Here is a 106348-nt window from a genome sequence, read left to right as displayed (position 1 = left end):
ACGGACTTTACAGACATTTCATCCACAAAGAAAAATTCTCAAGTACAAATGAACGATTTTCAACAACTGATCATATATTAAGACAGAAAACAAAACCTAGCAAATTTAAGAAGACCCAAACCCTATCAAGCTTCTTTCCCGCATGTAACTTGAAATCAATTACCAGTACAAAAACTAGAAATTCAGATATGTGGAGACTACACGACACTCTCCTGAACAACCAATGACTCAATAGAGAAACCAAGGGATATCTTGAGGCAAATGAAAATGGAAATACAATATATCAAAACTTACAGGATACAGCAAAGGCAGTTCTCAGGTAGAAATTCATAGTGATAAATACTTACAGTAAGAATACAGAAAATTCTCAAAAAAAAACAAAAAAAAACAAAAAAACAAAACAAAACCCTAACCTTACATCTCAAGGAACGAGAAAAAGATGAGGTAATGAAACCCAAGTTAGCAGAAGGAAGGAAATAATCATGATCAGAGCAGAAATAAATGAAATATGATCTGAAAAGACAATAGAAAAGATCAATAAAATTAAGAGATGGTTCTTTGAAAAGATAAAATCATCTGAATTTTTACTAGACTCGCCAAAAAAAAGAGGACTCAAATCAGAAAAGAAAACGAAAACATTATAACTCGTACCACAGAAACACAAAGGATTTTAAGAGACTACTATGAACAATTATGTCATAACAAATTTGACACTCTAGATGAGATGCATGAATCTCTAGAAAAATGGTCTACCAAGAGTGAATCATGGTGAAATAAAACATCTGAACAGACCAATTAATACTAAGGAAACTGAATCAGGAAAAAAAGCCTCCCTAAAAATAAAGCCCCCTCCCCACACCCACCAAATAAAGCCCAGGACCAAACACCTTCACTGGTGAATTCCACAAATCACCTAAAATAGAATACGATTCTCAAACTCCACCAAAAAATAGAAGAAGAGGGAACATTTCCTAACTCATTTTACAAGGCCAGCATTACCGTCATACCAAAACCGGAAAATGATGCTACAAGAACAGAAAATTACAGGAAAATATCCCTGATGAACACAGATGCAAAAAACCTCAAGAAAATATTAGGAAACTGAATGCAACAATATAATAAGAGGATGTTATACGGTAACAAAGTGGGATTTATTACAGGGATTCAAGGATGGTCCATAATCCACAAATCCATTAGCATGACACACACATTAACAAAATAAAGAATAAAAACCATAAGGTTATCTTTCAACAAAGTGGGGCTAAAGGGAACATACCTCCACATAATAAAGGCCATATATTAAAAACCCACAGCTAACAGCATACTCAATGGTGAAAAACTAGAAGCTTTTTCTCACATCAAGAACAAGACAATAATGTCCATCCATTCTCATTACTTTCATTCAACACAGTAATGGAAGTTAAGTCCTAGCTGCAGCAATCACAGAACAAAAATAAATAACTAAAAGGCATCCAGATTGCTAAAGAAGTGAAACTATCACTATGTGAAGAAGTCATACTATATATAGAAAACCCTGAAGAGTCCACCAAAAAACTATTAGATCTGATGTATGAGTTAGGTAAAATTGCAGAATAAAAAAAAAATCAATATACAAGAATCTGCTGCATTTCTATACACTAACAAAAAAAACAACAGAGGTAAAATTAAGAAAACATTCTTAATAAAAATTAAGAATACATTTCCAATTGCACCAAAAGAATAAATAACTAGGAATAAACTTACCCAAGAATATAAAAGATCTGTATTCTAAAAACTATACAACTCCAATGAAAGAAATGGAAGACAACACAAACAACTGGAAAGATATACTATGCTCTTGGATTGGAAGATTAGCATTAAAATGTCCTTACAACCCAAAACAACCTACAGACTTAATACAATCCCTATGAAAAGGGCAAAAGCAATTGTCACACTAGAAGAAATAATACTAAAATTTGCGTGTAGAACCACAAGAGGTTCCCCCTGCCCCCAAAATGTTTATTTATTTTGAGAGAAAGAGGACACATGCATGTGAGCAGGGAAGGGGCAGATAGAGAATCCCAGGCAGGCTCCACACTGTCTGTGCAGAGACCTATGCAGGGCTCGATCTGACGGACCATGAGATCATGACCTGGGCGAAAATCAAAAGTCAGACACTTAATGGACCGAGCCACCCAGGCACCCCCACAAAAAAATCTTTTTTTTTTTTAATTTTTTTTATACGTTTATTTATTTTTGAGACAGAGACAGAGCATGAACGGGGGAGGGGCAGAGAGACAGAGGGAGACACAGAATCAGAGCAGGCTCCAGGCTCCGAGCCATCAGCCCAGAGCCCGACGTGGGGCTCAAACTCACGGACCGCGAGATCGTGACCTGAGCCGAAGTCAGACGCTCAACCGACTGAGCCACCCAGGCGCCCCCCCCCCCCACAAAAAAATCTTGAATAGCCAAAGCAACCTTGAGAAGGAACAACAAAGCAAAAGGTAGCATGCTCACTGATTTCAAACTATACTACAAAGCTATTGTAATCAAAACAATATAGTATTGGCATAAATCCAGACACACAGATCCATGCAACAGAATAGGGAGTTCACAATAAACCCACATCTAAGTCAACTAATCTATGACAAAGAAGCCAAAAATACACAATAGGGAAAGGACAGTCACCATTTCAATACACGGTGTTAGGAAACATGGACAGCCACATGCAAAAGAGTGAAATTAAACTGCTATCTTGCACTATACACAAACTCTAACTCAAAATGGACTGAACACTGGAACACAAAACCTGAAACTATGAAAGTCCTCGAAGAAAACAGGCAGTAGGTTACACATCAATCTTGGCAATAAGTTTTTGGATTTGACCCTAAATGCAAAGGCAACAAAAGGAAAAATGAACACACGGAACAGCATCAAACTAAAAAGCTTCTGTACCCCAAAAAAGACCATCAACACAGTCAAAAGACAATCCACTGAATGGGAGAAATTATTTGCAACCATTTATCTGATAAGGGGTTAATATCCAAAACAGAACTAATATTACTCAATAAGAAAAATCAAATTTGACTTAAAATGGGCAGAGGATATGAATAGACTTGTTTCCAAAGAAGACATACAGACGGCCAACAGGTACTTGAAAAAGGAACACTACATCATCAGGGAAGCGCAAACCAAAACCACAATGAGATATCACTTCATGCGATTAGAATGACTATGATCAAAAAGAAAAGACATAACCACTGTTTACAAGGATGTGAAGAAAAGGAAACCCTTGGGTACTGTTCGTGGGAAGGTAAATTGTGAAGCCACCATAGAACACAACATGGTAGTTTGTTCCTCAAAACATTAAGAATACAACTATCATATGATCCAGCAATTCCACTTCTGGGTATTTATCTGAAGAAAATGAAAACACTAACCTGAAAAGATATACACACGTTTGTTCACTGCAGCCTTATATAAATAAATGAAGAATAAACATGTAAATAGTTATATATTAAATTACATAAATTACATATACATTATACATATTTTACATACGTATATATGTGTATATTTACTATACATTTTACAAACATTATATACATGTAGAATATTATTCAACCATAAAAAATAATGAAATCTTGCCATGTGGGGACACCATGGACAGATCCTGAGGGCATTATGCAAAGTGAAACAAGTCAGAAAAAGGAAGACAAATACTGTATGATCTCACTTATATATGGAATTTGAAAAATGAAAACTGCAAACAGGGATCTTATAGATACAGGGAACATACTGCTGGTTCCAGAGGTGTGGGTTTGCGGGTAGGTGAAATGGGTACACACACGCGGACACACGGACACACACACACACCCACCCACAAATCCTTTTCAACTGATGCTGAACCAATTGGATATCTACACGTAAAAATATTAAACCCCTTTCTCACACCATACACAAAAATGGGTAACAGACCTAAATGTAACAACTATTAAGGAAAATATGAGTGAATGTTTTTGTCCTTGGGATAGACACAGCCCTTTTAGATACAATACCAAAACCAATAGTGACAAAAGATAGAACAGATAACCTGTACTTCATGAAACAAAAAACTCTTTTGCTGCAGAGCACACAGCCAAGATAGTAAAATGACAACGCCAAAACGGGAGAAAATATTTGTAAACAGTATACCTAATTAGGGACTGGTATACAGAATATGTAAACAATGCTTACAACTCACCAATACAAAGACAACTACAACTAAAATATTAAGGCAAATGCCTGTTGAATATTAAGCTTGTATCCGGCAACCTTCCTATAAATGACTTCTATGTTGTAGGAGTGTGCCACATTAGGATTCTTAGACAATTGAATGTCTGCAAAAAGAGGAGTTTTATTTCTTCCCTTGTCACGTTTCATACCCGTTTTGTTGCATTACCTAGGATTTCTACTAAGATGTCAAATAAGAGTGGTGAAACCGCATGGCCCTGACTTGCTCCTCATCTTAGAGAGAAAGCACCCAGTTTTTTATTATAAGTGATGTTAACAGATTTTTTGGTAGATGTTTTTCATCAACTTGAGGAAATTCTCTATTCCTAGTTTGCTGAATTTTAATCATACATGGATTCTATTAAATGCTGCTTCTGCATCAAAGGATCCTATCAAAGGATTATACAATTTTTCTTTCTGCAACTTACTGATGGGATGGATTATGTTCATTGATTTTTGAATGTTGAATGAGCTTGCAGGTTTGGAATAAATCCTAATTCGTCATGGCATATAATTCTCTTCCTACACTGTTGGGACTTTATTTGGAGTTCTGCATCTATATTCCTAAGAATTATTTGTAGTTTTTCTTCCAAGAGTGACCATCTGCTTTTGGGATTAAGGAAACAATTCTTTGGCCTTAAAGAAAGAGTGGAAAAGTTCCCTCTAACTACAAATCATCCCTAGGAATTTACAAAAAGGCCACTCGAGATAATAAATGAATTCAGAAAAGCCGTAAGCCACAATATAACCACCCCCAAATCAGGTGAGGCTTCTATGCAACTGCAATCAACAATCTGAAAGGAAATTAATAAAGCAATTTTATGTATAACAGCATCTTTGTCAGCCTACGGTAGATTACGTTGATTGGTTCTGGAATGTTGAACCACTTTTGCATACTCGGAATATATCCCACTCGGTCACGGTGTAGGATTCTTTTTGTACATGGCTAGTTTCTATTTGCTAATACTTTGTTAAGGAATTGTGCTAGTAAATTTATGGGACATATCGATCTATAGATTAATTTTGTTTCCTGGGCTATCGTTACATGGTTTTGGTATCGGGATAAGAAAAAACTCCATTAGAACTGTTGCCTTCTATTTTTCTAGAAGACATTGTGTAAAATCAGTGTTAATTCCTCCTTAAATGGTTACATGTTTGATAGACGGTAAAAACATCTGTAGTTTTTTAAATCTATTTTAAATTAAATTTCTTTAATTCAAATTATCTACGTCATCTTCTATGACAATGTATGGACCATTCAAATTGTCCATGTCATCTTGAGTTTGGTAGTTTAGGATTTCTAAAGAATTGATCCAGCTCTTCTCGACTGTCAAATTAAGAGCATAACATTTAAAGTATCATCCTGTTAATGAATGCAGAAGTGATAGCCCCGTTTCCTTCCTGATATTGGTGGTTTGGGGTGTGCGTGCATGTGTGTGTGTGAAGACTGCTAGGTTTAACAATTTTATTTTTTTTCTAAGCACTGGCTTTGTGTCATTAGGTTTCTCTACTGTTTTCCTATTATAAACTTCATTGATTTCTGCTTTTTTCATTTTCTTTCTCCTACTTGCTGTGGATTTACTTTGTTCTTTTCCACTTTCTTAAGGTAGAAAGTTCATTATGGATTCGAGACCTTTCATCTTATCCAATGTTAGCATTTATTACTATAAACTTCCATAACAGCACTTTAAGCTGCTTCACACAAATTGGTATACTTTTTCATTTAGTTCTTAGTATTTTTAAAATTTCCTTTGAGCCTTCTTTGATTCATGCTTTACTTACATGGGTCTTGTTTAATTCGTAAGGTCTGGTGACTTCCTGTTACTGATTCAGTTTGATTTCTTTTTGTTTTCTGAGGGTTTTTTTTTGGGGGGGTAATGTTTTTATTTATTTTTGAAAGAGAGACAAAACACAAGTCGGGGAGGGGCAGAGAGAGAGGGAAACACAGAATCTGAAGCAAGATCTAGGCTCTGAGCTGTAAGCACAGAGCCCAGCATGGGGCTTGAACTCACAATCCGAGAGATCATGACCTGAGCCGAAGTCAGACTCCCAACCAACTCAGCCACACAGGTGCCCCCACCGTTTGATTTCTTTTTTTTTTTTTTTTTTTTATAATTTTTTTTTTTCAACGTTTTTTATTTATTTTTGGGACAGAGAGAGACAGAGCATGAACAGGGGAGGGGCAGAGAGAGAGGGAGACACAGAATCGGAAACAGGCTCCAGGCTCCGAGCCATCAGCCCAGAGCCTGATGCGGGGCTCGAACTCACGGACCGCGAGATCGTGACCTGGCTGAAGTCGGACGCTTAACCGACTACGCCACCCAGGCGCCCCTGATTTCTTTATGTATGGACAACATAGCATGATTTCAGTTCTGCAAAATTTCCTAAGCTTTCTTCATGGCCCAGTATATGGTTTCCCTTACTGAATACTCCACAAGCACTGGAGGAGAACACATATCCTGCTCTTTTAGGTAGTATTCCTAACCAACTGAGCCACTCAGGTACCCCAATCTGTTAGGTAGTATTCTACCTTTTCGTTCAATCCTGTTCAGGGATGTGCTCTGCAGCTCTTCCACATCTGCTATTAATTCATATCTGTTGTCTACAAGTTCTACCAATTACTAAGAGTAAGGTGCTGAATTCCCCAAATATAATTGAAGGTTTGTTTATTTATCCGTTCAGTTCAGTCAGTTTTGATTTGTGTCCTAGGAGGTTCTGTTGTTTGGTGCGGTCACCTTTTGGATCACTGCCTTTTTCTCTAATAATTTTCTTTGCCGTCGAGACTACTTTATCTGATATTAATGGAGTCAATCTTGCTTTTGTTTTCATTAATATTTGCATAGTACATCTTTTTCATAAAATTTTATTGTTTATTTTTGAGAGAGAGAGAAACAGAGCATGAGCAGGGTAGGGGAAGAGAGAGAGGGAGACACAGTGTCTGAAGCAGGCTCCAGGCTCTCAACTGTCACCACAGAGCCTGACGTGGGGATCAAACTCAAGAACCGTGAGATCATGACCTGAGCCAACTCAGATGCTTAACCCAGCCACCCAGGCGCCCCCATCTTTTTCTATTCCCTATCAACCTCACTATGTTCTCTCTGAAATGAATTTTTTGTAGATAACATATTTCTGCATCATGTTTTCTGTTTCATACAGTCTACCAATTTATACGCCTATTGGTATATTTAGTTCATTTACATTGATGGTGAACACTGCTAACGTCAAGGTTTAAGGCTGCCATTTTATTTTTCGGTTGTTTTCTCAGTTTCTCATTCATCTCTTCCTAACTTATTTTCTTACTGGTTACCTGAACATTTTTTTAAACATTCCATCTTCATTAATTTAGACTATTTTGTTTTTTTCCGTTTACACTATTTCTGAGTGTACCACTTCATATAATCTTTTAGTGGTTGTTCTAGGTATTTGAGACCATTTCTAGGTAAAAGGCACATATATAATTTATCATAGTCTTCTCGGATCAAAACATCTTATCACTTCAAGAGAAATGTAACACTTTAATTCCATTTAAAGCCCTTTATTCTATCTTTTAAATGTAATTATATTAATTTCTCCACACATAGAGCATCAAATCATATTTCTAAATTTTGCCTGAATCAAATATGATGGTAGAAACTCATGCGAAGGAAACTCCATTATATTTACCCTTATTTTTGCCACTTCCATTTTCTTTCTTTTCTGAAGTTCCACCTTTCTAGTGTTATTTCCTTTCGATTCGGAGAACGTCCTCTAGCCATTTTTAAAAGTTTTGTTTGCTAACAACACTTTCTCTTAGTTTTCCTTTTTATGGTATCTTCAGCTCTCCTCTCATGAATATATGTTCACAAGATACCAGTTTTGTCTGAAAGTTCTTTTCCTTCAGTACTCAGAAAAAAAGGCATTATTTCCCTCTAGCTTCCATGCTTTTGGCTGAAACATCCACTATCATTTCCAAAGAAAAGGAGATGTTTCTCTCCGGCTACTTTGAAACATTCTCTTGTTTTTAGAAATGTAAACATGACATGCCATTGGCGTGGATCCCTTTGCGTTTATCTTACTTACAGTTCATGCAGATTCTTCAATGAGTACTTTTAGCTCTACTGCCCAACTTGGGAAGTTTTCAACCATTATTCTTTAAAATCCTTCAAGTCCCACCCTCTCTTCCCTTTCTGTTACTCTTCTTCCCGACACACAGAGAATCCACCCTCCTCTCGTTACCTCCATGCCTTCCAATCTGGACTGACCATAATCACCCTAAAGGAAAACGACAAGCGTCCTCTAGCGACATCTGTAGTGCTTATGCTCTTCCCAATATCTTCTCCAGGGGCGAGAAAGATCTTATAAACATAAACCACACATTGCTTGTTAACCAAAATATACTAAAAAGGATAACATTAAAAACTTTAATAAGATTTATGATATTTACCTTGTGGACCACAACGGCCTGACGTCATTTCCTGTCCCACACTCATCAATCACTCACTCCCCTCTGGCCATTGTACTTTTTTTTTTATTCGCTATTTCCCAAAAAACACCAAACACATTCCTGTTCATTGGCTTAGTGGGTGCTATTCCCCTTGCTGAGAAGAGGCAGAAACCGCCCGACTCACACAAACATTTCACTCAAATCCTGCTCTAATGGTGGCTGATCTCCTACTTCAGGTCTCCCCTGACTACTCTTCTTAAAGCAGCACAATTTAACTCTGCTCTAAGTTCCATGGTCATTTTTTACCACTACACAGCGTTAATACGCAGAAGTATCTCTTTCTAGTGCTACTTTTTAAATGCATGAGACATATAACTATATAAATTCAAGGTGCACATGTTAGTTTCAGACAATTATAAACTGTATTATGACTGCTACTGTACCAGTAATCAGCACCTTTATTATGTTACACAATTCCCAAGTCTTATTAGTGACTGGAACCATTCAGTTCTGGTGTCTTGGCAAGTGTGGTTATCACAATACGATACTGTCTGCATTCTTGATATGGTATCCGCCATCTCTACGGCTGACTTATCTCTTCCGATCTTGTGCCATCGCTCCTTTCCCACTGCCCATCCCCTGGGAACCACCACAGTACCCTCTGTTATCATGAGTTTGCCTTTTCCGGATTCCAGATATAAGTGACACCATAAGGTAACTGTCTTTATCCTAAAGTGGCAAGATGTCATTTCTCATGACCGAATACTACTACTCTCTTTTCTTTCTTTAGCCATTCATGAACTGACGAGCACGCAGATTGTGTCCAGATCTGGCTATTTTGAATAAGGTCGTGATAGACATGAATGTGTATATTCTCTTCGATATCCTCTTTTCATTTTCTTTGCGTATGTTCCCAAGTACAACTGCGGGATCCTAGGACAGTTCTATATTTAAATGTTTGAGGAATCTCCACACCCTTTTCCACAGTAGGTGAACCAATTTACATCACCACCACCGACAGTGCACAAGAGTTCCCTTTTCTCCTCATCCTCGCCAACACTTGTTCTCTCTTGTCTTCTTGGTGCTAGCCATTCTAAATGGTGTGATGTGGCTCGGGGGTGCATGTCCCTCACATTAGTGATGTTGACCATGTCTGCATGTATCTCTTGGCCACTATTGCTACTTGTATAAAGTCACTGGCACATTATTCTTTCACTGCTATGGCATTTATTAATTGTTTTTAATCAAAAAAATTGTTTTAACATTTATTAATTTTTGAGAGAGAGAGACAGAGCATGAGTGGTAGAGACCCAAGAGAGAGGGAGACACAGAATCTGAAGCAAGCTCCAGGCTCTGAGCTGTCAGCACAGAGCCGGATGCAGGCCTCGACTCATGGATAGCAAGATCATGACCTGAGCTGAAGTTAGACGCTCAACTGACTGAACCACCCAAGCGCCTCTCACTACTATGGAATTTAGACAACAGCAAGCACTCAAAAATTACTTGAGTCGGAAAAATCAGTGTATGAAACAATGCCTGGGAACAGCAGGAATGCAGTGCAACAACGCCGGTAAGGTCGGAGGCTGACACTGCTTTGAGAAACACACACTCATGCAGGAAAACGATGGCAAAGGGGAGGAGGCAAAGACTGGTCTGTTGACAAATGTAAGAATGGTGAATATTCAAAACGTGAATCAAACAGGAGAAGATTTTTCGTGAGAGCAGAATCTGGAGGTTTGGTCCAATAACCAGTATTCTCAGTCACTCACTGGATTATGACTTCTAAACAGGTACCTTAAAAACACATTCCAAAGTTGTCCAGCCCTGGGTTAATCATGGGAAGATAATAAATGTCCTGATGTTCATCGGTGCCGTATGTATCCACTCACCTGGGAGGCTCTGGCTTGGGAATTCTTCCTCCCATATCCATGGCTCCTCTCCTTGCTCCAGCCTGAAGATCACCTCTGGTTTGGTAGCACAGGACCCTGTCAACGTGAAATCATTCAGGATTCAGACCAGGTGGCCTAGACTTCAGGGCCTCTGGAAGAGGAGGAAGCCGCTGCAGCTGCTCGGTGAAGAAGCCACGGAACACTTCACTGGAGAGGTAAACACAACTACCTTCCTGGCGCCCAAAAGTGGTCAATCGGCAATGACTCCTGAATTCCAATCTTAAATATCATTCAACGCGGCACAGAGCCTATGTGCCTCATAATTAACACAACCAAAACATGCTACTTGGAATTATATAAAAACAGTCCTTACCCACTGAGACAAGGTGGCTGTAGTTCTCCAGCATCACGTCCCTGTACAGGGACCTCTGACTTGAGTCCAAGCACTGCCACTCCTCCTGGGTGAAGCCCACGGTCACATCCTTAAATGATACCGATCCCTGGAATCTCTGTTCAATCTGAAATGTTCAGAATTGGGTGACATGGAAAAAGCTGTATGGGAACCAATCCTTCTCATGATTACCAAAACAGTCTGCAGAAGGCGTGTTTGGCTTTAGGCTTTGAGGGAAGACGAGAAATCTAACAAACACTATGCCATTGCTTCAGGGTATTATTAATGTAAAAATCACCAAATCCCACAACGTATCCGGAACTGTTCCAATTCTTAGAAATGCTAAGATTAATAAAACTGTTCTTGTATTCAAGGAGCACATAATCTGATAAGAAAACATGCAGTAACAGGTTACAATCGCTAAGGTGAGGTATGCACAAGACAGACTAAAACAAACGAGCAGCAAAATTAGCTCTTTGTGGGGCCTCACTGAAGAACGGCTGGTGGAGAAGAGGAAACCCGTACTCTCATAAACACAGGGTCGTGGTCCTCGGTGCAAGCAAAGGCGGGGCTCCATTAACACGTTCGGGAAATGAGAAGAGGGCAAATGGTGGAGGAAAAGTTGAGAATCCAGCCTGGATCTGTGATGACAAGAAGTGCCAGAAAGGAATTCATGGAATGGATCACAGAGTAAATTAGACCGAGTCTTCAATGTGTGATCACGTTCCACCTTAAAGAATATTTTGGAGTACTGGGGCGCCCGGGTGGCTCAGTGGGTTGAGCGTCCGACTTCGACTCAGGTCATGATCTCGCAGTTCGTGAGTTCGAGCCCCGCGCTGGGCTCTGCTGACAGCTCGGAGCCTGGAGCCAGCTTCGGATTCTGTGTCTCCCTCTCTCCCTGCCCCTTCCCTGCTCATGATCTGTCTCTCTCTGTCTCTCAAAAATGAATAAACATTTAAAAACGTTAAAAAAAAAAAACCACTTTTGAGTACTATCAAACTTGATATTTATGAATTACATAAATATACTATCAATACATTTTGTTACAAATTTTTATTCTCCAGTTTAAAAGGTAAAAGCCGAGGGGTGCCTGGGTGGCTAACTTCGGCTCAGGTCATCATCTCCCTGGTCACGGGTTTGAACCCTGCATCGTGTTCTGTAAGGACAGCATGAAGCCTGCTTGGGATTCTGTATCTCCCTCTCTCCCTGCTCCTCCCCAACTCATGTTCTTTGTCTCTCTCTCTCTCAAAAATAAACATAAAAAAGTTAAAAAATATATATAAATAACATGTTTCTACCTGTTGATGCAGCTACATATCGTGAGTATAAAGGCTGAGGTTCCTTAAATATCTGAAGTGGGAGAACACACTGAGACATGACACGTCTATGAAGAAGTGAGGGGGAGCAAGATGATAAAATCAGCAGCACACAAAGATCTTCCTGAGTCATTTTCAAAACCAGGAGGCACCTCGGGAACCACTGAGAACACTTCCAGTATCATTTGTAATGTGAGTTCCGGTTCCCACGTTTCAAGCATCAAATTGCCAGAAGAGGCATCTTCCGGTCGACTAGGAGTCAGGACATCTCAAATTTGTCCACTTCTCAAACTGCATTTTCTGCAAATGAACTATTCTGTAGAGATCCCGAACGTAAATCCTTATACACTTCTGTAATTTCAGTACCTACAGCATAAAGGTGGTGTAGGATTGCACTAGCTAATCCAGAAAACTTACTTAACGTAGTATTATCCGGGCACATAATTAGAATTCACCAATCAAGAGATATATTCGATTCCAAATCATTCCTGACATACCAGCTCTGTCCTTTAATGAAACTGCTTCAAGAAATTTTTTTAGGTTTCTTTCTTTATTTTGAGAGAGAGAAAGAGCACGAGCAGGGAAGGGGCAGAGAGAAAGGGACAGAGAGGGTCCCACGCAGGCTCCATGCTGTGAGTGTGGAGCCCCAAGCACGGCTCCATCCCAGGAACCGTGAGATCATGACCTGGACTGAAAGCAAGAGAAGGATGCTAAAGCCACTGAGCCACCCAGGTGCCCCATGAAACTGTCTGAAAAACAGTATTACAGATATTCTTCATTAAGGGAAACAAAATACTTCAGAGGGCTTCCACAAAATACGGGATAGCAGAAGATGACTGAGGTAAATGTAAAGGTCGAATTGCAGTAATAATAAAGGTCCTTTTATATGTTGAGAGAAAATTACAAACTATAACCACAATTTAAACTTAAATGATAATTAATATTAGAATAAAACTTAAATACTGAACCACTCTAGTAGGAGTAAACTTTAAGTCCTGGCCCCCCAGCCTGCCCATAAGGGTACATTAGAAATCCTGCCCCTGACATGAACCTGGGCCACGTGACTTGCTTTGTCCAATGAAAAGTGGTACAAGGGAAATGTGTCACTTCAGGGAGAAGTTTCAGAGACATCATCCTTCATCCTTGACCCCACAATGCACAGCACAGGGAACAGAGCCACGCCTTAGCCCCTAAGATCACAGACACAAACAAAAAATAAATTTAGGAATCCTTTGTTATGACACAAGCTGACTGATGCAGTGTTGAAAAAACAAAACAAAATAATCCAATAAAATACAAACGAACAACCTCTAGAGACCACTTGTGTATACAACAGGCTTGAGCAGTCAAAGCTTGAGCAAGGCAAAAGGACCCACAGCAACCACGACCACGACCACCAAGCTGACGTGAACAGGCTCATTAAGCCACAGGCCCTCACTGACCAATGGGCTGCCCACGGCAGGCACAGTGCCTGAGATTACCAAAAAAGGGGGAAAAGTTACAGCTACTCTAGAACTACAGCCCCTCACCACCGCCTAGTAGCAGACCGTCTCCCCTTTGCCATCCCGCCCGCTGCTCCCTTGCAGGGTATCCGGTAAACTTCTATTTCCTCTGTTCTGTCTTGAGTGAATTCTTCACTGGCGCCTGCCGGCTCCCACTCAATCGGGGTGCCCCACACAACCAAGAAAAAGCATAGGGAATAAATACATTGTCAGATGGAGGGACTAAAGCCTCACAAGAACAAATACAAATGGGGTACGTCACCCAATACAAAAAACAATTATGTTATTTTAGCCTTGAAAATCTTGTCTTTTCATTTTTAACCAGAAATGAAAAATCATGAGGAAAACAAAACAGGATCCCCACCGTAGGACTTACAGTAGCGTCAAAATCACGTGAGTTTCTTTTAATGCCCTACACAGTTCTAAGAGTTTCTCCTTATAAAGAGCGATGTCTCATTCTTAGAATCCTCACCAGCTGGCACACATTAGGACACGTACTAACTATTCATAAATGGTTAATGAACGAAGCGAAGGAAGGCCTAATTAAGGTACGTTACAGGGAATACCAACTGCAGTGAAAGGGAGACTTATTTCAGTGATAAAAACAGTTGCAGTCAAATGGAACAGAAGAGAAACCCCCCAATAAACCCACGCATATATGGTTGACTCATTTTTCACAGGGCGCCAAAAACACACAATGGGGAAAGGATGGTCTCTTCGGTAAATGGTGGTGGGAAAACGGGATACCAACATGCAAAAGAATGAAACTATACTCCTATCTTACACCACTCATACAAATTAACTTGAAATGAATCAGACTTAAACATAAGAACTGATACCATACAATTCCTAGAAGAAAACATAGGGGAGAAGCTCCACATTGTTCTCTAGGATCATGTTTTTTTGGATAAGATGCCAAAAGGAACGCAACAAAAGCTCAAACAAGACTTCATCCAACTTAAGAGCCCTGCCCAGCAAACAGTCCATAAACTGAAAAGTAACCTACAGATTGGGAAAAGATATTCACAAATCATGTATCTGATAAGACGTTAATATCCAAAATGTACAAACAACTCATACAACTCAAAAAGCAAACCAGCAAATAATCCAATTAAAATGAGCAAAGGACCTGAACCGACATTTTTCCCAAGACCTACAAACGCCAATATGTATATGCAAAGGTGCTCAATATCATGAATCATCAAGGAAATGCAAACCAAAACCACAATGAAATATCACTTTCACACCTCTCAGCATGGCTACCATCAAAAAGACAAGAGATAATAAATGGCAAGAATGTGGCGTAAAAAGGGAACCCTTCACTGTCGGTGGGAATGTAAATTGGCGCAGCTACCTTGGAGAACACTATGGCGGTCCCTCAAAAAATTGAAAATGGAACTACCAGATGATCCAGAAATCCCACTTTTAGGCACAAATCCAAAAGAAATGGAATCAAAATTGCAAAACACACCTTAATCCCTTGTTCACTGCAGCATTGGTTACAATAGCTGAGGCATGACACAGTGTAAGTGTCCATCAACAGAGGAATGGATGGGATAAAGAAAATGTGGTGTGTAAACACACACAATGGAATACTATTCAACCATAAAAACAAAGGAAAAAGGAAATCCTACCATTTGTGACAATATGGACAGACCTTGAGGGCATTATGGTAAGTCAAGAGAGAAAACAAACACCATATGGTGTTACTTACATGTAGAATCTCCTGAAAGAAAAGGCCAACATCATACAAACAGAGTATAAAATGAGCCCCTGATTGGGTGTGGAAGAAAGGAAGGACGGAAGGAAGGAGAAACAAACTCCATGCACAGATGGTGCCACATATGGATGTATATCTAAGAAAGAAGTAGCAATAAAACAAAATATTGTAGAGAAACCAAGAGGAAACACTCAAGAATTCATGTTATGAATTCAACATACTTTGATGCTAAATACTAAAACCTACGAAGAACATATCTCTCCCTGGCCAAAAACTTAGTGGTCAATCTCTCTCATAGACATAGAAACAAAAACCCGAAACAAAATATTAGCATGACCCAGTTAGATTTATTTCAGAAATATCCAGGTAGTTTTACATTTAAAAATTAATGTAATTCACCAACTAAGAAAATGAAGGAGACAAATAATATGATTTCAATAGATGTCCAAAACCATTTAATAAAGTTTAAAAGGCACTCATGAAGAAAATAAAAACTTTAGGTAACTAGGAATAGAAGTGGACATCCTTGATGTGGTAAGAAATGCAAAAAAAAAAATGCAGCAAAAATCACATATTGAGAGGAAAACTTCCCCTTTGAGAACAGAATAAAGACAAGGAAACCTACTCATTGCATCTATTGAGTATCATATATTGGAGGACCTAAGAGGGCAATAAAGAAAAAAAGGTTTTATGAATTGGAAAAAGTAAACAGCAGTGTCACTAATACCAGATTACACATGTGTATATATAAAAAATGCAAATAAGGTTGAGATAAATTATTAGGTATAGTAAATTAGTGTAGAAAAATTGTTGATTTAAGGTCAATATATAAAAAATAACATGTCAGCAACAAGCAATTAAAAAGTACAATTGAAAATATATGTATAATACACACAAAAAAAAACTCAGAATGGATGAAAGACCTAAATGCAAGACAGGAAACCATCAAAATCCTAGAGAAGGAAGCAGGCAAAAACCTCTTTGACCTCAGCCGCAGCAACTTCTTACTCAACACGTCACTGGAGCCAAGGGAAACAAAAGCAAAACTGAACTATTGGGACCTCATCAAAATAAAAAGCTTCCACACAGCAAAGGAAACAATCAGCAAAACTAAAAGGCAACCAATGGAATGGGAGAAGATATTTGCAAATGACATATCAGATAAAGGGTTAGTATCCAACATCTATAAAGAACTTATCAAACTCAACACCCAACAAATAATCCAGTGAAGAAATGGGCAAAAGACATGAGTAGACACTTTTCCAAATAAGATATCCAGATGGCTAACAGACACATGAGAAAATGCTCAACATCACTCATCATCAAGGAAATACAAATCAAAACCACAATGAGATACCACCTCACACCTGTCAGAATGGCTAACATTAACAACTCAGGCAACAATAGATGTTGGCGAGGATGCGGAGAAAGAGGATCTCTTTTGCAATGCTGGTGGGAATGCAAACTGGTGCAGCCACTCTGGAAAACAGTATGGAGGTTCCTCAAAAAATTTAAAATAGAACCACCCTAAAACCCAGCAATTGCACTGCTTGGTATTTACCCAAGGGATACAGATATGCTGTTTCAAAGGGGCACATCCACCCCAATGTTTATAGCAGCACTACTGACAATAGCCAAAGTATGTAAAGGGTCCACATGTCCATGGATGAATGAATGGATAAAGAAGATGCAAAATGAATGTATGTGTATGTATGTGTGTGTGTGTGTGTGTGTGTGTATCTGTATATGTATGTGTATGTGTGTGTGTATACACACACACACACACACACACACTGGAGTATTACTCAGCAATCAAAAAGAATAAAATCCTGCCATTTGCAACTACATGGATGGAACTGGAGGTATCATGCTAAGCGAAATCTGTCAGTCAGAGAAAGACAAGTATCATATGACTTCACTCATATGAGGAATTTAAGATACTAAACAGATGAACACAAAGGAAGGGAAGCAAAAATAACATAAAAACAGGGAGGGGGACAAAAAAGAGACTCTTAAATATAGAGAACATACAGAGGGTTGCTGGAGGATTGTGGGAGGGGGGATGGGCTAAATGGGTAAGGGGCATTAAGCAATCTACTCCTGAAATCATTGTTGCACTATATGCTAACTAGGATGTAAATAAAACAATAAATTAATTAAAAAATAATTTAAAAAATAAAAATTAAAAAAATATATACAGGTATATTAGGGGATCCTGAATGGCTCACTTGGTTGAGCATCCAACTCTTGATTTAGGCTCAGGTCATGATCCCAGGGTCATGGAATCCAGGACTGTCAGGCTCTGCCCTGAGTGTGGACTCTGCTTAAAATTCCCTCTCTCCCTCTCCCTTTGCCCCTCTCCCCTCTCTTTCTCACCCTCTCTTTCTCTCTCTCTCAAAAATAAAAAAAAAAAAAAGCATATATATTAATAAAAATGCTAAACACATAGAAATAACTCTAACAATAGGTGTGCAAGAATTCCACACACAAAGAATCTTTTAAAATTACTAAAGACTTACATAAATGTAGAAAATACATCATGTTCACAGGCAGAATATTCAATATCAGAAAATAAGCAATTTTTCCCACATTGACTTATAGATTCAATTCAACTGCAAATAAAGTTCCAGCAGGTTATTTTGTGAATGCTAACAGTATTTGTACAGGAACACAAAGGGCCAACTGAAGCCAGGATCCTGCTGAAGACGAAAAAAGTGTGGAAGGATGTATGTACACCACTCACTTGAAATATTTTTTATCAAATGTGGTACTGGCCTAAGAAGGGCCAAACTAAGCAGTGGAAATGAATAGAGCGCGAAAGGACCCAGACATAGATGTATGCACTATGACATACATCACACTGCAAAACAGTGGGGAAACTCAAGTTTTCAAAAAGAGTTCTCAGACAAATCGTATGGGAAGAAAGTGACCTGATGTCTGTCTCCTACAGGACGCCAGGGTCATCATGCAGGCTGACAGCACCATGAAGATACGGACTTCAGAGCGCATTTCTAATCACCCATGGGAAACTGTTTCAACAGTCGCAGTGCAGAAATACCTGAACCCTATGACCTCAAGCTAGGTTGGAGTTGATGTACTGGACAGAACATACAGATCCCTTTGGAAAGTTTCACAGCCAAAGACTTCTCGGAACAGAGCGAGGACTGCCTTCCACTGTGATCTCTTATTGGTGCGGCAGAACTAAAACATATGTGCAAAAACATTCTGTAGTTGTTCCCATAGACAAAACAAGGAACTTAGGTCTGCTAGTATCTCATTTACAAATATGGTTTCAGTGGATGACAGACTTCTATACAAACCACATTCTCAGGACCCAGAAAAAACTCTTTTGACTCAAGAAGCCATAATCATTGTGAAAGGAGTCTGTCTCAGCAGTTACCTTGAAGGACTGACAGTAAGTACAACATCTGCAAATGCTAAGAGTGGCCGAGAAGCAATGGAATGGCTTACACATACATTAAATGTGGAGACGGAACAACTGGTAGCTTCAGGGAGAGGGACATCGGGGCACCGACAGTGATAGCAGCATTTGCAGAGAACTGAGGATGGAACCTGCTCCCCCAGGTCTCTGTAAGCTGGCAATCTACTTGTTATTTTAAAAATAAAACTTATTTTAAGTAGAATTTGTTTTATAAGCTGAAGAAAAGCTATGTAATTTCTGATCAAAAGAAAGAGGTGCAGGATTTCTAAATAAAAGAGATTTCCGAAAGTAGTATTGTTTGAAATTACCATCTAATTGTGAAGACTCTAGGATTTGGGGGAAATTTAACAATTTTTGACAAGTACCTGGAAAATCACACTGGCATGTTAAATCTCCACTGAGGTAGAATTTTAAGCTTTTAATGCATTAGAAATCTGCCTGGTGGGGCACCTGGGTGGCTCACTCACTTGAGTGTCCAACTTCAGCTAAGGTCGTATTTCACGGTTTGTGGGTTTGAGTCCTGAGTCGGGCTCTGTGCTGGTAACTCGGAGCCTGGAACCTGCTTCAGATTCTATGTCTCCCTCTCTGCCCCTCCCCGACTTACGCTGTTTATGTCTCTCTCAAAATAAATAAATAAATTTTTTATATATATTAAATATAATTTATTGTCAAATTGGTTTCCGTACAACACTCAGTGCTCATCCCAACACGTGCCCTCCTCAATGCCCTTTAAACTTTAAAAAATAAATAAATAAAATAAAATACACAGGAATTCTTACAAAACTGAGCAGAATAAGACAACCTAAAAAGCCATAAATTTATGAAAGTTGCACAAACTAAATAATCAGACCCGTGGAAATTAAACAATGAAGTTCTTCACCCTTTAATGTAAAAATAATTTTTACATCTGGAGAGAAAGGAGGAAAAGTAGTTTTCTAATAAATAACAATTTACCTAGAAAAATTAGAAATCTTCATATCCTATAACTCAAAAATATTAATCACTGGACATTGGAGCAATGATTCTTAAACTTAACACCATCACACGGGCATCCTGTTAAAAACACAGATTGCTGGGCCTGGCCTCCAAAAGTTCTCTTCCAGTAGGTTTGGGATGGTGGATCACAATCTGCATGTCAAACAAGTTTTGAGGGGACGCTGCCATTTCTGGCCAAAGATCCTCACTCTGAGAAGCAATGTTCATGAGTGGAGATACATTTGCATTTATCAGAGAATGTCAAGGATATTCACAGCAGCATTTATATCAATGAAAAATGGAATTACCTGAATGTCGACCAATGAAATCTAGTATTTAGGATACACTGTGTCCAGACAGCAGGAAAATCCAACATTAAAAGAAACAAACTACAGGGGTGCCTAGGTGGTGAAGCATCGGACTCTTGATTTCAGCTCAGGTCATGATCTTATGATTGTTGAGAGTCAGCTCTGGGTCAAGATCCACCCTAAGTGTGGAGCCTGATTAAGATATTCTCTCTCAAGATATTCTCATTCTCGGGGCGCCTGGGTGGCTCAGTTGGTTGAGCGTCCCACTTCGGCTCAGGTCATGATCTCACGGTTCGTGAGTTCCAGCCCCACACCGGGCTCTGCGCTGACAGCTCGGAGGCTGGAGCCTGCTTCGGATTCTGTGTCTCCCTCTCTCTCTGCCCCTTTCCTGCTCATGCTCTGTCTCTCTCTGTGTCTCAAAAATGAATAAGCGTTAAAAAAATTAAAAAAAAAAAGATATTCTCATTCTCTCTCTCTCTCTCCCTCTTTCTCTCTCTCCTTCTGCCCCTCTCCCCCACTCACAAACTCTAATAAAATTTTTAAAAAACTATTTATTTAAAAAAGTAAATAAATACACTTCCTATGGATAGATCTCAAATTACTAGTGTACTGAGGGGAGAAAATGCCTGTCATATAAACATTAAGATAATTTACATATTTTTAGAAGTGCTCAAAATAATAAGCAGTATTATTTTTCCAAGATACATGTAGAGATAAACGTTAAGACTGGTAGACAAATGATACAAACTTGGAACTCAACGATGGGGTACAATGAGGAAGGCTACACGAAAGAGCCATCAGAAGAGACAAAGAAGACTCCCCAGGAGAGACTGTCAGAAGAGTAATGGAGCAGTTCTTGAAGGAAGGCAATTACAATTAAATCATTGGCAATTTTACCTGGACAAACCCCAAAAAAGTGGAAGGGAAAAACCAAGACAGAAATCCATAGGATGAATTTGAGAAGCTCAGACACATTTACCAGAGAATTTAACTTTGAACCATCTGCTATAAAACTCGCAGACACAACCTGGCTAAAGTAGTTATGGAGAGTTTTTGTTAACAGGCATGTAGACCATTCATTCCTCTAAACATATCGGGTTTGATACCAGGATCGACCATGACCATCATTAAATTAACTACTTGAACTATCTCTCAGACCCTTTTACTCTCAGTGAGGAACAGTTTTAGGCACTCGTTTCGAGGCTGTCACAGGAAGGATATTCACTATGCGTCCCTATGTTAAAACCAAAAAAGATATCATCCAAGAAGTCTTTGTGTCTTGAAAAAATTCTGTCTGTAGGCAAAAGACTGTGTCTTCCTTTCTCCATGGTTATCAGAAACAACAGAGATGTTATATGTAGGTCAGTTTAGAAACTCTAAAATATAGAATGATCGGCATGCATCTATCTACAAACCACCTTAGTCTTGCTATTGATCTGTGACTCTGTATTTTCTGTAAAGGTAGATTTATATCTATTGCTAATTTCCCATTGCAATGGGATTCACCAAGTCCGTCGCAAAATAAAGTGGGGAATGAACAACTTACCTGGGATTTGTTCATTTTCTGCTGTCTTGGAAAAGTGTAGACAACTCTGGTGCTGTGCTGAGTTACAGGAGGAATGAGGTCCTAAAAGAGCTGGCCTGCCTGGTGGCTCCTGAACGCTCCTGCCCTATAAAACTATACAACCCAATAGATAGGAAGCGTGTCAGTACCCTTCACCTTCAGAAAGGACAGCAGATGCTCAAAGAACACCTAAATGTAAATATTTGCTTCCTGGGGATTTTTTCACAGTTTAAACCTCTCGTGATGCTCACAAAAAAAAAAAAAAAAAAAAAAAATTAACTAAAAAAGCTAGTTTAAATAAAACAATATACTCAGTGAAGCAACATTAACTCTTCACCAAACTACTGTAAAAAGAAAAAAAAACAAAAACAAAAGCAAAAACAAAAAACAAAAAACTTCCCGACCTGGGGCAGCTGGGGGGCTCAGTCAGTTCAGCCTCGATTCTTGGTTCAGGTCACGATCTCAGGGTTCGTGGGACCAAGGCCTGCACCAGGCTCTGTGCTGACAGTGTGGAACCTGCTTGGGATTCTCTCTCCCTCTCTGCCCTTTCCTGACTCGCTCTATTTCTCTCTCTGTCGTGATAATAAACTTACAAAAAAATACTCCTGACTAATCTGTTTATCAATTTTCCTACTGTTACTAAACCTTTGGTTAGCGATTCCACAGAAAATGGTAAAAAGCAGTGCTTTAAGGACAGGTCTATATTTTCTTCGTCCTGGTTGGGTTTTCTCAAAAGGATCTTTTTACAGGGGCACCTGCGTGGCTCAGTAGGTTAGGCGCCTGACTTCGCTCAGGTCATGACCTCACACTTCCTGAGTTCAAGCCTCCCATCGGGCTCTGTGCTGACAGCTCAGAACCTGGGTGAAGCCTGCTTCAGATTCTGTGTCTCCCTCTCTTTCTGCCCCTCCCCCACTCACAGTCATTCTCTCTCTCTCTCAAAAATAAAAATTTTAAAAACAAGGATCTTTTTATAAAGCAATTTGCCTTTCCTCGTGTGGAAAAGCAGGCAGTCTCTCTGGAGTCGGGAGACACAACTTCCAGGCTTCGCCACTAACAAACTGTGATTCTGAACAAGTCAGTAACCTTCGAGAAGAAAAACAAACGAACAAACAAACAAACAAACAATGTTTCTATTCAATGAGACAAAAAGTAAGGGATTCTCGGAGATCCTTCCCTAATGCCGGACTGAGTAACACCACACCTCAAGAAGCAGTCGCGCACCCGACTGGAGAGCCGCTCGGGGGACTCCAGGAAGGAGACAAGGAGAACCAAGAGGCGGGGCGGTAACCGACTCAGCCCAGGCAGGGGCGCCCGTCTTCCCGGACCACCCCGCCTCCGCCCGACGCGCTCGCGCCCCCCTCCCGGCCGCGGCGCCGTCCCTCTCCCACCGCCTCCGGGCACACGCCCTCCTCCCGCGGCCTCCAGAACCGGGCCCCGCGAACGGCCCCGGCCGCTCCGGCAGGGACTGAGCACCGGGGCGGCCCGACCTCTAGCGCTGATGGACACGTCCCCATCCCGCCGTCCCCGGTCCACGGACCTCCTCCACGCGATCGGGCACCGACCGCCTACAGCCGCCCGCGACTTCCCAGTCAGCGCAGCGCCCCCCTCGGCCCTCGTCCAACCGTCCCGCGCTCACCTATCGCTACCTCGTCATGAGGCACTGACCCCAGAAAAGCGCAGAGATTCGGCGGCCGGGGAACCGCCTCCCACGCGAGAAGTGAGGAGAACCGGAGGGGAGGAAAAGCCTGGCGGAAGTGCCCAGAGGCAGAAGGCTGTACTAAGCATGCGCAGAACTAGGCATGCGCAGAACCGGACAGTGTGAGCAGTCCGCGCCGAAAGGCAGAAAACTACCTTTCCCTGCAGATTCACCGACCAGTGGTTGGAGGGTGGCTGAGAGTGCAGTCTTTACCTAGCACGTGGGAAGTTTGGGGAGCTTGACCTAGTTACCCAAGCAGTCAGAGCCCGTCAGGGACTCCCCAAAAGTTGCGGATTGCAGCTGAATTCTATGTGACGCCAGTGTGCCATTTAGACTAGAGCTGTCAAGGAAAGGAACCTGCTTGTCGAGTTCACTTTTTGAAATACTATGAAATAGACTCCATCAACACAATAAAAGAATATATGAAAAAAATTAGGATCTGTCACCATCAGCAACTCTCTCAGGAAATAAAAAGCCAGGGGTCAAGGGCGGTATCAAGAAAGCTTGTTCATCAAAATCACAACAATGAATGATAACTGAGGATACATCAGAAAATCGACAGTCCAAAACAAAATTTCTTTATTCGTCTACATATTCTTTCTTCTGTGACGTTAAAATTACTTGAAGAAATGGGAGATTGACCGTTTTTTATTTATTTATTTTTTTTTTTTTTAACGTTTTATTGTTGAGAGAGAGCGCGTGCAGGAGCGAGGGAGGGGCAGAGAGCGAGCGGGACACAGAATCCGAAGCAGGCTCCAGGCTCTGAGGTGTCAGCACAGAGCCTGAAGCGGGGCTCGAACTCACAAGTGGTGAGATCATGACCTGAGCCGAAGTTGGTCGCCCAAACAACTGAGCCACCCAGGCACCCCAAGAGATCGACCCTTTCAATGATAGGCTCAATATTCTTTGACAACATTCCACTAAGAATCTGAACAAATTTTTGTACATACTTTTTTCTCTTTGATTTTTGTGTACTTTAATATGTACTTTACAAAAGCATATTCTCTCGGGGGCTTCTGGGTGGCTCAGTCGGTTGAGGGTCCAACTTTGGCTCAAGTCATGATCTCACGGTTTGTGGGTTCAAGCCCCATGTCAGGCTTTGGGCTCACAGCTCAGAGCCTGGAGCCTGCTTCGGATTCTGTCTCGCTCTCTCTGTCCCTACCCCACTCGTGTGCATGCGCTATCAAAATAAACATTAAATTTTTTTTAAAAAATGAAAACAGGACACTGAAGAGATACATGCACTCTCATGTTTACTGCATTGTTATTCACGATACCCGAGATATGGAAACAATGTAAGTGTCCATCAACAGATGCATGGATAAAGAAGGTGTGTGGTAAATACATAAAACACACTACTCCTCAGCCATGAGAAAGAAAATCTTGTCCACTTGCAACTCTATGAAGAGACCTTGAAGTCATTATGGGAGTGAAGTCAGAAAGGGAAAGACAAATACTGTAGGATAACAGTTATATGGAATCTAAAAAAGCTTATCTCACAAAAACAGATTGTGGAATGTTGGTTACTGAGGGCTGGGCATTCAGAGAACAGGAGAGATGTTGTTTAAGGGTACAAACTTAGCAGCTGGTAGATATATAAGTCCATATTAACCCAATGTTAATATGTCAATTATATATCTCAAGAAAAACGTACCCACTTATCCTAAAGAAAAACAAATTCATACTCCTCATAATTCAAAATTAACCGTTTAGAGGTGTTTTAATTTCCTGTTGCTGCTGTAACAAATTACTGCATAGTGGCTTAAATCTTTTTTTTTTTTTTAACGTTTATTTATTTTTGAGACAGAGAGAGACAGAGCATGAATGGGGGAGGGTCAGAGAGAGGGAGACACAGAATCTGAAACAGGCTCCGGGCTCTGAGCTGTCAGCACAGGGGCCCGACGCGGGGCTCGAACTCACGGACCGCGAGATCGTGACCTGAGCCGAAGTCGGCGCTCAACCGACTGAGCCACCCAGGCGCCCCATGCATAGTGGCTTAAAACAACACAAGTTGAGTATGCTCTTGGAATTCAGAAGGGCACAACAGGTATCACATGGCTAGAATCAAGGTGTCAGGGCTGCATTCCTTGTGGATGTTCTATGGGAGGGAGAATCCACTTCTTTGCCTTTACGAGTTTCTAAAGGCTGTCCTTGCCTTGTCATCCTGCATCACCGCCACCTCTGCCCATGTTGTCACATGTCTCTGACTTTGACTTTCCTGCCTCCCTCTTTGCTTGGAAGAATTCTTGTGATTATATTGGGCCCACTGGGATAACTCAAGATAGTCTCGCATCTCAAGATCCTTAACCTAAACACATTTGCTAAGTCTCCTTTGCCAGGTAAGGTAACATATTCTCAGATTCTAGGGATTAGGATGTGCACCTCTTTGGGGGCCACTATTCCGCCACAACAAGAATAAATGCAAAGAAGGATGGGTGCAGTTTTCAAAAACATTAATCTATGAGCATTATAAGGTACTTGTATTTTAATACTTTATTTTCTCAACATTTCATGTATATTATGCAAAGTATCTTCCTCTAAATTATTACTTGCAGAATGGTGGGGTATTCACATTCTATGCATCATGTTCGCATCAAAATTCTACTCCAGAGGTTTGTTTTTTTTTCAATCAGAATGGTATTAAAGGTTGAAACCACAATGATTCAATAGATCATCTGAAAAGATTCCGAGGCACAGAAAATAAGCTTGTACTTAATTTGTAAGTTTTTGATACCAGATGAAGTTACCTTCTTACAGGTAAAAGGGCACCATTACATAGCATTCATGAGAGCAGCTCAAGTTTGCAGGGCCGAGGTAAAGGACAGAGCAGCCCAGACAGGAAGCGGCTGAGACGATAAGCATGTGTGTGAGGGAACTGCCCAAGACCCAGGAAAGACCCAACCAAAAGTATTAAAGGCAACAGTGCCCCATGTTCAGAAACCAAGCTCTAAATATATATATATATATATATATATATATATATATATATATATACATATCTTTATGTGTATATATATATATATTTATATATATATAGCTTTATACATATAGCTTTATACGTATAGCTTTATATATATAGCTATATACATATAGCTTTATACGTATAGCTATATATATATATGTATATATATATATATACACACACACACGTATGTATGTATATATATATAATCCCTATGCGTTATAGAATACAGGTCCATTGTGCGAGCTCTCAGCTCACTTAGCATTTCCAAGCTCCCCAGGACGTGCTGGGATGGATATGGGACCAGGGATTACTAAATGGGCATTATCTTTCTGTGATCTCTGGCTGTCTCTTCAGAGTCCTTAGAACACAGCATAACTGAAGTCCCTAGGACATACCTGCACTGTCCCACCACGCTGTGTCCCCAGTGGCATTTGAGTTTATACAAAATACAGTCTGAGTTTCTAGGGAACTGAGCATCCTTAGAGAGTCAGACTTTGGCACCCTGGATGAAGTTTCTATGCAAGTGTATCATTCTCAAGGACCCAAGGCCCAGCACAATGAACAGGAATTCGACCTGGAAGATAACACTCTCTAGCCTGAGTTCCCTCTCCAGAGCTAAAGAGCAGTAAGAGAAGTCCAAAAATGAGCATATTTTATATTTCTGATCAGAATTTGTGATTCATCTCCCAAGAAGTGGGCAAAACCTGGAAGATGTTGCCATTCTCAGAAGCCATCGAGGACTATGACTGTGGAAGGTTTGGTCCTAGATTCAGAAGAGAGTATGAGCTGGAGTTCTAAGACGTGGTATCTGCAGTCTGTGCAGGAAATGTCACCTGATTGGAGGGACGCTCCTCAGTCTTTCCTGATCTTTCACAGCCTTGACACTTGGATGAATACTGGTCAGTTATTTTGTAGAATGTCCCTCAATGTGTTTGGCTGATGTTTTCTCATGATTGGGAGGATATTGTATGTTTTGGGCAAGAATACCACAGAAGAGACCTGTGCTTCTCAGAGCATCCGGTCACGGGGTTCATCATGTTGCTGTGTCTTATTACTGGAGACGTTAACCACTCTGGTAAAGTTCTGTCTGCCAGGGTCCTCTGCTGTAAAGTTACAATTTTTCACATTGTGAGTATCTTGGAGGAGATCATTTCAGGCCATGCAACTATGCCATTTCTCTTCAAATGTAAAGCCTTCTAATATTAGTATCTGTTAATGGATAGTGTCTACAGCAATCATTGATGTGTTGTTTGCCTAATGATGGTTTTTTATTTCCTTTATTTAGATGACTTTTGAAGTTTTTTGTTTTGGGGGCTTTTTTTGTTTGTTTGGTTTGCTTTGGGTTTTTTTTGGTTCTTTTTTAAAGTAGGCTTCACGTCCAGCATGGAGCCCAATGCGGGGCTTAAACTCACAACCCTGAGATCAAGACATGAGCTGAGGGGTACCTGGGTAGCTCAGTCAGTTAAACATCTGACTTTGGCTCAGGTCATGATCTCACGGTCTGTGGGTTTGAGCCCTACATCGGGCTCTGTGCTGACAGTTTGGAGCCTGGAGCCTGCTTTGGATTCTGTGTCTCCCTCTTTCTCTCTCTCTGCTCTTACCCTGCTCACACTCTCTCAAAAAGTAAACATTAAGGAAAAAAAAAAAAAAAAAAGACCTGAGCTGAGATCAAGAGTCGAATGCCAGGGGTGGGAGGGAGGGGAGGGTGGGTGATGGGTATTGAGAAGGGCACCTTTTGGGATGAGCACTGGATGTTGTATGGAAACCAATTTGACAATAAATTTCATATATTGGAAAAAAAAAAAAGAGTCGAACGCTTAACTAACTGAGCCAACCAGGCACCTGACTTTTAAAGATTTTAAGAAATATTTTCTGGGGCGCCTAGGTGGCTCAGTCGGTTAAGCAGCCGACTTCGGCTCAAGTCATGATCTCGCAGTCCGTGAGTTCGAGCCCCGCGTCGGGCTCTGTGCTGACCACTCAGAGCCTGGAGCCTGTTTCAGATTCTGTGTCCCCCTCTCGCTGACCCTCCCCTGTTCATGCTCTGCCTCTCCCTGTCTCAAAAATAAATAAAAATGTTAAAAAATAAATAAATAAAACGTTAAAAAAAAATTTAAAAAAAAAAGAAATATTTTCTTTCTTCCCTTTTTTAGAGATATTTTCAATTTCAATTTGTAATTTAAAAGAAGTCTAGGGCGCCTGGGTGGCTCAGCGTGTTAAGCGTCTGACTTTAGCTCAGATCATAATCTCATAGTTCATGGGTTCGAGCCCTGCGTCAGGTTCTGTGCTGTCAGCACAGAACCGCTTTGGACCCTCTGTCTCCCTCTCTCTCTGCCCCTCCCCCACTTGCACTCTGTCTCTCAAAAATAAACATTTAAAAGAAAATAAATTAAAAATAAATAAAAGAAGCCCAAATCATCAAATAGCACATAAAACTTCCTATGCACTTATGTAAGAGTGGGGTTCATTCACAAGATACAACCAATTACAGAATGCATTTCGGCTTACTAGCTAAAGTATCATTACCATATGGCAACGAGAGGGACAATCTGTACTTCGTTTGAGATGTCAGTTTTAACATTTTGTTATTCCAGACAACTAATAATAATTCAGAACTTGTATTCTTTCAACATTACGATAATAAATCAGACTTCATCAATGTTTACATGAGGTCATTTAAAATTTGCGTAACTAAAACAATCTTAACGTAAGACAGTACTCTTACTATACATTCTTTTTACATACATATATGTGGGTTTTAACTATACGGTAAAGGAAGATGTAAAAGGTTACACATTGAACTAATAGCAATGGTTAAAGCATGGCAGGCTACCAATGTAAAGGTGGTGGGTCCAAAGAAATTAATTCTTTAATGAATCATTTTGAAATAATTTCAAATTTCACAAAAGTTCCAAGAACAATGCAAAAATTCCGATATCCTCCTTACCTAGATTCCCCAACTGTTAACATTCCACTGCATTCTTTTTGCATGTATCTATTTAATCAACTATCCTCTTATGATCATTCTTTTCCTATTTGAGATCAAACAACAGACACCATACACCACAGTTCCTAAGTACTCCATTATGCATTTTCCTAAAATGAGGGCACTTTCCTACAGAACCACCATCCAAACAAGCAAGCCAGGAAATCAACCTTAACAGAACACTACTGTCAAATCCACAAACCCCCTTCAAATCTCAACAGCTGTCCCAACATCTTTCTCCTTCCTGGTCCTGGATGCCACCAGTCTGAGTCTATCCTATGTTTCATCACCAGACTTAGGTCATGCTTTCTTGGTAGTAACCACAGAGAAGATAGATCAATGCATCGCGTCATGGGACACGCAGTGTTGACAGTGGTGATATTAGCCTTGATTATCTTGTCATTTTGGTGTCTGGTAGGTTTCCCTGCCAAAAAAATCACCATTCTCCCCTTTGAAACTGGTATTTGTGGAGATATATTCTGAGATTATGCCAATAATCTGTCCCTCATCCACTCACCAATCTTAGTATCTGTTAATAATCTCACCTGAATCAGTCACTACCAAATACTGGTTTTTTATTTCCATTATTCCTCATACATATATTAGTAAGGAAAAGGTTCCCCTTCTCCCATTCATTTATTTCTGTATCAGTACGGATTCATGGTTTTCTGTTTTGTACCAAAGATTATATTCCATTCTTACTACTTGTTTTCATGCTCAAATTGTTTCAGATTTGGCCAACAGGAGCATCTTTGAGATGGCTTTTGTGTACTTTTGCTATGCCCCCATTATTCCTTGAGCAGCTCTTTGCCTTCTCCCTCGAGAAGATATTTTAGGTTCATCCGCTTTCCCTGGCCCAAGTTTGGAATCAGCCATTTACAAAGGAGTTCTGTTTCCTTTAAGTGGAAGGTAGTATCTAGGCACCAGACTCTGGAAGGTACTGCTCATTGCTGTGAGGATGTACTTGCTTCTAAGCAATCTCAGTATAAAGAGCTAGGAAATACATGTATGGAGGACACACACACACACACACACACACACACACACGTACATTTGCATATACACATGCATATGTCTACACACATATGTGGACATAGGCACCTATAAATATTTCTATGTCAGCACCTCAGGGTTCTGCTTAGTCTTCTGCCTTTCTATATTTGTAAATACTTTCAACAGGGAGAAATTTGGCTATCAGTTTCAATACATTTCATCTTGCCCTCAATGTAATCAATCTCCACCCATGCCAACCATTTCCTCTATCTATAATCTCCTTAACCCTCACCTCCCTAGTGTCCTGTGTTTCCGTAATGGGAACAGCCACACTATTCTGTTCCTCTTCACTTCCCCTCACTGGCCTGCATTGGGACTGCTGTCCCTGTACTGGGAAGGGGAGGAAGAAAAAGAGGAATAGTTGTAATTAAAAAATATATACATGTATTCCAATATTATTTGTAAAATAAAAAATAATAAAAATGAAATAATGCTATAGATTGTTTATGCCCCATGTCACCTTCCCTCCAAAAAAAAATCATTTTGTGGGTAACTAATCCCAATGTCGTAATATTTGGAAGTGGGGCCTTCGGGGGATGATTCGGTCATTGGAGCAGAGACCACATGAATGGGATTAGTGCCCTCAGAAAACATGCCCCAAAGGGATCCCTCACCACGTCTGCCATGTGAGGACACAGGGAGAAAACGGACCTCTATGAACCAGGAAGCAGGCCCTCACCAGACACAAAATCTGCCAGGGCGGTCATCGTAGACTTCCCAGGCTCCAGAAGCGTGAGAAATAAGTATCTGCTGTTTATAAACCACCCAGTCTATGGACTTTGTTATACCAGCCTGAATGAACTAAAATGTACAATTAGACAACACGGTCTACAGGGTCTAATTTCTAGTCACATTAAGGATGCCACAAGGTTCCTACCCATAGCTCCTACGTTCCACATGACGTTGATAGAGTGATGTCTCCTCCCTGATCCACATTCTCATCATCACTAATATAGCCATTCATTCACACTCCCCTGGCTTACTAAAAGTTAAATTTGATAACTTATAGCACAGGGCCTGATACTTAGTAAATGTTTGACAACATACGTTTAGTAATTATATAGAGGGCACAGAGGGGAAGTTTACTTAAGATAACCCAGTCACTCCTTTCTCCCCACAGGACATCCACAATGCCTCTTCCTCCCCATACGATGGCTAGTGTCAGCCCAAGAATAAAATGCCTGAGCCGAGAGACCATCAACTCGGGAGTAAACATGGTTACCAGTTATAGCTGCCAATGCCCTCCAATTTCCTTTATTGTTTCAAAGAATGTGACCCAAAGATCCACGTATGAGTTATAAGCACACAGTAATCAGCTCACAGTCCTGTCTCTTCTGCTCTGAATACACGGACTTCCTCTAGGGAAGATTCTTAGAATCAGTTCAATTTTTAACTAAGTCTGTGTTTTAACTTGTAGCTTAACATTATTAACTAAGTTAAAGAGTAGGTGATTTACTTATCAAGTACAAGCTACATTAGTCTTTGGAAATAATTTTAAACTCAGAACACATTTGCAAGAGTAGCGCAAATAACCTTTTATTCTCTGAATTATTGAGAGTAGGTTGTCAGCATATTCCAACACCTCATATACTTTATTAACAAGAATACATAATCACATTTCAATCCTCAAAATCAGGAAACTAACACTAATACCTACCACCTCATCCTCAGACCTCATTCAAGTTTCACCCATTTTCTAAATAATTCCCTTTACAGAAAAATGATTTAATCCAGGATCCTGCATTGTAATTTGCTATTTCTTCAGTCTCCTTCAACCTGGGACACTTTCTTAGTTTTCTTGACTTGCATGATCATGACATGTTTGAAGATCACAAGTCATTTATTAAAAAAAAAATTTTTTTTAACTGTTTGAGAAAGAGCATGAGCGGGTGAGGGGCAGAGAGAGGGAGACAGAACCTGAAGCAGGCTCCAGGCTGTCTGCACAGAGCCCAACATGGGGCTGAAACTCATGAATCACGAGCTCTTGACCTGAGTCGAAGTTGGACATTTAACCGACTGAGCAACCCAGTCATGCCACAAGTCATTTATTTTATTATTTTTTTAATTTTTTTTAACGTTTATTTATTATTGAGAGACAGAGACACAGAACATGAGCAGGGGAGGGGCCGAGAGATGGAGAGACACAGAATCCGAAGCAGGCTCCAGGCTCTGAGCTGTCAGCACAGAGCCCGAGGCAGGGCTCAAACTCACAAACCACGAGATTATGACCTGAGCCGAAGTCAGATGCTGAACCGACTGAGCCACCCAGGCGCCCCACAAGTCATTTATTTTAAAGAGTGTGCCTCAACATGGGTTTGATGTTCCTCTCTGCTTTGACTCAGGTTATGCATCTTTGGCTGTATTCTCACTGCATCCTATTAGATGGTACACAAATTAAATACTATCGAATGACACTAATTGTCGGTATTATTTATGTTAACTTTAATCGCTTGACTAGGCTGGCTGAGCCGACTTTTTCTACTGTAACCACACTTCTGTTTCGCCAGCTGTCATACTTTGCCAATAGTATATGCTGGCGGGTTGCAAGGGTGGAGGGAAGAGGGACATGCTTCCTCCTGTTTCCTGTGGGCTTCCCCTCTATGTCCTGTGCTGTCAGCACCTTACCAATGCTTCTTCACCCGGTCAGGTGTAATGTCCTCTGAGGACAAGGCACTGAATTCACTTTTACAGTGTTTCCCCATCAGAAGTACCAACGTCAGGCAGCCAATATGGGTCCCAGACCTGTGGGGCCATTCCTCTGGGCTCAGATACCCCCAGCAGTGGAACAGGTTCCTTTGGAGTTCTGCACTTCAGCTCTGAGGGACGCCTACCCTGTTCCCTTCATTTTACCAGCCTAGAGCTTGAAGCTGCTGCCTGCAGTTGCTATCCTAGGGATACACTTGACTCTTATTTTCCCCTTTCAGATTCTTCTTCATATCTCAGGGTTCCCTGTATACCCTTTCAGATCCCTAGACAACTGTACACCAAGCTAACAATTCCTTGTATCATGTTGTTTCTGTTCAAATCACTGCTGTGGTTTCTCTCTTCTGACAACGCTGATTATGTCTCACTGGAATTTAAACTTGGGAAGATTAGAACTTCTGTTGTATTCACTGTTGTACAACGCCTTCTACATAGTGACTAATATTTATTGAATCAACAAGTGCTCGGCTGTATTTACAGAAATGTGTTTCTTACTGTGGGTTGAGGATGCAGCTGTAGTCTGCATAAACACAAAGTGTCCAAAGTAGTATTGTTCAGAACAATGAAAAATTAGAAACAAGATGCCTTTCAACAGAATGAAGTTATTTTAATAGAACGGAGCAGAAGATGCTAAAAAGAACAAAAGCTACATATATAAACATGGTCATAACTCAAAACCATTTTGCTGGTTTTAATAAATGGTGTTCAAGGCACAGTGTGGAAGATGACAAAATGTTACCAGAACCACTGAAATTCACAATGAGTTTATACACAGTGGCAAAAAGCAGAGAGTGAACAGCAGTGAAATCTTCAGTGTAGGGTAGGAGGGTGGTGTCCTGTGGTTGGTCCATTTAGCTTATGGACCAGCAGTAGACACGACAAGAACGGGGACAAGAATGCAGGGCCTAGAAATGCAATAGCCACACCAAAGGGTGTCTATACAAAAAATGGGGTTTCAAATCAGTGAAGTAAGGGCAAATGAATGAACCGGTGAAAGATCCATTGGCTAGTCATTTGCAAAAAAAAAAAAAGTTGGATTTTTAGTTCACACCACATTTAATCAACAACACAAAGAGGTCAATAGATTATTCTGTTTATTCTAAACAGATTTGTTTCATATATTTTAAAGACAAACCAGACAAAATACAAAGTTCTAAAAAGAATCTTCTTGTATCAACTCAAGAAGCAGAAATACACTTCATACTATGGAATGACTATTTTATTTCTAATGTTCAAGTTCTAAACATAACTGCCTTTGGCTCTAATAACAGAAAACATCAACCCAAACTGTTCACTATCTGTGAGGTAGATAATGAAATTGAAGCAGAAAGATTAAATCACTATACAGGTCACTCAAATAGTAAGTGACAGGCATAAAACAGTTTGCAGAAACCATGCATAATTCTAGGGCGGAAACGTGGCAGCCTACCACAAAAAATACAAATGCAGAGAGTTGTGCTCACAATATCTGCACTTTGCACTTAAACTTACTAAACATACCCTTTAGAAAACACAAAAATGGGGGAAATGTCTTCAATGGGCCCTGCTTTCAATCCGTACAGTGTACTAAGTACTAATGTTCAAGGCCACCTTTGAAAATTAACTCATATGTGTATCATAAACAACTGTGTGCTGAATCGTTGCAGATTTCCAATAAATCTTGACTTTATTAAATGTTATGTGGGTGATTTACTAAAAGGACAGTTTCTTCACAATGTCTATATGGAGTTATATATGCCACCAAAAAGCAGAAAACACATATGACATTCACGCATTCAATGTTCCTTTTAAAATTCATATATGTTGTGGTGTAAATATGTGATGGGACAATAGTATTTAGTGTCAGAAATCCTAGTGTATGTTACAAAAGTTACTTAGGTAAGGGTGCAATGCCCCTACTGTAACTACTGTGAGTACAAAACAAAAATCAAGGATACAGAAAACAGCTGTTAAAGAGCACTGCTGTGTGGAAGCCTGACCTAGCACAGACGCTACTCATACACATTTAATGCCGCTGCTTTGACTCAACTCACTCATGCCTTTCTCAAACCGATGTGTTCCTTGATGAGCAAGACCGTTAAATAAGCATCCTGTGTCATATTATTTGTAAGTTATTTAATACTGCATCCGAAACATCGCTTCTAGAATAAGATCATTTCTAGGTAAGGATGTTTTCCTCGTTTCCTAAACTGACAATTTTCTTTTGTTACGTATTCTGATATATAAATCTTGAAATGTTTTTCAGGTTGTTAGCTTTATTCTACTCTCAATTATCTACTGGACAATCAGACTGTGAAAATTTTCCTACATTCATTTTTGGGGTTTTCCACTGTAAATTTCTGATTTATAAAATGTTTGGCTTGTTGATGAAGGTTTATTAAAATGCAGGATATTGAGAGCGGTTTCTCCCCTAATGAATTCTCTGACCTACAGTGTTTCTCATACCTTCATTAGATTCACAGGATAGATGGGATAAAGCATGGCTAGCATACACTATGACAACAGAAAGCTCTAAACATGTAATGGCTGAAAAAAAAAATTATTTCTCGTCTATGACAAGACTTACGAAGTGATGTTAGTGAAGGCAAAACTCTGCCCAGGACCCTGGTTTCTCCCAACTTAAGAATCTGTAATCTCTAATGACTAGCTTCCACGTTGTCCTGAGGATATCTCCATTACCCCCTGATAAGGAAAGAAAAACGAAAGTAGGAAAAATTCCAAATGAGGTCTTTTACAGGCTTGGAATTTGTGCCCATATTGTGAGTCACAGGTCATATGGCCTCATGTGTATGGAAGACAGGCTAGCAAATCTGGACTAGTTGTGTAACCATAAAGAAAGAGAAATGGGTATTGGGAAAAACATAGCACATTTCTGCTACAGGGTTCCTACCCTACATGAATTCCTTGATGATTTGTAAGGGCTGATTTCCGCCCAAAAGCTTTTCCACATTCACAACATTTATAAGGTTTCTCTCCTGAGTGAGTTCTCAGATGGGTAGTGAGGGTAGATTTATGACGGAAACTCTTCCCACATTCATTACATTCATAGGGCTTTTCCCCTGTGTGAGTCCTCTGATGATTAATAAGAGTCGACTTTGTAAGAAAAGATTTCTCACATTCAATACACTGAAAGGGTTTCTCTCCTGTGTGAGTTCTCCGATGTACATTAAAAGCTGAGAGATGACGGTAAGTTTTGCCACACACGTTACAATGAAAGGGTCTATCTCCTGTGTGAGTTCTCTGATGTTGAGTGAGGGCTGACCTCTGGCAGAAAGTTCTCCTACACTCCTTGCATTCATAGGGTTTTTCTCCCGTGTGAGTTCTCTCATGTCGAGTGAGGGATGACTTCTCGTAAAAAGATTTCCCACATTCGTTACATTTATAAGGTTTCTCTCCTGTGTGAATTCTCTGATGTGCATTGACATCGGACTGTCGATAGAAAGTTTTACCACATTCATTACACTGAAAGGGCTTCTCTCCCGTGTGAGTTCTCTGATGTACATTAACTTCTGACTGTCGATAGAAAGTTTTACCACATTCATTACATTGAAAGCGCTTCTCTCCCGTGTGAGTTCTCTGATGCACGTTAACGTCTGCCTGCCGATAGAAAGTTTTACCACACTGATTACATTGAAAGGGTTTCTCTCCTGTGTGAATTCTCTGATGTGCATTAACGTCCGACTGCCGGTAGAAAGTTTTTCCACATTCATTACATCGAAAGCGTTTCTCTCCTGTGTGAGTTCTCTGATGAACATTAACGTCTGCCTGCCTATGGAAAGATTTACCACATTTGTTACACTGAAAGGGTTTCTCTCCTGTGTGAGTTCTCTGATGTGCATGCACGTCTGATTGCCAATAGAAAGTTTTACCACACTGATTACACTGAAAGCGTTTCTCTCCTGTGTGAATTCGCTGATGTGCATTAACATCTGACTGCCGATAGAAAGTTTTACCACACTTGTTACAGAGAAAGGGTTTCTCTCCTGTGTGAGTTCTCTGATGTAGCTTAATGTCTGATTGCCAATGGAAAGTTTTACCACATTCATTACACTGAAAGCGTTTCTCCCCTGTGTGAATCCTCTGATGTATCTTTATGTCTGACTGCTGACAGAAAGTTTTCCTGTCTTCATTACACTGAAAGCGTTTCTCTGCTGTATGAGTTCTCTGATGTTGAGTGAAGGTGGATTTCTCACAGAAAGTTTTCCCACTTTCATTACATTCGTGGGGCTTCCCCCTTGTATATGTTCTCTCATGTCGAATGAGGGATGACTTCTTGTAAAAGGACTTCCCACATTCACTACATTTATAAAGTTTCTCCCCTGTATGTGTCCTCCCATGGTCTGTGAGAACTGATTTGTGACTGGTCTTCCTACGTAAATTAAGTTGATAGCGTTTCTCTCCTGTGTGTGTTCTCTGATGCACTGTGAGATTTGACTTGTAGTTGAATGTTTGCCCACATTCATTACATTTGAATAGACACTCACCTCTCTGGCTTTTCTGAACTTGAGTGAAGTGTGACATCTTACTGAAATTATTTTCCATTTGATTGCTTTTGGATTGTTTTATTTCTGTGTAGACCGCATGATATTTCAACAGAGATGATATCTCACAGGTTTCCCCATGTTCCTTATATTCACAGAGTTTCTCTCCTATGTCATTTTGCCTGTGTGGAATTATTATGGTCTCTTCTCCTAAGGGTTTTCCACCATCATTATATTTTAAAGTCTCCTCTGAAGTCTGAGTATTTAGGTGCTGAATAATACCATTCTTATGACCAAAGGTTTTCTCATCCTGATTATTTTCACAAGAAATCTCTTGAGCATGAGGTTTTTCCTGCTTAATATCAAGTAATTTCTCATACACATTTAAAATGCCATATTTTTTTCTTGAAGAATTTCTATTACTACCAATTGATATTAAAATATTTTTCAAACTCACTCCACGTAAGTCGTATTTACAGGACATTTTTCTCGAAGGAACAAAGTTTGCACTCGTATTAGATGGTTGTCTTAAAGCATGAACTTTTTCTGAGGCCAGTGTTTTGTTCTTAAATGCAACTTGTGGCAAATATTTGTCTTGGTTTTCCTGGATTCTCTCTGTTAGGTAATGAGCTTTGTTGTCTTCTAGAAATGAAAATATTGAACAGACCATAAGATTTCACAGTCTAATGGAACTGGACTAAGATACAAATGTCCTATTATATACTTGACTTTTGGTTTTGGTAGTCTCTTAGGATCAAAGTGCCTTTTTTCCCATCTAGTTCAAGAAAACGTAAGTGGAAAAAGGGAGAAAAGCTATTAACACAAGGACATGTAATTATTTAGCCCTTTATAAATAAAACATTTAAAACAGAAATGAAGATATAAATGCAATTAGCAGTGTACAGAGGATGGAAGATTCTATAGGAGTGACAGATTCAGTAGGAGAAAAGTCACAGAAAATAAGATGGGTCCAACCGAGCTAATAAAAAGTAATTGGAGCGACAAGAAAAACCAGTAGACAAAGGTGTTCAGAGGGAAAACATGAGACATTAAGGAGACTACAGAGTAGACCTCATACTCTCAAACCTATATTGTTCTAGTAACATCTAAACAAGTTTTCATTCTTCCAGCTGAAGTTTCCTCCTATGCATTAATAGCAAGGTAAATTGCTGAATGAGCCAACTGGCTGATGTTTAAGTAGAGTCACTGAATTGCATTATAACTCCCCTCCCAACTATGATTTACAGGAATACCAACAACCAACAGAAAGTATAAAACAATGACAACATTAAGTAATCTTGTGCCAATATAGATCGGATGTATCACCCTGTTTTGGCTCTGATACCTTCATATCGCTCTACTGGAGCTATTCAATAGGTGAACCTACCATGACACGTTTATGTTCACTTGCTTTTGCTTGAAACAACACTGCTTGTGCCAAAATACTAATACTTAATTTTGCTTTACAGTTCACAGCTCACATTTCCACATTTCTATTTATTATCAAAATTTAAGGATCATATTTTTTCAACCAAATCCCAGAAAATGAGTAATGTTTACGTTGATTTACCATTTTAAAAAGTATTGTCCACATTTTCTGCCCAGTGCAACAAAGTCTGCCCCGAGCTGAAAAAAGTGCCACTGGCCTGAAGCATGTACTACATGGAAAACTGTTACAAGTCACCATTCAGACAAACAAAATTTACACCAACTAAATGCGCATCAGATTTTTGTTGTTGTTGTTAATGTTTATTCCTTTTTGAGAGAGCCGGCGTGAGTGGGGGCGTGGCAGAGAGAGGGGGACAGAGGATCCGAAGCAGGCTCTGAGCTGACAGCAGCAGGCCCGATGCATGGCTCGAAGTCATGAACTGTGAGATCATGACCTGAGCCAAAGTTGGAAGCTTAACCAATTGAGCCACCAAGGTGCCCCCTGCATATCAGATTTTCAAGCTGCCATTCTACAACTCCCCAGTCAATATCCTTTGCTCCAGTTTAGTCAGTTATCTCATTAAAGTACTCATTCATGACTACAAGGTCAAAATGTGTTCCCTCATTCAGAGCCAAGGCTAGGATATAGTCAATTTAGTATCTAGAAAAAAAGACAAAATAGCACTATTTTTCCAAAATTTCAAGAATTCCTTTTCAAATCTTCTTCAAGACTTTCAAAATTTATCCTAAATCTAAAAGTAGTTCCTACGTAGATCAACTGTTTTAACACAACAATACCACTGCTTTGTAACATACTGTATCTCACCTAATACGATACACATATATTTAAGTTATAAACTCAGAATGCATGTTATAACTGATCACATATCTGTGATCAACAAGTCACAATATAGTATTTTACCTTAGTGATTCATCACATAATGGTCCAGTTACAAACTATGGCTTCTTAGATTTGAGGGAATACAACAAATTTTTCTTAAGTAAACACTGAATTTGAAATGTTTCACGTAATTTAATCCTCATTTTTCCATCCAGAGGATGGCAAACTTCCTTAGAAGGCAAAACAGTACACATTTTAGGCTTTGCAGGCCATAGCTGCCTTTCACAACATCGAGTTCTGCTATTAGTACATGAAATCCGCCAAAGATCATATGTAAACAAATGAGTATGGTTGTGTTGCAAAAAAAACACTTTTATTTACAATAACATGTGGTAGGTCTGCAGACCATAGTTTATAACCACTGCTCATAACAAGTGCTGTTAACTCTCTGATTTCCTTTGAACCTGAGTAATTTTAAATTAATAACTTCAACAAGCTGTGCGTATCAGTATTACCTGGATAATTTTTTCAAACACAAATGTTTCGACACTATGCCTTTTTATACCCGATGAATCAGAACTATAGGTTCATGCAAGTAATCAGAATGAGTTCCCTCACAATGTTTTCAGAATATGAAATTTTTCTTCTACTTGATTCCAATCAACACGTGCTTATCAAATGTCTATTTCAGGTTATATACCAAAGTAAGAAAGAGTACCATGATTGCCATTTTCTGTAATATCATTCATCAGGTGTGAAAAAAGATAGATACAATAAGGAAACATCATGATTTTGCTTTTGTTTCTTGTGAAAGACCCACTGCATGCTGGACACTCTGAGAAAGAAGACATTACATTGGCTCAAACATTCAAGGTCTGTTTCTTGGAAGCAGATACACTTAACCTATACTATTATAGGTTATTATACTGTTATAGGTTATTTTTATATTATAACCTACACGATAATATTATATTATTCAACATAATAACAATAAAAATGTTTTATTTATATACTAAACACTGTTCTGAGGACTTTTCATTCATTAGCTCATTTAGTATTCAGTCAGAGAAAGCACACAATGAAGAAAGGTGTGAATGATTAGAGTATGTTTAAGTGATATTTGATGAGGGGATCAAATGGTGTTTAGCATGAGTGTAAGCAAGATAAAAATAAGATTGCAGCAGCCAAATAAGGCCATAATGGAGTATGGCAAGTGTGGCCATAATGCATAATCCAAAAGGCAATTAATTTAAATTTCATTAAATAAATAATAGGGGTAACACAGATTTACTTTGTCTTTTTTACTACTGAAAGAAAAGACGTTCTAAGGCAAACAAAACCACCACCATCAACAACAAAAAAACCTCTCACCAACTACAATTAGGAACTAGAATAAAGCAAAGTATGAGGGAATGTAGTTCTACCTGATATTGATGTAAAGTAAGAACATGAGAAATATTAGAAGTTTACAAGGAAGAAATACAAATGCAAAAGAAAAAGAGTTAGTTTGTCTTCTGAGCTTCATAATTTTGTTACTGATTTCTGGTTTTATCAGACTACAACTAGGGAACGTCCTATTTCTACTTTGTAGGATTTACTGAGGGTTTCATTTTAGCAATGTTCTTCGGGCACATAATCGGTCTTTGTCCCATTGTTTTTAGGTACAAAGATATAATCTTGTAAAATAACAACGGCTGAGCTTTTGTTACAGTAGTTAATCTAATACAAGCTTGTAATCCCATTAATTTATTGCCTATTTATTTAAATAGTATCAAGTACTACAGGTAGCAGTGAAAATATTATTTCCTCCCTTCTCCTCAAGAACCAAATTTTAGATTTTATTACCTTTCTAAGTTTTAGCTTTGTGCTATTAAGCACACACAAAAAACCCTTTATCACTTGACTCGTCTGCATAAATGATACCCTTGGACCCCGAGCTTTGAATAATCAGAAAACCAGCATACAGTCATTCTCAGGCATTACCCTTTTCGCTTTCAATTTTATCATATACATATCCTTTCTCTACTTGAAAAGTAGGTGCCACTAAGAGATTCTTAGAAAACATTTGAAATGTCCAACTCCTAAACTGACCACTTAGATTGTAATCTCTCCTGGCTTCCTCACTAACCTTCCTGGTACTCACTAACTCACCTGGGTAGTTCTGGTACAGAAATTCTTCCTTTACTATCCATGGCTCTTCCCCTTCCTCCAATCTGAAGATCACCTCTGGCTTGTTAATGAGAAACCCTGTAAAAGGAAAAATGACACAGAATTTGGGCAAAGCTGCATGGGTACAGCAATTCTAAAGGAGGGAGGAGGTATACTTTCAGGAGGTGGACCATGATGAGGCTCATTTAAACCTTTCATGGGATGTGAAAATACAAATATTCTTCCTCGTGCTCAAAAGAGATTAACCACCTCAGACTCCTGAAGCAAAAGTCTCAACAATATTAACCACAAAAGACCAAACGTTTTGGTATCTAAGAAATAAAACGCATGCTACACAAAGTTCGACATGCAAATTGCTTACCCACTGAGACAAAGTTGTGGTAGTTCTCCAGCATCACGTCCCTGTACAGGGTCCTCTGAGCAGGGTTCAGGCACTGCCACTCCTCCCAGGAGAAGTCCACAGTCACATCCCCGAATGACAGTGACCCCTGAAACAGCACATTTTTGCTCAGTCTGAAGCGGTCAGAATTGGAGTGGCACAGGAAAGAAACATGGGAACTAATTCTTGTCAGGTTCATTGTTGAGTATCTGTTACAATATGCCTACTGTGTACATTACTTTGGGTTAGGTTTTGTACAAGAAAGAAAAATGAAACAACATCATGCTTGTTTTACTTTATTAATACCCTATGCCTTGAAATGTTCTGGGTGTCATAAATACTAAAAAAAATAAAACACTGTTCTTTTTCCCTAGAAAGTTAAATATTATACAAACATGACATACTCCAAAACTGAAAATAAGGTTATTACTAGAATGTATTAGAATATGTAAAAAGTATACTGGAGTCAAAAATTTAACTATTTTGTGTCACAGCTTATTCTTAAAGAGTTAGAGACGTAGGGCTTGAAACATGATGGATAAATGTTCTTTATGATTACGAAGCAACACAGTATACATAAAATACTGAAAGCATTAAAAACATGGGTTGACTTCAGCTTCTACCCCAGGATATATAAACCAAGTAAGAAAACCACTCATTCCTACGATGAAAATGAGCTAGACTAACTTCAAATTCACAACTTTTTTCCCCCCTAACTTACAGGAGAGCCAAGGTCACAAAGTACCCAAGTGTCCCAAATCTAGGAAGAGACAAAATGTATGTTTTTGCCTGAGGTGCACCACAGGTAAGAACTCAACCAGAATAGGGGTCACATTTATTAATGAAGACTGAGTGTGAACTGACACGACAGTGTGAAACCCCTTCAGACCACAGACGCTGAGACTTGCCCCTTCTTACCAGCTTTGTCTCTGCGAACCCCACTGGGCACTTACACTACTCCTAGGGGAAGGGCAGGATTATGCACTGAGTCTCCAAGTACAGCTGGGGGTGGGGTGGGGAAAGAGAACCAAGAAGGCCACGGCCACAAGGTCAGACCTAACACCGAGGCTGTATTGGAGGAGGACACATTCTGTCAACGACTTCTCATCACCAAGCTAACAAGCATGGCGTAACAAGTATCAATAGAATATTGCTGATAGATGGACAGGAGATAAATAAATACATGGAACGAGACTGTCTCTGAGACACAAAGCAAAGAGAACCCTTAAAACTCAGAAATGAACAGACATAACTGTAAAGAAACCCGTATCCTAAAACACAAGGTGTCTCTATAGAAACTTGAAGCCTGTGATGCATTGTGAGTAATAGCAGAAACAGTAACCCTCACATGCTGCCCAACTCCTAACAGTTAAACAAACCCCTGGGCTAAAGGCCTAGCAGGAAAGTCATGCCCAGATTCCAGGAATCTAGTTACCTCAGTTTAGAGACTGACCCAAGATATACGCATTTCAAAACATATTTACAAAGCATATGAAAAGAAACTACCAAGATACTACTAAGATACAAAGCAACCGTCAGAACCAGAGTCACATATACAGAGATGTTGAAACTACCTAACAAGATTTTACTTATAACTAATATGTTTCAGACTCTAATAGAAAAGATTATATGCAAAATCAAATGGATAATTTCAGCACAGAGAACTAAATGGAAATCTAGAAATAAAAATATAGTAACAGACGAAAAATAAACTTCAACAGGCTGAACAGCCGTTAACACCGGTAAGGAAAGAATAAACGAATTTGAAAATGGGTCAATAGAAATTATCCAACTAAAACTGAAAGAGAAGAAAAAAATTAAAAACAGAAAACAAAACATTAGATAGCTGTGAAATATAATAACATGTTCTGACATATGCATAATTGGGACCTGGGGGGTGGGGTCAAGAATGGAACAGAAAAACACTTTAAGAAATAGTGTCTTAAAGTTTTTTATTTTGAAAGAGACAGAAACAGCATGAGTGGGGGAAGAGCAGAGAGAAGTGGAGAGAGAATCCCAAGGAAGCCCTGCACCATCAGCATGGAGCCCAATGGGGCTCGAACTCACGGAACTGTGAGATCATGACCTGAGCAAAATCAAGAGCTGAACACTTAATCGACTGAGACACCCAGGCAACCCCAAGAAATAGTGTTTTAAAATTTCTCCCAATTAATGACAGAAAACAAACTTAAGATCCAAGGAGCTCAACAATACCAAGTAGCATAAATGCCTCCCAAAAGCATAACAATGCACAACATGTTAAAACTGCTAAAGAGAGAGAGAAGAATGAGAATCCTAAGTGCAGCCAGCGAACAAAGAAACATTACAGACAAAGAATAAAGACAATTTCACCAGGAGCCATAAAAACTAGAACACAACAAAGTGACATGCCTAATGTGTTAGAAGAAAACCACTGTTATTATAATCCCACCATAAAAGCAGTCATTTGAAAAGCACCTGGGGGTATACATGAAAATTTATTGACTAATTTTAGGATGTGTGCAGGAAGGATGGGGATCTGCAGAAGCTTTTTCCAAAAACGAGGAAGCTAGAAGGCACTATTTTTCTTTGCCCTCCCAGAGCCTGGCCAGACATTTATACAAGCCAGTACAAACACTCTGCATCTACGTTTCTACCACAATGTACCCCACCCAGTGCTCCTCTAAAGACCTACTCCATCAACCCACCCAGGAGGGTGCTTCTCCAAAACCGCTCCCAGCCCACCCACCACGCAGGCAGCCCCGGTGAGGAAAGTGCCTCAAGCCCTGGAGAGGTGGGGAGCTAACCGCACACACCAACGCACCTACAGCTCAAGCAGCCGAGACTCTCAGTTGGCCGTGCAGGGAGCTGTGATCACTGCACCCAAGCTGTCCCAGCAGCTAAATGCAGACAATCAGGCTGAGTACTGGCTCAACCTGTGAGCAAGCTGGCATGGTGCAGCTAAGCCTCTTGGCTAGACAGGGAGAAAGATTCCCACCCCAGTGTGCATGCAGCAGGCAAAGCGGGTCATTACAGGTAGCTGAACAGAGTGCAAGATACACCTATCAGCATGCTCACAGCAATCACAGCTCAGCAATAATAGGACACCCTTGAAGCATCTGGTTCTAGTGACCAGAGGGACTGCACAACAGGGAAAAGAACCCTATCTACACAAGGCCAGTACTTTCAAGACGAGGATGGGCATAGCTGACCCACCTATTACATAGAAACAGACAGGCAGACAAAATGAGGAGACAGAGGAATATGTTCCAAAGTAAAGAACAAGACAGGGGCACCTGGGTGGCTCAGTCAGTTAAGAATCTGACTTCAGCCCAGGTCATGATCTCGCGGTTTGTGAGTGCAGCCCCGTGTCAGGCTCTGTGCTAACAGCTCAGAGCCTGGAGCCTGCTTCAGGTTCTGTGTCTACCTCTCTCTCTGCCCCTCCCCTGCTTGTGCTTTGTGTCTCTCTGCCTCTCAAAAAATGAATAAACATTAAAAATAAAATTTGAGGGGCGCCTGGGTGGCTCAGTCGGTTGAGCGACCAACTTCAGCTCAGGTCATTATCTCGCAGTCTGTGAGTTCGAGCCCTGCGTCGGGCTCTGTGCTGACGGCTCAGAGCCTGGAGCCTGTTTCAGATTCTGTGTCTCCCTCTCTCTGACCCTCCCCTGTTCATGCTCTGTCTCTCCCTGTCTCAAAAATAAATGAAACGTTAAAAAAAAAATTTTTTTTTTAAATAAAATTTGAAAGAACAAGACAAAACAACAGAAAAAGAGCTAACTGAAACAAACATAAGCCAATGTGCCACATATGGGTCAAGGTAATGGTCATAAAGATACCAAACTTGAGAGAAGAGTGAATGAAGTAACCTAAACTTCAACAATGAAATATAAAATATGAAAAGGAACTACTCAGAGCTGAATAGAATAACTGAAATTTAAAATACATTAGAATACTTCTTCAACAATAGATTAGAGGACGTAGAAGAATGGATCAGCAATCCTGAAGACAGTAACAGAAGCAACCAAGCCAAACAGCAAAAATAAAAAAGTGTAAGAAAAAATTGAGGGTAAGTTGAAAGAGCTCTGTGACATCATCAAGCCAAGTAACATTTATACTATAGAAGTACCCAAAAAAAGAGAGAGACAAGGAAGCAGAAAAATTATTTGAAGAAATAATAGTTGAAAACCTCTGTAATCTGGAGAAGGAAAAAGACACCTAGGTCCAGGATGCAGAGAGCCCCAAACAAGATGAAGTCAAGGAGGCCCACACTGAGACACATAATTGACACAAATCAGATAAAAGATAGTCTTTTTTTAATTTTTTTTTACTGTTTATTTTTTATTTTTGAGACAGAGACAGAGCATGAACAGGGGAGGGGCAGAGAGAGAGAGGATACACAGATTCTGAAATGGGCTCCAGGCTCTGAGCTGTCAGAACACAGCCCGACATGGGGCTCGAACCCACGAACTGTGAGATCATGACCTGAGCCGAAGTCGGACGCTTAACCGACTGAGCCACCCGGGCGCCCCTAGATAGTCTTAAAAGCAGCAAGAGGAAAGCAGTTACACATAACAAAAACCCCATAAGGCTATCACTGATTTTTCAGCAGAAACTTTACAGGCCAGAAGAGACTGGTATGATGTAGTCAAAGTGCTGTAAAGAAAAAAACCTACAAAAAAGAATATTCTACCCAGAAACACTATCACTTAGAATTGAAGAGATAAAGAGTTTTCAAAAGAAAACAAAGTTAAGAGTTCATCACCACTAAACCAGCTTCAAAAGAAATTTTAAAGGAACTCTTTTAAGTGGAGACAAAAGGTCACAAGTAGAAGTAGGAAAATTAAGAAAGAAAAATATTTCACTAGTAAAAGCAAACATATAGTAAAGGTAGTAGATTAGTTACTTATAAAGTCACTATGGAAGTTAAAATGCAAAAATAGCAAAATCAATTATATCTACAAAAATTACTCAAGTGATACACAAAATAAAAAGGTATGTGACATCACATACGTAAAACACAGAAGAGGGAGTAAAAATTTAGTGCTTTTATAATATTTTCAAATTTAAGCGACCTTCAACATAATATAGAGTACCATACACATAGGATATTGTACCTGAACCCCATGGTAAACACAAACTGAAAACATTTAACAGATGCACAAAAAAACTTAGAGAAAGGAATCCACGCAAAACACTAAAGAAAACCATCAAACCACAAAGAAAGAGAGCAGGAGAAGAAAGGAACAGAAAACAACTACGAAACAACCAGAAAACAATTAACAAAACAGCAGTAAGTACATACCTATCAACAATTACTTTAAGTGTAAATGAACTAAATGTTCTAATAAAAAGACATAGGGTCACTTAATGGATAAAAAAAACGAGACCCAACTATATGCTCCCTACAAAAGACTCACTTCAGAACTAAAGAAACAAAGATACTGAAGGTGAAGGAATGGAAAAAATACTTTAAGCAAATGAAATAATAATTCTAAAAGCACCAGGGATTATCAAAATCAAACAAAATACACTTTAAAACAAGGACGGTAACAAAAAACAAAAACAGTCATTACACAATAACAAAGGGATGTGGATCAAACCCAACAAAAGGATATAACAATTGAAAAAATATATTCACCCAATGTAAAGAGGATCCAAACACATAAGGGAAATATTACCATATGAAAAGAGTAACTGACACTAATACTATGGTAGGAGACTACAACAACTCGGTTACATCAATGCATAGATCGCTAGAACATAAAATCAATATGGGAACAGTGGCTTTGAATGACACATTAGACCAGATGGACACAACAGCATCTACAGAACATTCTACCCACAAATTGCAGAATACACATTCTTTTCAAGTGCACATGGAACATTCTCCAGGACAGATCACATGCTGGACCACAAAGCCAAGTCTCAACAATTTAAAGATGAATGAAATCATATCAAGTATCTCTTCCAACCAAAAAAGGATAAAACTAGAGATCAGTTACAAGAAAAAAACTAGAAGAAACACAAATATGTAAAATCTAAATGTAAGTCTAAATAACATATTACCAAACAACCAATGGGTCAATGAAGAAATCAAAGACAAAATCAAGAAATATCTCGACAGAAATGAAAACACAACAGTCCTAAATTTTTGAGGCACAGCAAAAGCAATACTAAGAGCAATTTATAGTAATAAAGACCTATCTCAAAAATCAAGAAGTAACTCAAATAAATGATCCAACATCTAAAGGAACTAGAAAAAGAAAAACAAACAAACCCAAAAGTTAGCACAAAAGAAGGAAATAATAGAGATCAGAGCAGAAATAAATGAAATAAAGACTAAAAAGAAACAAAAAGAAAATATCAATGAGGCTAAGAGCTGGTCCTCTGAAAAAATAAGCAAAATCGATAAACCTTTAGCCAGACTAATCAAGAAAAAAACGTGAAAAGACTCCAACATATAAAATCAGAAATGAAGCTAAGTTAAAAATGACACATTAGTACAAAGGATTATATTACTATAAAAGTTACACTGGACAACCTAGAAAAAATGGACAATCTAGAAAAAAATGAATAAATTCCTAGAACATACAATCTTCCGAGACATAATCAGGAAGAAATAGAAAAACCTGGTAAAAAAATTACTAGAAATGAAACTGAACTGGAAGTCAAAAAACTCCCAACAGAGGCACCTGGGTGGCTCAGTCAGTTAAGCATCCGACTCTTGATTCTGGTCAGGTCATGATTTCATAGTTCATAGAATCAGGCCTCGCAATAGGGTCAGCACTGACACCATGGAATCTGCTTGGGATGCTCTCTCTTTCTGCCCCTCCCTGGCTCATGCAAGCTCTCTGTCAAAAATAAATTAAAAAAAAAAAACAAACTCCCAACAAACACAAGTCCAGGACCAGGACCAGATGGCTTCACAGATGAATTCTACCAAGCATTTAAAGACTTAATACTTACCCTTCTCAAACTATTCCAAAATACAGAAGAGGAAGGAATGCTTCCTAATTTACTCTCTGAAGCCAGCATTAGTCTGATAGAAAAACCAGACAAAGACACACACAAAAAGAAATCCTCAGCAAAATACTAGTAAACTTAATCCAACAATATATTCAAAAAATCATTCACCACAATCAAGTGGGATTTCTTCCAGGGATGGAAGGATGGTTCAATATACACAAATCAATCAATGTCATAGTCAGTGGTGAAAATCTGAAAGCTGTTGCCCTGAGATCAGGAACAAGACAAGAATGTCCACTCTCATCAATTTATTCAACATAGTACTGGCATTCTTAACCATAGCAATCAGACAAGTAAAAGAAATAAAAGGCATTTGAATTGGTAAGGTAGAAATAAAACTGTCAGTACTTGCAAATGATATAATACTACATATAGAAAAAGCTAAAAACCCCAGCAAAAAACTATTAGGTCTAATAAATGAATTCAGTAAAGTTGCAGGATACAAAATCAATCACATAAATCTGTTGCGTTAATAACAAAACAGAAAACGGGGCGCCTGGGTGGCTCAATCGGTTGATCATCCGACTTCGGCTCAGGTCATGATCTCACAGCTTGTAAGTTCGAGCCCCAAGTCGGGCTCTGTGCTGACAGCTCAGAGCCTGGAGCCTGCTTCAGATTCTGTGTCTCCCTTGCTCTCTCTCTTCCCCTCCCCCTCTCATGCTCTGTCTCTCTCTCAAAAATAAACATTAAAAAAAATTAAAATAAAATGTCCATACTATGCAATGCAATGTACAGATCTGCAATCCCTATCAAAATACCAATACTGTTTTTCACAAAACTAGAACAAAAAATCCTAAAATTTGTATGGAACCATGAAAGATATCAAATAGCCAAAGCAATGTCGTGAAAGAACAATGCTGGAGGTATCACAATCCTAAATTTCCAGAAATACTACAAAGACAGAGTAATCAAAACAGTATGATACTGTTGCAAAAATACATACGTAGGTCAATGGAACAGAACTGTGAGTCCAGAGATAAACCTATATGTGTATGTGCGTGTCTGTGTGTGTGTACGTGTACACACACACACACACACACACACACACTACCACTTCATCTATGACAATGGAGGCAAAAATATAAAATGGGGAAGACATCTGCTTCAATAAATGCTGCCGGGAAAACTGGACAGCTACACACAAAAGAAAGAAACTGGACCACTACAGACAAAAATAATCTCAAAATAGATTAAAGACCCAAATGTAAAACTTGAAACCATAAAACTCTGAAAAGAAAATACAGGCAGTAATATCTTGGATATCGACTTTAGCAATACTTTTCTGGATCAATCTCCTTATGCAAAGGAAATAAAAGCAAAAATAAACAGAAATACATCAAACTGAAAAGCGTTTGCACAGTGAAGGAAACCAACAACAAGATAAAAAGGCAGCCAAATAAAAGGGAGAAAATATTTGCAAATGACAAGTCTGATAAGGGGTTAATATCCAAAATATATAAAGCATTCTTAAAAACATTAAAAAACCCTAAATAATCCAAGCAAAAAGTGGGCAGAATGGTGGGAAAGTAAAGCGTTGCCGCCACTGTTTTTCATACTATGCACAGCAATCTACAAGTTCCTCAAATAATTAAACATAGAAAGACTATACAACCCAGTAATTCTACTACTGGGTATCCCCCCAAAGAAAACAAACATACTACTTCAAGAAGATATGTGCACTCCTGTATTTATTTACAATTGCCAGGATATGGAAGCAACAATAGTGTCCACTGATGAATGAATGGATAAAGATGTAGTATATATACACAATGGAATATTACTCAGCCACAAAAAAGAATCAGAGCTTGCATATTTGTGATAACATGGTTGAACCTAGAGAGTATTATACTAAGTGAAATCAGACAGGGAAAGACAAATACCATATAATTTCATTTATATTTCACTTACATGTAGAATCTAAAAAAACGAGCAAACAACAGGAAAAAAAAGACTCCTAACAACAACAAAAAAGAGAGAAACAGACCCATAAACATGGAAAACAAACTGGTGGTTGCACAGGGGCTGTAGGTTGCTAAACTGTCTAAAGGAAAAATAGAATTGTACTATGTGTACATAGCATAGGTTAAAGTAAAAAATAAAATATGTTAAAGTAAAGTAAAAAATAACACAAAGGGCAGGAAGGAAGAACTGGGAAATATACTGTTGTCTGGTCATTATACTATATCCATCATGTGGTTTAATATTTGGTTTAAATCAATAAATCTGATTAAAAATGTGTGTTATAAGTCCTTGGCTATTTAAAAAAAAAATTTTTTAATGTTTATTTTTTTTTTTCAACTTTTTTTTTTTTTTTTTTTTTTTGGGACAGAGAGAGACAGAGCATGAACGGGGGAGGGGCAGAGAGAGAGGGAGACACAGAATCGGAAACAGGCTCCGAGCCATCAGCCCAGAGCCCGACGCGGGGATCGAACTCACGGACCGCGAGATCGTGACCTGGCTGAAGTCGGACGCTTAACCGACTGTGCCACCCAGGCGCCCCTAATGTTTATTTATTTTTGAGAGAGAGAGTGAGGGGCGGAGAGGGGTAGAGAGAGAAGGAGACAGAATCTGAAGCAGACTCCAGGCTCTGAGCTGTCAGCACAGAGCCCGATGCGGGGCTCAAACTCAAGGTGAGATCATGACCTGAGCCAAAGTCAGACACTCAACCAAATGAGCCACCCAGGCACCCAAGTCCTTGGCTATTTTAAAACTTAAAAAAAGAGGTATAAATAATAAGTTAATAGCAAGGATAAAATGGAATAATAGAAAACACTCAACTAAAATCCAAGAAAAGAAAAAGACAAAGATAAAGAACAAATAGAAAAATAGCTAGCAAAATGGAAGATTTTAACCTACCATGTCAATAATCAATTTTTAAATGTGGATATTCTGATCATACCAGATAAAGAGATTGTCAGATTGGATTTTAAAAAAAGTAGGACAAATTACATACTGTCTAGAAGAAACTCAACTTTACCCATAAAAATACATACATTAAAGATAAATGGATGGGGCGCCTGGGTGGCTCAGTCGGTTGGGTGTCCGACTTCGGCTCAGGTCATGTTCTCACGGTTCGTGGTTTGAGCCCCACATTGGGCTCTGTGTTGACAGCTCAGAGCTGGGAGCCTCCTTCCAATTCTGTGTCTCCCTCTCTCTGGCCCTACCCCACTCACGCTCTGTCTTATTCTCTCTCTCAAAAATAAATAAACATTAAAAAAATTTAAAAAAAAAAAGATAAATGGAGAAATACAACACAAACAATAATCCAAAGAAAGCTGGAGTAGCTATGTTAACATCAGACAAAATAGACTATATGAGATATTATCAAAGATAGGTAGGCACATTACTTTAATGATAAAGGGTCAATTTTCCCAGACAAAATCAAATATATATCACCTATCAAAGGATCTTCAAAATATGAGGTAAACACTGATAAGACTGAAAGGAGAAACAGAGTAATATAGTCGGAGACTTCAATATTTCTCTCAGTAATTAACAGAAGTAAAGAGGTAATTGGAAAGACTACAGAAGACCTAAACAACACCATCACTTAACTAAACCTAAGTGACATTTACCAAACATGCCACCCCACAACTGTAGAATATACTTTATTTTTAAGTGCAAATGGGATAGTCATCAAAATAGACTGTATTCTGGGCCATAAAACAAATCTCGATGAAATTACAAGGAAGGAAATCATACATATTATGTTTGTTGGCCAAACTAGAAATCCGTAACAGAAAAATCTCTGGATATCTCCAATTACTTGGGAATTAAATAACACAATTCTACATAACCCCAGGGTTGAACAGAAGTTTCAAAGGAAATAGAAAATATTTTACGTGGAATCAAGGTGAAAACACAACTTACAAAAACTTGTGAGATGCAACTAAAGTAGTGCTTAGATGGAAATTTACAATATTAAATGCTTTATTGGAAAAGAAGAAATGTTGCCAAGCAATAAGATCACATTCACTGGTGAATTTTCACCAGAACAAATTCAGGCAGGTGGTGGGAAAGAACCAAAATTGCACGCAATGGGTTAAAATGGAAACATGAGGTGCAGAAATATTTTCCAGGGAATATAATTTGAACTTCCTGCTGAAAACTGGCACATGAAATTCTAAACAAAAACCAAAACCATTCTCATGAAGAGTTACAGTAAATTATTTCTATTGCCCTTCATCACTTCTCAAGATACTAGAAGGTTTTATCCCAGATTTGAGTGGACCATGAACAGCTCATTGTTTAGATCGGAGTAGTATGATCTCTTGATAATCTAAACCAGTTATGCTTTGGCAATATGTCCTCTCTTTCTACCATGTTCTCAGACTTCAGTTTCAGGACAGTCTTTATGACCCATTGAGAATCATTATGGTTTATTCTTATTTTCATTGCACTTCCTGTAAGAATGTTTGCTACTTCCTATAGTAATGGTTGCTACTGATATCCAAGACAAATGTAGAGCTCAGCATAGAAACTTCAAGCACTTGAAGGTTACTGCCACACAGTGCCCTTAGCTCTGCTACTAATCTGCTACTCCATATTTCCTCCTAAGTTGACATGTACCTATTTCTACATTTACATCTTAATGGTTATACCTTATTCAGAAGATCTAATGTAAACAAAGTAGGAAATAATAATAAAAAACAACTCACCCGGGATTTGTCCATTTTCTGCCGTTCTTACAAAAGCATAGAGTCCTGTGCAGATACAACTGAGAAGTAACAAAACAGAGATGAGTCATAAATGACTCCCCTACATCTTGCCTCCCCTACAGCTCCTGGATTTACCTGCCTACAAATACTCTGTACACCAGTGGGTAAAATGCCTTCCTATGGGACACTGTCCTATTGGCTCCTGAAAAGAGACGGCCACATAGAGGTAGTGCCAACAGAGGAAAATATCTAATAACAGGCTCTCAAAAAAATAAATAAAATTTTTTTTAAAAAAAGCTCTGATTTTTTTGCCAATTTTGGAGGCATAAATACTCCTGCCATGGCCAATTTCAAACTACCCACATGATGTCACTGCATAGAGTTGGGAAGAAATATAGTATTTTTACCATACTGATAGATAAATAGCCTAGAGAACTGAGATATGAGTAAAAGGAAGGAAATTAATTAGGAAGTGAGAGTTTTGAAACTGATCACAGCCATGAGGCTCTTAAGCAGATAAGACTACTAAATGTAGTACAGTATCCTAGAAAGGAACACAGAACAAAGAACATTACAGAAAAACTGAGAAAATATGAGAAAATACAGACTTCATTGGCTTATTAATTGGGACAAATGTACCACACTTACGTAAGATGTTAAAAATAGGGAAAATTAACATGGGATATATAGAAATTGCTGCTGGGTGAACTGGGGAGATCCTGGGCCATGGAACCTTGACCCCAGAGCCCTCCCAAAGATGTCGCCGAAGGTTCTTGGTGTCATCACAAGAAAGAACTCAAGGACAGACACAACACAGTGGGAAAGTTTATTAAAGTGAAAGTGCGTGCGAGAGAGAGAGAGTGAGTGAGAGAGAGAGAGAGAGAGAGAGAGAGAGTGTGTGAGTGTGTGTGTGTGTGTGTGTGTGTGTGTGTGTGTGAGCTGTGGCGGACGAGGCTTCCTTATCTAAATATTCATCCTATTCCTAAACAGAGGAACCCATTTACCCTTGCTTGGGGAATCAGGTTTTGGAAGTCACTCCCCATGGCCCTCTTTGTACAACAACTCCACCTGATGTAGTTTCTATCTGGGACACACCAAGGAGCAAACTCTTGTTACTTGGGTTACAAATCTGGCAATGCAGATGGGACTGTTGTCCTTCTGAGGTCCTGCCGTCTGCTTACCTGGTTCCCCACCGATGGAGCAGTTGGCAGCGGTTCATCCGGGCTCACGCATCCACCCTGGGGACTGGGAGAGGAATTCTTGGAGGGGACTCTCCCTTTGTGCGGTCTGTGCCTCTGGACTGATGCTGCTGACCCCTTGAAGAACTGTGGCTGCCCTGAGCCTCTTGCTCTGAAATCTCTAGACAGAGGTAAGTAGGTGGTATGGATCCTATGGTGTGACTAGAAGAGTATCTTCTTTGAGTTGTCTCACAAAGCCTGGCAGGCCGGCAGTCAGTTAAGAACAGGGCCTCTCCAGTAAACACTCTGGGGGACTGAACACTCAATTAGAGTCGGGTGCAGACATCCCTGAGTGGCACAGGACAAGACCTGGCCACTCAGCGGCTGAGTGCCTCAGCCTGGCAAACGAGAAAGTGGCCCATCTGAGACTAGTCTAGAATCAGTCATGGTAAAGGATATCTCCATCTTACCCGTTTGACCCGTTTGATCTGTCTGTTGGGGACACCTGTACTGCTCTGTTTTTCCTCTTAAAAAGGGAAGTGTGCCTTGAGTTATTGAATCTAAACCAGGTTCTCCCTGAGTCACTCTGCCAATAAATCCTTTGGGACCACCTGGACACTGAGGGGATGGAAGAGGCAGCCTGTGCCCCAGCCGCTACTCTGTAAGGCACAACTACCCACACGCACTCAGACGCCTTAGCATTAACTTTCTCTCCTTGTGAGCCTGGTTTTAAGTCAACCGAGTCTCATACATATTGTGGGTGAGGTTGCCTGGCATTTGTGTCACCACTAACCATTATAAATTACTTTGTGGAGGGTAAGAGGAAACCCTAAGAAAGAATCCCAGAATATGGGAGGGATGAATTCTATTCTGAAGGAGAGGCCGTTGGGCTATAACCTCCAGAAATGGAAAGCATTTATTCAAATACCCTCCCTTAACCTGAAAACATAGGACTTTCTTCTGAGCTTATTCTGTAAAAGAGAGAAAATGGGAAGAGATTTCATATGGTCAGTGTTTTATGGCATTGTATCAAAATGTGGGGTTGCAAAGGAATTCTAAGATTTGGAAAATGACGGTTGAACCTAAAACCCTAAAAATGCTTCCTATATTCTCTGATGGAGAAGACCTGCTCCAGAACACCTAAAGTCAGGGAATCTTTGCCCAGATTGCCATCTCCTCCAAGTCGTTAGATCATAATCAGCCTCTGCCTTATTCCTCTGGTACTCAGGCCTTGGCTCCCCCAGTTTTATAAGCACCAGCCCTTAAACCTTGACTAACCTCCTCAAACTTTCCCCTATGTCTCCTGTATCCCTTTATCCTCCTTTGCCAGATAGCACTACCAGATTAGGGATCAATTTTAAGCCAGGGATGGGATGTTCCCATTGAGACAGACAGAGACCGATGGAGTCTGAAAGAGACAGGAGTCTCTATAATGTTCACATCCCATTTTTTACCTCAAACCTGTATAACCGGAAGGCACACACTAAAGGGCTATGGGCTGACCTGATTAATTTACAAATTTAATGCAGGATGTCTTTTCTACCAACAATCCAATGTAGGCAGATATTCAAGCTTTGCTAACCACTGTCTTAACGAGAGAAATTTGCTTTGTTAGCATAAGCCAGACAAGAAGCTGATAATCAGCCAGGATCAAATCCTCGAAGACCGAACGAGGCAGCAGTGGTAAGAGCTGACCCTGAGTGGGATCCCCACTCCCATGATGGGAGACAAAGTTTAGGGCATATCAGGGCTTTTCTTAAAAGCTATGGAGGAGTGCTGGTGCATAGGGGCACAGGTACCCCAATGTTTATAGCAGCACTTTCAACAATAGCCAAATTATGGAAAGACCGTAAATGTCCATCAACTAATGAATGGTTAAAGAAGATGTGGTTTATATATACAATGGAATACTACTTGGCAATGAGGAAGAATAAAATCATGCCATTTGCAGCAACGTGGATGGAACTGGAGGATATTATGCTAAGTGAAATAAGTCAGTCAGAGAAAGACAGATATTCTATGTTTTCACTTATATGTGGATCTTGAGACACTTAACAGAAGACCATGGGAGAAGGGAAGGGACAAAAAAAAGAAAGAAAGAAAAAAAAAGTTACAAGCAGAGAGGGAGGGAGGCAGGCAAACCATAAGAGACTCTTAAATACTGAGAACAAACAGGGTTGATGGGGGCTGGGGGAGAAGGGAAAGTGGGTAACGGGCATTGAGGAAGGCACTTGTTGGGATGAGCACTGGGTGTTGTATGTAAGCCAATTTGACAATAAATTATATTTATAAAAAGCTATGAAGGAGATAAGCATATCTTGTATAAATTGGTCCCTTAAATTTAAGGGAGATTCAACACGGGACAGATGAGAATCCATTAGCCTTTACGGAAAGGCTGCAAAATTGCTCAAGATGAAATACAAACTGGGACCCCGAGACTCAGCATAGTTTATATGGTCCTTAATAACCTAGTTCATACCTCAACCTGTTCCAGACATTCAAAGGAAAGTCCAGAATTTGGCAGTGAGTCTCAAAACTAACCCCTCAGCTTCTAGAACTAGCTTTCAAGGTGTTCAATAGAAAGAATGTGATGGAAGACGTTAAGACCAGAAAATGAGAAAGCAAGGTCTCCTTTGATGGTAGCTCTCCAGCCTACAGAAGAGAAGGAAAGACACCCCGAGGGTGAGTGCTCCCAGCCCCCTCCGTGGACCAAGAGACCAGAAACAAAGTTGGGGTCCAATCAATGTGCACACTGTAAGCAGGAAGGGTACTGGAAACAGGATTGCTCAGACTGCTCTTGGAAAGAAAGGAAGAAGCACAAAGCTGAATCAGTTCACTTGTCCCTCACTGAAGGTATGAGAGGGCCATGGGGCTCCCCAGCTGGTCTTGGACCATTAGATCCTCATCTCCTACGAGGAGTCCCAGGTGACCTTACCAATAGGAGGAGAGCTAGTTGAATTTTTACCTGATTCCAGAGCTTTCTCTGTACTGAACACCCAGAAGGGTAGCCTTTCTAACAAAAACTGTAATATAAAAGGAGTCTCGGGAAAAGAAGATACCAAAGTTTTTAGAGGCTTTGACTTGTGAAATAAGATAAAACATGTTAAAACGCTGTTTTCTATCTGTGCCAGAATGTCCCATTCTTCTTTTAGGATGAGATATTTTAGCCAAAACAGGGGTCACTCTAAGTTCAGGACAGGGCAAATTACAAATTCAACTCCCTAGATAACAAGGAACCGAATTCATGGCATTATTACAACATATACCAGTATTTAAAAGAGAGGAAATCCCCACCACCCCCCCCCCCAAAAAAAACCTTAAGCCAAGTCAACTGGAAAAGTCTGGGTGTAAGGGCAGGTGGGGGCATGCCATTAATGCCCCATCTGTAAAAGTAAAATTGAGACAGCTAGATTGCTGGCCCCAGGTAAGGCAATACCCTTTAAAACCAGATGTTATACAAGGGATCTTCTTAACACAGGGGTTGATTAGGCCATGTAGATCCCTAGGTAACACCCCAATTTTACCTATTAAAAAGCCAGAAGTAGGGAATACAGATTTATTCAAGACCTCAGAGCCGTCAATGAAGCTGTTTGAGACATACATCCTATAGTACCCAATCCCTATACTCTACTGACCAACTTACTGAGTAACGGCAAATATTACACTGTGTCAGGTCTAAAGGGGGCCTTTTTCTGCATCCCACTAGATTCTAAATTCCAAGAACTATTTGCTTTTGAGTGGGAAGATCCTGGCTCCCATCAAACACAACAGTACTGCTGAACTGTTCCCCCACCATCTTTGGGAAAATTCTGGGACGAGATTTAAGAGAGTTAAATTTAGAAAAACAGCACTGTATTATAATATGTAGATGATATTTCAATAACTAGTCCCACCCAGAAAGTTTCTGACAAAAACAGTTGATCCATGTTAAATTTCCTGGCAGACATGGTATATGGTCTCAAAGGAAAAGGCCCAAAATTCTAAGGAACCTGTAAAGTACTTGGGGTTTATTTCAAGACGACAGCGAACCCTCCTCCAAGAGAGAAAAACGGTAGTATGTCAGCTAGCCCCACCAAAAACCCGCAAACAACTGCGTAAGTCTTTGGGAATGGCTGGCTTTTGCCGTGTTTGGAGTCCTGCTTTGGGGATGACTGCAAAACCTCTTAGTAATAAGCTTTGGGGATCTGAAACAGATTCATCTGCATGCGATAAGTCCTGGGGCCAAGACTTCAATAAACTTAAAGCCCTGCTTAGGAAGGCTCCAGCCTTCACACTGCCACATCTTAAGCCGTTTGATTTGCATGTTAATGAGAGGCAACCAATAACTGTAGGGATATTAAAACAAATGCTGGGCCTGTAAAAAGAGCAGTGGCATATTTTTCTAAGCAATTGGACATGATGGCCAAGGGTTGGCCCCCTTGCCTAAGAGCTGTAGCAGTGTATCTTGATAAAAAAAGAAAAACTACGTGCCAACCTATGGCTGTTTGGACCCCACACCAGGTTTCCACTTTACTGGAAAGCAAGGGATGTATCAGTGGCTGTCCCAAAACAGAATGCTATGGTATCAGGCCATGCTGAGAGATGCCCCCCAGACACAACTGAGGCCATGTCACACCTTAAATCCAGCCACCCTACTCCCTGATGATGATTATCCATGATTGTCCATAAGTGTTTGATCAAGTTTACTCTAGCCATAAAGATCTCAAGAGTGAACCTGTCTATCCAGTGCAGAAGAAATCAGTTTTACACAAAATGGACTAGGAAGGCAGGATATGCAGTAGTACCCTTAAACCCTCCTAGAGAAGCTAAAGGCCTGGGCCCAGGCACCTCAGCCCAAACGGCAGCAGCAGTAACCGCACTAACCAGAGCATTCCAGTTGGGTAAAGACAAGGTGTTAACCATTTACACTGATTCTAAATATGCCTTCTCTATAATGCATGTCCATGGAGCCACTTGCAGGGAAAGAGGACTACAGCAAACATAGAGAAATTCAATATGGCAAGGAAATGCACAGGCGGCTCGAAGCTGTACAGAAGCCTAAAGAAGCGGCAGTGGTTCATTGTAGAACCCATCCAAAGGGAAATTCAGAGATAACAAAGGGAAATAATTTGGCTGATGCAGCCGCAAAAAGGGTTGCCAAATAGGGAGATTTTGCAGCTAGCTCTAATTCTGTCTCTATCACTAAATAAGTTTTCTCCACCTACCCCCAGGAGATAGAGGAGGCTTAAAATTGGGCTACCAATGGTCTCTTAATCAGAGGGTGGATGATAAATAACAATGGAAGAATCTGGGTACCCAAGCTGACTGCCTGGGGCCTCCCTAAGAGTGCACACGACTCAACCCATTATGGTAAAGGAGCTTTATACCTGTGGTTAATAAAGATCATGAGCATCCTGAAGCTGAAAGAAATTATTGAGAAAATAACAAACCAATGTGCCTATTGCTGGACAAAATGTACAAACCAGACCTTAGGTACTCCCTCTGGTTAGAGCAACTCAAATCTGGGGGGACAATGCCAGGGGAGGCGTGGCAAGCAGACTTCACTGTAATGCCAATGGCCCCTGGAGGGATTAAATGCCTTCTGGAGTTTATAGATACATTTACTGGATGGACTGACGCCTTTTCCTGTAGGAAAGAAAAAGCTAATGAAATAAGAAAGACCGTAATAAGAGATAATTCCTCGATTTGGATTGCCACGGTCAATCCGAAGTAATAACGGGTCAACGTTTACATCAATAATTATTTCTGAGATAGCCAAGACCTTAAATATCAAGTGGAGGTGACAATCTGCTTGGAGACTTGAGTCTTCTAGGAAGACAGAATGTGCTGACAGAACCCCGAAAAACACCCTGGCAAAGTTATGCCAGGAAACACAGGAAAACTGGCTAAAGATACTACCAATAGCTCTCACCAGAATGAGAGCTGCCCCAAAGGGCAAACTAAAGCTCAGTCCATTTGAAATGACTTACAAGAGGCCCTTCCCAAAAGGTTCTGATTTTTTTTTTACCTCCAGACCCAGAGGTTTCTGTAGACACTAAGCATATACTTAATCCCCGACAGGTGATGGACATGCTCAACAAATACGGGAATTTCGGCCTCCCTCTAGCCGAGGAGATCAAGCTTTACCCTGGGGACTGGGTGTACCTCAAACTTGGAAAAGTGGGTCACCTCAGAATCACCTATACCCTATACGGACAGGGCCCCACCCAGTACTAGGAACCACACACCCCTCCTTAAAATTAGAGGGAGTCGTACCTTAGATCCACCATGGTAAAGAAGGCGTCTGCACCAGAGACCCAGAAGGAGATGCCACCAGTGCCAGATGACAACAGATACTCCAGTGAACCACTCACGGGCCTGAGACTTCTGTTCCAGAGACACAAGATAAGTGCAGCCTCAAAGAGTAAGAGTTCTCCAGGCATCTGGGTGGCTGAGTCGGTTAAGCGACCAACTTCAGCTCAGGTTGTGCTTTCATAGTTTGAGAGTTTTGAGCTCGGGTGAACTCCAGCCCACTTCAGGCTCCACGCTGACCGTGCAGAGCCAGCATGGGATTCTCTCTCCCTCCCTCTTTCCTTCTCTCTACCCCTCGCTCACTCGCTCTCTAAAAGAAATAAACTTAAAAAAGAAAAGAAAAAGGCTTCCCAACTCTAAATAATTTTTTTTTCCTTCAGCCTGTATTGTTTGCTGTCAGCTCCCATAATAGACCATCATTATCTCCGTGATTATTAATGATCTAGCCCAATCTACTTTGTTCTGATTTTTATAACGAATACCTTCTTAATATTAGTTCTTGTCACCAATATGCTAGAGATGTCAAAAGCCATAAACACAGAGAAGCATCCCTGGGAGCGAAATTCTCTAGTAAATATAAGAAGGATCATAGCAAACGGAAACAAACTAAAGAACCGTATGGCCTGTGTTCCACCCGATAAAAAATGACCATAACATTAACTTCATTATGAGCTCCCCTAAATCCTTTGAAAACCCCCCTTCCATAGCTATACAACTAAGCCATTCCCACAGGGCAATTCAAAGTGTCCACCTTACGCCAGTTATTAATGATGCAGAGAGGATAACATGATACTTAAATTCCACCTCAAAGCAAAGGCCATGCTACAAGTACACTCCTGAGATAGGGAATGATAGCCAAGAGCCAACAACTACAGTTCCTTTTACCTTTGACGTTAATGATGATTGCTCTCCAAACAAAACTCATTACTGTGCAGAAAAGAAATATCACAGTACTGCTGGGACATGGAAAAATCAAATGGAGAGCATGAACAGGACTGGCCAGACCTAGGGGATTTGGGAACTGCTTTATTTGCCACCCAAGGCATTGAGGATGAGGGCCTGAGATCCAGTAAATCACGAAGTAATACAGGGAATGGACCCTAGTCTCCTGGAGCCCAAAACTGCTTAACTGGCTTTACCTCAGTAGAGCCTGCAAAGCCTGTGCACACCCAGGACACCCAGGGTATGTACACCTTAATTTGTTGATCACCTTTTCTTGTGGCCACTAATAATCTGACTGCTCTTACTGCTGTTTGGACCTTGCACAGTTAACTGGCTGGTACAATTCAAATGCAAATTCAGGAAGGCCAAAAATTACAGATGGTCATAACACAAATATATGAGTAGTTGGAGGTTAAACCTGGTGATCCACAGACATATCTAAAATGAGCTAAGGGAAAATTCTACTCCACTAACAATCCTAATGACCAAGCCCATGTCCACCAGGAAACAACTACAGAAGATGGGCCTTTGCCCTGTGCCCCTCAAGAATGAAGAGGGGGGAAAAAAAAAAAAAAAAAAAACTAGAGGAGGGATTTGTCATCTGCTAGACCCTAACACCTAACCTTTACTGTTTACCAGCTTGTACTCACCAATCTCTGTCCCATATTTTTCCTTAAGCTCTTTCCAGCCTCTCTAAACGCAGGCAAATGGAAATTGGAATCACCTGTCAAGGGATAGCGAATGCCCCAATACCAACTGCCCCAACACCGCCAGGACCACTTTGAGCTTAACCCTGAGCAGGCGGGATCATGGAGTGACCTCTAGAAGGTGGGGCAACCACCATATTATAATACTAACACCTTGGTTCAAAAAGGAGTACCATTTACATAACACAGAATGTGTGTGAGTATAGGTAGGTTGCCTTAAGGCGACTGCAGGACCTTACTCCATCTACAATACAATGACAAAGATCCCCTTTCTAAATATTCATCCTAACCCTAAATAAAAGGAACCCGTTCAACCTTACTCAGGGAGTCAAGGCTTTGAAAGTTATGCCTCAAGAGCTCCTTATCTGCTGCAAATTTTCCTTTGTACAACTCGACCTGGTGTAGTTTGCATCTGTCACTCGCCAAGGAGTGAACTCAGGTTAGTTCGGTTACAGTGGCACCTTACGCAACAGGAAAACAAAGAATTCCTATGCTATGCCCTGCAGTTCCAGGATCTACCCCTTTCTGGGACTGAAACTCTGGGGAGGGATCAAATGTCCCAAGGGTCTCTTCAGGATGCGATTTGTTTCTGGAGACCCAGGTCTTTAACTTCACAAGAACCCACGGGTTCTTTAGAAATTAGGATATAAGATTAGAAGGCAAATTCATATTTGGAACCTTCACCCAGGACCCCAAATCTGCACCTCTTGGAACTTCTTGTCCCCCTAGATACTGGGGCCACTGAGGACAAAAACAAAGGTGATGACGTTCACGGCACTTGTTACAGAGCTGTAAGCCAAGTTCAAAAGTCACGGGGCTCTCCACGCAAACAGAGCGCAGCCTCACGCATGCGCACGCCCCCCACCCCCCGTCCCGCGGACGCTCCGGCAGAACCACCCTCTTAGAGCTGGGGGGCCATTCGAACTCAAGCCAATGGTGCGAACCTGGACGCCCCTGCCCGCTGTCTGGGGTCCCGCTCCTCCCCACCGCGGGTCAACGCCGCTTCCCACCCGGCCCACGCTCTAACCTCTGCTGTTAAGAAGGTGGGCAACCAGGACCTTGAGAGTTATTGGGAAATCTGGAAACGGAATATAGGGCTTCGCTAAACCTGTAGGCGCAGGAGGGGCACCAGGAAGATGGCGGAGCTGCGCGTGCGCAGCACTCTCCACGGCTAGGGCGCAAGTACTGCTGGGTAAGCAAATAAAATTCAAGACTACGTCTACCATAATCCTTCGCGTGCACTCCTGTAAATAAAAATGTAAAGAAACCTATCCCATTCAAAGGGTATGGAGATTGTTACTCTGGCAGGTCTGTGGTTCTGGCCCTACATAGAAGAACTACTAAATGTAATTTGTGGTCCTTTACTGCGTCCTGGTTTTGGAAAAAAAAAAAAAATCTTTAAAAGACATTTGCGGACAATTATGGGAATTTGAGTATAGATGCGCTATTAAAGAATGTACTTAGTTTTAGAGATACATACTGAAGTATTAAGGAGTGAAATATACCTAACTTACTTTAAAATATTTCAGCAAACATAAGATAAAGCAAATACGGCAAAAGGTGAAATTTGTCCAATATAGACAATGGTATGTGAGTGCTCCCTTTTTTCTGTGATTGAAAATAGAAACTTCAATAAAAGATTGCAAAACTAAAAAGAACTGGGAGTATCATTTAGACACAAAACTAATAGGAAAGCATGTATCAGTTATCAGTTCTTGTGAATAGGGAATTTAATTAAAATGTTAAAAAATGGAATCCAGCAATACAGTAAAAAAATAACATCTCTACCAAGCAGAGTTTGTCTCGAAATTGAAGAAAAGGAAAATAACTTTTCTAAATTAAGGACGCAATATATTTTTTTTTAAATAAGCCAGAAAATATATGCATACTTTAATAAAAAAGATTTTAGATAAGCAATAATTCACTCGAGTAATTCCACTTATTGGTTTATATGCTAATATAATTCAAAGATTTATATAAAGAATGTCCTTCACAGTTTAGTGGAGTCGATACAAATATTCAGTAGATTTTATGGTAAATATGCTAATCCATGAAGTACAATGACAAAGAGCAGCCTTTAAATGTAATAAAGTGGGGGCACCTGGGTGGCTCAGTTGGTTAAGCATCTGACACTTGATTTCGGTTCAGGTCATGACCTTACGGTTTTGTGGGTTCAAGCCCCATGTCGGGCTCTGTGCATGGAACCATGAGTACCCTGCTTAAGATTCTCTGTCTCCCTCTCTCTCCCTCTGCCCCTCCCCTGCTCACACTCTGTCTCTCTCAAAATAATACATAAACTTAAAAAAAATAAATGTGATAAAGTAGAAGTATACTAAATCATACAAGGGATATTCAAAATATATTCTGAAATAAAAAATAAGAAACACGCCAGTAACATGGAGCAATCTATGAAACGCATGTATGTATTCATGGAGATATGACAGTGTCTGTCACAAGGTAAGGACTCAAATAGACATCATTCCAGTCAGGCTATGTAAGTGTATTTATCGTGTCAGTGAGTCTGGGTGTATGCATTTTTGTTAAAGAGGTTATTTCTGTATGACTTGTATATTTGTGTGTGTCCATCGCTTGTGGGTGTGACCACCACAGACTCTGTTGAGAATAAGGCAGGTACTTTAGTATATGTGCTGCCGAAGCGAGCACATAAGGCAGGTACTTTAATATATAAAACAGTTACAGAAAAAGAAATATATATATATATATAGTCATAAAATATAACAGTAAATAAAAATGATACATTTATTGTGTAAAAATACTTGTATATCTATGGGTGAATTATCCTTCATCGGTAAATAGTAACTACATCCATGGTTCTGCAGGCCAAAATCTGAAATCACTCGTTTAGGCAGAATTAAGATGACCCTTTATTTTTAATTATTTTTCCAACACCTCCCATCCAGAACACTGGGGTATATGAAAGAGGACCTGGGCTGCCTCCATTTTGACCTCAGATTTTCTAGTCGCATCCTTCTTTCCAACTGGTCTCATGGCTCGGGTGGAGGACCCTGAGGACCAAGCATCCACCCCCCCGCCCAAACCGGACAGTACCCCTTTAAGGAATAAGGACTACCCCGAGCCTGCAAGACCCCACCCATGTTTGACTCCAAGACAATGGTCACTGGACTCTCACTGCCTCCCTGCGGTGCCCACCATCCTTTGCCCCACATTTTGAAAAATAAACCTGGAAGGATTTTTAGCACTTGGGGGACAGTCTGTGAGATGCTAGTCGACTCTGTCTTCCCAGTGTTAGCCTCACTAAAAGTAAATTCCTTCCTTGTTTCACTACCGCTGGTCTCTCTGCCTTTGGATTTTCTCGGCAGTCGGTGGCTGAACCCGGTCTGTTTGGGCTCCCACATCCAGTTGCTCCACCCTGCAAGCCAGCTATGTGTGTATGTGTACATAATATACACATACTCAAATGTGCGTGTATCTTTTGTCTACGTGGATTTTAGGTTTTAAAGTCCATCTTACCAAAAAATTTTTTTGTCGTTACACTGAGTGGAAATTCATTTCTGTTGGCACAAAACTAAGTTAATGTCATAATGTGACTGACCAGGAAATCACTGCACATTCCGTGCATATTCCCTAGTGAAAGGAGTTATTTTATACTATTAGCATAAAATGAGTAAAAAAAAAAAAAATCTCAGACTGTGCACTCACATTAAACTTTTCTTTCTTTTGGGCAATGGTATGTGTGGTACTAGTTTTCTGTTTTAGCCTATACGTATTTTCTCCTTATTACAGATTTCACGTGTCATTTGCATAATTTTGAAAACTAGCATTCCTAAGATAAAAGTCAGATGTTAGTGGACATTATTATTTGAATGTATTGTTGTACTTGGTTCCAAGTGCTTGGTCAATATTCGCACCGCTTCCGGGTAGTTATCTGTTTTCAAGCCCCCTCACTGCGGGCTGCCACTTGTCACCAGCTGTCACTGTGAGTAATCACGGGGGGAGCGTCCTGAAAATCCCAGCAGCGCTCAGGCGGCTGGAGGAGGCCAGGCCTTATTATCATATGTCATCCGAAATGGCGTTGCTATCGAGGCTTCTGGGAAGCGTAGTTCCAGAGTGAGGCGCGCGGGGCTTTTGGGCATGCGCAATTCCACCTCCTTTTGATAGTCGCCATCTTCTGTCTCCTGCCCCAGGGCGGGACAGGACTCCGGGGCCTGCAGGTGTCCGCGGTGCGGCAGAGGGCGGGGCCTGGAACCTGCGCGGGCAGGGAGCGGTGGCCGAGCCCCTGCAGGTGTGTCGGAGGCCTCTCTGCGGGTGCGAGGCCGGGGGCGGGGGGAAGCCGGGTCTCCGCGGCTGCGACGAGTCGGAGAACTTGGAAGGCGCCGCCCCCCTCTGAGCGCCCGGCTGGCCTCCGAGGACTGGGGAGGGGGCCGGGCAGGGGGCTTGGCGGGGAAGCCCGTTGTCCACCTGCCGCCCCTCCTCAGAAGCCTGGCTCTCGACCTGCGGAGCCGGGCGGCCCGAGTTGGCCTGGGGCGCGGGAGCAGCGGGGAGGGACGCGGGGGGGAACGGCTGTTGTGACGTGGACCCCGGGCCCGCCGCGTCCGCGCCGGCGTGGCTGCTGGCGTGGCTGCTGGCGTGGCTGTTGGCGTGGCTGTCTACGCCGCGGCGGTGTCAGCCCCGGGGGACCTGCGCGCGTCCGGTGCCCGCCACTTAACTGGGCAGGATGACCTGGGTACGACTCGGACATTCATCTGTATAATAACCACACTTACTACTGGGGTTGTTTGCTGTATTAAATAGGGCCGTATATATAAAGTTTGATAAGGACTCAATAAAGGTGAGCTGCTTTTATTATTCCCGAGGTATGCTGTTCTTTTCATTCTTGGCTCATTTAATCATAATCATCATGACCATCCTTTGAATCGGCATTAACCACCTCCATTTTAATAGACAGGAGTACGAAAGGTCGGAAATTGATTGGTTTACTCAGCATTAGCGGTGACGGGGGTGGGTAAATTCGTTTTATTTACTCTTTGGTTCCTGCTGTTTCCTACAGCCTTGGGCTGTATTTAGTACAATAATCGCCCCTAAACATAACTGTGGAGAGTAATGGACCTAACCTAGTGTTCAATTAACAAAAATTCTCGAGGTTTCCTCAGAACCCTTGTGTCAAAATGATAATTAAGGCCCTTCCCTCATTCTCCAACCTATTTGAATTCTCAGAGGACTGTTACATATGTAAATTGAGCCCTGAATCTTACGTGTTATTGGAGAAGCTGGGAATCCTCTCCAAGCCGGAGACTACTTTCTAGAGGGGGAATGGGACACACTTTGTTAAAAAGACAAAAACTGGAATTTCATCCTTGCTCCGTGTTATTAAGGTGCTATCATAATGCCTCTGGCTGGTGTATCTGGGCTTATTATTAGGCATTTTGTAAGCATCAGGCCATCGGGAAGAGCTTTCTGCTATCCCAGCATTATGGCATCTAGTTACCTTTTGCTTACCTGCATCAAGGGCCTGTTCTGGGATTTATGGTGTCAAATTGTTATTTTGGAAGTTAGATTTGTGTCCCTGTCGGAATTCTTCGAGGCCTGATTAAATTTTACCCTCGGCCCAGCCCAGGCTTGGAGGGGACAGTGAATTCCAGGGTCCTGTCGGGATTTGTGGCACTGAGTGAAAATTTACAGAATCAAAATGGTACGTGAAAGTTTCAAAATTAGATCTAATTCCTCCTCACGTTAAATATAAGACCACTGAAACGAAGTCACTAGGTTTGTTGATGCCAGAGACTAGCACGGCACCAAAGTCTCCAGGCCCACTGCACCACGCTTAAGTCAAAACTGGTGTCTTAGAGAAGTGATTTTTGAGAAACTGCAATTTAGGGAGAAGAGACGTGTTAATTTTTGAGAGCTCTGAAGACTTTCTAACGTCGTGGGGTTTATAATGTTAATAGGAACAATTGTTATGTAACAAACACTTCTCTATCAGTGCTTTTCAACATCATTTGTAATGCCAGCATAGGGATCCACACTTTGGACATGTTATACATTCTGCCTAACTTGCTCTTATTGGATGCTTAAGTTTTCAATTCTTTTGTATTATTTAGTAAATGGGTACATAATTTGCAAAACAGCTAGTAGGAAAGAAATGTTTAGATTCACTCAAAAATTTCCCAGATTCATCGAGGTTGTATCAGAGTCACCAATGGACAGGTGGGTATTCCTTTATCATGCCCCTTTCTATTCCTTCTCATGGCTCAAAGGGATATTTTCCTAGGGGTTTATGTTTGACTAAAATGTATGGAAATTTCTCACAGGTGATTCCTGAGCGGCAAGATAAGGTCTCTTAAGACTTCTGTCTTCCACCTTTCCCTGTTCTGGCTTCATAGTTTCTATCCTTTCCCAAGAGCAGCAGAAAATGAACAAGTATCAGGTGAGTCATTTATTTAGCCCTGTGTGTGTGTGTGTGTGTGTATTTTCAGTGAGTTTTATGAAAAAGAGCCCATATATTAAACTAGAAAAGTGGAAATAGTTAAAAATCACCTTCAGGGAAAATACTGTTTGAATAACACAGCAGTTCCAGAATGCAGACCCCTGGCTTCCCCAAGACCTTTTCAAAGGAGTGTATCAGGTCAGAACCTAATACTAAGATGCAAATTGCCTTTTACACTGATGGTGTAAAAGCAGTGGTGAATAGATTGCTGTTGGACATGAATGAGGCAATGATAGCAGGTGACTGTATTCAACAGTGTACTCAACAGTAAAAAATTCACCTTAAGGACAGCCTTGATAAAACAGTAAAAGTAACTAATTTTATTACATTTTGACCCCCGAATACACATCTTTTTTTTTTTTTTTTTAACATTCATTTTGGAAAGAGAGAGACCGTGCAAGTGGGGGAGGGGCAGATACAGAGGAAGACACAGCATCCAAACGAAGAAGGCTCCAGGCTCTGAGCTGTCAGCACAGGGCCCGATGTGGGGCTCAAACTCATGAACTGTGAGATCCTGACCTGAGCCAAAGTCGGATACCCAACTGAGCCACCCAGGCGCCCCCCAAACACACCCCTTTTTACTATTCAGTATGACCAAATGGGAAGTGCACATACAGTTCTTTTTGCTGCATACTGAGGAATGATGGTCATTTAGGAAAAGCACTTGTGCAACTGATTTGTGAGCTCTCCTAGCCACCTTTTTTGCTTGAAAGAGCAACTGTCAGACAAACTATAGTTATTCGGAGAAGTATTTACCATTTTCCCAAAAATGGCTGAAGTGAGCCTGTCACTTCAAGGAAAATGACTCTTGGTATTTATTGCCAATGTTAAAAGTTGAGGTTTCAAGTGAAACTTAGAATTTTGGAAAACTTGTATCCTCTGCTGTGAAGCGGACAACTTCTAATATATAAGATTTTTCTGAGGAGATTGGTGGGGATACGAATAAATGTGATATATTTTCTATATGTGTCAGCATTTGAGTGATATTCCTCGTGTATGTGCTCAGAGGTAAACAAGCAGTTACAAGGACAGCATGATACAGAGGAGTGAGGAACAGGGGATAAGTTGATTGGGGAACGCCGCTCTAAAAAGTAATATTTGAGGGGCGCCTGGGTGGCTCAGTCGGTTAAGCGTCCGACTTCGGCTCAGGTCATGATCTCACGGTCCATGAGTTCGAGCCCCGCGTCGGGCTCTGTGCCGAAAGCTCAGAGCTGGAGCCTGCTTCAGATTCTGTGTCTCCCTCTCTCTCTGCCCTTCCCCTGTTCATGCTCTGTCTCTCTCTGTCTCAAAAATAAATAAACATTAAAAAAAAATTAAAAAAAGTAATATTTGAGAAATGTCCTAAATTAAATAAGGGAACCAAGTAGAATTCTAGGGGAAGAACGTTCTAGATAGGAAGAACAATAAATACAAGCACCTTGAGGCGTGTTCCAGAAACAGTATTCAACACATTGAAGCTAGAGGCAACCTAGGGAAGAATGACCTAGAGGTAAAATCAAAGACGTAGAAGGGGCTAGAATATGTAGGACCTTGTGGGCTGGAGAAACACTGAATTTCAATTTTATTTATTTATTTATTTATTTATTTATTTATTTATTTATTTATAAGTCGTTCAAAACAATGTGCATAATGTATATGTAAAATTTAGGGAATATTAATGAAACACAGTTGTATCCCCTATCTGGCTTAAGAAATGACTATTACTAGGATCTTGGAAGCCCCTGTGTGCCCCACCTTAATCTCCTCTCACCATTCATTACCCAGAGAAAAATGAATGCTGAGTTCTGTGGTAACCATATCTTTGTTTTAAATTCCCAGCCCTTTGGTAAGCACTTGACATAGTCAGTCTTACATAACTCTCACAGCCCACCTTCTGACATGGTATTTCTACTGTATCATAAATTTTTTGAACAGACATTATCTTTTTCTTTTAAGCTAAAGTTTTTTTAAGTTTATTTATTTTGAGAGAGATAGAGACAGCATGAGCAGGGGAGCGGCAGAGAGAGAGGGAGAGAGGGAGAATCCCAAGCAGGCCCCCAGCTTCAGTGTGGAGCCTGATGCAGGGCTTGAACCCATGAACCGTGCGGTCATGACCTGAGCCAAAACCAAGAGTTGGCCACTTAACTGACTGAGCCACCCAGGTGCCCCAAACATTTTACAGCCAGTTATTACACAGGGCTTGTTGGTATTGGATTCTTTTTTTTAAGTTTGTTATGTATTCTGAGACAGAGTGAGCAAGCTAGGGAGGGGCAGGGAGAGAGAGAGAGAGAAAGACAGAGAACCCCACTGTCAGCGTGGAACCTGATGCGGGGCTTGAACTCACGAACTGTGAAATCATGACCTGAGCCAAAGTCAGATGCTCAACCGACTGAGCCACCCAGGCACCCCCGCTATGTAGACATTATCTGTTATTAACTAAAAATCGTAGCTTTTGGGCATGATAGTGGGAGAAAGAAGCTTTGGAAAGAGGGAGAAATAATGTAGGAGGAAGCTCAAAAAAAAAAAACAAACAAAACTTACCTACTCTACAGTTCTGCTTCAGTCAGTTTTGAATGTATATCTATGTGCCATTCTCCTGATCCAGAATTCACTCGACGGTGCTACAGTGTTTCCCCTGTGTTGGGCTCTGTAACTAATTGCTGAGTTGAACGGTCAGTTTGGGACAGCACAAAGGACTAGCGAGCCTTTTTGTTTTTTGAAGTAACTTTGAGTACAGTCATCACGACCAATTCTTAGAAAAGTTCATTTTCTGCAGATACTGTATTTTTTTATTTGTTCATAGCCATTTTGGTCAAATTAGATCTTTTTTATCCCTAAAATTGTGTTGGCATAAATGTCTTCTCTTTGAAAACATCCTTTATAATTACTGTTTTTTTTTTTTAAAAAAAATAATGTTTATTTAAACATTTGAGAGAGAGAGGGACAGAGCCATGAGCAGGGAAGGGGCAGAGATTGGGAGACACAGAATCTGAAGCAGGCTCCAGGCTCTGAGCTGTTAACACAGAGCCCGACGTGGAGTTCAAATTCACAAACTGAGATCATGACCTGAGCTGAAGTCGGCCGCTTAACCGACTGAGCCACTCAAGTGCCCTTATAATTATTGTTTTTATTCTGCTTGTTTCCTTGTTTTAGTGAGGATCTGCTGGTGGAAAATTCTCACTTTGGTTTTTCTGAAATATAAATGAACTTTTCCACTGTGTATACAACTCTTGGTTGGAAGTTCTTCTGTTTTAAATTTTTTTTTTTTTTCAACGTTTTTTATTTATTTTTGGGACAGAGAGAGACAGAGCATGAACGGGGGAGGGGCAGAGAGAGAGGGAGACACAGAATCGGAAACAGGCTCCAGGCTCCGAGCCAACAGCCCAGAGCCTGACGCGGGGCTCGAACTCACGGACCGCGAGATCGTGACCTGGCTGAAGTCGGATGCTTAACCGACTGCGCCACCCAGGCGCCCCGGAAGTTCTTCTGTTTTAAAACATTGAAAGCATTCACTATATTATACTATTGAAAACTCACCTTTTAATTTGTCAGACATCTAAAGTAAATTTGTGTGTTTTGGGCTAGCTATTTTTAAGATCTTATTCTAGTACGTTTGTGTGTGGATTTGTCATTATCCTGATGAGATTTGTTGTACTTCCTGTAGGTTGAGCGTTTTGAGTATTATTGACTTTTAAGCTCTACTTTTGTGTTATTTTGTTTATTGCTTAGCCTGGCGACTACAGTATGCACCATTAACTTATCACCTATGTCTTCAAGTAATATTTATTCATGAACAACATAGTAACTTTCTTCAGCATAATTCAATTTACATCCTCCCACCCGTGTGGTCCTTGTCTTATATCTCACTTTTACATACAGTTTTAACCCCAAATATTTGTTATTTTTACTTTAAACGGTATTGACTTTTTTAAGTAACTTGAGTATGCATGTGTGTATGCACATAAAATACTGCTTTATGTTTATACAAATATCTGTATATACAGGTATCTGTATTCCTTCCTACAGGTCTGGGATTGTCTCTGATGTCTTTTCCCTTCAGCCAAAGCAGCTTGTTTTATCATTTCATGTAGTGCAGGAGTGACGGCGACAAATTCACTTCATTTGTCTTTCTGATAATGTCTTTATTTCACCTTGGTTTTTGAAGGATATTTTTTTGCCAAATATAGACCTCTATGCTGAGCATTTTATTCATTTCTGCATTTATAGGATGGCTTTGTCTTCTGTTTCTGAGATGTCAGTCTCATTGTTATTCATCTGAACATAATGTGTCTTTTTCCTCCACTTGTGCTTAAGATTTTCAGTTTTATCTTGGGGCGCCTGGGTGGCTCATTCGGTTTAGTGTCCAACTCTTGGTTTGGGTCAGGTCATGAGCTCACAGTTCATGAGTTCGAGCCCTGCATCAGGCTCTGTGCTGACAGCAGGGAGCCTGCTTGGGATTCTCTCTCTCTTCCCTCTCTCTCTGGCCCTCCCCCACTTGTACTCTTTCTCCCTCTTTCTCTCAAAATAAATAAATAAAGTTAAAAAACAAAAGGGATTTTCCATTTTATCCTTAGTTTTTGACAGTTAGACTGTGATGTGCTTAGGTACAGTTTATTTTGTTTTATCCCTCTGGGATGATAAAGATTTATGGTTTGTTCCTTTCATCATGTCAGGAAATTCTTGAACACTTTCAGATATTTTCTTTGCCCCATTCTCTCTTTTTCTTCCTAAGATCTAAGACTGCAGTTACACAAATGTTAGACACCATGTACATATTGTCCTGAATATCTTCAAATGCTGTATTTAGTTTGGAGGCTATTTTAGTTTTTTAGTTTGAATATTTCTGTTGAACAGTTTTTTTTCAAGTTCATAGTTTCCTTCTGTTTTATTAATTCTCTTCATTTCATAAGCCCACAGAATCCACTTCTGATACTGTATCTTTTAATTCTAAAAATTCCTGGGTTTTTGTTTTTTCTGCTATGACTCCCCATTCTTTCATTTCCAGTCTGTTTTTTCATGAAGTCATTTAACATTTTATTGTAATTACTTTGAAGTCCTTATCTGCTAATCCCAACATCTAGGTTGTGTCTGCTTCAATAGGCTTCTTTGTTTTTAAGTCTGTTTACTGATTTTGAGAGAGAGAGAATGTGTGCATGCGTGTGAGCTGGGGAGGGGCAGAGAGAGAAGGAGAAAGAAAGAATCCCAAGCAGGCCCCACACTGTCCATGCAGAGCCTGATATGGAGCTTGATCCCATTAACCTTGAGATCATGACCTGAATGGACGCCTAACCAACTGACCCAACCAGGCACCCCTAGGCTTCTTTTTTTAGTATGTATCAAAATTTTCTACTTTTTTGCATGTCCCCTAATTCTGTATTATGTGCTAGACATTTTATAAAGGGACAGTAGAGGTCAAAGTAAATAATAGCTCCAGAAAAAGGCACATCCCTTCTTCAGTCTGGTTGCTAAACTGATCTAAGATATACTTGAGCTGACCCTGGACATTAGGGTCAGTTCACCACTGGCTTCAGATGATTTAAGGGCAGGATGCAGGCTTTCTCTTCAGCACAGCTTGGGGTCTGAGCGCCACCAGGTCTCCAGTGATCTGCTGTGCAGCCTAGCCACCAGCTAGGCTACTGAGGAGTAACTGAGAAGTTCTGCAGAGCCTTCCCCAACTGAGACCTCTCGTCCTGCCCATCGTCTCTGCCCCCAGCCATTGGAGGGTTGACACCACGTACTCAGTAGAGGCCTCGGGGGAAAACTGGTGGCTGTTTGTACTTCAGAGCATCCGTGTATGTTATGGACCTTCCTATTTGGTTCCAGAAACTGCTTCCCCAACTTACTATATGTGCTGCTGAAACATTCCCTGGTTCTCCAACTCAAAATAAATTGATCACCTTGAGACACTTGGGAAGTAAAAGTGCTGCAGACACTAGGCTTCTGTTTTGAATATGAAACCAGAGAGTGTCAAATGGCAGGTTGGCGTTCACTTGCTTTGTGACTAAAGCTCTTAGCGATTCTAATACGTCACAGAAGCCCGCAAGCAAACATGAACATTTTGCTAAAAGTTGGCCTGGCTCTCTCTGTCCCCTACTAGCCCCCAAAACTGAAAGAAGTTGTGGTTTTCTTTTCTCTTCTGAGTTTTTTTCCTTTGTTCATCTTTGGATTGTTGGTTCTCTTCAAGGTTTTGGAAAACTTGTAATTTTCTAGGTTAGGGGCTTGTTCTCATGGTTATAGTGAGATCAGCTTCTCTTTTCCTTTTCTACATTCTATTCAGAACTAGCTTCTTATCCTTATTCCTGAGATGCCAGCTCTAAGATATTTTCTCTCCTGCTTTTTTTCCCTGCTTATGTTATGAAATTTGAAAATGCCCTGAGAATACGAATTAAAGGCATAGGACTCATTCCAATCAATTTCTTTTTTTCTGGGATTTTGATCCCTCTTAAGTCTGGTGTGTATGCCAACGTTTGATACTTTCATAGTTTTTTTAGTGCGTTTTGTGGGTATTGGCTTTTGCTTTTATTAATTGTAGCAAAATACACATAAAATTTACTATTTTAACCATTTTTGATTGCATAGTTCAGTAACATCAAGTACATTCACATCATGGTACAACCATCACCACCATCCATTTCTGAAACTTTTTTCATCTTGCAAAACTAAAACTCTACCTATTAAACAGTAACTCCCCTCCCCCCTTCCCCTAGAAACCACCAATCTACTCACCTATGAACTTGACTGTTCTAGGCATTTCATAGAAGTAGAATCATACAGTATTTGCCCCTTTTAACTGGCATATTTCATTCAGCATAGTGTCATCACTGTATCATGTGACAGGATTTCCTTCGTGTTAAAGACTTTAAAATGATATTCATCTGTTTGTATTTACATTTAGTTTATGCATTCATCTCTTCTTTTTTTTTTGCTATTGATGTTTTATTAAAAATCAAGGTTCTATAATTTTTAATGAGTTAATGAGTTCCATCTTTACTTTTGCATCCACTTCTGATATTCTCAGCCGACTTCTGTGATGGAGCTGCTTCTCTACTTTTAAAAATATTTTATTTTCGGGGTGCCTGGGTGGCGCAGTCGGTTAAGCGTCCGACTTCAGCCAGGTCACGATCTCGTGGTCTGTGGGTTCGAGCCCCGCGTCGGGCTCTGGGCTGATGGCTCGGAGCCTGGAGCCTGTTTCCGATTCTGTGTCTCCCTCTCTCTCTGCCCCTCCCCCATTCATGCTCTGTCTCTCTCTGTCCCAAAAATAAATAAAAAACGTTGAAAAAAAAATTTAAAAACAAATATTTTATTTTCTTAATGTGTCTTTATTTTTGAGAGAGAGCATGAGGAGAGGAGGGGCAGAGAGACACAGAATCAGAAGCAGGCTCGAGGCTCTGAGCTATCAGCACAGAGCCCAACGCACGCTCAAACTCACAGACCGTGAGATCATGGCCTGAGCCAAAGTCAGATGCTTAACAGACCCAGGCACCTGCCTCTTCTCTACTTTTAGCTGTGGAGTTTGTTCTGCTCGTCTTGGTTGTTTGCTGAGTTATTCACGGTGATGTGTTACCTGCTTGTATCCATGGGATGGAGCGAGCTTACGGTCCTCCTACTCCATCTTCTCAGCTTCTCAGCTTCTCCGTTATGCGTTCGTCTTCGTGGACACTGGGACATTTGCCCCTTGTGGCTATTGTGAATAATGCTGCTATGAATACTTGTGTACAAGTATCTGTTTGAGTCCCTGCTCCGAGTTCTTTTGGATATATAACCAGGAGTGGAATTACTGGATCATATGGTAATTTTAGGCTTAGGTTTTTGAGGAATCGACACATATCCTCTGTAGTAGTTGCACAATTTCACATTCCCACCAGCAGTGGACAGGGGTTCCAGTTTCTCGATATCCTTGTGAATACTTGGTATCTTCTGGGGTGTAAAGTCGTTTTTGTTTTGTGCTGTGTTCTTATCTTCCTTATTTAACTTAACAGCAAAATCCATTCTTTTTGGGTATACATTTTAGTGAGTTTTGACACATGCATAAAGGCACAGTCATCACCACAGTGAAGATATCGAACGGTTTCATCATCTCAAAACTTTCTTGGTCCCTCCCACCGCCACTAATTCCTGGCAATCACCAGTTTATTCTTTATCCCTATAATTTTGCCTTTTCTTGTTATGTCATATAAATTGAACCAAATGGTATGTAGTTTTTTAAGACTACCATCTGGCATTTAGCGTAATGCATGAGATTTAATCATGTTCCAAGTATCAACAACTCATCCTTTTTCATTGCCAGAGACTATGGATTTGTATGTATGTACCCCATTCATTAATCTGTTCACCAGCTGACAAACATTTGGGTTTCTGGCAGTTATGAAAGGAGCTGTTACAAATATCTGTGTTTAGATTTTTGTGCTTAGATTTCGTATGTTTAGATTTTCATGTATCTTGGGTAGGTACCTAGGCAAGTGCTTGCTTGGTCATGTTGTAAGTATTTGATTAACTTCATAAGAAACTGCCAAACCGTTTCCAGAGTAGCCGTACTGTTTTGTATTCCCACCACAATGTGCAGAGCTCTGTTCGCTTCACATTTTTGTCCGCGTTTGGTATTGTCAGTTTCTTTTTTTTTTTTTTTTCCCAAGGAAAAAAGGGATGCTGATAGGGATGTAGTGGTATGCCATCATGGTTTTAATTTGCATTTTTCCTAATGACTAATATACTGGAAATGTTTTAACGTGCTTATTTGCCATCTATATATCTTCTCTGCCCGAATCTTTTAAATTAGGTTATTTTCTTACTGAATTTTGAGTTCTTTATATGATCAAAGCATTTTGAGAGTGCTCTGTGATTTTCAAATATTTGCTCGCTTTCTGTGCCTACTCTTTCCACTCAACTATATCTTTCACAGAGCAAATTTTTCTGACTTCCAGATTTTCTTTCTAAATTTTTTGTGGTGTTGTATCTAAAGAGTTTTTGCTTAGCTCAGAGTCACGAAGACTTTTTCCTATCTTCTAAAAATGCTGTAGTTTTACACTTTGCATTTAGGTTTATAATTCATTTTGAGTTGGTTTTTGTATATAAAGTATAAGCTATTGGCTGAGGTTCATTTTTTGTATATGGATGCTCATTTATTCTAGCTCCCATTTATTGAAAAGCAAATGTATACACACTACCTTAATATATACTAGCTTGACATATATATATTTAGAGAAATGATTACGGATGTGTATACACAAGTTCATACACATATATTTTCTAACTCTGTGAAGTGCCTGTAAACAGTGACAACAGTCTAGTAGCAACGATCATACTTGGTTCACAGGTGTTGATTTCTAACTACCATCCTCCAATGAAAGGGAACTAGAATAACATGGAGAAATGTTTGATTTGAGGGATGAGGTAATAGAAATTTAAAATAAGCCCATATAATTTTGTAGTGTCACAACGTACGTGCTCAGAAAGATGAGGACGTGTCAAGTGGACATGGAGCCCGCCTGAAAGACCTTCTCGTAGGCTCAGCTGGAACAATTGAGCAACAAAATAACACACTACTGGATTCTTTTTTTATTTTTAATTTTTTTAATATTTGTTTATTTTTGACACAGAGAGAGAGAGAGAGACAGAGCATGAGTGGGGGAGGGGCAGAGAGAGAGGGACACAGAATCCGAAGCGGGCTCCAAGCCCTGAGCTGTCAGCACACAGAGCCCGACACGGGGCTCAGACTCACGAACCACGAGATCATGACCTGAGCCGAAGTCGGACACTCAACTTACTGAGCCACCCAGGCGCCCCACACACTATTGGATTCTAACGCGAAACATTAAATATTTGAAGCCATAGTGATATAAATAAATGACTGAACAAATAAGTAAGCCGGGAGAAGAGGATATTCTTTGTGAAAAATTACAATATATGTAGATAGTGCCAACTTCTACAGGTGGGGCCTACTCCCTCTTTGAGTATGTGCTGGTCTTAGTAAATTTCTTTTAAAGAATACAGTGTGAAAAAGAAAAAGCTACTCTACAGTGGAGAAAACTGGCAAAAACTACCTTAACAAAGTAATCTAGGTTATCATCACCAGTGGTATTATGGACCCACACTGATATATACTTTTATACTTTATACACTTTTCAGTTTTATTTATTTAGAGAGGGTATGTGCACATACATGAGTCGGAGAGACGGAGAGAGGGAGGAGAGAATCCCGAGCAGACGCCCCCATACTGATATATTATGATGAGGACTCTTTGTTATTCTCCCTCAAAACCTATAATCTTCAGCTTACCCAGCATAAACCCTAAATTAAATTCTTCTGCATTTTGACATCTATTCTGGGTGTATTCCTTCATTTCCCTTAATTTCTCTAAGACTGTCTTATTTTTTTGTGTTTAATTTTTTCTAGCATACCATTTTGATTTACTCATTTCCTTTTATTTTTCTGTTACTTTTAAAAGTTATCTTCATACTCTGGTTTCTCTTCAGATCGTATAAATCTTTCGCCTTTTAAAAGTTATCTTCTAGTGGTTACCCTGACAATTACAATTAATATCCCTAATTCCTAACAATTTGAAGTGATACAAATCTAGCTTCACTTGCGTAACAGCAACTGCTGAAACAGCTCATTCTTCCCCCTTCATTTTGTTAGTGTCACATATATTCATATTTTGTGTGCCCACTGACCTAGATTTACAGCTAACTATCTTATTCATTTGACTTTAAACCATACAGCACATAAAGAGGAGTTATAATAAAAAATACAATAGGGGCGCCTGGGTGGCTTAGTCCGTAAGCGTGATTTGTGAGTTCTAGCCCTGTGTCAGGCTCTGTGCTAACAGCTCAGAGCCTGGAGCCTGCTTCATATTCTGTCTTCCTCTCTCAGATCTGTCTCACTCTCTCAAAAATAAACAAACATTAAAAATATATACAGTAATATAGGCTTTTATATTTTTCTACAGTCACATTTACCTGTGTTCTTCATGTGGCCTTGAATTACTGTCTAATGTCTTTTCATTTCAAGCTGAAGAACTCCGTTTGACATTTCCTGTAGGGCAAGTCTGCTAGTCCCTGAGCCTTTATCTTCAAATACCTTTTAATTTCTCCTGCACTACTGAAGGACAGTGTTGCTAGAATTCTTGTTTGGCAGTTTTTTTCTTCCAGGAATTTAATGCATCATAGTGCCTCTGGTCTCCCAAGTTTCTGTTGAGGATTTAATCATAGTGAGGATCTTGCTGCTTTTAAAAGACTTTTTGTCTCTGGTTTTGACAATTTAATTATAATGTATATTGGTATGGAGCTCTTTGAGTTTTCCTTTTTGGAGTTCACTGCTTCCTGTGTGTACACATTTATGTCTAGCGTCAAATATGGGAAGTTCCTGGCCATTATTTCTTCAAATATTATGTCTCTTTTCCTGCCTCTTCTCCTCTGGGACTCCCAGTTTGCTTCTGTTGGTATGATTAATGGTGCCCTCACAGGTCCTGTTAGGCTCTGTTCATCTTTCTTCATTCTTTGTTTCCTTCTCCTCAGACTGATTCATTTCAAATGTCTTCAGTCTTACAGATTTTTCTGCCTGCTCAAATCTGTTTTGATGTGTTGTATTGAATTTTATATTCCAGTTACTGTACCTTTGAATTTCATAATTTCTTTTTGGTTTCTTTTTATAACTTGTATCTTTTTGATATTATTTGTTCATACATTGTTCTCCTAGTTTCTTTCAGTTCTTTGTCAATGGTTTCCTGTAGCCCTTCGAGCATGTTTAAGAGAGTTGATTTAAATTGTTTGTCTAGTAAATCCAATATTTGCATTATCTGAGGGATGATTCCTGTCAATTTCCTTTTCTTTCCCCCTGTGAATGGGCCTACTTGTTTATGCCTTTACCTTTTGGTTAGAAGCTTTGTAATATGAATAAACATTATAATGTGCTTAACTCTGGAAAGCAGGTTGTCCCCCTCCCCACGGTTTGCTTTTGCTGCTCGCTGAAGGCTGGACTTGTTCATTTGTCTACTCTCTAATTTTTCAAAGGCTATGTTTCTTGTCAAGTGTGGTCGTTGCCATTTCTGTTCCATTATCTCAGTGGTCAGCTGGTGATGTGACAGAGATTTCCTTAAACTTCTGGAACCAAAAAGAAAAATCAAATACTCACTCGTTATTTACATATCGGCTCTAAACTGGGGCACTCCTTCTCCATTTAACCATGCTGTCTACCCTTTTGCCTTACCCTCCACCTCTTTTGGAGAGCCCTAAAATTAGCCAGAGACGGATGTCAGCCTAGTGTCCTCTCAAGTGTTTTCTGAGCCTGTGTCCAGCCCTGGGCATGCACATTGCTCTCTGGAGTCCCTGGTTTATGCACTGTAGTCTGTGCAGGCCCTTTTTCTCCCTACTGTCTTCCTCCTCAGCTTCCACCTTCCCGGGCATCTGGAGTTGTCTCTGCTTTTCCCACCACCGTGCCACAGACCGTACATGTCATGACATAGTTTCCATCGAGTCTGGCCCAGGATGCCATTCCAGACCTAGAAGGGCAAAAGGCAGGCAAGCCTCTGCACTCACCCACCAGGAAACCACTAGACAGATCAATATGCTTAGCAGTTTTTGAACACAAAATCTGTATTGTCTCACCCTGTCAATCTGCACCAGGAACATAGGCACTGTCCCTACTGCCCTTGCTACACTGGAGAGGGGGTTGGTAGGTGGGCAAGCAGAAATACCAGTGCTTTCTTCATGGCTAGCATTCTCTTTCTTAAGTACCTCACTAGTTGCTCTAAGCTTTTCATTAGTTTTTAGAATTAGATTCTAGAGTTCTGAAAAAGTTGATTTTGTCAGTTTTTGCCAGCTTAAAACTGGCAGTTTTTGCCAGTTTTGTCAGTGGTTGCCTCAGTTGGAGGGAACAATTTTTGAAGCTCTCTACCATCACTCACATCGAAAGGTTTTTAACTGCAAGAGCAATTTACTGAATAGATATATAGGACTATTCAGCTCTAGGTATTTCTAAGTGAGATTTAATATTTTCTTTCCAGGAATTGGTCCATTCCATCGAAGTTGTCAAATTTATAAACTTAGAATTGTTCACAGTATTCTTTATTATTATTTTAACATTTGCAAGGCCTATAGGAATTGTCACCCTTTTCATTTCTGATATTGTTAACTTGTTTTGTTTTCTTCATCATTCTGGATATAATTTTATCAATTTTCTTGATCATTCAGAGAACTTTTTGTTTTCCAGTAACACTAAACAAAAGTGCTCAAATATTATTTCCAAATATTTGGCACTTTCCCACATAATTTTGTTATTGATTTCTAAGTTTAAATCAGCTGTGGTCAGAGAATTTATTTTATATGATTTCAGTTATTTTCAGATTTGTCTTCTGGTCAGAAAATGATCTTGTCAGTATTCCATGAAAAGATGTGAGCACGTTGTTAACATACTAATCAGTATCTAGAAAGGACAGTGTGATTGTTTAGTATGCACAATAGTCTATTCCTTTTCATGGTCTCTGAATGCAATCCATTTTAACTCCCCACAGCTTCCTATTATGGCTATACCAGAAATAAGTTCTTAGTGATCTCATATCTGTTAGCTGTCATTTCTGGCTTACCACGTGCTGTTCCTTCTTGTTTCCTTTTCAGTGTATCCAAGTACTTTGGAGAATACTTGCATAGTTTGTATGCTTTTAGTATCCTTATGTTTACAAAAACATCTGTTTTTAAAAAGTCTGAGAGAGAGAGAGTGAGTGAGCATGAGCAGGGGGAGGGCAAAGAGACAGAGGGAGAGGAGAATCCCAAGCAGGTTCCATACAAAGATACATACATAGATGCATAGGAGCCCCAAGATACAGGGCTGACTCACAAACCATGAGATCATGACCTGAGGCAAAATCAACAGTCAGAAGCTTAACCGACCTAGCCACCAGGTGCCCAAGAAGACATCTTTTTTAAAATTTATCCTTGATTGAAAATCTGGCAAGGCATGGGATTTTAGATTCAAAACGTTTTCATTAGATCTTTGTGGGTGTTCCTTCTTTGTCTGGCAGCATTTGGTTCCGCATATGAAAAGTCACATGTCCATTTTATTATCTTAGATATTCTCTTAATTGCCGAAGTGATATTGCTATAAGAAAACAGTACTTGTAAGTATTTCATCACAGGTGTTGCCTTGTAAAGCAAAACAAAACAAAAACAAAAACCCTTTTGTATTATAAAGGAATACAATGTGTATAACACCATTTTGTGTTTCTCTTTCTGGCTGTTTTGTTCCCACACTTAGAGCCAGTGTCTTCCTCTGCTTTATGTGGTCAGTTCATTTCACCAGTTCTTGCCTTCAACTGAATGCTCTTTAAAAAGGGGGTGAGGACAAGGAATCCTAGAAGCTTGACTCTGATCAGTTTCCCTGCCAAATCCGTTGTTCTGTCCTTATCAAACTCCAGGCCTTTGTTTTCCCGAGCTGTTAGGATGTGCATCCAAAAGCTGGTTTCTCTGAAGAATTTTAAGTCTTCCCAAAATTTCTCCAATCATCATGCTTAATGATTACAGCTTTCACTCCCTTGCTGTGCTCTTACCCAATTACTCTACCTTGGATGTTTACATTTGGCTTCACAGTAGAACTGCCCATTTGTTGTGAATCTCTCTGTCTTTGGTTTCTGAGCGCTCTCCTCCTGGCCTGCTCTTCTATTTAGAGAAGTTCCGTCAGGCTTCGGTCTTGGCCTAGTTTCTCCTACCATCATCTTGAAAATTCCTATTTCCACAGATTTTTTTTTCTTTTTTCTTTGGACTCTTCCAGAACTCTGCTTAAATATATATGACAATATTATTTGTGGAAATTCACTTACATATGTATCTGCCAAAATGGACAGTTCCAGCTGTATGTTCAACAGTCACTTCACAGTGTGAACAAAATTCAACTCATTGCCTCTTTCTGCCCAACTGATTCTTTTTCTCATTTTCCCAGTTTCTTTTATAGAATAATGTTAGCTGGCAAAATACAAACATCTCCACACACCACAACCTGATCCTGCTATATAGCTAGGAGGCAGGACACTTCAGTTTTGGGAGATCACTGTCAAGAGCAGAAGCAGCTGGGAGCTCCCCCCAGAGCAGGAAGTCAGGAGGGGGTTGATGATGAAAGACAAAGGATGGTGAGGTCACAGTTGTAAAGGAACAGAAGATCAAGTGGACTCTGCCACAAGCAGAGGCGCTCACCCTGATTGGGGAAAGATGGGGGGAAAGTCTGGAATCGTGGGGTCCAAGTACTGGCACCGGGATTAAAAACGAAGGGACTCAGAATGTGTGCGGGAACATCAGCAACTCAGAGGAAAAGAAATAGAATTCCTGTGTGCCCGTACTGAAAGCACGTAAGAAAACAAGCAGCTGAAATCAGGTGCCCTAAAAAAAAAAAACAAAACAGTACACAGAATCTAAAGATACCTCCCCCAGTAGTGCTTTCTTCAAGAATGTGAACATATGGGGCTCCTGGGTGGCTCAGTCGGTTGAGCATCCGACTTCCGCTCAGGTCATGATCTCCCTGTCTGTGAGTTCGAGCCCTGCGTTGGGCTCTGTGCTGACAGCTCAGAGCCTGGAGTCTGCTTCTCATTCTGTGTCTCCCCCTTTCTCTGCCCCTCCCCAGCTTGTGCTCTCTCTCAAAAATAAACAAACATTAAAAAAAATGTGAACATACTATGCCAATAGAGACATTTTTGAACTAAGTAACACTTTCACCCCTCCCCAACATAAAATAAGCTCTTCATTTGATCATGAACCAAAAATATTACTCAACATGTATACAATGCTAATACAAGAAAAAGTGGAATCTGTGAATTGACATTTTTTCAGCTGACGTCAATACTCCTCCCCCAAACACACACAAAGTAGAGGAGAGTACAGCCTTCCAATATTACGTGTTTCAGACAGGAAAGAACCTGAACCCCAGAGATTAAAGCCTCAGAACAGAAATGGAAAAACAAGTAGATATAAAATGCAAGCAAATTAACTCAGGAAAGAAATGGTAGAACAGCACATCATCTCAGAATAGAAGATTAAATTTCAGGGCACCTTGGGGAGAAGATGAATGAACGCCTGATAAATGATACACAGGAGAAATGGAAGAGACCCCAGGGAGTGGGAGGGGGAAGAATTAACTGGAAGAGGAAGACAGGGTAACAGAAGTAGAAGCTGAAGTAGGATCCGTCAATAACAAAATCTAAAATTAATACTTAATCAGAGGAAACTTTCCATAAAGAAAAGGAAAACTGAATTACATACTGAAAAGACTCTCTGTGCCAGAGAGAACTGACCCAGAATGGTAAACACCAAGAGAGAGTCTAGTAAAACTATTAGACCTAAAAGCAGAGGGAAAAAAAAGAGTCCTCTACATCTCTTGGCAAGGAAAGAAAATAAAATTGACATAACTCTTTTCTTTTTGAACTCTTTTCTTTTCTTTTTGGACATAATTCTTATTAGCAACTTATATGTAAAAGAATAGAATGGTGTTTTCAGGAAAGAAATGTGAAGCAAGAATTTATAGCCAATGAAGAAGTTCCTCAGATTTTCACATTTCAGATTTTATGAAATATAAGCAACGATTGGAAGAAATTTCATAGCCCTAAACAGTCCTGTCAATAAAAATGAGAGAATGAAAATAATTAGCATTATAGTTCTAGCCATTAGCAAACTATAGAAGTACTATGGGACGTAACCTCCCCCTTCTCTCAATAATTAATTTCCAAGGAAGTTATTTTTTACCCACTGCTGCTACTTTATTATTTTTTTCATGTTTATTTTTGAAAGAGAAAGAGTGTGAGCAGGGGAGGGGCAGAGAAGAGAGGGAGACATAGAATCTGAAGCAGGCTCAGGCTCTGAGCTGACAGAAAAGAGACGGATGCAGGGCTTGAACCCACCAGCCGTGAGATCACGACCTGAGCTGAAGTCCGACGCTTAACCGACAGCCACCCAGGTGCCCCCACTGCTGCTGCTTTAAACGTTTATTGCTCATGTATGCCTCTTAATTTTGTAACACTCCATATTTCTGATGTGCTCTTGCCTCTTCTTTCGTGTTTTTTTAACTTCGAAAAAGCACGAGTGGAGGAGGGGCAGAGAGAGAGAGAGAGAGAGAGAGGGGGGGGGGGGGGGGAATCCCAAGCAGGCCTACGCGGGGCAGGGCTCGATCTCACAAACCAGATGATGACCTGAGCCGAAATCTAGAGTTGGTCACTTAACCGACTGAGGCGCCTGGGTGCCCCGTTAGTGTTTTCTTCTAAGCTACCGGTCTACTCCTGTGGCTCTCCTGCTACCCACATGTATCACATCGGTAGCTCCGTTATCCATACTCGCATCTACAAAGTGAAGGGGTGAACACCCCAAAAACATGTAAGACAGTCCACATAGTATAAAATACTAGAATTTAGTTTTTTAATTATAAATAGGAATAAAACTTGCCAACTTTTAATAAACAGATTATTACAAATATAAATTAATAAGCAGGTACCAATTCAGTGGGTATGCAAAATACATTTTAATGGTCCAGAGACACATTCAGAATTATTCCATATTCTGTCACCTGCACCGGACTGTATTACCTTCTAACTGATCTTTGTCCAACACCCTATTCTCGTATCAGACTGTCTTCTTTGTAATTTTCCTCAACTTGCCATTTTTCATGCATCCATCCATGTCTTTGTCAATTCTGTCTTCTTTGCTCCCAAAGTTTCCATTAGTCAGCTTAACCTAGAAAATCTAACTTGATAATACAAAATTCAAGTAACCACTCCCTCTTGTGACCATTTTATATCTCGTACATGTTTCTGTCAGAGCACCTGCCATCTGTACCGCATTTGAGTATTTACGTCTCTGCCTCCTTGTCAGACTGTGTGTTCCTTCACAGCAGGAACAGTTGCTTTCATTCATCTGTGTATCTCCTGGCAGGATTCCAGGCGTGGAGCCGTGGAGCCGTAGCTCAGCAAATACAGTGGGCAGATATTTTATCTGTGTACAGAGTAGCAATGTATCCAGCTTTCTAGAGTAAACCTGAGGGCACATGAAGAGCTAGTTCACAAGTGGTTTTCTCCTGGTACTCCACTCTGAATACTTCAGTTTCAACCAAAATATGTTGTTACAGGGACCTGTAACATTCAAGGATGTTATTGTGGAATTCACCCGGGAGGAGTGGCAGTTACTGGACGCTGCTCAGAGGACCCTGTACAAGGAAGTGATGCGGGAGAACTATGGTCACCTAGTCTCAGTGGGTGAGGAAAACTTCCCCGAATGGAACTGCCAGTAGTTCGCATTTCCTTCCCCAGTTGCTGCAACACGTGAGGTCCCTGTAGGGCTGCGCCATATTGGCTTTGTTTCAGGGGTCAAATGTGATGAGGCCGTTTCGGGCACCAGAAAGAATGTGTGTCCCCACCCTCGCCAGTGAAAGAATCTAAATTTGCCGAGCCAAAGTAGGACTTGAGTGTTCTCAAACTGTACTTCCTTATCCTTCACAGGCCCTAAATCCCAAGTAAACCGTGTTTTCTTCTCCATTCATAGGTTACTGTGTGAATAAGCCAAATGCGGTCTTCAAGCTGAAGCAAGGAAAAGAACCGTGGATACTGGAGGTGGAATTTCCACGTCGGAACTACCCAGGTGAGTGAGAAATTAGAACCCCTGTCGCTAGTGAGGTGGTTGGTGCCTTTTGCCTTCTGAAATATGTTTCAGGAATCTCTTTTTTAAATGCCCTATACATCTGGGAATGACTGAGGACACTTGGTCTGCATATGCAAGCATCATAAATCGCACCACCAGTTGTCATTCTTTCCACATAAATTCGTCCTTTGCCAGACTTTGTAAAATAGATTTACTTTTCTTTCCTATATACAAAACTAATTCCTGCCTAACCTTGTCTTAGATGTTTGTCTTTTTTTCTGGAATTCCCATTATTCCAGTACCTGGGAATTAAGTGGGAATTCTAGAACACTATAATCTTAAAGTATTAAATCTTAACAATTCTTTTTTTTTTAAGTTTATTATTTGAGAGAGAGACAGAGAGCGCGTGTACACATGAGCAAGGGAGGGGCAGAGAGGAGGAGAGAGAAATCTAAGCAGGCCCCGCGCTGTCTGCACAGAGCCCAATGTGGGGCTCAATGTCACAAACTGTGATATCATGACCTGAGCTGAAATTAAGAGTTAGATGCTTAACCAACGGAACCACCCAGGCACCCCTAAAGTGTTAGATCTTAAATCTGACCATAAATTTTTCTTCGAATGCCATTTCCCTCCATTTATTAACAATGAAATGTGCCTCAGTTATTTTCAGCACCAGTTTATTAACTTCCTATTCTCTCTTTAAACTCTGAAATTAGGTTATAAGTCATTATGCCTTTCATCAGTTATATTATTTCAGAGTTGATACTTCCTTTTAGATAGTGTTTGTCTTTCACACAGGTACTGATTATCCCTCCTAAAATCTGCACCTTATTTGGAGTGTTCTAACACTAAGATAAAAAAACAAAAACAGGAAAACCACTAAGATGATCTCACTCTGCTCCTTAAATGCTTTTCCTGTACTTGTGAGCTTCTGCGTTGCCAGGACTAGGAACAATGCCTGGTATTTCTTAGTTGTTCACTAGATGTTTGTAGAAATATTCAATCTGAACTCACAAGAGACAGACCCTTTCCTCTGCTCTGTGCCCTTCACAGTCACTCCTGCAAAGGCTCATCCTTTCTTAAGACCAAAGACACACAGGCTCTTGTTTCCTGTGCATCTCACTTAACCTTGCACATGTCCCCGTCACGTTAACTTCTTACATCTTCCCCGCAAAGGCCATGAAATTCCTACCCCAAGCCCCTGCTCTTTATCTTTCACTTCCTTTCAGGCCTTTAAAGAGGAGTAAATCTTGGGGCGCCTGGGTGGCTCAGTCGGTTGGGCGGCCGACTTTGGCTCAGGTCATGATCTTGCGGTTTGTGAGTTCGAGCCCCACGTCGGGCTCTGTGCTGACAGCTCAGAGCCTGGAGCCTGTTTCAGATTCTGTGTCTCCCTCTCTCTGACCCTCCCCTGTTCATGCTCTGTCTCTCCCTGTCTCAAAAATAAATAAACGTTAAAAAATAAAAGAATAAAAAAAATAAAGAGGAGTAAATCTAAAGGTCAGTAAAGGTTCCAGGATCATGTTGAGTAATTAATCCTTAAAGATCATGTAGTAAATTGAAGCAGAAATGTCGAAACTAAGACAGGAAAGCAGTGGAAGACTGGCATTGGGTCGTGGTAACGTTGCTTTGGAGATGCAGTATTTTTTGGTGGTCAGGCTTGAAAACGTCTGTGCTACAAATGGAAACTCATCCTGTTGTACAATGGCTTGCACACTGCTGTTTAATCATCTTTCCTTTGGGATGTATGTGTTCCTGGGTCTTCCGTCCCGGTGAAAATTACACCAGTGAGACGGAGAGAGCCCGGAGTGTGGAACTGTTCCTCCACACATGTTGTGATGTAGTCACTGTAGGGACTAGACTAGGCATCTAGACTGTCGTGTGTGGGTACAGAGGAAATAAAGTAGAAGTTTGTAGTCACTAATGAACAGTAAATTAAAGTCTGGCTGACAAAGGCTTAGCTTTGCATCCAGTTTCATCTTTCCCCAATATTTCCAGTGGACACAGTCGTCTACTAATTTTTCTTGTCACCCTACCTACTGTTCATTGTCTGTAATGGGCTTACCGCATTCTGAGTCCCAGATTCTTGTGCACCGCTCTGAATGTCTTTTGTTCTCTGCTCCCCATTCTTTTTCTTTTTCCTTAACTTTTTTCTCCAGGTTTTTAAAATGTTTGTAAAGTGTCAGAGTACTTGGGTTTATAATGACATTTCTTCCCTTGTCTGCTCCAACCGTCTTCAGTGTTTATATTTTTTCTAAACCAAAGGCATAGAGGAAATTTGCATATAAGAATTCCTTTATTTGGGGAGATTGGCCTGAAGCCTAAGAATCAGCCCTACAACCATAATAATATGTTAAGATTTAAATGGTATTAAATTTTGAATTCCTTTGTAGAAGACCTTTGGAAGATTCATGACTTAGGAGCAAGATCCCAGGGAAGCCAAGCTGAAAATTCAAGGCAAGTTCAAGATTTTGATTTTAAGATGAAAAGACTTGTAAAAAAAAAAAAAAAAAAAAAAAGTGTTGATGGGAGTACTGGAAGTGGGAAGGCACTAGTTCATACTAAACGTGAGAAAACTAAAACACTGGAGTGAATTCCAAAGAATTCACTTTCCAAATGGGAAAGCCCTCTTCCCCAGTGGAGATCTTCTGTAGGACCAGGAGATTCAAACTTTGAAGCAGTCTTTCATTTCTTCAATTGCACAGGAAGGGAGGCTTTGTTACCCAAAGCAGATCTCAGGCAATTAAGAGACTGCATACAATGCAAAGGAAGGTTCCTGCTACTTAATGTTAAACCACAGTGTGTGTCAGAACATTCATAGTAGAGAAACCATGAATCGAATCAGTATGGAAACATCTCTAGAAATGGGTTCTCAGCTAGAGTACCTTATGTATTACTGACTTTGGGAATTTCTCTCTAGGAATGGAGAACTCACAAAACACCAGCAAACTCCTGCCAGAGAGAAAATCTATAAATGTAGTGAATGTGGAAAGTCCTTCTGCCAGAAGTCTATCCTCCTAATACATCAGCATATTCACTCAAAGGACAAACCCAGGGAATGTGGGACATCGGTCCCTAGGAATGGAGACCTCACAAGACAACAGAAAGGTCAAGCCAGAGAGAAAACCTATGAATGTAAAGAATGTACGAAAACCTTCTACCACCTGTCCTCTCTTAGTAGACACTTGAGAACTCATGCAGGGGAGAAACCCTACGAATGCAATCAGTGTGAGAAATCCTTCTACCAGAAGCCACACCTTGTGGAACATCAGAAAACACACACAGGAGAGAAACCCTATGAGTGTAACGAGTGTGGGAAGTTCTTCTATGTTAAGGCATACCTCATGGTACATCAGAAAACACACACGGGGGAGAAGCCGTATGAATGTAAGGAATGTAGGAAATCCTTTTCCCAGAAATCACACCTCACGGTACATCAGAGGACACACACAGGGGAGAAACCCTATAAATGTAAGGAATGTGGGAAATTCTTTTCTAGAAATTCACACCTCAAAACTCATCAGAGAACTCACACAGGAGAGAAACCCTATGAATGTAAGGAGTGTGGGAAGTGTTTCTATCAGAAGTCAGCTCTCACAGTGCACCAGCGAACTCACACAGGGGAGAAGCCCTTTGAATGTAATAAATGTGGAAAAAACTTTTACTATAAATCAGACCTCACTAAACACCAGAGAAAACACACAGGGGAGAAGCCTTATGAATGTCAAGAATGCGGTAAATCCTTCTCTGTGAACTCAGTCCTCAGATTACATCAAAGGACTCACACAGGAGAGAAACCCTATGAATGTAAGGAGTGTGGGAAATCCTTCTCTCAGAAGTCACATTTTATCATACATCAGAGGAAACACACAGGGGAGAAACCCTATGAATGTCAGGAGTGTAGGAAAACTTTTATCCAGAAATCAAAACTCACTGCCCATCAGAAGACACACACAGAGGAAAAAAGCTTATAAACAGTATGAATTGGGAACTTTTTTCTGAGTTCATCCTTCAGAATAATCAGATAATTCACACAAGACCAAAAAACTTAGGAATATCATCTAAAAGTTTTAGTCACAAGAGTTTTTCTTGACAGGAAATACACAAAAATTCTTTGAATCTAGAAGGAAGAAATTTTTCCCATATGTTAGACTTTAGTGTCAGACACCCTACAAATTGTAAAGCATGAGAGAGACCATTCTTTTAGAAGTCACGGTATACTGTACAACACAGAAATCACATGAGAGAAGAACAAATAAAAAAAACGAAGGTCAGGAACCTTCTGGTCAGGGCAGCCATCACTAGATATCCCAAAGCTCACGTGAATGAGAGCCTCCGATCCGTGTCCATCCTGAGCTTCAGAAATACTTGACAACAGGTGGACTCCGAACGCTCAAAGGGGTGACTAGACGTCGAAACAGATCCAGAAGCCCTTCTTGAGAAGTGACGTCTCTGTGACCGTCAGATGAGCGATGCCAGGATGGAACCATCGCGGAAATCTCAAATACGTCAGTTTCCTGACAAAAACTCAGTATCTGTATTGGGTGAGAGTGACAGTTACGCCAGAAGTCATGTTGCAGCGACTGGATTGTGAGGGTTGGGTTATTTTTTTCTTTGAAGAACCTGCAAATGTCTAGATAGATAGATAGATGAAGCTTTTTAAAAAGCACAAACACATTGAGAAGCCAGGTGACATCCTTGAACTCACGTGAAAAGTCCTTGAGTGGAGCTGATGTGTGTCCGCGTGCTGCTAGGCCGATCACAGATGTCTGTGCGTGCACGGATCCCATCCGTAAGTGTACACAGGAAAATCCGTAACCTCAGCTCCGCAGCTCTCACGTGCGTGAGGAGATCCCACGTCAACCCTCGGCATCGACTCCTGTTGTTCCAGTGTGTATTTTAAGTGTACTGTTCTTTTAAAATTTAACGCATCTCTATTTCCTGGCATTTTTAAGTGAATTCAGGTGTTCCTGAACTGATCCTTCGGAAAGAAGCTAAAAGTCTTTTTGTAAAATTCTCCAGCTGTCTCGTGGTCAGCCAAATTTTGCATTAGGGACACATTTATTCCTAAGAAAAAACTGAGTTTGTTTTTGAAAACAGCTGATGAAAACAGTCTGTATGATAAACAGTGCTGTGTGAAGAAGTAGTGTGTGTCCTACCGTTGATGTTTTAGGAGGGTGCAGAGGTATCTGCAGGAGAATTTTGTGTGAGGAAGGATGTTCTTCACACAACACGGCAGTGGTTAAGAGTGTGGACTCTGGACTCCCACTGCCAAGGCTCAGATCCCATGGGGCATGCCACTTACCCTCTCTGTGCCTCGGTTTCCTTTTCTATAAGAGAAGTGAGAATGTTAGCATTGCTTGGAGGTATGAGTTAATATTTTTAAAGCACTTAGGATAGCGTCTGAGACACGAGAAAAGCGTAAGTTGGCTACGACTATCATTGTAATTGTATTTCTTGAATGATGCTGGAAAACAAAAAGGTTGGCTCCCAGCATTCATCACTCACTTTCTTGCTGTAGTGCCTTGCTTTGGCTTGGTTGTGCATTTTCCTACGAATGGTTCAGATACTCACGTGTGACCCGCTGCCTGTCTTTGTAGCCTTACAAGCCAACAGTGGTTTTACGTTTCTAAATGGTTGAAAAAAAAAAAAAATATTTTGTGACATGTGCCAATTATATTCAGATTTGTGTCCATAAATAAAGTTTTACTGGAACACTAATAAAGTAATAAAACAGAGACCGCTGTCTCTGTTCTGCCTGAGGCTGCCTTCAGCACTATAAGAACAGAGTTGAGTAGTTGTGACGGGAGACCATATGGCTCACAGAGCCTAAGACAGTTACTGTCTGGCACTTTACAAAGTCAAGTTTTTCTGTTACTTAGGACTGAAGACATCACAATCAATGTATACAGTGTACTTTTATATATGCTACATGTTCCAGGAGTGATGCACACAGCAGTTTGTGGGTGGGTGGTTTTTGTGGTGTATTTATTTTGTACATTGTATTTATATGTTAAAAGCCTAAGCATTAGAATTTTTTTTTCAAAGAAATGTGTTTTACTTGTTGAACTATCATAAAATGCAAACATCTTCTGATGGAATGTAGCACTACACGTATGAAATAAACATTGTCTGAATTAAACAGAATTGTTAATTTGTCCCTACTTAAAATATTCCTTTACTTTATTACAAGTCTATGGCCCGCTTTCCCTGTATCATTTTATAATTTTCTCACTGTCCCATGAGAAAGTACCATCTTTATGTCACACTTGACGTGATTTAGTAACAACAAAACCCTTACAATACCCAAGCCAATCCCACCAGGTACGTTACCAGTAATCTGCATTACTAGTATCACCACGTTACTAGTAAAATCATTGAACTGCCCGAACTTCCTTCAGTTGTCAAATGCTGCTCCAATCTATATCCTGCCCTTTCATGATGCTCAACTTCTTACGCAGGCCTCCTTCTGATTTGTCTAATGTTCACCATTAATGAATACCTACTATATTTAGTGACTGCATGATCTATATAACTTCCGAATATTCAAATACAATATTGTTACCAATATTCTACCCAACACTGACATAAGCATGCCATCCTGACAACAGCCATCTTTAAGGTAGTTCTTTATTTCAACCTGCTTTGAAAGCAAATATATTTCTAAATTTCCCCTGGCTTTGCAACCAAAAGTTAAATAAAAATTAGTATTTTGTGGGGAAAGTCCAGTAACTCTGCCAAACCTGTAATTAAGAATAAAGTCTGGGGGGGTGGGAGGGCAGGGAGGGTGGGTGAAGGGCACTGAGGAGGGCACCTGTTGGGATGAGCACTGACTGGGTGTTGTATGGAAACCAATTTGACAATAAATTTCATATTAAAAAAAAAGAATACAGTCTGTACTGGGGCACCTGGGTGGCTCAGTCGGTTAAGCATCCAACTTTGGCACAGGTGATGATCTTGGCGGTTCATGAGTTCGAGCCCCGCGTCCGGCTCTGTGCTGACAGCTCAGAGCCTGGAGCCTGCTTCGGATTCTGTGTCTCCCTCTCTCTCTGCTCCTCCCCTGTTCGCACTGTCTCTCTCTCTCAAAATAAACATTAAAAAACGAAAAAGGGAAAAAAGGATAAAGTCTGTACTAATGAAAATCTTCTAAAAATACTCTGATGAGAATAAAATATTCCTGGTCTTCAAATTCAAGATGGGAACTGGACTGCTTCTTGGCAAGAGCCTCAAGCCACGAATTAGTAACCACGAGAATCGATGGATCAGAGAGAAACGATCGGTGTCTTGTCACCACACATGCTTATGAAGACGACCAGCCAACCTGACAGTTCCACATTTCTGAAAGCCAATCAGCACCAGCATTCAGTTCGCCCGTGCTCGGAACGTCAGTCAGGTGCAGCCTCACTCCAGTGACCAAACCTTTACAACTGAAAGCCAGCAAGTCAGTCCCCCAACACTTCTGCTTCTAAAAGCCTGCCAATCCCTGAATCCATTTCCCAAACCCTGAATCACTTTACTTTCCCAGACTGACTTATGAGGATAGCCCTTCTCTGGTTAGTATGGTGGCCAACGGTGGACAGAATCAATCCCTTCCTTACTCCGTTCTAAAAAGATACTTTTTTTTCCTCATCCCCTTCAATCTGGACTGGCCTCCTGACTTGCTTTGGCTTCACTAGAATGTGACAGATTCCAGGCCAACCCTTCAGAAGTGTGGCAGTTTCCTCTTTCCTTCTTGAAGCTAATCATTGTGCACAAAGTCCAAGTAGTCTGGAATCACCAAGCTGTGAAGAAACTCAGGCTACCAGAGGTGAAAGCCCAATATAATCCCAGACACAGAAGCAAAGTTTCTTAGATCTTCTGGCCCAGCCAAGCGAGACTTCCGCTAATGCCAAGTGCAGGAGCCACCTAACTCCACCTACAAGAACAAATCACTATAAAAGCCATGAAGTTGAGTGTTCCTGTCACGTAGTAATAGATGAGTGAAACCGACAGGGAGCCAGAAGTCAAGTTGCTTCAGGTACTGACCAGTCTCTTCTTTCATAAAAGTTTCACGGTACACGCAGCGCCAGTCTTGCTGCCGTGAAGAACACCACAATGACCACCATTCAATCTGACATCTAACAAGGATTTGCCCACACACCACAATCTATTGCCACGAAAAAGAAGCGATCCTAGCTAAACTAGACTGTCTCATGCTGCTGCCCCAGCCACAGCTGTATGCTGAGTATTAGAAAGACTAAACCCAAGTGCAGGGGGGAAACTGTCCAGACATTGTCCTACAATAAAGATTCTATCTACGAGATTTAACAGTTGACCAGATCATGCTTTATCTGTAAAGTTCACACAGGGCTAGGGGCCCTCCCTCTTCGAGCATTATAGCGCTGGACCAAAGGGGTATTTCTAGCTGTCTGGCTGATTTAGGGCAGGGGAACTGGATTCTACGAGAGAGAGTAGGAGGCTGGGGCTGCTACTAGTTGGTCTGCATATGCAAGAGGTGCTCCAGGCCCAGCCCTGTGCGGTCTCTAAGGGAGGCAGACTCTCCCTGGCCAACAAGCTTTTTAAGCTGTCAAACGTAAAATACAGAAAATAAAAAACATGATTAATACACGATGCTTTGAGAAATGCTTAGTATTCCTTAGCCCAAAGTTCTACAACTATTACTAACGATAATGACAATGTGATCTATACTTTTCAACGTTTATTTATTTTTGAGACAGAGAGAGACAGAGCATGAACTGGGGAGGAGCAGAGAGAGAGGGAGACACAGAATCTGAAACGGGCTCCAGGCTCCGAGCTATCAGCACAGAGCCCGACGCGGGGCTCGAACTCACGGACCGTGAGATCATGACCTGAGCCGAAGTCTGACGCTTAGCCGACTGAGCCACCCAGGTGCCCCTATACTTTTCAAATCCCTATAAGTTCACGGGGTGCTTGGATGGTTCAGTCAGTTAAGCGTCGGACTTCAGCTCAGGCCACGATCTCACAATTTGAGTTCGAGCCCCACATCGGGCTCTGTGCTGACAGCTCAGAGCCTGGAGCCTGCTTCGGATTCTGTGTCTCCCTCTCTCTGCCCCTCACACTTGTGCTCTGTCTCTCTCTCTCTCTCTAAAAAATGAATAAACACTGAAAAAAATTTTAAATAAATAAAATCCCTATCAAGTCTCATAAAATTGTTACTAAATGATCTGAGATTTGGCTTGAATTTTCCCCTCATAAAGCTTAAGTTTAGATTTATCAAATAGCCAATGTCATGTACACAGTCATATGCCTGAAAGGTAAAAACTGCATTTCTTTTTTTTTAATTTTTTTTTTCAACGTTTTTTATTTATTTTTGGGACAGAGAGAGACATAGCATGAACGGGGGAGGGGCAAAGAGAGAGGGAGACACAGAATCGGAAACAGGCTCCAGGCTCCGAGCCATCAGCCCAGAGCCTGACGCGGGGCTCGAACTCACGGACCGCGAGATCGTGACCTGGCTGAAGCCGGACGCTTAACCGACTGCGCCACCCAGGCGCCCCAAAAAAACTGCATTTCTAAAAGTAAAGTCACCAGAACACCTACAAAGTCTACAAAGATATTATATATGTTAAAAGAGACACCAATCAATGTTAGTCTTAAAATCACACTGAAAAGGACCATTTCCTATATTTATATTCTTAAATGCTACAAGAATAAAAGCATGGAGGAAAATTACCAGAATAGGACATCCATTTATTTCTGACTTTGGAACAAATGGATAAAATGGCTTAAGTCACAAACGTCCTACAGACTGAAATAACTCCATTCATTAGAGTAATACCAAGAAATTAAAATTGATGTTGAATACTGTAGACAGACAGAATCTTTCTAGATGTCTGATTTCCAGGTGCTTAAAGGTTGCTACACGGCCAGTATGCTCAGCCTCCATTAAATGATGATTCTGCACTAAAGAGACTAAAGCCTTTATGGTCAAAACTGTTTTGTCCAAAATGAAGGAGTCTGAAAACTTCTAATGAGGAAAATGGTATCGATCTAATGGAGAGTTGCTCACAGAAGGACACTGACCGATTATATAGAGACAACCTGTCACATGTACTTAACAGTTAAGCTCTCACTTTTTTTCAGACAATCTATAAAAACTCATCTTTTCTTGGATGTCCTGGATAGGCTACGTAAAGACAGACTTCCCAAACTGATTTCTGTTAGCTGCCAAACTACTCACTTTACCTAAAAAGAAAAACATAAATAAAAAGTAAAAAGGTAAGATTCACTGTTCTCATTGTAGCTATGATTTACCATTTTATCTTCATAAATGAATCCTTTATTTTGGCACAACTGTCTGGTATAATTTGTAAATTATACCAGAGTAAATTTGTATACAAAATGCTAAATATCTCTTAAGTAATTCTTTGACAAAATATGGACTCCCTACTTACAGACATCCTTGGAGAGGCTCCAACATCATAATCAGCAGTTAGTACCCTCACCTCATCATTCCCTTGGCTTGAAATTCCGTCCCTTTCCTCTCAAACTCTCATCACGTTGGGGGAAATCCTCGCAAGATTGTGACCTTCCCATCTCACGTTTGTCAAAAGACTGGCCTCAGCTTTCCACATAGTGCCTGCCTGGTCTATTTCATTCTAGAATCCTCCCTAGGGGAACTTAAAATTGGCCACAATCTCCCCCGAAAGAGACTGAGAGGAGCCAGAGGTAGCACCGCAGGCCATCCCTGCCTCTTCTAGGTGCAAAATGTTCATGAACATGAAGCTGGAGAACTGCCATTCCTGGAATCTTCCAGGACATGTGCCCTGGGGGTCACCAATCCAATTCCCAGAAAAGCAATACGGTCAGGGGAGGTGCAAGGTTCTGTGCTACAGATAACCTTTTTAGGGTATTGGAAGCCTGGTAATTGTAAGAAAATATTTCTTGCAAGCAGAAAAGAATCGAGAATAATATGATCACCTATTGCCCTGTTAACAAGTAAAAGGCTACAAAAACCAAAGCCCATGCCGATCTTTATAAAATCATTCACCCAACTGTACCCTTTCCATTCTCAGCTATTCTAAACTCCTTTATCCTCTGTGTCTACTTATACTTTTACTCTGTACGTTTGTGTCTAGAATAATATATATTTGGGGCGCCTGGGTGGCTCAGTCGGTTGAGCGTCCAACTTTGGCTCAGGTCACGATCTCGTGGTTTGTGAGTTTGAGCCCCGCAGCAGGCTCTGTGCTGACAGCTTGCTCAGAGCCTGAAGCCTGCTCCGGATTCTTTCTCCCTCTCTCTCTGCCCCACCCCCGCTCACACTCTGTCTCTGTCTCTCTCAAAAATAAACAAACACTAAAACAACAACAACAACAACAACAACAACACTAGAAATAATATATATTTTTGCTTTGCAATTTTTCTATCTATGGTAGCATGTAATCTCTTCTAAAGCTTGCTATTCAATTCTATGATTTTCAGGGTTATCTATATGATCTATGTACAGTCAAGTTGACGAAACTAGTACATACTATTCTACTTCATACAAGAATCTTTTCAGTTGTAGAACATTTAGTTTCCAATTTTTTATGATAAGGGAAATATAATTTCATTATATAAAGGAGTAAGAGATTCACTATTACAGCTGAATGTAATTATTGCTCATTGCTGAGGAGAATCCCTTTTTTTTTTTAATTTTTAAAAACATTTATTTTTGAGACACAGGCAGAGAGAGAGACAGAATGTGAGTGGGGAAGGTGCAGAGAGAGGGGGAGACACAGAATCTAAAGCAGGCTCCAGGCCCTGAGCTGTCAGCACAGAGCCCGACGCAGGGCTCAAACTCACGGACGGCGAGCTGAAATCAGATGCTTAACTGACTGAGCCACCCAGGTGCCCAGAGTAAGAATTTCTTTAGAGAGAATTTTAAACATTTAAAAAAATCTCAACACACTATAAGAAATAATTTATTATATTTCATGACCCAGCATAACCACACAAATTTAAATTAATTCATTCACAAAATTCTGTTAAGTACCTACCATTCATCAGGAACTATTTTAGGCACTTGGAAATAGCGAATAGAAACATCTCTACCTTAATAATGCTTGTATTGTAGTGATGCGCAGGGTGTTGGGGGAGGAAGAGAGTTTAGGAAATGTAAAAAAGTAAAACATATAGTAGACAGGATGGCAAGCATTATTTGAAAAAAGAAAAGAAAAGAGGATAGAGAATTATAGAGAGAGAATTCGAATTTAAAAAGGTAGTCAGGGAAGGTCTCACTGAGAAAATGACATTCCAGCCAATAGCTGAAGAATGAGTAAGTGAACTTTGTGGACATATGTAGGAATATGTGATATGTAAATATATGATAAATGCTATAAATCTATCTATATATATATCTATATGTATATATATGTATATTCACACATATTCATAAATGAATATATGTGTATCAACTTGAAATACTGTTTCATTAAACAGTATCGTTTCCACCTATGATGTATTACTATATTTGATAATCAATTCTATTTTACCATTTTACTTATTGATATGAGCACTTACTAAGTCTTAGACTATGAGTTTCTCTAACCAAACTCATTTGTTTCCCAAACTTTTTTCCCCTACTTTTTTAACTTCACTTCCCTCTAAGCAATGTGGTAGTCTTCAATGACAATAAAAACTTAAATGTGGTCATACCCTCAACAACGTCTTAGCACTTACTACGTACGAGGCACTATTCTTGGCATAGGGTTTAAAGCAGTAAAAGAAAGCTCCGTGTGCTCGCACAGGCTCAATTCTAGGTGGGGAAGACAGGGTAGGGATCAAAAAGTAAGAAACTCATGGCTCACTGCAGGAAGTGCTAGGATGAAAACCTAAGAGAGCTAAAGAACTGACGGAGGCGGGTGCATGATCAAGGAAGTCCTCACTGACGTTACACTGACATAACACTGGAAGTACATACGGGGATGTGTCATGTTAAAATCTAGAGTAAAAGCATTAAAGACGCAAGAAAAACTATTTCTAGTATATACAAATACAACTGAAGGAATATATATCCTAAAAAAAATTTCTGGAAAGAATACCTTCGCTACTTATAATGCAGTTTTATATTCTACTTCAGTGTTGTATATGGAAAGTTTGCCCAAAACCATGTTAAGAACTTCGCAACCTATTCATGGATGTCATCCTACAATTTTAAACCAAAGCTCCAGGAGTTATAAAGAGGAATGGGATTGCTGGGTCCTCTCAAGAGATGGCACCAATTTTGTTAGGGGCCAGAGGACAATGAAGTGGTAAGAACATACCCGTGAGAGGGGCACAGGGACAATGAGTGAGCTTAGCAGGGACTCTCCTCTGGAGGCCAAGTCTAATGGTGGAAGACGCTGCTATGGAACTGCTCTCACAAATGCCAAGAGAGATGGTGAATTCCGAAATGGAAGCCAGCTGGCAAGACTAACAGTCGAAAGTACAGAGAGTAAAATACTATACAGGGCACAGGACCAAAAGGCAACGAGAGGGCCTCCACTCACATGGGTCTGTGGTGACGGCTTATGGACAACACATTAATCTTTAAATCTTGGACCCATGTCAGTCATTTCAGGCTGTTACCAAAAAAAAAAAAAAAAAGGAAAAGAAAAAAAATCATACAGTGGGTAGCTTATAATTAAAAGAAATGTTATTCACACTGTTCTGAAAGCTGGGGAATTCAAGACTGGGGAGCCAGCGTGGTTAAATTCTGGTGAGAACTCTGTTCTGGATTGCAAACCCGACTTCTCACTGAATCTTCATGTAGCAGGGAGAGAGGAGAGGAAGCAAGCTCTCTGGGGATTCTTACAAGGATACCAAATCCAATTCATGGGGGCCCCACCCTCATGACCACATCTAATCCTAGTCCCCAAAGGTCCCAATGCTTAATACCATCATATCGGGAGGCTTGGTTTCAACAACTGAAGGGACACAAACATTCAGTCTGTAACAGCCAGAAACCAAAAATTACCTCGTCTTTCTTGAGTTCATAATGCACATATGACAACTACAACAAAAAGAACAGTGCCAGGAAGGAGGTAAATGGACTTTTTCGGTTGCAAGGTTTCTACATTTTATGCGAAATGGTACATTATTAACTCTAACTAGAAGGTGAAAAGTTGAAATGTACACTGAAAAAGTACTTGCTAGAGCAACTAACATACAATACAAAGAGATACAGATTGGGGCGCCTGGGTGGCTCAGTCAGTTAAGTGTCAGACTTCGGCTCGGGCCATGATCTCATGGTTTGTGGGTTTGAGCCTTGCGTCGGGTTCTGTGCCGATAGCTCAGAGCCTGGAGCCTGCCTCAGGTTCTGTGTCTCCCTCTGTTTCTGCCCCTCCCCTGTTCGCACTCTGTCTCTCTCAAAAACAAACATTTAAATTTATTTTATAAAGAAAAGGACAGCATCCTCGCAGGTGACAGAGCAGTAAGAGTCTGGGTCACTGGGCCTGCCCTTGTTAGGACAAAACCACTCTGCCCTTATCACCTCTGCCTTCACCAGGGAGGCTCTGGCCTCCTCCTCCTTCCTCCTCCTGCACCTCCCTTACCCCCACCCTTCACACATACCCCCCCCCCCAAACACACACACACACTCTCACACCCACGGAGGCACACACATACACACAGAGAAGCTCTCCCCCTCCCCCAACGCGGACACTTCTACTCTCCTATCCCCATCTCAGAGGAGCTCACGTCCTCCAGGACTGAGATGACGGAGAAAAAATTTCCACTTCCGAATGTGTACCAAGGGGACGGTGCTCAGTTATCACGGCCGGAGGGAGGGACGCATCCGCCAACCCCAGAACCCAGGAGAAAGCATGGGCTTGGGCAAGTGGCAGCACCTGGGGTCAAGGCGGCGGGGCCTTTTGAGGTTGAATTGTGTCCCCCACCTCAAAAGACATATTCAAATCCTAAAAATAAATAAATAAATAAATAAATAAATAAATAAATAAATAAATTTATTTTAAAAAATGAATAAGGGGCGCCTGGGTGGCTCAGTCGGTTGAGTGTCCGACTTCAGCTCAGGTCACGATCTCGCGGTCCGTGAGTTCGAGCCCCGCATCAGGCTCTGGGCTGATGGCTCAGGGCCTGGAGCCTGCTTCCGATTCTGTGTCTCCCTCTCTCTCTGCCCCTCCCCCGTTCATGCTCTGTCTCTCTCTGACTCAAAAATAAATAAAACGTTAAAAAAAATTTTTTTTAATAAAAAATGAATAAAATAAAAAGCCAACAGATCAATTAAAGTAGAATTCTAAAAAATATTCAAATTCAACAGTAAAAGAGGCAAGAAATCAGAACAAGAGGGACCAATCATAAATAATGAAATTACAGAACTAAATCCACCAATAATTCACATTACATCTTCATGTAAGAAATGAAGAGAGGGGGGCGCCTGGGTGGCTCAGTCGGTTAAGCGGCCGACTTGGGCTCAGGTCACGATCTCGCGGTCCGTGAGTTCGAGCCCCGCGTCGGGCTCTGGGCTGATGGCTCAGAGCCTGGAGCCTGTTTCAGATTCTGTGTCTCCCTCTCTCTGACCCTCCCCCATTCATGCTCTGTCTCTCTCTGTCTCAAAAATAAATAAACGTTAAAAAAAAAAATTTAAAAAAAGAAAAAGAAAAAAGAAATGAAGAGAGGAAGGTAGATTTTGAAAAGGCCAAGTACCATCTTGAAAGACATGTGCCCCATGTCGGGCATCCACACCGTCTCTAGGAAATGGTAGTGCCCTCCTTTCTATTAATGAGAAATGGCTTCTTCTGCCCGTCTGAAGAGTTTAAGGGAACCTCAAGGCTCAAGTCTCGGGTGTCAGCTGCAAATTTCCCCATTCGAGATCTCAATTTCCCACCTCCATTCAGGAGGTTCCTGAATTTCACACAAGAGGTCTGTGACACCCGCACCATGGCGAGCTGCTGCTCCCCCGCAATTAAAGCTGGGGCATGACTTACGGGACATGGCCTTACATCTCGGGATAGAAGACTCCTTTGAAAGCTCTTATGGCGGGCTGCTGTCCTTTACTGTGTGCCCCGTGTTGACAGTTAACCTGAACCCATCTTCAAGGCTCCTAAGGCAGGAGAGTCAGCAACTCCACAACTCATAAACTTATCATTGCCCCATCCTGTTCAAGTGCTGCAGCTACTGCGGAAGACCAGCCTACCCCTCCTCACCCTACTCTACCACATTCGAGAATCCTTCTTTCACGGGACGAGGGTTAGCCTCCCACCACTTACCATCAGCAACGTGGACTTCACTGCCATCTGACTAATAAGCGATCTAGTTATAGATTCCAAAACCCAACTTCTCATTTGTAGGCCCACTTGTGGCGCCAACACTACTGCTCTGGGTTGGAACGAAGGCAGAGACAGACAAGGAACTGTCTGTCAACAGTTGATTTTAGACGTCACCTAGGAAAACCAGAGGGGGATGGAGAGAGTTGGCCAGGAAAGCAGGGAAGGTGAATAAAGCGCCACTGGAGGAACGGCGTCTAACACCACTGTGGACTCTGAGTAACTGTACGGGATGCACCTCAGAGGAGATCCTGCTGAGGGACGGCCTGGGCAAAATTCACATTCAGTATATTCTTTTTTGTACCATTTTCTTACTGTTTGCTCATAGTCCACTGGTAGTGATGTCTTAAAACTTCGAATGAAGTATGGAAAATTATCAATTTCTTTACAGGTCCTATTTGGAAATCTAATTGCCCTTAGTATTTTCTCTACATACACTGAGCACCACATCAGGTGGTGTTATTTTTTGTTTGTCTTAATTATTATTATTAATTAATAATTTAATTAACTTATGACAACAGCCTTACACTTACCAAATTTTTACCCATTTCCTTCCCTTTTCTGAATTTCCAAGACTCCTTCTGTTACTATTTTCGTGAAGAACTTCCTTTACCCACTGTCTGTAGGCAGGTCACCAGGCAACAAATTCTGTTATCCTTTATCTGTTTCCCCAAGGCTATTTTTCATATAAAGCTCACAGTAGACAATTATTTCACCACTTGAACAATTTTATGCCATAGACTTCTAGCCTCCCAAGGTTTCAGGGGAGAACTCTCTTGCCATTTGTATCGGTGTTCCCTAAAAGTTAATACACGGTTTCTCTCAAACTCCTTTCAAGATTTTCTCTTCACTATCAGTTTTTAGAAGTTTTAATCAAACGTGTCTGTGCATTGACTTATATTAATTTATCCTCTTGTGGTTTATTTTCCTTCTTCAATCTGTACATTTATGTTTTCGGTCAAATTTGAGAAAGTTTCAAATACAGGCATACCTCGTTTTATTTTACTTTGCTTTACTGCACTTCACAGATACTGCATTTTTTACAAATTGAAGTTCTGTGGCGATCCTGTGTCCAGCAACTCTTTCGGCACCGTTTTTCCAAAAGCGTTTATTCACTTCATGTCTCTGTGTCACCTTTTGCTAATTCTTACAGTACTTCAAACCTTTTCATTATTATTGTTGTTGTTATGGTCACGCGATCAGTCATCTTTAATGTCAGTATAATAATTGTTTGGGGGCACCAGAACCGTGCCCACACAAGATGACGAACTTAATCATAAATGTGTGTGTTCTGTTTCACCGACCAGCCGTCCCATCTCTCTCCCCCCTCCATGAACCTCCTTATTCCTCGAGACACAACAATGTTGAAATTAAGCCAGCTATACCCTACCGTGGCCTCTCAGTGTTAAGCGAAGAGTCACATGTCTCTTACTTTAAATCAAAAGCTAGAAATGATTCAGCATAGTGAGGAAGGCACGTCAAAAGCCAACAGGCCAAAAGCTACGCCTCTTGTGCCAGTCAGCCATGTTATGAATGCAAAAGAAAAGTTCTGGAAGCAAATGAAAAGTGCTATTCCAGTGAACACACATGATAAGAAAGTAAAACAGCCTGTTGGTGATGTGGGGAAAGTTTGTGTAGTCTGGACAGGTCACACCAGCCCCAACATTCCCTTAAGCCAAAGACTACTACAGAGAAAGCCCTAACTCTCTTCGATTCCGTGAGAGCAGAGACAGGTGCTCTGCAGAAGAAAAGCAGGAAGCTAGCAGAGGTTGGTTCATGAGG

The 106348-nt window shown here is 40.6% G+C and overlaps 2 protein-coding genes and 1 pseudogene across 3 annotated transcripts; 2 read left to right on the top strand and 1 right to left on the bottom strand.

The window, feature by feature from the left end:
* Positions 1-18475: 18475 nt before the first annotated feature.
* LOC125933224 (PRELI domain containing protein 3B-like) lies at positions 18476-19077 on the top strand (annotated as a pseudogene).
* Positions 19078-35968: 16891 nt separating this feature from the next.
* Positions 35969-64397, bottom strand: LOC125933202 (zinc finger protein ZFP2-like). 2 transcript variants are annotated; one of them, XM_049646062.1, is made up of 6 exons: positions 64288-64397; positions 55324-55634; positions 54143-54201; positions 42462-42588; positions 42083-42178; positions 35969-38304 (listed from the first exon to the last, which is right to left on the bottom strand). In XM_049646062.1, exons 3-6 carry the CDS (start codon positions 54155-54157, stop codon positions 36068-36070), a joined length of 2475 nt encoding a protein of 824 aa, XP_049502019.1. In that variant the 5' UTR covers positions 54158-54201; positions 55324-55634; positions 64288-64397; the 3' UTR covers positions 35969-36067. The 2 variants fall into 2 exon arrangements, with proteins under 2 accessions (XP_049502019.1, XP_049502020.1); XM_049646063.1 differs by lacking the exon at positions 35969-38304 and adding an exon at positions 40476-40766.
* A 3381-nt stretch (positions 64398-67778) lies between these two features.
* Positions 67779-94418, top strand: ZNF25 (zinc finger protein 25). Its single transcript, XM_049646078.1, has 5 exons — positions 67779-69666; positions 87796-87922; positions 88209-88304; positions 90695-90758; positions 91222-94418. Exons 1-5 carry the CDS (start codon positions 69652-69654, stop codon positions 92273-92275), a joined length of 1356 nt encoding a protein of 451 aa, XP_049502035.1. The 5' UTR covers positions 67779-69651; the 3' UTR covers positions 92276-94418.
* Positions 94419-106348: the final 11930 nt, after the last annotated feature.

The sequence above is a fragment of the Panthera uncia genome, chromosome D2 (genome assembly GCF_023721935.1).
Source record: "Panthera uncia isolate 11264 chromosome D2, Puncia_PCG_1.0, whole genome shotgun sequence".
Classification (NCBI taxonomy): Eukaryota; Metazoa; Chordata; class Mammalia; order Carnivora; family Felidae; genus Panthera; species Panthera uncia.
This window is presented reverse-complemented; position numbering and strand designations above follow the sequence as displayed.

Bases quoted from the DNA above. Each gene is read 5' to 3' on its own strand.
- ZNF25 (XM_049646078.1), top strand. The intron at 87,923-88,208 runs GTGAGGAAAACT...CTCCATTCATAG, and splicing joins TGGTCACCTAGTCTCAGTGG to GTTACTGTGTGAATAAGCCA. The intron at 88,305-90,694 runs GTGAGTGAGAAA...ATTCCTTTGTAG, and splicing joins TCCACGTCGGAACTACCCAG to AAGACCTTTGGAAGATTCAT.
- LOC125933202 (XM_049646062.1), bottom strand. The intron at 42,179-42,461 runs GTAAGCAATTTG...TTCCTTTTACAG, and splicing joins CCACAACTTTGTCTCAGTGG to GGTTTCTCATTAACAAGCCA. The intron at 38,305-42,082 runs GTGAGTTAGTGA...TTTCATTTCTAG, and splicing joins TCTGTACCAGAACTACCCAG to AAGACAACAAAGCTCATTAC.